The sequence below is a fragment of the Manihot esculenta genome, chromosome 7, assembly GCF_001659605.2.
Source record: "Manihot esculenta cultivar AM560-2 chromosome 7, M.esculenta_v8, whole genome shotgun sequence".
NCBI lineage: Eukaryota > Viridiplantae > Streptophyta > Magnoliopsida > Malpighiales > Euphorbiaceae > Manihot > Manihot esculenta.
In genome coordinates, this window is record NC_035167.2 from 10,586,394 (window position 1) to 10,723,183 (window position 136,790).

Consider the following 136,790-nt stretch of genomic DNA (forward strand, 5'->3'; position numbering starts at 1 on the left):
TGACATTAAAATTCGTCAAATCTAGAACTACAAGGTCGGCTGGAAGGCATCTACCCTCAACAAACACTGGACTAAACCGGCAGACTGACTCTGCCACTGTAGGATCACACTTGGGTCCACTGACCCAAAGGGGACACTCTAACCCATAAGCCATCAAACCCACTCTATTTACGGCTCTCGGAGCAACAAAGGAATGAGAAGCACCAGGGTCCATTAAAGCATACACATCCGAACAACCAATGATGAGATTACCTGACACCACGGTGTTTGACGTGTTTGCCTCCTGCTGTGTCATAGTGAAGATCCGAGCTAGAGCTGATGGACCTTCACCCTGGGAACCTGCTGAAGAAGAGGCTTCCCCTCTCCCTCTGCCTCTGCCACTGCTCTGAGTCATGGCTGGAGCTGCTGGCTGTGCCATACTGTAATACCCGGCTAGAATCCGGCATCGGAATTCCTGCCCTCCGGCGGAATCTAGGGTGTTGGATCTCTCTAGAAGGGTAAAATGTATTTTCTAAATGTTTTTATAATGATTTCAATGGTTTTAATTGAAAAAGAATTGAGTTTTGAAGAGAAAAGACCAAGGAGGAGTCTGCCAGGTTCGGCCGCCGAAAGTGATGTTCGGCCGCCGAACATGGTTTGGTTTCGGGTGTGCCTTTGGCCTCCGAAAGTTGAGTTGGGCAGAAACCAGGTTCGGCTGCCGAATCTCCATGTTCGGCCGCCGAACTTGCATGAGTTTTGGAGGCACGTTCGGCCTCCGAAGGTTTTTTGGCCAGCCCTATAAATGGACGCCATGACCGAAACAGGGAGTTTTCTCCCCATTTTCGGCCACGGTGAGTCCCTACTCTCCCTTGGTTCATTTTTAATGATTTCTCCTCAAATCTTGTAAGATTTAACGAGTTTCAACTTGGTTTTGCAAGATTTGAGCTTTTGAGCAAGGTTTTTGGAGCTTGGAGGTTCAAGAACCAAATCTCTCCAACCCCCGAGTTTAGGTCATCTTCCTCTCGATCTTCAAGAGGTAAGGGTCGATCTTGAACTCTTTTTATGTTTTAAATAAGTTTTATGAAGATCTATGGGGGGTTAAAGGCATGTTTAGTTCATGAATAGGTTTATGGGTTTATGTTATGATTTGAACAATGTATGTTGGAAATGTGTTGTTTGAAGTGTTGTAGTTGGGGTATATTATAGTTTGAGACCCCTAGGTGTGATGTATGATGTGTATGCATGTGTAGAAACAAGTTTATGCATGATTTGAGGTGTTGGGAAGCAAATGTGCATGAGGAGCCGAGTTTCTGCCCTTCGGCAGAAGCTCAGGTTCGGCCGCCGAAGTGACTTTCGGCCGCCGAACCCTCTTGTGAAGGCAGTTTCGGCTGCCGAAGCCTGCCCCCGAAAGTGGAGTTTCGGTTCTGTCTGGGACTTTCGGCTGCCGAAGGTGCCGCCGAACCTGCCCGAGTTTCGTCTCTGGAGGGGACTTTCGGCCGCCGAAGGTGCCGCCGAAAGTGCTCTGTCCAGCCTTTTTCTTGGGTGTTTTCCATGCATGTTTAAGTGATGTTTAGAGGGGTTTTTGGGGGTATGTTTATGAGTTGTTAGAGTATGTTTGGCACCTCATTCGAGTCCACCTGTGTAGGATCGGACCCGAGAGACCGAGGAGGCCATTAGTGCTAGCAGGTGCAGAGTCAGTCGGCGTCTGCCAGGAGGTGAGTAGAACTAACCTTAATGTTTTATTTTAAGAAATTCTAATGCCTAAAGCACGAGCATGCATCATGATTATGTATAGTAGGTTGATTGCACTAGTTCACGAATATGTTGCATTGCATTATTTCATGTTGATGCTGAGGTAGGTTTGGACCAAGGCGACTCCAATAGCCCATATCTGTCATTGAGTCTTGTCTAAGTCCTTTGAGAGCCGGACGAGTACCTGTAGGAAAGTCCATGTGAGCTCTCTGTGGACCAGACACCATGTTATGTCTATGTTAGTCCTGTGAGCTTCTTTGGGGAGCCGGGCACCGACAGAGGGATTTTTGGGGTCATGTCCGATCCTTGAGAGTAAAGATGCTAGAAATTCAAGAGTACTCTCAGAAAACACTCCGTGGGGAATAGTTATCTGCATGAACCCCGAGACGGACCAGAGAAAGTTACGTGATTTACTTGTGTTATGACGCATTTCATGAAAGCATGTAATTAATGAATGGTTTTTTTTCTGTTTCTACTCACTGGGCTTTTTAGCTCACCCCTTTCCCCTAACCCCAGTGTTGCAGGTTTAAGTCAGAGTCCAAAGGCTGCAGGGTAAAGTCAAGGTTAAGATATGCATGTTGTAATAGCTTAGATTATATTTATGTTTAGTATGTTAGAGTGGACATGTATTATAAATTCATGTAAGATAATGTAATGTTAAGTAAAGTTGTGTCTATGGATTAGTTGTGCTTGGCCCTATAGACTGGTTAGTCCCTGTTAATGCATGGTTATGTTTATGTTATATGTTGAGTTGAGAACCAAACTTGAGGCATGTAATGTTACCCCATTGGAGTATATGATGAGGACTCCAGTGGAGGTTTTATGATTTTATGATTTTGGATGTATGTTTCATGTCAGGATACATGCACAGGTCAGGTTTGGGTTCAACAGATGTTCAGTTTTCATGTTTTTATGGTTAAGTTTTAATCATGTATGGGATTTGACCAGGTAATAGTATGTATGTTTGGCTTGCTACGGGTCCCGGCGGCCTTAAGCCGATCTGGATCCTAGCGCCGGTGGCGGTCCGGTTTCCGGGTCGTTACACATACCACCTGAAGCTGTCTGCTGGGACGGTGCCATGAAAGCTGCCCTAGGACACTCCCGAGCTATGTGTCCCTCCTGGCCGCATCTGTAACATGCTGTTGTCCCTAACCGACAGACTCCCTTGTGCGGCTTACCGCACCTCATACACTCTGCACCATCTGAACCTGAGCTCGAGCCACCTCCTAAACCCAGACCTGACTTTAACTTGTTCCAGAACTTGTTCTTTTTTGGCTTATTAGTGGTACCGCCTCACCTTTTACTGCCTAAAGTTGCTGCACTCTGAGAAGAGGGATCTAACTTTCCCCTTCCTGGGGTCTTGGAACCCGAAGACTGCGCCACCTATTGCTTAACTGTTCCCTGAATAATGGCACTAGCCTCCATCTTTCGTGCTGCATCCACTATGGCGTGGAAGCTCTCCCTCTCTGCTGCTAGGATCAGGGAGGAATACCTAGGATGGAGCCTCATGGTATACCTCATGGCTTTCTTCTGGTCTGTGTCATATGCCTGACCCACATACTGCAGCAACTCCAAGAACTTATCAGTATACTCATCGACACTCATATCCTCTGACTGCCTCAACTGCTCAAACTCTATCATTTTCAGCTCTCTGGAACTGTCTAGAAAAGCCCATCCAGCAAACTCATTAGCAAACTCCTCCCAGGATAAGCTATCCAGTCTTGGGTCCACATAATTTTTAAACCACTCTTTTGCCTTCTTGCACTTCAGAGTGAACCCCGCCATCTGAATAGCTCTAGTATCACTTGCCCCCAGCTCATCTGTTATCATTTTCACCGTTTTGAGATACTCAAACGGATCATCTTTTGTTTTGTACTTAGGAGCATCCAGCTTCAGGTAATCTGTCATCTTTACCTTGCTCCTCTCAGATGAGCTATGTTTAGGTGTTTGGATAACAGGGGCTATAGGTTCTACTGGTGGTGGAGGAGGAGGTACAACACTTCCTGGATTAGGGTTTGCTGGACTTGGGTAGAAGGGTGAGGGTGGATACATGGGGTACTGAGGATAAGGTGGGTAAAAAGGAGGATAAGGCATGAAGGTGGGATATGGGTTAAAACTAGAGTAATCTGATGTACCCCCCATCGAATACCCTGGGCCCTGAGGAAAGGGCTGATATTGGGGTGGATAACCAAACCCCGAGGCCTGAGCGCCTCCTTGAGATTCTCCCATACCCTCTTCAGACATGCCAACACCCAAACTTCCATCTCTTCTCTAGTCAACATCCATAGCCTCCCTCACATCCTCTGACATTCCACCCTGTAATGTACCCCTCCTGCCTGCATCAAAAGACCTTCTAGGGTCCCTTGATGTACCTTCTCTGTTTGTCCTGCAAGACATTGCCCTTGGCAAGGCAGGAGGACGGGCATCCATGCCCTCATTCTCTAGTGGAGCTCCAGTCAATCGTGCAGGTCGACGAGTTCCTCTCATCCTGTCTTCTGAAAACACAACATACACATAAACATTAGCATCATATGGTCCATGTAGAAACACATGAACCCACATCACATACATAGCATATTATTAATGCACATGTATAAAATCATGGCATTACACATCACCATCAAGACAGGACTCTACATCCTATCCTAGTGGACATGATCTTTCCTATTGTGCTTGCCCTTCTATAACATCTATGAGCCCGACACTATCTAGGTCCGATCATATGAACCTAGGGCTCTGATACCAATCTTTAACGACCCGAAAACCGGACCGCTACCGGCGCTAGGATTCAGATCGACTTAAGGTCGCCGGAACCCGTAGCAAGCCTACTTTGCATCCTGTGTACCTGATAAATCCCATACATGATCATACATTTCCATAAAAATTTTAAACTTTTCATCTACCAAGCTTGACCTGTGCATGCACTATAACTGTAAACATAAAAACCCCATACTAGAGCCCTCATCAAATGCTCTAGTTGGGTCAACAATACATATATCAAGCTTGGTTCTCTTTACATAACATCATTAAAACATTACTTACTGATCATGTACAAAAGGGATCAACCATACTCTAGGGTCAAGCACAATACTAATCCTCAATATACATTACATTACATCATTTATACAATACATGTCTACTACTATACTATTACATAGCCTCTAGCCTTGCTGAAACCCTGTGCTATCTCTGGCCCTGCAAACCTGGGGGTTAGGGAGAGGGGTGAGCTACTAGAGCCCAATGAGCAGAACAATAAAAATCATTTAATAAATCATGCTTTCATGAAATGCATCACATCACAAATCAATCACATCAAGGATGGACTGACCCAAAAATCCCTCTACTCAGTGCCCGGCCCTCGGTGGAGCTCCTCAGGACTTCTGTTACATACAAAGCTCTGTGCCCGGCACTCAGAGGGGCTCCTCAGGACTTCTGTTACATAGCATAATATCTAGAGGGCTAATGGGTCGTCCTGTTGTCCATCCACACCCACAATGAATAATGCAATGCGTCATATTCGTGAATACTAGTGCAACACAACCTAAAATATACCTGATATTCATGATGCATGAATCATGCTAAAAACTTCATTAATTTAAAATATAATTCAGTTCTACTCACCTCTAGCAGACGCTGGACTAACTCTGAACCAGCTAACTCTGTGGGCCTCCTCGGTTCCTCGGGTCCGATCCTACAAAGGTAGACTCAAATGAGGGACCAAACATACTCTAACATAACTCTAAACATCTCCCTAAAAAACCCCCTAAAACATCACAAACATGCATGGAAAAACGGGCAAAGAAAGGCTGGACAGGGGACTTTCAGCGGCAGGTTCGGCGGCCAAAGGTCCCTTCAGATCCGAAAGTCAGGCACTTTCGGGGGCAATGTTCGGCGGCCGAAAGACCTTCCAAAGCCGAAAGTCCAAACGTTAGGTGGCATGTTCGGCGGCCGAAACTCCCCTCCATAGCCGAAAGTCCAAACTTTCGGGGGCGAGTTTAGGCGGCCAAAATAGCCTCTACAAGAGGTTCGGCGGCCGAACCTTGCTTCGGCAACCGAACCTGAGTTCTCCATGCAGCGGTTAGACTGAATTTTCTAAAAACTAACATCAACACTCTCTTCATAGAAAGAGTATTTATATGTTTCAGTCTTTTTGTTTTCCCACAACTCTTTTCCTAAAAGAGTTGTACTACTCTTTTCCTAGATTATTGCAACCCAGTTGCGTAGTTGAAAAATAAAATCTCTGTTGATTTCCTTTCCTAGAATCCGAGTGCTTCGTTTAATTCAAAAGATGGATATGAGACTAACCTGTTAATCTCATCAAGAAGATACAATTCCGGACTGATGGTGCTGCCTTTTCAAACGAACACCCTCAATGGTATCCACACGAACGTCTTCTATCCTTCTAGAGTGCTAGCTCTCTCAAGGATGGATAGATTATGTACTCCACAATCTGCAGCGGTTAGACTGAATTTTCTAAAAACTAACATCATCATCATCCCTCCCATAATTCATATAAGGAGTATTTATATGTTTCAGTCTTTTGTTTTTCCTACAACTCCTTTTCCTAAAAGGAATTGCGTTTATCCCACAACTCCTTTTCCTAAAAGAAGTTGTGTTCATAACCCACTATCACAATCTCGCAGATATTCAAATATCTTATGTGATAGAATCCTTTATCTGTAACAGTTACAGATAGACTGCAGATCTTTTAAATATTATTATCTCATAATAATAAATGATTAATAATAATAACACTTTATTATTATTAATTATATTAATAATTAATATTAATAATAATAACACTTATTATTATTAATTATATTAATAATTAATATTAATAATAATAACACTTTATTATTATTAAATATTAATAATAATAACACTTTATTATTATTAAATATTAATAATAATAACACTTTATTATTATTAATTATATTAATGGGCTTTGAGCTTTTGGCCCATTAATATGACATAGCACATCAACAACGTTCTTTTGTGTGTGACCCAATAGGCTCATATTAATTAGCAATAGGCACAGTCCCACAAGGCCCATAAGTCATAAGTGGTCTCTAGCAAGACATTATGACTACCCAACTAATATGAGGATCAATAGTCCGATAAAGCCTAATAAATAGAACATGAATTAATCCCTTTGTCACACGATATCTAGTTTGAACATAAGTCATGGTCAATGTCAAACTTATAATGTTCAAACTTATGATTTCTCGATCTCTAAGTAGACTGATAAATTCAAATGATATTGATCACACTATCAATTCATTTGAGCACGGCCATACATTTCTCAGTCTCACTTATCGAGGGGCCCAGAAGATATCTCTCTCAAAGAGAGGGATAAATCCTATCTTGATTGTTCATTATCCTCTACATAATTTCTATCATACTCAATCACAACCTTTATGATTGTCCGATTAAAGACAACGTTTGGTTATGTCAAAACATAACAGTCCTTATGTTGGAAACTATGACAATCTCAAGTCAAAGGATTAAGACATAACTACTTTGAGATTCACTTATGACAATGACCCATGTAGTGATCTCAATGCGGGTCCATCCAATACTTTGTTCTCTAACAAGTATTTATGATTATTGAATTATATCAACATATACATAATCATCTCATGATTATCAATCAATAATCATACCAGTTATATTTTATTATTATCAACATAATAATAAGTAACCAGGGATGATAATCATTATTATGTAACATGCAAACAAATAATAATGATAAAAACCTCTTTTATTAATAACCAAAATGACATACAAAAAGGTCCAAGATAATGGCCTAGGGCATATATACTAACACTCCAAGAAGGCAGAACTCGGTTCCACCTCAAGCATTCAGCCTCCAAAACCTCTCCAAACACCCACAACATGCATCCAACCTCCCTAAAACTTGCATATACCCTTATCCATGCATATAGGGGCTTAAAACTAGCTTAAACCCCAACAAACAATATCATGGCAACATATACAGCATATGATCATCATAACACTAACCTCTAAATCTACTCTCATCATGCAAAAAAACTCCCTTAAAACTCTCAAAACATACTTAAAACATAAGGGGAGGTGAGGATCCATGCTTACCTCTTGAAGATCGAGAGGATTGATGGTCCAAACTCGAAGATGTGGAGGAAGATAGCTCCTGAGTCTCCAAGCCTCAAAACTTTACTTCTTAGCTCAAAATCTTCAAAACCAAGTTAAAAACTTATTAAAACTTGTAGAACTTGAAGAAAAACATGACATCAACCAGAGGAGGGCATAAACTCACCTATATCCGAAAAGAGAGAGAAAACCCGCCCCTTTTTCCGGACAAGGGACCTTTTATAGGTGGCCGGCCAGACCATATTCGGCGGCCAAAGGTGTTTCCACAACTCCACCACGTTCGGCAGTCGAACTTGGGGTTCAGCGGCAGCGAAAGGGAGCCACCTTCGGCGGCCGAACCTGGCATTTCCCTCCTTGGTCTTTTCTTTTCAAAACTCAAATTTTCTTGATCAAAACCATAAAAACATGTAAAAACATTTTGAAAAACCTTTATTTTTACCCTTCTAGAAGGCTTCGACATCTGAGAATTCCGGATTCCAGTGGAGATTCTGTTGGAAGGTAGGAATTCCGATGCCGAGGTCTAGCCGGATATTACAGAATCCATCCAGTTTTTCATATTTCCATGTTACGGAAGTTCGTGTCAGATCCGGACAAGGTTCTTAATGAGCCTGATGTGGAGATTCTAGGAGATCTCACCTATGTTGAGCAGTCGATATGGATCCTAGACACACAGATTAGGAAGCTGAGGAACAAGGAAATCCCGATGGTGGAAGTCCTTTAGAATCACCACAATGTAGAAGAATGTACCTGGGAGACACGGGAGTCCATGCTCCAGCAATACCCTTATCTCTTTTAAGGTTAGTGTTTATGTGTTTTTATGTTTATGCCATGCTATGTCTGTTTGTTGAACATTCGGGGATGAATGTTCTTAAGGGAGGAAGAATGTAATACCCAGCTAGACCCTGGCATCGGAATTCCTACCTTCCGGCGGAATCTCCATTGGAATCCGGAATTTCTCAGATGTCGGAGCCTTCTAGAATGGTAAAATAAAGATTTTCTAAAATGTTTTTATATGTTTTTATGGTTTAACGAAGAAAGAAATTGAGTTTTGAAAGAAAAGACTAAGGGAGAAAAACCCAGGTTCGACCGCCGAACATGGGGAGTTTGTGGAGGCACCTTTGGTCCCCGAAGGTGGTCTGGCCAGCCACCTATAAAAGGCCCCTTGTCTGAAAATGGGCAAGTTTTCTCTCTCTATTTTCGAGCATAGGTGAGATTTTGCCTTCCTTTGGTCGATTTTGTGTTTTCCTTCAATCCCTTCAAGTTTTAATGAGTTTTTACTTGGTTTTTGAAGATTTTGAGCTAAAGATCAAAGTTTTGAAGCTTGGAGACCCCTAGAGCTCGTTCCTCCATATCTCCAAGTTTGGGATCGCATCTCCTCTCGATCTTCGAGAGGTAAGTGTAGATCCTCCTCTTCTTCCATGTTTTAAGTAAGTTTTAAGATGGGGTTAAGGGTTTTGATGCATGTTTAGGCTAGTGGTAAAATGTTAGGGTTTATGTACCCTTTATGTTAAATGTTTGCTATGTTGATGTTTGTTGGGGTATAGGCTAGTTTTATGCCCCTATATGCTTGAGAATATGTTTATGCATGCTTTTGTGTGAGTTGGTGTGAGTTGAGAGGCTTTGGGGTGGCTGGATGTGCATGTGAGGCTCGGGTTCTGCCCTTTGGGAGAGCCCAGGTTCGGCCACTGAAGCCAGTTTCGACCGCCGAACCTGCCTGGAGGCAGCTTTAGGCCGCCTAAACTCGCCCCCGAAGGTTTGGACTTTCGGCTCTGAAGGAGAGTTTCGGCTGCCGAACCTGCCCCCGAAGGTTGTGACTTTTGGCTCTGGAAGGACTTTCGGCCGCCGAACCCTGCCCCTGAAAGTGCCTGACTTTCGACTCTAGAGGGACCTTCGGCCGCCGAAAGTCCCCTGCCCAGCCTTCCTTTACCTGTTTTTCCATGCATGTTTATGATGTTTTAGGGGGGTTTTTTGGGGAGATGTTTAGAGTCATGTTAGAGTTTGTTTGGTCCCTCATTTGAGTCCACCTGTGTAGGATCGGACCCGAGGAACCGAGGAGGCTAGCAGAGTTAGCTGTTTCAGAGTCAGCCAGAGGTGAGTAGAATATAACCCTTTTATTTTAAAGCAAATAAACTTTTAAGCATGTTCATGCATCACAATTGCCATGTTTATAGGTTGTTGCATTAGAATTCACGAATATGATGCATTGCATAAATTGCTATTAGTGTGGATGGATATTGGATGACCCACTAGCCCTCGATATGATATGCTATGTTATGATATGGAAGTCCAGGTGTGGCCTGCACTACGCCCCTAGCAATATGTAAGAGAAAGTTCGGGTGTGGCCTGCACTACGCCTTCGGCACGATTGGATATGTTATGATATGCTTTATGTAAGAGAAAAACCAGGTATGGCCTGCACTACGCCCCTGGCACGATTGGATTATGTAGAGGGTTACTGGTGACAAGTCTATCCGTGATGTGAATTATTTGTGTCGTGATGCATTTCATGAAAGCATGTGATTATTAAATAATTGTTTTATGGTTCTACTCACTGGGCTTTAGTAGCTCACCCATTTTCCCTAACCCCCAAGTTTGCAGGTTCAGGATAGACCGGAAAGTCGTCAAGGGTAAAGGCTTGTGTATGTAATAGTTTAGTAGTGGACATGAAATGTAAAATGATGTAATGTAAGGTGTTGTACGATAATGTAATGAGGATTAATATTGTGCTTGGCCCTAATGTATGGTTAATCCCTTTTGATACATGATCTTTATGAAATGTCTTTAATGATGTTATGTGTTGAACCAAGCTTGACATATGTAATGTGGACCCAACTAGAGCATTTGATGAGGACTCTAGTATGGGTTTTATGTTTATAGTTATGATGCATGCACAGGTCAAGCTTGGTATATGAAAAAGTTTAAGTTTTTTATGCAAATGTATGATCATGTATGGGATTTATCAGGTATGACAGGATGTATGTTAGGCTTGCTACGGTCCCGGCGACTTTAAGTCGATATGGATCCTAGCGCCGATAGCGGTCCGGTTTTCGGGTCGTTACAATAACCATGTTGAGCTAAACTAGATAGCATAGGTAAAGCATTATGGAGCAAGTGTCAGAGAAAGAATTGCAATTTTGGTAGACTTGCAGAGACCAAACACTTTTCCAAATGCCCAAACCAGGAATCCTAGAAGACGATGGATGAGAAACCAAAACAGTAGAGCTAAGATGTGGCATCAAAGACCGATAACCTGATCGAATAATATACTTGCTATGCCTAGTATGCCTCCAAACTAAGATATTAGGAGTACCAAGAGGGGCAACAGAGAAGGATAAAATCCTACGTCAAAAGGGAGAAATAGATGGACAAACAGTCGATAGTCCCAATCCACAAGAGTATGGTTAATTAACTGTTATGTCAAACGGATATAATTCAGAAACCCTAAAGGATATTGTAGTCGAAAACCTTGAACATAAGGCAGCTAAGGATCACACCAAATGTGAGTAGAGGAATCATTCCCAATATTGATGCAAACATTCTCACGTAGTACATCTTATCCAACTAGAAGGCTTTGCCAAACCCAAGAGCTATTATACTTATAGCCAACCTCCCAGAAAGATACATGGGAGAAATATAATGCCTTTAGCATCTTCGACCATAAATTGGTAGGATTGTGAAGAAGCCGCCAACACTGTTTCGCTAGACAAGCAAGATTGAACTTCTTAAAGTCCCGAAAGCTCTAACTATCCCGAAACTTTGAGACACATGAATGCTGCCAACTAATCTAGTGAATCTTCAAAGAATCCATAGGTCCACCCAAAAGAACTTGGATGAAAAGCTAGAAAGCTTAGCACATAACTGATTAGGATAGGGAAAAGTATGCATAGAATATGTAGGAATAGTTGCCATGACGGACTGAATTAGGGTAGTCGATCAGCATGTAATAATAATTTTTATTTTCATGACTGAAGTAGGTTCAAACTATGTAGTTAAAGTTGCTCGTCCCTATGCATTGCACAATCAGAGTAGGAAACATCATTGACAATTAAGCTAAATCTACGATGAGATAAACAAACTAAGGCGATAAAAATCATACATAGTCAAACAAACTAAGGCTATAAAAACCACACATAGCCAAAGGAAAGTAGTCCAAAAGCCAAGAATATGAGATGTATGCTATTTTTGTCCCCTAATGAAAATTTTGGAAACATAGTCTTCCATTACTAATAACAAGTTATGAGAAGGGCAATTTTCAGTTTAACAAAAAAAATCAAACCAAATTGAATTGTTCGGTTTGATTATTTAGTTTATTTGATTTGGTTATTAATTTTAAAATTTTTTAATTTTTGGTTCGATTCAGTTAAATAACTGAAAGCAAAGAGAGCAACCAAACCGACCGAATATACCGAATATATATATATATATATATATATATAACACTCAAAAAACCCTACCCCTCTCCTTTTCTTTTTTTTTTTAATTTTAGTTATCACCCTTCCCCACTCCTCTCTCACTCTCTTGCTGCGACCAGGTCCTACAATGATGTGATTTCGATACGACTCAGGTGTTATAATCTCCCCACGATTCCCCTTTTTTTTCTTTCTCAGATGACCCAAGAAGATAAGAGCAACATGCAAATTGGCCTCCTCCTTGACTCTTCCTTTCTCAAACGCCTCGGTCTCTTCTTTTCTTCTTCTTCTTCAAATCTTGTTAATTCCTCTTTTTGATTGGGCTTGTGTACAGATCTTATTACTATAAATTAAATTCTTATTATTTTGGTTTACTGGTTAATTTGAGTATAGATGTTGATTATTTTAGTTAATTTTGAGTATAGTTCTTGATTATTTTGTTTGATTTGGAGTATAGATCTTGATTATTTTGATTGATTGGTCATCTTCTTATTTCTCCTTCTTCATTGATGATGGTTTTTTTTTAAAAAACTCTTTTAGATGGAATTTGTTATAAGTTTCTTGTAAAGTTTGATACTGGTTATTTAGGATTGTAGATTGATTATATTTGTTTATATCATATTGATTTAATTTGGGATTGTTGTTAATTAAATTTGAATTGTTGATTTTTTTTTTTTACTTTAGAATTCTTAAAGAATTATGATTCTTATGTGATTTGGATTATTAGAATTTCTTTTTTTTTTTTGTCAAAGAACACAATTGGACTTTCATATTGCAATGCAAAGTGAACGGGTTTTCTTAGATTGGCGGTTCAGTTCCGAACTGAAACCGAATCAATTCAGTTTGATTCGATTCTTCTTAATTTCAGTTCGATTTTGATTTAAATTTTTATTTAATCAATTTTTTGAGTTTTTAATTTCAGTTTGATTCGAACTCAAATCGATCGAATACTCTCCCTAAGCAAGATAAAACAAAACTAATAAAACCATAACTAATTTTTGTGTACTAAAACTCTGTTTGTTTCAAAAAAAAAAATGTATTTAGAAAAATTCTAAAAAATATTTTCTAATAAAATAAATTATGTTTCTATTTTTAATTTTAAAAACTAAAATACATTAATAAATTTATATATAGAAATTTTAATAAAATTCTCAAAATATAAAAAATGATTTGTTTTTTTAAAAAGGAAATCTTTTATTTAAAAATGACTTAACTTTTTCTTTTTCAAGAAAATATTATCAGTCGACTAATTTTTCATACGCCAAAAATTATAGAAATAAATGGAGCCTTAGACCATAACTAATTTAATTAATAAAATTTTTAATGAACTAATTGATCCTTTCTATAATTATTGATTTTGTTTACATCATATTTCTTCGAGTATAAACCTATAAGATAGAAGAAAACACTGAGTAGGTTGCTTTGCCAACCTCTCTATACTTAAGTTAATATGAATACTGAGTTAATAATATAATAGACTAGAAAGAAATTAGCATGCATGATTTTAGAGGTTATGAGCTCCCTATTTAGTGTAATGGATAGAGTTTAGATATTGTTAGAAGAGTATGAGATAATAGAATCATATCTAGAATAAAATATAGTTCTACATGAAATATGATATGAAAACTTATATATATAAGGATAATATCCTAATTACGATTAGGATTCTACCATTTTATTAGGAGTTATAGTGTATGTGAATAATTGACGTGATTTGAATTATTCAAATCAGATTTAATATAATTTATTATCGATCTACATCAGTAGTCCCTTCTTTAGAGATCAAATCTTTAGGTTTTTGATGTTGCTGAGATTAGATTGATGATGGGGCCGGAATGAAATTATGTTGTGATTGGCCAAAATTTGCAAGGGAGAAAATGTGAGGTGGTGGTGGGTACCTACGACAGTCACTCAGTTAGTATCGTGACAAGCAGAGAGAAAGTAACAAATGGTTTAGAGCTTTTAGTGTTAAAGCCGTATCTTTGTCTCTATGATTATTCTCCTTTTATACTGTAAAAAGATGAAGATAAAGGTGGCGGGAACTATCTTGTGGCTTGGTCTAGCGAAAAGTGACTTGTGGTTTTGATTCATGGGATCAATGCCTGAATGGTCTGATGTGAATCGTCTCATAATCTAGAAGATTACCTTTTGGCCTTGATTCGTGGGACCAACACCCGAGTGATATGGCGAAAACCGCCTCGTGATCTGATATAGCGAATAGTGCCTTATGGCCTTGATTTGTGGGATCAACGCTCGAGTGGTCTGGTGGGAATCGCCCTCTAACCTAGTCTGGTGAAGATTGTCATGTGGCCTTAATTTGTGGGACTAACACCTGAGTATTAGAGTATACCGTATTTTTATCTCTGCAATCATTCCCGATTTAAATTGTAAAAAGATGAAAATAAATATAACATTTTCTGAAAATCTGGTGATGATGTGGCTGACTGCTCGATGATAGATATTGCCGACTAATGGATTGATGATCCATGATTTAAATTAAAAAAAAATAATTTAATTTTTTAATTTAATTTTTTATTTGATTTATTGAATTTATTTTTATTTTAAAATTTTTATTATTTTAATTTAATTCAATTTTTAATCAAAAAATTGATAAAATTAAATAATATATTATTATAATATATAGAAATTAGACTATAATCAAACCGACTAGTGAATATGAAAATAAAATATATTTCTCCATAGCTGTTGAATTTATTTGTTCACATTATATATCAAGTTGTTGAAAAAATAAAAGAGTAATTTTTATTTAAAAAATTTATATGTTTTAGCTTATTCTAATTTAGTTCAATGGATAAATGCATATCCGTTGCATGGGAGTCACCTTTGAGTTTTCATACCCTGAATTGTTTTGAAAAAAAAAAAATACAATTGTCATATTTTCTATTAGTGAATGTTAAATAATAAGGTTTGTGCAATCATTATCAAATACTAGAAATTCTATGATTAGTGAATGTTAAATAATCTCAATCTAGGAAGCTTGACAAAATTAGTTAATACACAATTGTCATATTTTCTATTTCAAATTGTAATTTCCTTTATTTTTATTATATCCTTATAAAAGACTAAATATGGTAACTTTCATAATTTTCACCAATTAATGTTTTTTTTTCCTTATCAAGAGTAAGGAAAAGGGTACACAAAAAAATTGATATTTCGATGCAAGTTTCACTCTGTGGTCCCTTTGTGACTCGATACTCTCGCTTTTTCCTCTTATGTGAACCTAATTTTTTCTTTCTTCTTGCCTATGGAAGACAATCTGCGTCAATTGACTATCGATGAAGAAGAATATGTTATTGTCTATATTAAGAGTTCCAGAGATATTCCGATCGTCACTTATAATTTCTGTATGATGGGTATGTTTCTCACATATAGTCCAATCAACTTTCATAATATGCAGATCTCTTTGACAGATTTATGACGGCAATCCTCGGACAGTTATTGCATTGAAGGATTTGGTGCCCAGTTACAAGCTGAACATTTTATTTTTTATGGAAACAAAAGCTCTTAATTCTCGTATGGAATTTTTTTGTAGTTTTTTTACATTTTGATAGTTGCTTCTCAGTTAATAGACAAGGATTGGGAGGAGGTCTTTCGTTAATGTGGAAAAGTCATGGAGGTTGGCTTTTCTTCAAAGTTTATTGATTCGGTTGTGTTCGGAAGGTAATGTTCAATGGAGATTTACTAATTATTATGGGTTTTCGGAATCACAATGACGACATCAGTCTTGAAATCTTATTCGAGATTTATCTCGTAGAAGCTCTATTCCGTAGTTTTGTTCGGGAGACTTTAATTATTTATGCTCAAGAGATGAGAAAGAAGGAGGAGTATTTTTGCCAAATTATCTTATGCAGGGGTTTAGACAGGCACTTGAAGGTTATTTTTGCCAAATTATCTTATCCAGAGATTTGATTTTGAATGATTGTAAATTTTTGTTAGACTCTAGAATTATGTTAGATGGGTTCGTCATAATATTATTTTACTGCTCATATTTTGGCTAGAAAATCTATCAGACATAATCGTCTCACTGTTTATGATGATATCATTTTTGTTTGATGAAATTTTATTAATACAATAAGTAGTTTTGCTTAAAAAAAAAAAAAAAGGAACAGGAGATGGAGGAATTGAGTGTACTTTACTATATGCCTTGGCCACCTAATTAAGCTGGGTTGACTTTACCGATTAACGATTAAAATGGTGAAATAGTATACAATATGATATTTACATGAAGTGTAAATCACTGCAAGCTCCCCTTATTTTGTGAAGATTAATTATTATATTTTATTCTCCGTTAACTCATTATGTATTTATGTTTTTATCTTTTTATTTTAAATTTAATATTTATATTTAATGATTATGTGAAAATTTAAATAATTTTTATATATTTTTCTTGTATTAAAATTATTAATTAAAATTATTTAATAATTTGAATTTAAACATATAAATCTCTAATATATGGGAATGTTATATTATTACCATAAAATTTGTGATGCTATTACCGCAATTTAGCTGTATTATATTAAGAAAAAATATACCTATGATGTAAATTATTTAATAAATATATCTATGAGATAAATTATTTAATAGTTATGAGGTAGGTTATGTAGGAATCTTTTCAAACTGTGCAGGTATTATACTTGATCCTTACTAAATTTTGTGATACGCTCGTTATAAGTTATAAGGATAAACAGTATTCGGTTCAAATTAAATTAATTGATTGAACCGATCTATTTCAAAAATTTAGTTCACTTTTATTTTTTAATTTAATTTAATTTTATTTTTTAAAAAATTAAATTATTTTAGTTCGATTTAATTTTAATTAGAAAAACAATATAATACTATATCCTTTTCAATAAGACTTCTAATTTAAATTTTATTATCCCACTCCTTAACACCCCATGCAGTCACCATCCACCATACTTTACCTTTTCAATTTCCCTTGCTCCAATCTCTATCTCCTTTCTCCTTCTCCTCCTTTCTCACTTTGAAAATCGAATCTGCTAATATCGTCATTGAGCAATGGAGTATTTTGCTAGTTCACCATCACTGTCGACCAATGGAGAATCTTGCTGGTTCGACGTTGTCGTTGTTGTCGTCCCCTCTATACTAATTCAACTTGTGTCATTGTCGCCTGTTGTTGTGCCGTCATCGTTCTACTCACTTTTATCATGAATCGGTCATCGTCTCATCTGTCTCATCTGTACCGACCTAAATCCACACATTTGCCATCGATATTATATTCATGGGCGGTAAACTACCATTTTATTTCTGTTTAAATCAATTGTGAATAAATAATAGGTCGCCGTTGAGTTTTGCAATTTTACTATTTGTATGTATGTAGATTTGTTTTTTCTCTTTGTAATTGATGTTGGTTTTTTTTCTTTCATCTCTATTCAAATTATGGATTTGAGAATTTATTGCAAATTGTATGTTTGTTTGCTTTTTTTTAAAAAAGTCTTTATGCTAATTTGTTAGTAAAAATATATCTGAGCATTTCCGTAGTTCTTACTCCGTCATTGTAAATATCTAATGTTTATTAATAACGGTTGTCGAAATCGTAAAAAATAAACCTATTATTAATTAATAATTAAAAATTACAAATATTGATTTTTCTAATAATAACTTGGGTAAATTAATAAAAGTAAAATAAAGGTAGTGGTTTTTAATGATGACCTAAGATTAAAACTAAAGTAATAAAGGAAAATGGTAAGCAAAAGATGAGTAAATCAATAATAAAAAGACTCTAGTTGAAGTATAAGATTCATTTTAGTTTGAAATTAATCATTGATACTTTGATTTTTCTATTTATTTCAATAAATTAGTTTAGGTTATGGAAGACGCTCCACACAATTAAATTTCTCATTAAGTTTAGTTTGATTATAAAACGTTCGCTAATCAAACACTAGTTAACAAGTTGTCAATAAACGTTCTTGGTGTTCTTCACTTTTCAACTCTTAACTACTTTAAGAAATAGAAAAACCTAATTCTAACTTTGCCAACCGCGGATCATGCAACTAATTATCACTTGTGTTCCAACAATCCAAGCAATTACGGACCTAAATCATTCAAACTAACAATATATTACTATGTAATTAAAAGCAATGGGCCCTTATTGATTCTAATAGCACATGAACAAATTGCATAAATACTGAAAAAATAGAAGTTTAACAAATCAACCTCAGAATGATCAAGGAAGTTGCACAAGTGGATGGAAGTAGAAGCCAAAACTCAAGTTTTGATATGCCAAAATTGATTTGTCCAAAGCACGGGTCAAATCGCCTATAAAAGGAGTTTCATCTCATAAAGGACAATCTAGGGTTTTTGCATCTATAAAAAGGCAGCAGCAACATCATCCTAGTTTCGGCAGAAAGTATCAGCAGCACAATATTTTCTCATTTTCTTCTTTTCTTTTTATGTATTCTTTGCACACCATGAGTGGCTAAACACCTTTTTCTCTAGTTGGAGTTAGAAAATCACTTCGACGAAATCAATTTTTCATGCATTTTAGGCTATTTTTCACCAAATCTTCATTTTTCATCATTTTCTGCAAAATATAATCAAAAGTACAAAATTAACTAAAAAATATGTAATTTAACATCAGTAATAATAATAAAGTTGTGGTTAAATTATACTCGATCATAATATACTTTTAGGGATTATTGCAATTAAAAATAATATAATAAAATAGAATAAGCTAAAAACATTTCTTTGATCGACCGCTAATACTATAAATTTATTAATATATAATGAAAAAATAAATTCTCTAAAAATTTCATATTATTTACATAATAATTAAGATATAATTTATTTTTAAAAGGGAAAATAAATAAAATAAATATTTTTTTTAAAAAATAGAAATGTAAATTTAAATGATGACGAAATTATAATTGAAGTCATGTGACTTAAGGCATACTTCAATCTCACATATAAAAAATATGACTATTTCTTATTAAAAATAAATAAATAAATAAAATGACTATTTTCACACAATAAGATGGCTGGTGAACAAATGGTCCTTTCTTAGGATTGAAGATTTAATAGTAACTTAAAATAAAATATTAGAAAAAATCTCTCCTTTTGCTTAGCATCCTTTTTCTTTTCCTTAATTTTTAATTGGACTGCACTCATGGAATCAAAACCTATCACATAATAATTTCTATTTTCTGACAAATGCTTAGCATCCTTTTTAGGGATAATGGATTGGTGATTGAAAAAGGAAAATGAGAAAGCATCACAAAAAGACTACCTTGAATGAGAAGAAATATAGCAGTCAAGCAAGTTGGTGAAATAGAATATGAACATTGGCCTTATTCAACCTCAACCATATGAACACTGGCCTATCTCCGTCTCTTCAGCTTTCTAGGAAAGCAAATTGAAAGTGAAAGAATGAGAAACCTTATGATTATTACGTACTAAAAAATATATATTACTTTTTTTTCAGTAAAAAAGTTTACCTTTTCCTTAAATAGTGCTTGAATGGTGTTGTTAAGGCTGCCTCCCCACTCCCATTCATATTTACGTTCTCCTGTTTGAACTCTCCATAGCTGCGGCGTGCTTACTTCTTGAGCAAAAATCTTCATATTGGGGCATTCTACAAGGATCACTTCTTCCAAACATGGGAAATTAAAGGTCAAATTCCCAGAGCAGAAGCTAGAGAGACTTGGTAGACGTCGAAGTTCCAAATATTTCAGTTGGTTGAAGCAAATCTCATTCTCTTGTTCTTCTTTATCTACTTCAGCCACTATGACTTCTTGTATCAGTTCACATTCCTCTATCTTAATTTTTTCAAATCGTTCAAGACTTCTCGCTGTTGAAGAAGACAACAAATTTACTAGACCTTGGCAATTTGATACCTGCAGCGCTGTTAAATTTTGGAAAGAAACAGAGGATGCCACTAACACTTGCAATCTACCACATTCCATTACATTTAAAGTCTCCAGAGATTGGAAAACTGAGAGTAGTTTGGCGTCCCTGAGATGCTTGAGCCTTGGCAGTTTAGACAAACTTAGTTCTTTCAATTTCACAAGTGATTGAGGATGTATTTCCTCGCCAATAATCTCTTCACAGAAAATGATATCTTCGAAAGAAGTATCACTCAGAACAAGCTTTTCCAGAATGGGTAAACTTTCAAAGAACTGAGATGGCAAAAGTGTAGAGTCACTAGAAATACATGTCAACTCAATGCCTTTCAGTCCACACAAGAAATCAGCTTGAGATGTTTGAGAACACAGATTCTTTATGGTGTTACATTCCACTCTTAATTCTTCTAAACTTGGGATGACAACCTAATAAACCAAATAAACAGTAATTATAAATAAGGATATATGAGATCAAAACATTAAGAACATATGGTTCATCTTAGAAATGGAATGTAAATGAAAACAAACATCTTAAAGATCCCAGTAATTGAGCTTTTTAAATTGAGCTTAAGTTCAAACTTCTGAATTAATTTGGATAAACCAACTAAATTGAAAATCTCCATTAAGTACAGTGATGAAATTGAACAAGAAAGCATTCTCCTTATTATACAGAAAACTGACCTTCCCGCCAGAAGAGGCCGCAATTCTTTCTCCATTTCCCTCAGCAATCATGCTTAGATCATGTTCTTTGCAAACTTTAGAAGCTAATAGCTCCATGTTTGGACAGCCAACCATCTCAATTCTTTTCAAGGATGGGCATTTCAGAACATCGCTTGCAGAATAAAAACTTGACAAGTTAGGCAAACACTCTAGACTCATGGTCTCCATTGATGGAAATATGGTATTATCCTTTGCTATTTCCTCTTCTGCTTCTTTTGTGATGATATGTTTCACCAAATTACATCTTTTCAATTCCAAATGTTTGAGCTTTAGAAGACCCGAAGCCATGGACAGAGTAAAAATATTAGTCAAGCTGCTACAATTCTCAACTTTCAACAATGTTAGGTTTCTAAAGCTCAAAATTCCTTGAGGATCCTTGTTCCACACATGCCTCAATCTAGGCAAATCAATTAACCTCAATTCTCCTAGAGACTTTGATAACCCAACCTCACCTTCATCAGCATTTAGCCCTTCTAATTCAAACAGCTCTTCTACTGAATCACATCTTTCTACGGCCAGCTTTTTTAACAAGTGCAAGTGCTTTAGTAGATTTGATGATATGGCATTTGAGAAAAATGCACACTCGTCCACCACCAATTTTCTCAAGTACTCCAAGTTCTCGAATGGAAATTGGCCATGCCATTTTTCTTTCAGCATGGGAAAGTTGGAGAGTTGAATATCATCTATCCCTTTAAATCCAATCTACAAATCCAAAATTATTGCATTATTGGAGAACAATAAACAAGTATCGATACATTTAACCAAACACATTAGCATGACTGAGTTTAATAAAGGGAGAAGCAAGAGTTGGTAAAAATACGTACATATTTCATGTAAATCTGTTCAATGGTCGCATTGAGATCGCCTTCCCAATGAAATGTTGGAATGAGTCTTTTGCCTGTGAATACACCATGTATCTTTGGTGCGCTCAGCGGGCGGACAGTGAAAATCCTCAACTTGGGGCATCTAAAAACATTCACTTGTACTAAAGATTGGAAATTGAAAGTGTAACTGCCCAAGGAGAAGCCTGTGAGGTTCTGTAAATCTTCAAGTTTTAATGTTTTCATTTTACTGAAAACAATCTCATCAGTTGATCCATCCTCTTCAACACCTCCTATTATTTCGGTCAACATATTGCAAGATCTTACAATCAATGTCTCAAGTTGTACCATACTTTTGGCTGCGGCTGATGTAAAAATAATTGCTAATGTGTTGCATCGATATACGTGGAGAGTTTTCAGATTTCCCAAAGACACAGAGGATGGTGCTAAAACAATCAAATTTCCACAAGACTCTATCTCAAAAGTCTCAAGAGACTGAAATAATGGGTCATGCAGTTGGCCATCTGGATTCCATATATGCTTCAAATCAAGAAGATTTTTAAGCTTCAAATCTCTTATCTGTGGAATTGTAGTGATATCTTCTTGGTTACCAACCAGTCCTTCAAATGGAAGTAGCTCGTTGAGAGAAGAATCAAGAACTTCAAATCTTTCAAGATTGGAGAATATTGGAAGTAAACTAAACAGAGGAACATGATATTTGTTTAGAAAGAAACTCAATTCAAGAACTTTTACTTTGGAAAAGAAGCCTGTTGGAAATTGAAATCCAAGTATGGTTATGGTAGACTTCTTGTCTAACGAAAACTTTTCCAAATTTGGAAACATCTGCACATCAGCAAATAAAAAAATTTCTAATTAGTAAAAGATTGTTAATGTTAAATCCTCCAGATGCTTATAAAAATTCATACTATATTTAATTAATTAATATATTAATAAGAAAACAATTGCTATGTTATAATTAACATGTATTATTAAAGTTTAATGTGGAGCAAAATTAGATATAAAAACTATAAATATATTTATTAAAGTAAAAATATAGTAAATATATTAAATATCTCACTATTTTTTTTTCTTTTATCTTCAAATGTTTAAAAAAATTACTTGATTTTCCTTTAGCTATATTTAAAGTTTTATATTTATTTTATTTTATTTTATTATTTTTATTAATACAAATATTTTTACATTAGTATAAATGGTACACTTATTTTTGTATAAAATTTCTGAAATGTATTTATAAGCTTATATGTTAGTAAATTTTAATGATTATTAATCGATAAACTTATCATGTATTATAGTAATGGATATAAATTTAAAATTTTATTGAAATAAATGAAAAATATAAAAATTTTATATTATCTTTGAATTTATGTGTGTATAATGAATTTGAATAATTAAAATAAAATTAATGTATTTTTTATTTAAGTTTTTATTAAGGAAGCTAAAATTAAACATGGAAAATAAATTAAATTCTTAACATATGATTTTTTTTATATTTTTTAATGAGGAGTTCTGTATGATTTTTTATTTGAAAAAAACACTTTTTTTTTAAATTGGAAAGAAAAATTAACATTATAAATACTTTTTAAATGTAAAAATTATTTAAATAAAATAAACTGAGCGTTTTTATACTTTTCTGATGCAATGTTTGAGAAAAGAATAAATAGAAAACTAACCTGAAAAGGTCTATGAACCTCATCAATTGTGTTCACTAGTGTCTGTGTGACAAAGATATTCTTTAAGCTTGGGCATTCATGTATGCTCATCTCCTCCAACAATGGACATTCCACATTACTCCATCCTGAACACAATCTGGAAAATCTAGGCAAACATTTAAGGACTACAGATTTCAATGAAGGCAATAATATCATCTTATCAGCTGCTTCCTCCTTTTCTATGATTCCTTCAATCATCTTACAATTGTATATCTCTATCTTTTCAAGTTGCAAGAGGCACAATGCTATAGACTCGGTAAATATATACGTCAAGCTGCTACAGTTTCCAACTTGGAGCAACCTTAGGTTCTTGAACTCCAAAATTCCCTGAGGCTCCTTAGTCCATAAATGTCTCAACATTGGCAGACTTGTTAATTTCAATTCACATAGTTGGGGAAGCAGCCCATCATCAGCAGATAGCCCTTCCAAATCAAATACTACATCTGCTGAATCACAACCTTTCACCTCAAGCTTTTCCAACTTGTTTAAAAACACCAGTACATTGGATGGTATAGCTTTGTTATACATTGCACATTTATCCACCATAAGCCTTTTTACATTGCGTAGGAGTCTCCCTTGCATCCCATCATGCCAGAGCTCAGGAAATTCGGATGCTTTAAAATATTGGCAAAATGTCTGATCCCACAAGACAAAGGAAAAAACAAATGAACTGACTTATCATAAACATATAACATATATGCATGCAACAGATATCATGAAAATTAAGAAGAAAGCATAAGAATAAATACGCAAATACCATTGCTGCTAGTATTGCATTAAGGTTTCCCTCCCAACGCTAAACAAGCATCGATGCATTTAATCAAACACATTAGCATACTGAGTTTAATACAGGGAGAAGCAAGAGTTGGTAAATACGTACATATTTCATGTAAATCTGTTCAATGGTCGCATTGAGATCGCCTTCCCAATGAAATGTTGGAATGAGTCTTTTGCCTGTGAATACACCATGTATCTTTGGTGCGCTCAGCGGGCGGACAGTGAAAATCCTCAACTTGGGGCATCTAAAAACATTCACTTGTACTAAAGATTGGAAATTGAAAGTGTAACTGCCCAAGGAGAAGCCTGTAAGGTTCTGTAAATCTTCAAGTTTTAATGTTTTCATTTTACTGAAAACAATCTCATCAGTTGATCCATCCTCTTCAACACCTCCTATTATTTCGGTCAACATATTGCAAGATGTTACAATCAATGTTTCAAGTTGTACCATACTTTTGGCTGCGGCTGATGTAAAAATATTTGCAAATGTGTTGCATTCATATACTTTGAGAGTTTTCAGATTTCCCAAAGACACAGAGGATGGTGCTAAAACAATCAAATTTCCACAAGACTATCTCAAAAGTCTCAAGAGACTGAAATAATGGGTCATGCAGTTGGCCATCTGGATTCCATATATGCTTCAAATCAAGAAGATTTTTAAGCTTCAAATCTCTTATCTGTGGAATTGTAGTGATATCTTCTTGGTTACCAACCAGTCCTTCAAATGGAAGTAGCTCGTTGAGAGAAGAATCAAGAACTTCAAATCTTTCTAGATTGGAGAATATTGGAAGTAAACTAAACAGAGGAACATGATATTTATTTAGAAAGAAACTCAATTCAAGAACTTTTACTTTGGAAAAGAAGCCTGTTGGAAATTGAAATCCAAGTATGGTTATGGTAGACTTCTTGTCTAACGAAAACTTTTCCAAATTTGGAAACATCTGCACATCAGCAAATAAAAAAATTTCTAATTAGTAAAAGATTGTTAATGGTAAATCCCCCATATGCTTATAAAAATTCATAATATATTTAATTAATTAATATATTAATAAGAAAACAATTGCTATGTTATAATAAACATGTATTATTGAAATGTATTTATAAGCTTATATGTTAGTAAATTGTAATGATTATTAACCGATAAACTTATTTAATGGGTATAAATTTAAAAGTTTATTGAAATAAATGAAAATATAAAAATTTTATATCATCTTTAAATAATTTCAGCACTTTTTTTACAATTATTATTTTTATTTATTTTTAAGTATTTTTTTTTAATTACATTCTTAATATAATTTATTAATATGGTTAGACGTTCAAAATTTATGTCTTTTTTATTAATTATAAATTTATAATAATCTCATTAGTTAAATTTTTAAGTGAAAAAAAAAAACAAATCGACATTTTAAATTTACATAATATTAATTTATATATAAATGCAAATGAATTTGAATTTTAGATTTTATAAGTTATAGATAATCAATTATAAATGAGAAATTGTTGATACATTTTAATAGTAAAAATAGAAAATTGATTTTTTTTTTATTTTAACGACCCAATTAATTAAGAATTTTTAAAGAGAATAGAAAAATACATCAATTTTTTAAATTTCTCTAATATAAAGTAAGTTTTGAATAAATTTGAAAAATATCTCTATCAAAAAAATTAAAAATTTGAGTAAAAGTTAAAATATATATATATATAAAAAAAAAAGATTGACATGCTTAATTAAAATGTTTAATGTTCCGACAATTTTAGTTCAAGTTAATAAAATTCGATTCGAATTCATGTGTATAATGAATTTGAAAAATTAAAATAATATTAATGTATTTTTTATTTCAGTTTTTATTAAGAAAAATAAAATTTTATTTTAGTAATAAATATGGTAAATAAATTAAATTCTTAACATATGATCTTTTTTTCTATATCGTTTAATGAAGAGATTTGTATGATTTATTTTTTTTAAATTGAAAAGAAAAATTAACATTATAAATACTTTTTAAATGTAAAAATCATTTAAAATAAATAAGCTGACGTATAAATTAGTGTTTTTATAGTTTTCAAATGCAATGTTTGAGAAAAGAATGAATAGAAAACTAACCTTATGAAACTCATCAATTGTGTTCACCAGTGTCTGTGTGGCAAAGATATTCTTTAAGCTTGGACATTCATGTATGCTCATCTCCTTCAACAATGGACATTCCACATTACTCCATCCTGAACACAATCTGGAAAATCTAGGCAAACATTTAAGGACTACAGATTTCAATGAAGGCAATAATATCACCTTATCAGCTGCTTCCTCATTTTCTATGATTCCTTCAATCATCTTACAATTGTATATTTCTATCTTTTCCAGTTGCATGAGGCACAATGCCATCGACCAGGTAAAAATATACTTCAAGCTGCTACAGTTTCCAACATGAAGCCACTTTAGGTTCTTGAACTCCAAAATTCCTATGGGATCCTTGTTCCATAAATGTCTCAACATTGGCAGACTTGTTAATTGCAATTTCTTTAGTCGTGGAAGTAGCCCATCATCAGCAGATACCCCTTCCAAATCAAACATTACATCTGCTGAATCACAGTCTTTCACCTCAAGCTCTTCCAACTTGTTTAAAAACACCAGTACATTGGATGGTATAGCTTTGTTATACATTGCACATTTATCCACCTCGAGCCTTTTTACATTGCGTAAGAGTCTCCCTTGCATCCCATCATGCCAGAGCTCAGGAAATTCAGATGCTTTAAAATATTGGTCAACTCTCTGATCCCACAAGACAAAGGGAAAAACAAATGAACTGACTTATCATAAACATATAACATATATGCATGCAACAGATATCATGAAAATTAAGAAGAAAGCATAAGAATAAATACGAAATACCATTTCTGCTAGTGTTGCATTAAGGTTTCCCTCCCAATGCTGTTGATCTCCCAGGAGTATTCCTCGTAGTTTTGGTGTATTTAGAAGTCCGAAAGCAAAAATCTTCATCCGGGAGCATCTATTGACGGTAACATTTTCTAAAGCTGGAAAATTGAAGGCATTATTGCCGGAGCAAAAGCTGATGAGATGAGGCAGATCATCAAGTTCCAAAAATTTCAGTTTGTCGAAATTAATAATCTCATCCTCTGTATGATCATCTCCATCGCTGGTCACTATTTCTGTCATCATATTGCACCTTCGTACTGTCATTTTGGTGAGTTGCACCATGGACTTGGCTGTGGACGCTGTTATCAAGTTTGCCAATCCTGCACAGTACCTCACTTCAAGAGTTGCTAGATTTTGGAAAGATGATGAGGATGGTGCTATGTTGATCAAACTATCACAATCAAATACAGTCAAAGTCTCGAGATACTGAAGAAGTGGTTTCAGTCCGGAGTCTGGATCCCATATATGCTTTAAATTATAAACGCTCTGTAGCTTCAAATTTTTCACTCGTGCAAGTGTCCTGGCATGTTCTTCTTCTTCTCCGACAAGTCCTTCATATGAGAACAACTCTTCTGAAGTATTATGACCTTGTACCAAAATTGTTTCCACAGAATATAATCTTTCAAGAAAACCAATTATGAAAGGGCGTGATTTGTTCTGTAAGTTGGTCAAAGTAAGCATTTTGAGTTTAGAAAAGAATTGTCCTTGCTGTATCTCAATCAAGTCCTTGTGCTCTAAAGTCAATTCCTCCAAGTTGGGACTCATCTATGCACAACAAATAAGTATATTGTTAAACTAATTACAATCATGGTGAAATGTCCAAATACATGTGAAACATTATATTTAAATCCGAAATTTTCACTTTTAAAATCTAACTAGTTTGAAATTAAAGAATTTAAAATTTAAATTAAAGAGTTTAAAAGAATTTAAAATTTAAATTAAAGAGTTTAAGATTTAAATTAAAGAATATGATGATTTTTGAATAGGACAATAAAAATCAAGTGTTTGTAAGATAATGGTTAATTAGTTATTAAATAGTTGTTCATGTAGATTTAATTAATATTTTAAAAAGTAAATAAATAATATATATATATTGCATTATTCGTACACTAATTTAAGATTGATCAAAAAGTTGAGTATAATTGTATAAAAAAATTTAAAAAATTTGAATATAATATTAAAAGTTTGAGGTATAATAAATTAAACCTTTTTAGGCTTTATTATCTAAAATAAAAAATTTATTATAATTATCATTAAATATTTCAACTAATATATTATGAAGTAAAAAAATCTTACCTTTTTCAAAAAAAGTAGGGGTCGTCTGCCCTCTTCCTCTATTTCTTGGAAACTGAATTTTATTATTTTGTGACAATTATGAACCTTCAAACTAGTCAATTTCTGCAATTCAGAAATGTGTGTTCCTGGATACCAACTCCTTAATTCTGATAGATCTGTAAGTTCAAGGGATGTTAGTCGAGGAAATTTAAAACAATAATAAGAGGCTTGTTCCACATCTTCAGCCTTTGCAATAATCTTCTCAACCCCACACCTAGTTATTGTAAGCTCTTCAAGTTGCAAAAGACCCTCGGCAATGGAGGTTGGAAACAGATAGTTTAGAACGTCACAACGTGAAACTTTAACTGATTTCAAATTTTGAAAACTGAAAACTCCTTGTGGATCCTTCCTCCATACATGTTTCAACGATCCCAGTCCACTTATATTTAATTTTCTCAACTCAAATGCTTCATCAACATTGAACCCTTCAAGTTGATATATCTCTTGCAATGAAGCACAATGGCTCACATCCAACTCCTCTATTCTTCGGAATCTTTCTAAGTCATTTGATAGAAAAACAGCCATCAATTTCTGGCAATCAGAAACATTCAATGATTTTAGTTTAAAGAAGGAATTTGCCACAAGTGGACTGTGCCATATCCTTTTCAACTCATTTAGTCCGGAGATACTCAATCTCTCCAAGTTAGGAAAACTAACCTGCCATGCCAAACACACTAATTTAGTAAATGCGGGAACTTCAACATAAGCATAAGTTAAATAAATATGAGACAAAAATGTAATCGTTGGAGGTGATGTGAAGTGGAAGCCTATCGAATTAAGGTCTTTTAGTCAACAGAGGGATTAGGCCTACCTATTAATGAATGTCATTTGACTATAGGATGTCCAAATATGTATGCATTTATGCATGCATAAAGAGAGAAGGGTAAAATTACTCACCATTCCATTGAAGAGAGATTGAATTTCAGCATTCTCATTTTGATTCTGATTCATCTCTGTGTTATCTTGTTTTTCCATCATGCCTGTATGAGGGACCAAGCACATCAATGCATCGCACCTGCTTATGTTCAAGTATCTAAGAGATTGAAATTCAATTTGATATCCAGTGCAGAATCTAATCAACTTTGGAAGATACAGAAGTGTCAGCCTATCCAATTTAGGGAAGAGTATCTGATTCATCCTCTCATCTTCCTGTTCTATAAATTCCTCTGTTAGTATTATCTCTTCCATGGAAGTACAAGAGGAAATATTAAGTGTTTTGAGCTGCAAGAGTCTTTTAACAATTGAAGTTGTAAATAAATGGTTCAACTCGTTGCAATCATTGACAAACAAACTCTCTAATTTTGAAGAAGTTGCAGAAAGTTGGTCGTGCCATATCTTTTCACAACTAATTGAGTCTAATTGAAGATGCTCCAAGTTGGGGAAAGAAACCTGCAGCAGATAATACCTTTGTTTGAAGCACTACTTTTCTATCAAAATAAATAGAAATGCTTTACGGATCAACAATGAATTCCCCAAGAACTATGAAAAGTCTTTAATATCCATTCTTAGTTTTGGAGGCAATTAGTCAATTTTTGATCATTTAAAATTAAAATAGTAAAATTAACTTAAAAATTATTAAAAATTTAAAATAAAGTGTTAATTTAAATAAAAATAAAAAATTATCGACAGTTGGTAATTACGGACAAAATTAGCAATATCTCAAATCGAAAATTTTAAAATTCTCTCTCTATTTCATATTATTTTCATCATGCTCAAAATCATATTAAAATATTTTTATATATATTTCTCATTTAAATATTTGAGTTATATTATTATAATCATTTTATAATTTTTTTTTTTTTTAAAAATGCTCAATCAAAAAATATAAGGATCCCTCATATTTCCGTCAGCTTTTTTTTTTCTATTCTTTTTGGAAAATCTGTCCAATCACCTAGAGTTGATGAGAATTTTTTCTTAAATTTTTATGTTTAATAAAATCAATAATGTAAGAATTAAATTCTCTTGAATTCTTATAAGAATTGATTTTAAATTAAAAATAAATCTTGTTAAAATTATTGAAATTTTATAAAAAATGATTTCACATGTGCTTATTTACATCAAAATTATTTAATTAGCCATTTAAATTTTTTTATTTTTTATTTTAAATTTATTTCTTATTTTTAATTAATAATTAATTTTTATAAAAATTATTTTAATTTACTAGTAACTAATAATATTTAATACATTTATAATTAATATTAAAAATTTATTATATTATTTTATTAATTTAAAAAAATTATATTTTTAATGGTAAAAAATTATATAAAATTCAGAATGTTACAAAAATATTTATAATATTTTTTTAATGAATGTAACAAAAATAATTATTATTTATAAGAATAAATATTTATGTTTTGTTAAAAATAATAAGAATGATAAATAAATTAAATGAATTTAAATTTTATTATTAATTTATCTAATATAAAATAATTTAATTAAATTCTATTTCGTTTAATTGATTCCAAATAAATGAATTTTTTCATTCATAAAAATAAATTGAATTTCATTCATAGAATTCATTTCAAAATGGTCAAATTATTTTAAGAAAATATGTTAAAAGGAGTAATAATGTAAAGATATAATTTCTAAATATGAAATTATCACAATTAATTTATATTTATTATTTGATTAACTTATTCATATAATATACTCATAAAATAAACTAAATATGAATAATTAAAAATTATAAAAATTATATTTTGTTGACTACTTTCTAAATTTTTATAAACAATAAAATTATATTTAATAATAAAAATTAAAATATTTTTTTCATTTTAAAAAATTTAAAGTACGATCTGAATCAATAATGTAATAGATAGTAATAAAATATAACTATTTATATTTTTTTAATAAATTATTAATGATAATGACTAGTCATAGTTAAAATATTTAAAAATTTAAGCGTTCAATAATTAATCTTAAATATTTAATATATATCCAATAAATAAAAAATACATACAGATTTATGTAAAAAGATTAGTGCACGCATACCGTTCTACTGAAAAGTGATAAGTGAGTACCACTCTCCCGTTCTGACAGAAATTCCTCAATTTTTTTTGGCATCTTCATTTTGCTGTGAAACTTTCTAAGATTCGGAAGATTTTTCAAATTCAAGGAGCGCAAGGGATTGAACTCAAACTCAAATACTTCATTACTGTTTTCACTTTCATCAATAATAATAGCTTCCATCCGAGGACAATCTCTCACTTCCATTTTTCGTAATTGCAAAAGACACTTGGCAGCAGATAATGAGAAGAGATGCGTCAATCTCTGGCAATCTCTTACTTGTAAAATTTCTAATTTATTAAAAGATCCTGCTGCAAGTCGACCATGATAGATCTTCTCCAATTTCATCAAATTTTCCAAAATCAAAGACTCTAAAATTGGAAAGGCATCACATACAGCCCACTTCGTCGAATTGATGATATGTTGAATGGCATGATTATTTTGGACTCGGAGATGCTTCAATTTCGGAAAGCCGTCCCCGTCAATATCATGCAACAAGTTCTCACCTCCCTCACTTCATCTAAGCATAAATCTTCAGTCTCCCTCAATAGCACTTTAATTCCGTATCCTGAATGAATGCTTGCCTTGAGCTTAAGTTTCAGCGTTCTGGAGGTTTTATAGTTGTCATCCCAGTCCCAGTTATCCCCAATCAGTATTCTGAAGCTCTGCAAGCGGCCATTGGAGAATAAGTGTTTTGGTAATATCTTGTCATCCGGTATTTGCATTTCCGAGATAGTCAACTGAGACAACTTTTCCAACTCAGCAAGGCTTGCATTGTTCCCATCGGCCTCCCACTCAACAAAGCTGTTACTCATGTACAATTCTTCAAGCTCCGACAGCTTTGATAAGGCATTTGCTGGAATCATTTTGAGTTTGGAACAATTGCTCACATCTAAGACTTTTAGTCGAGCCAGTTGCTCTATTTGTCTGGGCAACTCAACAATGTAGGAGTTTGCAAAACTAAGAACTCGCAGTTGCTTCAAGTCTCCAATGATAGCTAAGTCGTCCAGTTGGCATCGATGCAAGCAAAGGGTATGAAGGTTGGATAGGAAAGCAAGCGATGAAGGGAGGGACACAAAATGGATCCCAGTAAAATCCACTACTTCCAGGTTTCTAATGCCCTTGAAAAACTGATGTGGGATTCCCAAACAAAAAACTTCTGTGAAAAGAAATAGTGCCTCTGCTTTTGGGCACTCCCATCCTTCGGGGAGATTTTCAATATCACAATATGACACAGAAATTCTGGTGCAATCCTTATTTGGGAATTTCATCAACTCCTTGCCACTTGTAACTATAAACGCATGTTGCTCTCTAGATGCAATCGAGAGAGCAGTATCTCGAACAACATCATGGATTTTTACGAATCCATACATGTCGCCATCTTGCAATAAACTCTGCGCTTTAAGGGTATCAATCAGATAATGTAGTTTGTTTCTTGCTTCTTCCACAGTAATGTTCTTGAATAAACTAAGACCCATAATGTATTTCAGCAAGGACTGGATTTCAATATTAGATTGTCCTAACAGACCACAAAGCAAGAAAAACGACTTGACTTCATTGCTACACAAATTATTGTAGCTTGACTCCAGAATCGCGTGCACTTTCGAATATATTTCTTCGTTGTCAAACTCAGATAGCTGTTTTAGCTTATCATTCCACGCGTATAACTCTCTATTTCTCAAGTCTGTCGCCACTGTGTGCAGTAGAAGAGGCAATCCTGCACATTTTTTAGCAATTTCTGCGGCGATAGGGGGCAATCCTGAATCTTTAGCACCTGCTACAGTTATTTCAAACAAACTCCGGGCCTCTTCGTCCTGTAGAACGTCGAGCTTGAATTCTTTCTGTGTGCCCATCTCGCGAGATAACACATCTTGTCTCCTTGAGCTGAGAAGTATTTTGCATCCTTTGAAACTATCTCCAAAGGGAATTCCTACTGCATTTAAATCAAGTTTTTTCCAAATATCATCAAGAATTATAAGTACCTTCTTCTCTTTCTCAGACTCTTTCTTCTCTTTCTCCAACTCTTTCTTCAACCTCTCATATAGCCGATTAGCTCTTCCAGGTATTTCCTCCACATCAAATTTCAAGCCCAGGATATCAGCGATCTCCGATTGAATTCTTCGGAGTTCTGGTGTTTGATTTACAGCAACCATAGCCACGACGTCGAACAACCTCTCTTCTATAGCTTTTCTATGGACCTGTTTTGCTAGGGTGGTCTTACCCACACCTCCAAGTCCATACACCCCGATCATATTAAGATCTGGATCTAATAGTGCATCCATAACTTTCTCCAAGAACAACTCTCTTGAATTCAAGCCCTCACGAGCATATACTGACGGGGCAACTATCTGCTGTAGAGGGGGGCGGAAGGAAATTGAATCAAGGTCGCCTTCATTCGCCAGCTCAAGAATTGCCAGAGCTTTCTTCTCTGCTTTCTTGCTAAGCTGGTAGCGTGTCTTCAAATCAGGACATAATCCAACGAAACACCTCTTTTTCGCTTGTTCTTCGCCTTGGATGCATTCCTCAGCTTCTTCAATAGCTTTGCCTGCATCGATCAGCCACTTGTTAACACTTTCATAGATCTCTTCCCCTTTCCTTGTAGCCTCCTCAACAGCCTGCTGCAACTTGACTTTTCTGTTCTTCAATATCCCAGCCTCATGATGGAGTTTCTCAACCTTGCTCTTGTAGGTGAAAGGGTAGCTGATATGTCGTTTGATTGGGACAACAACAAATTCCATGATGGGTTCTTTAATGAACTCAGTGAAGATCTCGAGAACCATTTTGATTTTTTTGATTTTTTTTTTGAAATCTCAGAGAAAAACAAAATAGACCAAGAAATCAGAGTCTAACAAAATAAAGACAACAAAGGACTGCTGAAATTATCAGAAAAGCAAAACAATCGCTAAAGAATTAGAGAGCCAAATGAAGAGAGGAAGCGGAGAACTAACAGAGAGATGGAGGAGCGATGGTTATGGATGAGTAAAGGTTGGTGAATACTGAATACAAGGTAACGTAGGAGTTGACTTAATTATTGCTTTAGTTTTATAATTAAATTAATCATATTAATATGTTAAAATAAATAATGTGAAGTTAAATTGTTAATACATAATAAATTAACAATTTAAACCAACAAGATACCAAATTTTAAATTTTAAACTAAAATAAATTTATTTATATTTTTCAAAGATTATTTTTTTCACTTGAACTATTGTTACTTAAAGAAAAATTGTTCATTTATATGATATTGAAAAATTGTTACTTAAAGAAAAATTTATTAATTAATTTTTTAATTTTAAAAAATAATAATTTTTAAATCAACAAAATATCAAATTTTAAATTTAAAACCAAATAAATTTATTTATATTTTTTTAAATATTATTAGTTTTACTTCACGTGATTCATGAGTCTTTTGCTTTTTATTCTCGTCTCTCGTTTCTTTTTATATGATATTAAAAAATTATTATTTAATTTTTATAATATAAAAAAATTTATAATATTTTAATTTTAAAAAATATAATAAAATATCTCTAATATTTTAAAAAAATTTATTAGTTAATTTTTAAATTAAATATGATAAAAAAAATTTGAAATACTTTTAATACATATATTAATTAATAAATTTTTTAAAAATTTAAAAAATTAATTAATATTTTTAAAATTATAAAAATTAAATAATAAAATATTTAACAGATTAAAATAATTAATTAATAAATTTTTTAAAAAATTAGATATTTTAATATAATTTTTAAAATTAAAAGATTAATTAATAAATTTTTTATATTATAAAAATTAAATGAATAATTTTAAATATTTTTCGTTTGATTTGACATTGTATTTTGTCAGATGTGATTCTTTGGGAGCAATTTGTGCGGATGTCTATTCTCCATAAAGTCTCTGTCTATGTCCATACTAAATACATTAAAAAGTAAAGTAAATAATGAAAGTCTCTGTCTATGTCTATTCCCTTTTCTTCAAAATTAGCCGTCTAGTCTTTAAAATTTTGTAATAAAAAAACCCTACTAAATTAAATTTATTTTAATTTTAGTTTGTTTTCTATTTTTTTTTATTAAGAACCCAATTAAAATTGTTAGACTAGTACAATATAAACATGTTTTTTCTATAATTTTTTATATTATATAAAATAATAATTTAATTTTAAATTTTAATATAATTACAGATTGAATTTTAAATCTTTTTATAATTAATTCATTTAAATTAAATTTTTTACTTATTTTTATTATTAAAAATATGAAAATATTTTATTATTTTTAAAATAAATAAATTATAATTTAATGTTTGAATTTGAGTATAAATATTATAATTTAAAATAAATAAATAAATTACATATTATATAAGTTAGAAACATTAATCAATTAGATTTCATCCATTTTTTTCATCTATTAAAATTTTAACACCTTGATCATTCATTATTCATTTTAAAAAACATTCAACTTCTCCTTACAACTAAATTTTGATATTTTTACTATTTAATTTCTATTTATTAAAATATTTTAGTATCAGATAAATTCAAAACTTAAAAAGAAAACTTATAAATTTAACCAAATATGTATAGAACGTAAACTTTACACAGTAATATTTTTAGAGAAAAATTATGTTTTCATAAATTCATCCAATAGCTTTTAACTAATATCTATAATGGATGGAATAATTGTAATTTAAGTTAGGAGTTGGCCCAATTTAAATAAGCGATAAAAAAATAAAATACATGAAATAATTATATATTAAAAAGAATATTTTTTATAAAAGTTAATAATAATATAATAAAATTATAATGATTTTTATCTATTATTCATTGATTAAAATTTAAATATTTAATTTATTACCTATTAAATTTATATTTTCTAAATTTAAATAGTCTATCAAATCTATTAAATAACATCATATTTTTTCAATTATTTTAGTTTCCCTTGTCGATAATTAAATAATTATAGAAATTAAATCTAATATATTTTAATGTTTTATTAATACATATTAAAAATAATGAAATAATACATTTAAATTAATTTTAACAGTATTTAAAACTTATATACATAAGAGTAGAGAATATTAAGTATAAATATTGATAATTAATACTATTAAAATCCATGTACATAAATTTTAAAAACTTTAAAAAAAAATACCGCTTAAATTAAATTAAAAGTAATATTTTGGGATTTCAGTATTTGCTAATAAAAATTCAATTTAAATTTAATATTTACAATTTTTAAATTATTTAGAACATAATTGAAACAAAAATACTTCTTTTAAAAGAATTATTTTATTAATTAAATAAAAATTTAAAAATTATATTGTAATTTATTATTAACTTTTAAATTTAATTTAATTTATTGATAAAAATCGTCATTAATCTTAAAATTATGTTTATATTATTTAATAAATAAAATTCAAGATATAAAATTTTTTTAGTTTTGGGTTGTTTTTTCAAATAAATTATAAAATAATTAACTTTTGATAAATTAATAAAAATTAAAAAAAAAAACTACTATCGAAAAATATCTTGTATCTCTTTGTCATCGTTATATAAATAAAAGAGAAATACTATTTTCTTTATCATTATAAAGATAATATTACATTTATTAATGCCATAAAAGGCAAAAGCATATAGGAAATTAAAAATCAGTCCACCATTCAAGAAAACTAAATAAATTATTTCTTAAATAAATTATTTTTAAAAAATTATGTCACTTAAAATTAATGTATAATTAAATTAAATAATTAAATTGAAATTTATTTTTAATTTATAAAAAATATTATTGATATTTAAATGTAATATTATTTTATTTTAATATTATACATATATTATTTTATTTTTTATATCATATAAATGGATACACTTTATAATTTCCTTATTTGATAAAATATATATTCAATAATACTTGAGATTTATATTTACTTCTTTGTATTTTATTTAAATTTTTATTTTTAATTTTTTTTAAATTAAAATTGAATTACCCTTTTATAATTTAAATTTAATTTGAAACTGGAACCGTGAAAATTCGGAATCATGAAAAAAAAACTAGACTAAAACTATTAAAATATCTAAACTATTTTGAATCGTTTTAAATCGAATTTATTTCGATTTGATTCGAATAATAAATCGAATCGCGGATTCTAATTCATAACTACGTCTATGATACACCCATTGAAACTATCACAAAAAATAAGCTTTGGCGTTACTATCACTATCACCAATCAAACCACTATCACCAATCAAACGCAACTCTCACAAGATTATGGCCGGTCAATACCGAACAACAATAGTCCAAAAGCGAGCAAAAAAACTAGCAATATTGACAACAACGACAAAGTATAAAATAGCCAGTATACCACATCTAAGACTCTCAAGAAAGAAGACAGACCAAAGACAACCTACAGCAAAATCATTATGCCACATCTAGACTCTCAAGTAAGAAGACAGACCAAAGACAACCAATAGCAAAACCATTATACACGAGAAGGAGACACCACAAAATCTCTCTAATTAAAGAAATTCTCCTCTAAGATAACTAATAAATTTTTTAACATAAAAATTAAAAAAATATATTTTATAAAATATACAAGAAATTCTCTCTAATTAAAGAAATTCTCGTCTAAGATTTTGTTTACTTATTGTCCTTCTCTCTAATTAGCTAAGGACTAGAGGCTCAGTTGAGTGAATCATCTCCCCTGCCCCTATTCTACATCCCTCCCTCAGTCTTACTTTTTAAACCCACATGACAACCATCTCCATCAATCATTATATGAAGAGACTGAACCTCCTAATTCCAAAAAACAGTTGGAAAATATATAAAAGAACCAGTCCTAACAAAAAGACTGGTAGAAGTCAAAGGGATCTTTCAAATTTGCCACACTATTGAGGATCTATAATCCCTGCTGCACAGGCCTATCTATATATGAATTTTGAAGCCTTCACCTTGATGGATATCTCTTTTCAAACATTTATTCATACTTCAAATGTGATGCAAAAGACATGCTTAATTCTCAATTTTACATGCAACAAGGCTGTGTTCTCTCAAAGTAAACTGGCTGAAAAAGTTATTTAAAATAACTAGAAAACAAGATTTTGCTCATACATGTGCCCATTTTCCAAAATTTTAGCTGGGATTTGAAAAATAACTTTGGATTGTTTTCTACGATTTTCCTTTATAACAAAAGTCATGTTTTTCAACTATTTTCAACAGGTAAACATGTTTTCTATCCATCATCACATTTCACATGAAGATTTAACCCTACAATAGAAATAGAAAAGCTAATAGATAGTTGAATTTTAAGCAGAGACAGTTTACTAGAAGCTCTAAATGGATTTATAAGTCAATTAAAGTAAACTGAGTTTGTAAATCTTACTTGTCCCTTGAGGATAGAAGTTAGCTTTAACTTTTGTCTCAGCAACAGTAACTTGATCCTTTTAAGCATGACAGAGTGCCGTAGTTCTGAGATGGTCACCCATACATACCACAAAATTTTCTGGAATAAAGAACAATACCAAAACTGTAAGAATACTCAGTTGTGTCCATCATATTTATTCTCTACAGTTTGCCAACAAACAAAAGTCATACAGTGCTGCAGGTGCAGAAACCAGTACAAATAATATATCAAATTAAAAACAATGTCTTCATATCATAAACACAAGCAAGAACAAGTAATGGATCACAAATCCAAAAGATGAGTATTTAGACAAAAGAGAGAATTGCCGTTGAAAATCAATCAGGTGCATATGACCTCACCTACTCTGAATGCTTAAAAGCTTGCTTGGAATATATATATATATACATATATATATTTACAAGTATGTATGTGTATATGTATATATGTATGCATGCATAAACTCAAATGAGCAAATTTTACAGAAGAAACATTCTTATTTGGATAAAAGTTCATTTTTCTCCATGTGCTCTTCCAGGAATAGCTTTTCAAAATACTGAAAATAACATTTCATGTCTAAATAATGGAATATATAAAAGTAAACGTAGGGACTTGTTCTGAGAAACAACTATGAGAAAAAGTTATCCACTGCAAAGTATTATTTTCTTCAAAACCAAACCAACTTTTAGAAACAAGTCTGAACATGCCCTAAGCGTGTAGATTTCGTTTTCTTGAACCTCAAACAAGCTAAAGCAACTTTCATTTGTCATATTGAGTCTACCTTAGTTTTAGACGACCTTTAATTTGACCCAACTAAAATAAATGGAGCACTTTATTGTTTAAATTATACTCGCTAACCTTAGATCACCCTATAAAAAATTATGAACTCTTTCATTTGAATTTCTAAGGGAATAACAAATGAAAAAGCCAAATGTGCCTAGTACAGACATAACCAAGTGACTCTTAATAGGCCTGCTGCAAATGAACTAAGCCATTTGTCATTTTCGAGGTAGAGCTTCACTTCATTAAGCTTGTTCATACCCATAATTACTAGATTCCCTCACCCCCTGGAAACCGCGACCCAGGTACTGCATCTTGAAACGCAATACTCTTCTGTCCCAAATTGCTAGGGACACCATCCAGTTTTTCCACAAGAAATGAAAATATGGAAGGAAGGAAGAAGAAAGATCAATAAATATGAAAGTGTGCAATAGCAGCATGCAGGCACAAGAAGAAGAAGAAGAGGAGGAGAGGAAAAAGGCTATAGCAAAAGAATAATAAACAGAAGAGAATACATTTTGAAACATTTTAAGCAAGATAGTTGATTTACATGTTAGTGGAATAGGTTGACGAGGGAGTGTAATTGGCTATTTTATTAGTTAAAATTTAAAATTTTTTAGAAAATATAAATATTATCAACTACTAATCATATATTTAATTATTTAAACATTATATTATACTGAGTAAATATAATTTACATTACCAAATTAAATTGGCATACTAACTAAACATACCACTAATACCAATCAAGTTTACCCCTACTTATCCTATATTTCATTAATTAGCATACCATGTACCCGTACCAGGACTCAAGAGTACCATGGTCTAGGTAACTATGTTCATACCTGTTCACTGAGATTAATGATGCAAACTCAAGCTTACTTTTAAGGTTCGGTTTGTTTTCTTTTCATTTTAGGTGATGGGAAGACACATTGCCTTGAGTATATATTTCACTTTTGACTATATCTAGAGCTTAAACTCTATTCTTAGGCAGTATAGTTAAATCTTGAGCCTTAGGAATCTTTACCATCCCAAAAAAAAAAAAAAAATCATAGAAACTGTGTAACATCTTTCCTAAAATTATAGCATTGATGTTGCTCCAGTTAAATGCAGTTCTTTGTTTGTCATTTCCAGAAACTGATATTAGAAGCTACAAGTCCTAAGAAATTTACATTATGCCAAGGATGTTACTATTGACATTGTAGTGTCCAGAATAGATTGTTTAGAGGAACATTGATGGGTTTATAAATAGCTAGCAAAAACTACTAAGTGAAAAATGTGTCCAAAAGTTATTTGGATAAGTTTGAGCATAAATGCTAAGGATATGGTTACTATAGATGAGAAACCAAAATCAATGGACGGAAAACAGTGAAAAGTGTGTATACCATACCTCTGCATTTAGTCTATGCAACATGAAGGAAGCATCTGCCTTTGCATTTACAAACCGCCATTGCAAGTAACGGTTGTACAGAAGCCTCAACATATGTGCATCAACAATTCGATCCTCCCCCATCTTCCCTCTCCTTAAATCAACTGAGAAACTAAGAATTGAAGGTGTACTACCAGGATAACTACTCATGGGTCTCACCCTTGAAGGACTAGAAATCCCTCGTGATGGAGACGAAGCCGTAGGTGTCCAAAGCTTAGTAGGCGAGGCAGGCCTCGTGGCTCCCATAATAGTTGAAGAAGCAACAGTTCTGGGAGATGTCACTGTACCATCAACACCAAATCTTTTTGATTGACTGGTTTTTGATGAAATGCTCATTCTGGAATTAGGACTAGTTGGTAATAGTGAACCTGGATCCTGCAAGCGCCTCAACCTGCTATTTGTTTCTTGACAAAACCTTGCAGAAATAAAAATGCCACGAGCCCCTTTTTTCCTTTGGAAATCCCACTACCTAATTCATGCAATCCTGAAGTGCTACCAGAGGAAACACTATCGCTATCAGATACAGTGAGATCACCAGTAAGAGAATATTCAATCACCGAATTGGCGTCTGGGTTTTGCTTAGCATGGCCTAAATGCAAGCTCAACCTCCTCTCATCAACCATCACAGATGGCTACAATGACTTAACCATCATCAACCCAGATCCTAGACTCCTCTTATCTCCACCACTACAATCCAAACTCCTAGACAATATCGGCTTTCTTTCTGCCAAACCTAAATTCCCTTATCTACTCCTCCACGGCCACCTATGCTGATCCAGAGGCCTCGAATTCTCCTCTTGATCTCTCACAGGAGTCGCTTTCCTCCTTTCTGGAGTGGCCTTTCTACCCAAATTTGGCGAAGTCACAGCCTTAGCCTTGCTAATCGGGAGTGAAAACGCTTCCCCTTGGAAAGACACTGATAAACTCCTGGTAGAAGTGATCAACATCCTTGTTGCAGCTGATATTTCAGTGGCATTGCCTTGTTTAGACTTCGGGTTCGGCGTTGTTGGCCTCGGAGCCACCAACCGCCTTCTATCTACAGACTGGGATCTTTTGGGACCAGAAAAAGAAGAAAAGGAGGAAGGAGTATGTGCTGGGCCAGAATTTGTGGAGCGAGAAAGCAAGGGAGAAGGGAATCTCTTAGAAAATGATGAGGCAGAGGAAGAAGAACTTGTAGTAGTAGTTGTGGTGGTAGAAGAGGAAGGAGAAGGAGAAAGATATCTAGAAGGGACCTGTTTTCCTCTGGGTTTTCTTGCAGGAACATGACCACCATTGTTTTTCTGGTCTTTCTCAGAAGGTAAGAGCGGGAGTCTCGCATGATTAGGGGTTTTATCAGTGGAAGCAGCAGCTGCTTGAGAAATGGCAGCCACCATTATGCGAGGAAAAAGGACCTGTTTCTGTTGTTTCCTTTACATTGCCTCTTGAAAATACAATTTGGGTTGTCAAGCTTGCATGGCTACAACCTGCAAAACCAAGAAATTTTGATGAAACCTCAAGAAATTGGGAAAGAAATGGACAACCCAGAATCGGATTCTGAAGGATTATTCTGCATTTTCCCTGGAAATTTTCAAGTGCACTATGGTTCACAGAGAGAGAGAGTTGGTAGCGATGAGTGAGACTTGGGAGTAGATTCAGAGGAACAAGAACAGGGGAAGTGTGTGCATTGGGGATTTTCGGTTTTGATAAACCTTTGGAGAGACATTTGTAATAAATTAGATAGATTTTAAATTAATAAGTATTTTTAATTTTTAATTAATAAGTATTTTTAATTTGAAAGATTTACAATTTAGTCTATAAATATTACCATTATTAACAAGTAAGTTTCTATATTTTTAAAAACCTATTAAAATATTTTTATCTTTTCTTTTCATCAACAAAATAGTACTTCCATCCTCTTTTCCGTTAAAATTAGATAATAGAGGATAGAGAAAATTTTTAAAATTCAATTTTATCCTTAAATAAAATTTCTTATTTAGTCCTTGGATATTACTATTATTAATAAGTCAGTCCCTATATTTTCAAAAATCTATTAAAATATTTTTTCTTTTTTATATCTATTAAAACATCCTTATCGTTTCTTTCCATTAATGAAATAGTTCATATCTTTTCTCATATCTATTAAAACGTCCTTATCGTTTCTTTTCATCAACAAAATAGTTCATCCTCATCGTTTCTTTCCGTCAATGAAATCGTCATTTCCTATATTTTCAGAAATCTATTAAAACGTCCTTATCTTTTCTCATATCTATTAAAATGTCCTTATCGTTTTTTTTTGTCAACGAAATAGTCCCTATCTTTTCTAAAATGTCCTTGTCGTTTCTTTCCGTCAACAAAATAGTCCCTCCCTCCTCCTCCTCCTCCTCCTCCTCCTAAAAAAAGAAAAAGCAGATGATGATGAAGAAGGAGAAGAAAATGATGATGATGAAGGAGAAGAAGAAGAAGAAAAAAAAGAAGAAGAAGAAGAAGGAGAAGAAGAAAAAAAAGAAGAAGAAGAAGAAGGAGAAGAAGAAGAAGAAGCAAAAAAAGGGGAAGAAAAAGAAAAAGACGAAGAAGAAGAAGAAGAAGAAGAGGAAGAAGCTCCTCAAAAAGGAAGAAGAAGATGATGAAGATGAAGGAGAAGGAGAAGAAGAAGAAAAAGAACAGGAGAAGAAGAAGAAGAAGAAGAAGAAGAAGAAGAAGAAGGAAGAATAATTGATGAAGAAGAAAAAGGAGGAGGAGGAGGAGAAAAAGGAAAAGAAGAGGGGTAATTTGGTCTTTTACTATATTTTTAACGGCAAAAATAGACGGAATGACTATTTCGTTGACGGAAGAAAAAGATAAGAATGTTTTAATAGGTTTTTAAAAATATAGGGACTGACTTGTTAATAATGGTAATACTCAGGGACTAAATTATAAATCTCCCATTTAATTTTTAATTCTGATTAAATTTTAATTTTAATTTTAGTTCTGATTAAATATAAACTGATTAAATTAATAAGTATTTTTAATTTTAGCCATGGTCTTCTCTTCTCTTCCTCCTCTGATAGATTTTGTTGTTTTTTTTTTCAAATACATTTTTTTCTATTTATTTAATGGTATTCTTGATTTTGATAGATTATGATAGTATGATGCTATTTTTAAATTAATTAGTCAAACAAATAGTAGGTTAATAGTCATTATAGCTGGGATTAAATCCCATAAATTTTATATTCTCTTTTTTATTTTTTTTAAAGGTATATGTCATTCCATTAATTTTTCTTAAAATAAAATAAATGAGGTGAAATTATATATGTCATTGATTTTTTTTTTTTAAGCTCCTACATTATTATAGCTAATAGACTATTGTTTATATTAATAAATTATTTATTGTTTTTAAAATATTTAAATTAAGAAATAAAAACCATTATTTTATCACATATATATTCTTTTAAAAATATCTATTATATCTAGTAATGGCATAATATATTATAAATATAATTAAAAAAAGCTAATTAACTCAAAAAATCTTAATTTTTGTCTTTATTTTTATTTTAATCTAAATTTTTTAATTTTAATTTAATTGGTCTAATCTTTATATTTTGATATAATTTTAGCAAATTTTTAAATTTAATAATTTTTATTATAATTTAATAATTTAACTAGATTTTCATACAATTTTAATAAATTAATATGTTATATGTATTGTTATTATTATTTTATAATTGATTAATTAATAAAAAAATCAAATGTTTATATTATTTTATATTTTAATTTAAACTTTTAAATTTTAAATAAATTAACTCAACATTTATATTTAAATATAATTTTGATTAATTTTTAAAATTAAAAATAAATATTTAATTATTAAATATATTATTACATTTTCGACGGTAATAAATCTTATTTTATAGTAATAATTATAAATACTTTATACTAAATATATTATTTAATAAAAAATAACACATATACAAAATATTTATTATAAAATTTTTATAATTATTAATGTAAAATAAATAATTGACATCATATATTTAACGATTAAATTACTATTATCTTTAGAATTAAATAATTAAATATGAGATAATATTATTCTTAGATGTAAAATTAGTTTATATTTAAAAAATAATAAAATATTATATTTCACATTCTATCTAAATGATTATATTTTCATTTTAAAATATCAATTAAAATTACACTTAAATCTAAATGTTAGACCAATTAATTTAAAATTTAAATATTTAGATTAAAACGTTTTTCCTTTATTTGCTTATTAGTTTATATATATATAAATTATTATTTAATTCTAAATATTATCATTATTAATAAGTTAGTTTTTACATTTTTAGAAAATTTATTAAAATGTCCTTAGTTTTTTTCTCTTTGTTAATGAAATAATTTTTTTTATTCTCTTTTCCATTAAAACTAGAAGAAATATGCGAGAAAAAATTTTTAAATTTCAATTTTATTTTTAAATAAATCTATTTATTTAATTTCTAAATATTATCATTATTAATAAATTAATCTCTATATTTCTAAAAATCTATTAAAATATTTTTATTTTTTTAAAATATATTAAAATATTTTTATATTTTATTTTCGTTAACGAAATAGCTCTCTTCCCTCTCCTCCTTAAAAAAAAAATCATATCTTCCTTCTCCTTAAAGATTTTTTCTCCTTAAAGATGAGTTACACGTGCCTTGAATTTTTTAAGAATTAAATAATTATAATCTATAAAGTTTAATGGTGTATAATTATATTTTATAATATTTATATATTAAATAGTTACTTTTATAAAAGTTAAGTAAAAAAGATTTCTTCTCCTTAAAGATGAGTTACACGTGCCTTGAATTTTTTAAAAATTAAATAATTATACTCTATAAAGTTTTATGGTGTATAATTATATTTTATAATATTTATATATTAAATAGTTATTTTTATAAAAGTTAAGTAAAGATTACGATATTAACTAAAATTGGGTTGTTCACCATCCATGTAGCTGCCCATTCCTAAGCATTGCACCATCAAAGTAGAGAGATCATCCGCGATTACGCGAAACTTGCGACAGATAAATAAACTAAAGCGATAAAATCATACATAACTAAAGCAACTAAAGCTATAAAAACCACACTTAGTTAAAGAAAAGTAGTCCAAAAGCCAAGAATATAAGATATATGTTATTTTTGTCCACTAATAAAAATTTTAGAAACATAGTCTTTCATTACTGATAACAAAATTAGAGGAGAGTAGTTTTTAATTTTAATTAAAAAAATCAAATCAAACTAATTTATTTGGTTCGATTATTTAATTTATTTGATTTGATTATTAATTTTAAAATTTTATGATTTTTTATCCGATTAAGTTAATCACTATATATATATATATATATATATATATATAATACTTAAAAAATCCTAGTCTCTCTCCCTTTTTTGTTTTAGTCATCACCCTTCCTCACTCCTCTCTCTTTCTCTTATGTTGCCACAAAGTCCCACGATGCTGTGATTTCTTCTTTCTTTGTTTTTTATACGCCTCTCTCTCCCTTACTCTTTTAACGACGACTCAGTTGTTGCAATCTTCCCATGATTCTCCTTTTTTGTCTTTCTCAGATGACCTAAGAAGATAAGAATGACATGCAAATCGGCCTCCCCTCCTCAACTCTTCCTTTCTCAGACGCCTTGGCCTCTTCTTTTCTTCTTCTTTAGATCTTGTTGCTTTCTCTTTTTGATTGGGCTTGTATATAGATCTTATTATTATAAATTAAATTCTTATTATTTTAGTTTATTGATTAATTTGAGTATAGAGATTGATTATTTCAGATAATTTTGAGTATAGTTCTTGATTATTTTGGTTGATTTGGAGTATAGATCTTAATTATTTTGATTGATTAGTCATCTTCTTATTTCTCCATCATCATTGATAATTGATTTTTTTTTATTGAATTCAGTTTGATTTGATTCTTTTTTATTTCAATTTGATTTTAATTTAAATTTTTATTATATTAATTTTTTTATTTCGATTCGAAATCGAACAGATAAAACAAAATTAGTGAAACCACAACTAAATTTTGTGTATAAAACTCATTGATTCCAAAAATACTATGTATTTAGAAAATTTTCAAAAAATATTTTCTAATAAAATAAATTTTGTTTCCATTTTTAATTTTAAAAACTAAAATACATTAATAAATTTTTATATATAAATCTTAATAAAGTTTTCAAAATATAAAAAATTTTAAAAAAAAATGACTTAACTTTTTTTCCACAAAAATATTGGCAATTAACTAATTTTTCATACATAAAAAAATATAAAAGCAGATGAAACTTTAGACCACAACTTATTTAATTAATAAAATTTTATTTGCATCATATTTTTTTGAGTATTGATCTATAAATTAGAAGAAAATATCGAGCAAATTGTTTTGCCAATCCTCTAATATGTAAATTAATATAGATACTGAATCAATAATATAATAGACTAAAAAGAAATTAGCATATTTGATTTTATAGATATTATAACCGTTTTGAGGTTTATACGTAAAATAATATTTATATAACTTATAAATTTATAATATGAAGAGAATACGAGCGATAACATAATTTTTTGTGCCATTTTTACAGACGACATTAATGATGGTGTTGTGTTGTTCACATTAATTATTATTATTATTTGTTTTCATGTTTATTGGCTATATAGATAACTCTGTTATGTCTCATTTAATAAGAATTGAAGAAAAAAAAAAGTAATTAATAAAATGAAGATCCTGAGATACTAATTTTTCATTTTTAACTAATTTTTTATTTTTATTTTTAGTTTTAAAAAGTTTCCCAAGGCTTTAGATGTTCTACTCTCTCGAAGGATTTGAACTAACATTTTTTTTCTTTGGCCTCTTGTCTTCAGGAGGCCAATTTCATTTCTTTCAAATTATTATTAAGGGAAATTACTAGAGGTCCCTAGATTTTTAAGATTTTATTAGTTTGTTTTAATTTCAAAATCATATAATTAAAATATTTTGTGTTTTAAAAAATTAAATTATTTAATTATCCATGAAAGAAATTATTGACCAGTTCATTTTAAAAATTAATAAAAAAATTAAATAATATGAACATTAATATTTTAAAATATAATTATAAAAATTAAACAGTATAATATTTTAAATGATTAATAATTTTTTTAATGAAAGAATTAAATAATTTAATTTTTTTAAATAAAAATAATTTAATTAAACGATTTTAAAATAATGACGAGTCCATAATTTTTTTATGGATTTAAAAAGCTAATGGTAATTTTCTCCTATTATGAGAAACAACTTGGTAGTTGAGTAGTTTTAAAGTGTGAGGTCATGAGGGAGATATTCTCAAATCTTCCAAATCATTTCCGTGATAAGAATTTAGATAAAATTTGTAATTTTCAATTTGGTGTTTGGATCCCATTAAAGATAAATTAAGACTATCGGGACTTTGTTATGACCCATGAAAATGATAGCTTTGATAGTCAACTATGTAAAAGAGATTGGAGAGGTACAAGCTCTTGTATTTGATATGATATTTTTATTTAGGTTAAGCAGTTTTTTATTTAAATTGAAAAAATTAATAGAATTAAATTTAATTTAATTTTAAATTTTAATTTAATTTTTTTATTTTTTTATTTTTATTTTAAAATTTTTTAATTATTTCACTTCAATTTAATTTTTATAAAAAAATTAATAAAATCAATCGAATTAAATTAATTAACAACAATAATATATTATTTTAAATAATATAAAAAAATGAAATTATAAGTAAACTGATTAGTGAAAATAAACACGTTTCTTGTAGTTATTGAATTTATTTGTTCAAGTCATATATCCCATGTTGTTGGAAAAATAAAAGGCTAGTTGTTACTTAAAAAATTTATACCTTTAGCTATACTAATTTAGTTCAATTGATAAATGCATATCTCTCACATGAAAGACTCATATTTAAATTTTCATAATTTCAATTATTTTGAAAAAAAATAAATAAATTGCAGTTTATGCCAAAATTAGCTAATAACATATTTTCTATTTCAAATTATAATTTCCTTAATTTTTAAAATTGGTGAAAGTAAGAATTATAATTTGAAACGAATTTTATACAATATGATATTTATATGAAGCCCAAATCACTGCAAGCTCCCCTTTGTTTTGTGAACATTAATTATTATATTCTATTTTCAATTAACTCATTAAAAGGTTTTTGTACATACACTCACTCACAAATTTAGATTTAGATTTATTCTGATTAAATATATTTGAGTAAATCTGAGAGATCTCAAGTTCTACTCTCTAATATCTCAATTCTTGTTTCAAACACAAAAAAAAAAAGATTTCAACATATTCATGTCTTTATTAGAGTTGTAGATGAACTAAATTATTCGTGAGTTATTCGAAACTCACTCGACAAAAATCGACCAGATTCGATTCGATTTCTAAATGAGCTTAGCTCAAACTTAATTTTTAAATTCGTTTATTAAACGAGCCAAATTTAAATTCGAAAACAAATTAGTTAAGATACTCGTCAAGCATACTCGTTAAGAGATTTAGATCGATTCAATTAATGAATTAATTATATATTTTTTAATCATTTAATCTATTTACCATCGTTAATTTATATATCTCTATCCTTTAATTATGTAACTATAATATTAATTTATATATTTATTTTTCACTATATATCTCAAGTAGACACGATTGTTAAATTATTGTTATTATTATTATTTTCATATATTTATATATATATATATATATATATATATATATATATATATATATTTATTTGTATGATTATTTTTCTATTTAATATTATTCACTTAATTTTATTAATTAAAATTTTTATATAATTTAAATATAAATTAATATAATTTTATTGATAAAATTTGAGTACAATATATTTATATTTATATTATATATATAGTATTTTTATACGATAATTCAATATAAATTATATATTTGAATAAAAATAAATAATGGTATATGAATAATTAAATAATAATATATAAATAATTAATGATAATATATTAATAAATTTTATAAAAAATATCTATTATTACTAATAATAAAATTATATAAATTTAATTAAAATTATATAATTTAAATAAAAACTTTTTTTATAGACCGTTTATATATAAATTTATATATTTATTATATATACTTTAAATAATTTTTTATGTAATAAAAATATTTAAATAAATAATTATTAAATTTAATATTATATTATTAATTTTATGTTAAATATAATTTATATAATTAATTAAAAATTTTATAATTAATATTTAAATAATAAATAATATTTGATGTTATAAATAAATAAATAAATATTTAAATATTAAATATTAAATAATAAAAAATAAAAAATTTAAATAATAAAAAAATAAAAAGAAAAAAATTTAATCATTTACCGTTGATGAACCTAGAGCTTTAGAAAAGCCGCCCTACATTAACCATTAGATTACAAATCCACTTTAATTAAATCACTATATTTTATTTTATGTTTTATTTTACATATAAGGTATTTAGATTGATCCCACATTAAAAATTTATGGAGATAAAAGGTGAAACTCCTTTATAAATAAAAATCTCACTTTTTATTATATTTTAATTTAAAATTTTAATTACAATAGATTTTTATTAAATTATATTTGGTTTTATTAAAATCTCTTCTGACTTTTTAATTTAAAATTTTAATATTTAAAAATTTAAATTAATTAAATTTGTTAATGAGTTTTTTAATAGAACTCCAGTTTGAATTAAACTTATTATTAGTTTAAACGAACTTTCATGAATCGAGCTGGATTTTAAGACTCAGTTCAAACTAAATATTAGAGTTCGAGTTCAGGCTGAACTCAAATTTTTAAAATTTTTTAATAAACGAGTATGAGTTTTACAAAATTCGGCTCCACTCAATTCGATTACATCTCTAATTTTTATTTTTTTTTTTGAAAAGGAGGGATAGAGCCCTTTAGTTTATTATATGATCATGAAAAACATTCATACAGCATCCAAGAGGAGCTTAATACTGGATGAAGGCAAATCAATAAGACTCATACCAAAAACTCCACCATGCGCACTATTCGCAAGATAATCCGCTACCATATTAGCTTCCCTATATATTTTCACGACCTTAACCTCCCATTCCCGCCGGATAAGAGCTCTGCAATTAATAACTAAAGACTGCAGTCTATAAACACCACTGCCTTGACCTTGAAGAAGCTGAACAGCAACTTGAGAATCAGTTTGGATAACAATTTTCCGCCATCCCCTACTCCAAGCCACATTCAAAGCATGATATATGGCCCATAATTCTGCCTCAACCACACCACAAACTCCCAACACACAACGAAAACCAAGTAGCCATTTACCATAACTGTCTCGAAAAGAACCCGCACAGATTGCAGCTCCTGAATTTTGACGCACACTACCATCTGTGTTGATTGTAATCCACCCCATAGTTGCTTGTGTCCAGGCCACTCTAATCACTCGACATTGACGTTGAATAGAAGAAGGAAAATAACCATTCCAGGCTTGATATATTTCTTTAGCCTTGCCCAAGATTAGTAGGCGATGAACTGATCTTTGGACCCCAAGATTGAAGGACCGTTCATTGTAACCATAAAAACCACAGGCCAGGGAAGCTCATCAATACAAAAAGAGCTTTTAAGATACCAAGACAACCATTCATGGATATCAACGAAGCCAAAAAAGGTTTGGACTTCACTAGCAGGTAATAAATTAAGCCAGCAACTCTTAATAAAGTTGCAATCTCTTAAAACATGTAGCACCGACTCAGACTGAGTACCACAGCTCATACACAAGTCTGAATTAATCCATCCTCTCCGAAACCGCTGAACATTGACCATAATTTTCTCATGGGCAACTTCCCACAGAAAAACCCGCATCCTCTGCGTGCCAGGTGCTTTCCAAATAAGCTTCCATAATGGTAAGGCAACTGGTAAACCACATTTCTCCACCAGAAGAGAGTACCCCATTTTAACTGAATACTATCCACTAATGGAATGTCTCCATATTATTCCATCCCTTGAGTTAACATCATCATGTAGGCAAATGGGGAGTAAAAATGCTAAAATGAAATCAGATAGCAATAAAGACAACCGATTCCAATCCCATCCATATCCAGGGATCCAATAATATCTCACAACCACCTCTAATTCCAAAGGATCAATAGGAGCAGAAACCAATCGGAAAAGAGGTCCAACCGAAAGCCAATCATCTTGCCAAATCTTAACATCAGTACCACTACGAACGTCAATAGAAACACCGCTAGAAACTAATTGGAGGCCCCAGCATAAAGCCTTCCAATTCATAGAGGCACTAGGAGGTACTCGAAGATTCCAAGAAATTCTACCATTATTATATTTCCAAAGAAGACATGAGATCCATAAGTCAGATGGGTTCATAAATGCCCGCCAATATAATTTACCCAACATAGCTTGATTCATTAATCCAAAATTCTGAATGCCCAACCCACCATTTTGCTTTGGATATTGCAAAGTTTGCTAATTATTCAGATGAACAGCAGAATCCCCACTGTTACCATGCCAAATAAAATTACGGCAAAGCCGCTCCATTTCCTTACAAATAGATACCGGCAATTTAATAGATTGCATAGTATAAATAGGAATGGAGTTCAAGACTGATTGGACCAGCTTTATTCTCCCTGCTCTAGAAAGTGCACCCGCCTTCCAACCAGCAAGCCGGCTTCGCATATCATCAACCAATCCACAAAATTGTACCTGAGATACTCTACCATGAAGAGATGGTACACTCAAATAATGCCCAAGGTCAGAAACCAAAGGAATTCCTGATTTAGAGGATAAGCGAGAGGCTGTAGATGTACTCACATTCGGAGAAACAAAAAGGCTTGACTTTAAAAAATTCATCTTTTGTCCAGAAGCACAACAAAAGACAGTTAAACAATTAATAATAACATCCAACTGTTCTTTCGTAGCTTCAGCAAACAATACCATATCGTCGGCGAACATGAGATGTGAAACCAATGGACCATTGTTGGAAATAGGAAGTGGATGCCACGCCTCTTGTTCCACTGAATGTTTAATAATATTGGAAAGTTGCTCCACACAAAGCACAAAAAGATAGGATGATAAGGGTCGCCTTGCCGAACCCCACGAGTGGGCAAAAAAGACTCCAACTTCTCATTGTTCCAAAGAACTGACATAGAAGCAGAATGAACACAATGTCTCACATTCGTTCTCCATAAACTGGAAAAATTAGCTTTCTCCAAGCTCCAATCAATAAAGCTCCATTCCAGTCTATCATAGGCTTTTTCTAAATCAATTTTCAAACCTATAAATCCATTGCCACCGTTCATTTTCCCCATAGTGTGAAGAGCTTCTTGGTAAATGACTACATTATCTGTGATTTGCCGACCCGGAACAAAACTATTCTGCTCTGGTCCAATTAAAGAAGTAAGGACTTGTTGTAACTTGTTCACCAAGACCTTCGTAATAAGCTTATAAAGCACATTACAGAGGCTAATTGGCCGAAATTGAGTAAGAAATTCAGGGGTAGCCACCTTCGGTATCAATACCAAACCCGTCTCATTAATCATGCTTGGGAGCTCATTGCCTTGTAAACAAAAAAGAACAAAATCAATCACCTGAGTCCCAACTATTGGCCAAGCCTTCTTATAAAATTCAACATTAAAACCATCGTCACCAGCCGCTTTACCACTCGCCATCTGGTCCAATGCTAGCTTAACCTCCTCTGGAGAAAATGGTCTATCAAGTTCTGCTATTTGTGTCGTGGAGAGCACAGGATGGGCATATTGGAAAGGAATATCCAAAAGCTCACCCAAATCAGAAGTATACAAATTGCGGAAAAAATTGATGGCCATACCTTTAAGAACCGACAGATCAGTAACAACCTCCCCCAAATCATTCTTTAAAGCAGAAATACATAATTTTTTTCGTTTGATAGTAGCTGCTAGATGATAGAAATGAGTATTCCGTTCGCCGTTTGCTATCCATTCCTCTTTTGATTTCTGAAACCAGTACATCTCCTCTTGGCGTAGAATCTCTTCCAATCTGCGTTTCAATTTAAATTCAAGCTTTACAAGGCTCCTTGACCGGCTTTCAGCAAGATCTCTCTGAACACCACCTAACCTGCGTAAAAGCCTTCTCTTGTTATCAAAGATATTACCGAACTGAGTCCTATTCCACTCTCCAAGCTAAATTTTTAATGTGCTCAGATTATGAATTAGGGAACGATTTGGGTCCCAAGAGCATGCAACTATTTGATCAAACTGAGCATGTAGTGTCCAAGCTGTTAAAAATCGAAAAGGACGAACCCCAAAAGCTAGAACCCCTTGACATTTAATCACAATTGGAACATGATCTGAATGCAATTTAGGTGGATGTTCAACAATAGCATCAACATAATCCAGTCTCCAATCAGTAGATACAAAACATCGATCTAACCGAGCAGTTTGATAGGGGACATTTTCGCCACTTCTCTGCCACGTAAAACCACTCCCAACAAACCCCAGATCAATAAGAGAGTGCTTGAAAATCCATTCTGAAAAATCCTGAGCTCCTGGAGGATTAGAAGAAGAATATCCACTTTGTTCAGATGAGTCCACTACATAATTAAAATCACCCGCGACAATCCATTTAGAAATGGATAGACTATTTTCTCCAGAAAGAGATTGCCAAAGCTTCCTCCTTAAATAAATATCAGGGCTTGCATAAACTACACTGAACAACCATTTCTCTCCAGTAGAAAAATTAATTGCTACCGTAATGAATTGAGGATCGGTAACAACTAATTCCATTCGAAAACTATCTTCTGACCAAAGCAACCAAATACCGCCACTAAATCCGACTGCCTCAACACGGATCCAATTCTCATACCCTAACAAACCACAAACTTCATTAGCCGCTTCTCCAGAAATACGAGGTTCCACTAAACAAAAGATGTTAGGATGATATAGCCTCTTGTATTCCTGAAAAGCGTTGCGAAAAATAGATGATGTTGCACCATGACAATTCCAGGTTATAATTATCATTAAAATAAATATTAAAAAGAGCATCATCAGATTAATCTCCCAAGGGTATCACATACGCTGTTGGTGCTCCAAAGGAGCAACCAAACTAGCAGAAGTCGCCTTATTCAACTCATTCAAAAATGTCTCAGCCACAATCAATGTGACATCATCCTCCCTCCTATTGACTGTCTTCTGACTAGGGACAATATTCGGGCTAGACGGATGAGGGAAAGATGGGTTACGAAAACCTGGTGGATTTGGAGGCACATGATTCAAGACACTCAAGCCCACCTGATCTTCAGAAGAAACAACCCAAGATTCTACCCTCCCCTTCCCATTACCAACAACTATAGTATGCTCAACCTCTGCCGCTGCTTTCCTTGATAATCCAATTCTAATATTAGGTCGTACTTCCCTAAAAGTCGTAGCAGAGGATGGAATTATCTCGACATTTGCATTATTAGCCACAGCCTGACCTCCTCGTCCTCCACGAAATAGCCCTCTACCACCACGACTCCCTCTCTGGATTCCACCTCCCCTAGATACTATATTATTTGCCCGGTTGCTAGGACGCTCATCATGGACAGCCATGTGAATCTCCTGAGTGCCCAAACTACCATTATTCTGCTCCTCTGGTATGACCTCATCCTCTAAATTAAGTAAAGAGTCAAAACGATTTCCCGTAGACCCATCTGCAACTACCCTTCGAACCTCATCTTTGTCAACTCTCTTAGGCCCAGGCCTGATACTCTGACGATTATCCCTACGTCGATCCCTCCAAACCAACATCCAATCCCCAAAATCCTCAGTAGCAGCGGGATTGGTAGGCAAACTCTCAAGCATTTTGTAAGTCTCACGGTTCAGCTCATGACCAACAACAACACCTTGCTGATTAACAGAATTAGGCTGATTAACCTGCGTAGGTTTAATACTAGGACATGTTTCCTTCATATGCCCATACTTACCACACTCAAAGCACACCATATGCAAACCCTCATATTCAATCCGGCGAACTCTACGGTGTATCTTGAATTTAGATAGAAGGGGCTTAGTCAAATCCAATTCCACACAAACTCTGGCAAAATGTCCTCGAGTCACAAGGCTAGTATTAGAGTCAACTTTAACAGGCTCACCTATTTTACGGGCAATGTGTAACAAAAGTTCCTCATCATAATATTCAATAGGCAAGCAAGGAAAACGAACCCATACAGTTAAACGTTCTAACACATCCTGAAAAGGGTCAAACTCCGGGCACCATTGACGAATAGTCAAGTAGTGGTCAGCAATAATCCAGGGTCCCTCCGATCTAGCAAAGTCCAAGTCCCCAGAATTAGCGAAATGGACCAAAAAGAAATTGTTATCCAAAGCAATAACATCCATTGGAGCAGAAGGTTTCCAGAGTTCTTTCAATCGTCGACACAAATATGTATAGCCTATTGAACGTCCAAAAAGTTTCACAATAAGGGAATTTTTCCAAGGTCAACACAATCGACGTTTATCCACACTCGAAAGTCTAATCACAGGCGATCATCCTCATCATCCTCCTCACCATCCGAAACAAAATGAAACTCATCGTCTTCAGGAGCCATGTCACTCCCAGAAGCTCCCTGCAGTCCTGGACCGTTTCTATTCGTCACTACATCCTTAAAAGAAGGTCCATTAACAAAACCAAGGTTCACAGGATTATTCTCAGTCTCTATCATCGGATGGTCAGGTGGACAATCAGGATCATCATAAATCTCATTCAATGAAGCACCCATCTCACCATCTTTACGTTTCCTGCGTACACTACGCTGGAGAAGATCATCCTCTTCCATCGAAGTCATTATCTTTTTCCTGATTTTCGGTGAATAAAATTCCCCATCTCTAATCTTTATTTAAAAAAAAATTAATTAATTTATTTTAAATTTAATATTTATATTTACCAATCATGTTAAAAATTGCTTAAATAATTTTTATAATTTTAACTTATTTCAAAATATTAACTCAAATTATTTAATAATTTTTAATTAAACTTATAAACTCTTAACATTTAGTTTTCTCATTCAGATATGGGATGTTATACTCTCGCCATAAAATTTGTAATGCCATTAAATTCAGCGGTATTGTATTAAAAGAAAATATGATATAAATTATTTATTGAATAGTTATGAGATAGTTTATATATATATAACTACTCATAATTCCATATCTCACCGATTTGGAAATATTTTCAAGTCGTATGAGTTTTATATTTTTTCCTTTCTAAATTTTGTGATACGCTCGTTATGTTGAGTAATATTTAATTTAGATTGAAATAACGGATTAAATTGATTAATTTCAAAAATTTAATTTGCTTTTATTTTTTTAATTCGATACAGTTTTAATTTTTTAAAAATTAATTATTTTAATTCAATTCGATTTTAATTGAAAATTTACTATTGAATCGAATCAAATACAAAATAATACTACGTAGTTTTCAATAAGCCTTCTAATTTAAATCTTATTTTCCCACTCCTTAACACCCTATGCAGTCACAATTTGTTATACATCACCTCTTCAATTTCCCTTGCCCCAATCTCATCTCGTCTCTCTTTCTCCTTTCTCACCTGAAAATCGAATTTGCTAATACCATCATCGTCCAGGGGAGAATTTTGCTAATTCACCATCACCGTAAACCAGTGGAGGATCTTGCTGGTTCAATATTGTCGTTGTTGTCATCCTCTCTATATTGATTCAACTCATGTCGTTGCTACCTGTTGTTGTGCCGTTATCGTTCTACTCAATCATTGTCTCGTCTATCTCAGAGAATCTCATCTCAATCGGCCTGAATTCACATATCTGCATCGATATTATGCTCATCCGCGGTCAATTACCTTTTTATTTTCATTTAAATCAATTGTGGATAGGTAATAGTTTGTCATTGAGTTTTTCATGTGAATTTTGCAATTTTGCTATTTGATTATATGTATGTAGATTTTGAGATTTTTTTTCTCTTTGTAATTGATTTCACAATTTACTGCAAGTTGTATGTTTGTTTTGCTTTTTTTTTTTTTTTAAAAAAAAAAGATCTTTATGCAAATTTGTTAGTAAAAATAGATTTGAGCGTTTTGTTAGTTTCTACTCCATCGTGGTAAACTATCTGTGACGGGAGAGAATAGCAAAATCGATAATCGAATTAAATCGAATCGAAAATTTGTAGTGCGATTTAATTTAATTTTTCATATATTTTTGTTCAGTTTAATTTTTATAATTCTTAAAATTTAATTTTTAATTTTTTCAGTAAAATCGAACTAATTGATTGCACGTCCATACTGGTTGCAACTCTATTTTACTATATATATTAAGTTAACTATTTTAAATTAAGTAAAAACTAGTTTAAAAATTAATTATTTAGATCGGTTGTGCTGTTATACTACAATCTTAATTACATGTATATATACACTATTTTATTCAAAAAATTTTAAATATTTATATTATTTAATTATGTAATTAAAGTTAAAATATATTAATTAATATTTAATTTGATTAAATGACTGAAAATTTTTAATTTTATAAAATATATAAAAAATAATATTATAAATATGGACTAAATAATTAATTTTAATAAATTATAAGAAATAAATAATAATTTTATCCTTGGATAAAAATGGAGCCCTATAATTTTTTCAAGATATTAATATTATATATAAAATTGATTCTAGAATTCGATAACTACATCTAATGTTTATATACTTTTAGAGATTATTGTAATTAATAATAATATAATAATATATTGTAAGCGAAACGCCTTTCTTTGATAGACTGGTAATGCTATAAATTTATTAATATATAATGTAAAAAACAAATTCTCCAAAAATCTCATATTATTTACATAATAATTAAAATATAATTTATTTTTAAAAGGATAAATATAAAATAAATATTTTTTTGAAAAAATTTTTTTATATACAACTCTTATTCCGCCTTTAATTAATACTCTCTTTATTCTATAAACTTTATCATTTTTTCTTTTTTTATTATTTTAAAATTATTATCCATTTTTTTAAATTATAATAATATATAAATTTTATTTTATTTTAAAAAAAATTTTAAATTTTTTTAATATTTAATAAAATTTAATATATTTAAAATAGATATAATTAAAAAATAATAAAAATATTTAAATTATTTACAAATGGCCCTTTGTGCATGCATTAAAATCCTTAATTTATGAGTGTTTTTTGTTGGAAAGTAAATTTTCTTAGAATTGAAGATTTAATACTAACTTAAAATAAAATATTAGAAAAAATCTCTCTCTCCCTCTTTTCTATTTTCTGACAAATGCTTAGCATCCTTTTTCTTTTAATTGGAATGCACTCATGGAATCAAAACCTATCACATACTACTTTTTTTTTTTTATGATTTAAGGTTGGTAAATTACAGTTAGATTCTTAAATTTTTAAAAAATTTACTAATTCATTTTTATTTTAAAATCCCTCAATTAAAATATTCTTATATTTTATTTATTTATAGCTTTTATTTGCTTATTAAATTGTCTACATGCTAACAATCACTTTACTCTAAAATTTCAAAGATTTTTTCTTTTCTCAAAGTTAAATTCATTTCATTAAAAGGATTAAGACCCAAGACCATGCACAAAGAAAATAGAGAGCTATGATCTCTCAAGTGTATTAAGGTAGTTTTCAAGCATCCATGAATAGTAAACTTTGTTTGGCTGAATATTATGCTAAGTATTGCTAACTGGAAAATAAAAATAAAAATAATGTTTGAGAAGTTTTGTTCTCATTTAATTATGAAAAAATAGAAAAAAAAATTGGCTGAAAAAATCAACGTTTGCCCTCATTTTATATTTTGATATAAATATTTAAATTTTAGATAAATTAATCCAATATTTATATTTAAATGTAATTTTAGTTAATTTTTAAAATTAAAATTTAGTAATTTAATTATTAAATATGTAATTTACATCGAAAAATTTTATTTTATAATAATAATTATGAATATTTTATAATAAAGATATTATTTAATTTAAAATAACAGCAGATATAAAATGATCGTAAATAATTTTTTTATTATAAAATTTTCATAATTATTATTATAAAATAAAATATATTTATTATTTTATTATTAAAAATGAAAATAGTATACTTAATAATCATTGCAAGAAAATTTCAAATTATCAACAAATTTTTTTATTGGTACTCCAATAAAAATCTGTTTTGATAGATGATTTATCATTGGGTTGCTGATGGAATACAATCCGTTATTAAAAAGTTTATTAATAAATTTTTATCCGTTATTAAAAAGTTTATTAATAAATTTTTATAAATAGCTTTTAAATCTATTAGTATTATTAATAAATTTATTAACAGAATTTATTATTATTATTAATGGATTTTATTATTATTAATGGATTCATTAGTAAATTTAAAAAAAATAATTTATTAATAAATGTGAAATATGTTGATAAATCTATTAGTAAATTATTAATGAATTGCAATTAGTTAATAAATTTATTAGAAATTTAAATAATTTAAAAAATAATTATTATAACGATTAAATAATAAATTTTATTATTAATATTATTTTTTATTAATTTAATACAATTTAAAATTATATTATTATTCTTATTAAATTTTAATTCATGTTCAATAATTATTAAAAATATATAAAAAATGGAAATAAGAGAAAAGTAAATAATATAAAATGAGAGAAAATGTTAAAAAAAAAGAGAAAAAGAAAGAAAATGATAGAAAATTTTATTTATATTTTTTTTAAAATATTTTTTTCACTTAACCTATTCTTGAGTTTTTTTTTTTACCTTAGTTTCAATTTTTCATTTATATGATATTGAAAAATTATTACTTAATTTTCATATTATAGAAAAATTTATTAATTAATTTTTTAATTTTAAAAAATAATAATTTTTAAATCAACAAAATATCAAATTTTAAATTTCAAACCAAATAAATTTATTTATATTTTTTTAAAGATTATTATTTTTACTTGACGTGATCCATGAGTCTTTTGCTTTTTATCCTCGTTTCTCGTTTCTTTTTATATAATATTAAAAAATTATTATTTAATTTTTATAATATAAAAAAATTTAATATTTTAATTTAAAAATATATTAAAATATCTCTAATATTTAAAAAAAATATTAATCAGTCTTTTTATTAAATATAATAAAAAATTTTGAAATACTTTTAATAGAGATATATTAATTTTAAAAATATTTTTAATAAATTTTTTTAAAATTTTAAAAATTAAATAATAAAATATTTAACAGATTAAAATTAATAAAATAATTAATTAGTAATTTTTTTAAAAAAATAAATATTTTAATATAATTTTTAAAATTAAAAGATTAATTAATAAATTTTTTATATTATAAAAATTAAATGAATAATTTTACCTATGATATTTTGTGATTTTTGTCGTTTGATTTGATATTGCATTTTGTCAATGTGATTCTTTGGGAGCAATTTGTTATTAGGTGATGATTGAATAATGAAATTAGGTGATGATTGATATTCTCTTTTCTTCAAAATTAGTCGTCCAGTTTTTAAAGCTTTGTAATAAAAAAAATCCTATTAAATTAAATTTATTTTAATTTTAGTTTGTTTTCTATTGTTTTTTTATTAAGAACCCAATTAAAATTGTTAGACTGGTATAATATAAACATGTTTTTCTATAATTTTTTATATTATATAAAATAACTTATATTTTAATTTTAAATTTTAATATAATTACCGATTGAATTTTAAATCTTTTTTTTTAACTTCGAATTTTAAATCTTTTTATAATTAATTCATTTAAATTAAAATTTTTTTTATTTATTTTTTATTATTAAAATATGAAAATATTTTTATTATTTTTAAAATAAATAAATTATAATTTAATGTTTGCATTTGAGTATAATTAAATGATTGATTATTTATTTTTAAAATTAAACACCTAAATCTCTTCAAACCTTTTAAATTTTAGACCTTTCATTCATTCATTTCTATTAAAAGTGTAAAATATTTTTATTTCCTCCTTTCAAGTTAGAAACATTAATAGTTCGACTCCCCACCCCTATTTCAAAAAAAAAAAAAAGTTAGAAACATTAATCAATTAGATTTCATCCATTTTTTTCATCTATTAAAATTTTAACACTTTGATCATTCATTATTCATTTCAAAAAATATTTAAACTTCTCATAAATTTTTATCTAAATTATCATATTCAACTAATTTTTAATATTTTTAATATTTAATTTTTATTTTTTAAAATATTTTAGTATTAGATAATTTTAAAAATTTTAAAAAGCCTTATAAATTTAAGTACTGATACTAAATATTTATAGTTGGTAGACTTTATACCTAGTATTTTTGGAGAAAAATTATATTTTCATAAATTCATCCAATAGCTTTTAATTAATGTTTATAATGGATGAAATAATTATAATTTTAGACGAACAAGACAACAGTGGATATAGAAATTTGCACTCCAAGACTTAACCTGGTGGAAAGTGCATCCTGTAATCTTGATTTAAAAAAAAAATAAAACAGTGGATATAGAAATTTAAATTATAATGACTCTTAATAGACCTGCTGCAAATGAACTAAGCCATTTGTTATTTTCGAGGTAGAGCTTCGCTTCATTAAGCTTGTTCATACCCATAATTACTAGATTCTCTCATCCCTGGAAACCGCGACCCAGGTACTGCATCTTGAAACGCAATACTCTTCTGTCCCAAATTGCTAGGGACACCATCCAGTTTGCCAAAATTACTAGTTCCACAAGAAATGAAAAGTGTGTATACCATACCTCTGCATTTAGTCTATGCAACATGAAGGAAGCATCTGCCTTTGCATTTACAAACCGCCATTGCAAGTAACGGTTGTACAGAAGCCTCAACATATGTGCATCAACAATTCGATCCTCCCTCATCTTCCCTCTCCTTAAATCAACTGAGAAACTAAGAATTGAAGGTGTACTACCAGGATAACTACTCATGGGTCTCACCCTTGAAGGACTAGAAATCCCTCGTGATGGAGACGAAGCCGTAGGTGTCCAAAGCTTAGTATGCGAGGCAGGCCTCGTGGCTCCCCTAATAATTGAAGAAGCAATAGTTCTGGGAGATGTCACTGTACCATCAACACCAAATCTTTTTGATTGACTGGTTTTTGATGAAATGCTCATTCTGGAATTAGGACTAGTTGGTAATAGTGAACCTGGATCCTGCAAGCGCCTCAACCTGCTATTTGTTTCTTGCCAAAACCTTGCAGAAATAAAAATGCCACGAGCCCCTTTTTTCCTTTGGAAATCCCACTACCTAATTCATGAAATCCTGAAGTGCTACCAGAGGAAACACTATCGCTATCAGATACAGTGAGATCACCAGTAAGAGAATATTCAATCACTGAATTGGCATCTGGATTTTGCTTAGCATTGCCTAAATCCAAGCTCAACCTCCTGTAATCAACCATCACAGATGGCTGCAATCACTTAACTATCATCAACCCAGATCCCAGACTCCTCTTATCTCCACCACTACAATCCAAACTCCTAGACAACATCGGCTTTCTTTCTGCCGAACCTAAATTCCTTTTCTACTCCTCCCCGGCCACCTATGATGATACAGAGGCCTCGAATTCTCCCCTTGATCTCTCACAGGAGTCGCTTTCCTCCTCTCTGGAGTGGCCTTTCTACCCACGTTTGGCGAAGTCACAGCCTTAGCCTTGCTAATCGGGAGTGAAAACGCTTCCCCTTGGAAAGACACTGATGAACTCCTGGTAGAAGTGATCAACATCCTTGTTGCAGCTGATATTTCAGTGGCATTGCCTTGTTTAGTCTCCGGGTTCGGCGTTGTTGGCCTCGGAGTCACCAACCGCCTTCTATCTGCAGACCGGGATCTTTTGGGACCAGAAAAATAAGAAAAGGAGTATTTGCTGGGCCAGAACTTGTGGAGCGAGAAAGCAAGGGAGAAGGGAATCTCTTAGAAAATTATGAGGCAGAGGAAGAAGAACTTGTAGTACTAGTTGTGGTGGTAGAAGAGGAAGGAGAAGGAGAAAGATATCTAGAAGGGACCTGTTTTCCTCTAGGTTTTCTTGCAGGAACATGACCACCGTTGTTTTGCGGGTCTTTCTCAGAAGGTAAGAGCGGGGGTCTCGCATGATTAGGGGTTTTATCAGTGGAAGCAGCAGCTGCTTGAGAAATGGCAGCCACCATTATGCGAGGAAAAAGGTCCTGTTTCTTTTGTTTCCTTTACATTGCCTCTTGAAAATACAATTTGGGTTGTCAAGCTTTCATGGCTACAACCTGCAAAACCAAGAAATTTTGATGAAACCTCAAGAAATTGGGCAAGAAATGGACAACCCAGAATCGGATTCTGATGGATTATTCTGCATTTTCCCTGGAAATGTTCAAGTGCACTATGGTTCACAGAGAGAGAGAGAGTTGGTAGCGATGAGTGAGACTTGGGAGTAGATTCTTTTAAAAATCATTGATTAATTTTTTTAAGCTCCTATATTATTATAGGTATTAGAATATTGTTTATATTAATAAGTTATTTATTGTTTTTAAAATATTTAAATTAAGAAATAAAAACCATTATTTTATTAAATATATATTCTTTTAAAAATATATCTATTATATCTAGTAATGGCATAATGTATTATAAATATAATTAAAAAAAAGCTAATTAACTTAAAAATATCTCACTTTTTGTCTTTATTTTATTTTATTTTATTTTTTTAATTTTAATTTAATTGACTCAATCTTTATATTTTGATGTAATTTTAGTAAATTTTTAAATTTAATAATTTATGTTGTAATTTAATAGTTTAGCTGAATTTTAGTATAATTTTAATAAATTTTTAAATAATGATAATTTATGTAACAATTTAATAATTTAATTCGCATACTACGTGTATTGTTGTTATTATTTTAAATTAATCGAAAAAGTTTAATATTTATATTAAATCGAACGTTTATATTTAGATAATTTTTAGTTAATTTTTAAAATTAAAATTGAAAATAAATATCTAATCATAAAATAAGTTGTTCACGGTTTTATAGTAATAAATTTTATTTTATAGTAATAATTATAAATATTTTATAATAAATATATTATTTAATAAAAAATGACAGTATATATAAAATAATTAAAAATAATATATTTATTGTAAAATTTTCATAATTATTAATACAAAATAAAGAGTAATTTGCGATATGTATTTAACGGTTAAATTATTATTATTTTTAAAATTAAATAGTTAAATATGAGTTAATATTATTTTTATATATAAAATTAATTTATATTTAAAAAATAATAAAATATTATATTTAATAATTTGACATTTTATCTGAATTATTATATTTTTATTTTTAAAAATTAACTAAAATTATATCTAAATATAAATATTGAATCAATTAATCTAAAATTTAAATATTTAAATTAAAATATAAAATAATGTAAATATTGTTCTTTTTATTTATTTCGTCATTAGTTCATACATTTAAAAAAGAGAGATTTATTATTTAATCATGAGTATTACTGTTATTAATAAATCAGTTGCTATATTTGATTTTTATTATATTTTTAATGATATAAATAAACAGAATAACTATTTTATTGACAGAGAAAAAGAATAACTTTTTAATAGATTTCACATAATCAAAAGACTGATTTGTTAATAATGGCAATATTCAGTGACTAAATAATAAATCTCTTGTAAAATAATAATAATAATAATAATAATAATAATAATAATAATAATAATAATAATAATAATAATAATAATAATAATAATAATAATAATAATAATAATTGATGACCGCTGAATTTTCCTACCCCCAATCCTGGGCCTAGATTACGGCCACGTCCCATGAAAGGAAGGCCCGCACGCCCTCTCAAGTAAAACAGGCCCGGATCATCAGATCCCTGAGGCCGGACTCCACCAGATTCTTCCTCATCGAGATCGGCCCAGCCCGTATAACCTCCCCACGGATTCCTTCTCCTCCTGGGTTCATCGTCCAGCCTAGCTCTCGGCCCAGTCCAGAATCCAGAACGAGACTCGTCATACAGCCTGGCAGATCCGCTCAAGTGTACGCACGGGGGAGAATCAGAGGCCGTTACGCATGGAGCAGGCGCCTGATACCCTCGTACGCCCATATCTGTATGGCAGAGACGCGTGGTCCAATCATGGGAGAGCCGTTATACGTCATCAGCAAGCAAAAGAAAAGGATAAAAGGGATACCCCTCTAGAGAGATAGGCCCAGTTTTATTTTTCAATACAAAAACCCTTGTAAAACCCTATTCTATTGGATCTCAGATCATCAATTGGCGCCGTCTGTGGAAAACGACGGAGATCTTTTCATCACCGGAGTTTTCACTCTTAACAAAACCCACTGAGATCCACGATGGCTAATCACCAGGAGAGTAACCTTAACGTCCCAAATGACCTAAGCTCTGCCCAAGAGGGGCAACAATTCTCCTTTTCTAGTCCTACGACATTCAACAACCAAACGCCTGTTCCTCTTAATCCCTCGCCAAGTTTGGCAGGGAATACTCCCACTGTTACCCTGTCTAACCAGGATCTTCAAAACATGGCTTTCCAGTTACAAAATACCACTCACTGGTTGGGGCAGATAATGCAACAGAGAGGCCTCAGCACCCCAGTAAATACACTCCCGGTTGTAGAGGAACCTCAGACCAATGACCCCCGACCTGCACCTGACCGTCTTCAAACCAGCAGCCGCGATACTGGAGAAAGAGGGAGAAGAGCTGGGGAAGAGGAAGAACCGGAGGCCCGAATCCATGCGAGGAGGGCGAGAGAGATGATAGAAAATGAGGAAGCAGATCTGCTTAGCCGATTATCCAAAGAAGAATTGGAACAGCTTCCCGATGAAGTGTACATACAACATGTCCATATACCTGCTTTTAATAAAACTAACACAATATTGCAGGTAGAACAGAACCTGATTTGGATGACCCCTTACTTAGAATACCTGGAGAAAGGTAAACTCCCCGAGGATAAAGATGAAGCCAAAAAGATAGCAGCTCGTGCCGCTAACTACCAAGCGATAAGGGGGACCTTATACAGAAAAGGAAAGTCCAATCCGTGGCTCCGATGCGTGAGTCCGGAAGAGGCTACAAAGGTGATGGAAGAAATACATAGAGGCATGTGTGGAGCCCACAAGGGAGGAGGGACATTAGCTAATAAAGTATTCAGGCAAGGGTATTATTGGCCCACTGTTAAAAAAGAAGCAGAAGAGTTCGTCCGAAGATGCGACGTATGCCAGAGATTTGCTAATGCCATCAAAACTCCAGCCACTCCTCAAGCTAGCATATCCAGTCCATGGCCTTTCTCGCAATGGGGAATTGACATCCTGGGACCTTTCCCCAAGACTACGGGGCAGAGGAAATTTGTAGTGGTGACTGTAGAGTACTTCTCAAAATGGCCAGAGGCGGAAGCAATAGCCACAATTACAGCTCGAAAGATGATAGATTTTGTGTGGGGACATATCATCTGCAGATTTGGTGTACCCAGAGTGCTTATTTCAGATAATGGCAGACAGTTTGATTGCAGCACCTTCAGAGCTTTCACAACGAACATGGGTATCTGGCATAAATTCTCCTCCGTGGCTCATCCTCAAACTAACGGCCAAACAGAGGTCACCAACAGAGCCATCCTACAAGGATTAAAAAAGCGACTAGATGGGGCAAAGACAAATTGGGCAGAAGAGCTCAACAGCATCCTGTGGGCACTCCGAACCACCCCTAGAGCACCCACTAAAGAAACGCCCTTTGCACTTGCCTATGGTACAGAGGCTGTAGTCCCAGTTGAGTTGCAGATTCCTACTCATCGAGTCCAATTTGCTAGTGAAAGCACTAACGATGACAAGCTAAGAAGCAACCTGGATGCCCTTGAGGAAATCAGGGAAGAAGCTCAAATCCGAACTGCCGCCTATCAACAACGGGCAGCACGATACTACAACCAAAAGGTCAGAGAAAGAAGCTTGAAAGTGGGAGACCTGGCCTTAAGAAACCTGGAAGCCACAGGAAAAAGAGCGGCAGCTGGTAAGCTAGCACCGACCTGGGAGGGCCCGTTCAAGGTAACAAAAGTAGTCCGGCCAGGAGTATATCGGATTGAAGATATGCAAGGGAATCATGAGCCCCACGCTTGGAATATTCAACACCTAAAGAGGTATTTTCCCTGATATAGTTGTAAAGAAAAACATTGTATTCTGATAAATATGAAGGAAACAAGTTATTTACACAATGAGATTATCTTTATTATCATGAATAATATTCCTCCATGAAAAAGAAAGGTAGGTGTACAGGATCCCCTAGATTTCCTGAGAGCACAAACAGTCGGCGGGGCCCCGAGGTCACCCCGGAACAAAAACGGCCAGGATCCCGTAAGATCTCCTGGAGCAAAAACAGCCGGCGAGGCCCCGAGGTCATCCCGGAAATACAAAGAAGACCGGGATCCCCTAAGAACTCCCGAAAAAACAAAGCAAAAACAACCGGCGAGGCCCCGAGGTCATCCCGGAAATACCAAAAATGACCAGGATCCCGTAAGATCTCCTGGAGCAAAAACAACCGGCGAGGCCCCGAGGTCATCCCGGAAATACCAAAAATGACCAGGATCCCGTAAGATCTCCTGGAGCAAAAACAACCGGCGAGGCCCCGAGGTCATCCCGGAAATACAAAAATGACCAGGATCCCGTAAGATCTCCTGGAGCAAAAACAACCGGTGAGGCCCCGAGGTCATCCCGGAAATACAAAAATGACCAGGATCCCGTAAGATCTCCTGGAGCAAAAAATAGCCCGCGAGGCCCCGAGGTCATCCCAGAAATACAAAAATGACCAGGATCCCGTAAGATCTCCTGGAGTAAAAACAGCCGGCGAGGCCCCGAGGTCGTCCCGGAAATACAAAGAAGACCGGGATCCCCTAAGAACTCCCGGGAAAACAAAGTAAAAAACAGTTGGAGAAGGCCTTAAGACCATCTTTAAGCAAAAATTTCCCATATCATGTGCAGGGACAATTCATAAAAATACAGTTTCGACCTCACAAGAAAGATGAGTCCAAAGGCTACCAAAGAAAGGCCAAATTCCGACCTCCCGAAGGAGTTCGGGACACTATACCCAAGAGGCACTAAAATTGAGAAATGATCGTTGACGCTAAGCTGACTCATCTAGCCTAGAAAGAGGTCGAGGCAGCAAATAGCCCGAAAAACATCCAGAGGTATGAGAAACATCACAGGCCATAGGTACAAAAGCCCAAGTAAAGAGTAAGGAGCCGAGCTCCCAACTCGGATAGACTCGCCACATAAAAACGCTCGAAAACATAGAGGAAGGCAAATGAAGACGGAGGACCGTGCTCATAACCAAGAAGAAAGGAAAAGTCATTTAAAATAAGCCCACACAAGCATATACAGAGTTTAAGGATTTACCCCCTCACCACCCATATAATGAAAGGTTGAGGAGGTAAAGGGGGCAATTTGGGAAGAAAGGACCTCAGCTTCATTTCCTGACAAGTCAGAACTAAAAGCAAAAAGGCAGCCCTGCTAATCACCATTAGAAGGTATGTGATCTGACTTCTCATGAGTTCAGACAGTTAGCTAAGAATCGAGCTCATGACTAAAGGTTAATCTAATTCAGAAAAAGCTTATGAATAAAAATATAGAGTGTAAGCATTACAGTTACGAGAAGGAGAGATAAATTATAAAGCGAAAAATAGTTCAAGTAAAAAGAAATTAAAATTTCATTAAGAATACAGGGCTGTTACAATCTACTTATCGGACGAGGTTGAAGGAAAGATAGTCCTTAAAGGACTTACATTTGTAAGAACATCCTCGCCTACATTATGTTTATTTACAACTGTATCTGGAGGAAGCCCGGCATCCTTTGGGTCAGATGTCTCAGTATCAACAACAGGGGCAATCTCCAATCCTGGATTGAGGTCCTCCCCTTCAGATTCGGGGTCGCCTCCTTCAGACTCAAGGGCTCCCATGTCCTCCCCATCCGGCTCGGATTCTTCTTCAGAAGATACAGCTGACGGGCCTCCAACGCGACAGTCCCCTCTAGGCATAGGGAAGTCATCTTCTCCATACAACACCGGCTCACCATCAGAGTCCACTTCGGCCATACGAAGCTTTGCCAGAGGAGTATCAGGAGCATGTCTAGCTTCCCTTATGCCGCGATTGTAGCCGGTTACGTACATGCGGAAGGCTTTCTGGAGAACAGCAGATTTCATGTCTGCAGAGGCTTTATATTCATCAAGATGTGATTCACAGGCCTCAGCTATAAATGCCTTTAACTCAGGAGAATCTTTGTAGTCTTGAAGGTAAGCTTCACAGGCCTGCTCAATCTTTCTTTTCAGCTCCTCCGACTCCTGATATTCCGCTAGACACCTCTCGCGTTCTAGCAGGACCTTGCCTTCAGCATGTTTCACCACCTTGAGCAGGGCTGAACATTTACGTTCCAAAGTCCTGACTTCATGTTTAAGCTGTTGATGGCGAAGTTGGGACTCCTCCGCCGATGAAGCCAGGACTCTGATACGTTCAGAGCTCGTGCTCAGCTCCTGCTCAAGGACTTCCACCCGAGCTAGGGCCCTCTCCTTCTGAGCATTCATCTCATTCAGGTGAACTTGAAGTCCTTCAGAATCAGCCTTTAAGGCTTCATATTGGCACTGGACTTCATTCCTCTGACTTACAGCCTCATCTCTTTCCTGAAGAGCCGCTGTCATAGAGGACAGCTGCTTTAAAACTTCCACACAACGAACTTCCACCTCAGCTGTCCTCTCATCAGACTCCTTGAGAACCCTGCGAGTACGAGACAACTCTGCTTCCAGGGATTTGGTGTGCTCTGCTGCCTCAGCCGCTCTGTCTTCAGCTCTTTTAAAGGCCTCCAACGCAGAGTGCAATTCCACCTGGAGGGACTGGGAATGTTCCCGGGCAGCTAGAAGATTGCCTCTGGCGTCATTGGTGGCAGATATATTCTCCCCCAGGCGCGCCTCTTCAATCTGGCGATCCACGGACTCCCGAAGGGAGTGGTCGCGAGCGTCCACCTCCATAAAAAGACCCGTCACCAAGTAGGGGAGAACAACCGTCAAAAGAAAGAAATAAAGAAGACCAGAAGAGAGAGAAAAATAATTTACCATCAAAAGCATCTCCCTGATTGTATTCCCGAGCTCTTCACGAGATCGGGATCGGAAGGACGCTTGCTCCTTGGTAGAACTGGCTAAAAAACCAGTAAGGGCAAGCAGGCGTGGATCCGAGGCCTCTGTAGCTCCGCCGAACATCCGTTCTCTAAGAAATTCGGCGACGGCATTGGCCGGAGATTGAGAGGTGATGTCCGCTACGTTCAGAGTGTCGTTGTCAGTAGAAGACAATAGAGGTACAACAGGAACATTTTTTCCCTTCCCAATAGGAGGAAGGGCAGGAGAAGATCCTTTGGAAGCCCTGGGCTTCTTCTGGGCAGGAGGAGGGGCAGATGTTCCATGAGGCGCTGGACGCTTGTCCCCGATTTTCCCTACGGGGTCTCCAGACTCAGACCTGACCCCCACAGGGGCAGGGGCACCCCTGGCAGGCGCCTCCAAGACGTCATCCTCCACAAGGACGATCTCTTTTCCCTTCCCAGGGGCCTCCTCATCCTCGGCAATGGGGGACTTAAATTTTCCCCCTGACACCTCTTTAGAAGAATGAGCAAGACCCAACTGTGCTTGTTTAACGACCTCAGTCTGCTCCACAATGGCTAGAGAAACTTCCCTCACACCCTCTGAAGAAGCTTGAGCAGACTTAGGCTCTTCAGTAGGCTTAATAGTCAAGGCCGACTTGCCACGACTAGATGGCCGAAATGACTTAGAGCCTCGAGAGCTCAGCTTAGGATCTCGAGAGGAAGCCTTGGTAGGAGGTCGGCTAACTTTCTTGGAAGAAGCAACTTGAGCCACCTCTGCAGCGACCTCAGGCACCGAACGCCCAGCCCGAAGGGCATCGAAAATGGCATGCATATTATCCCGAGACAGGACTAAGTTCTTCGGATGCTTGATCTCTTCCATTTTGAAGTCAGAAGCTGCAAAAACACGAAACTACGAAGAATTAACGCATTTTATGATATCATTTACAAAGAAGAAACAGAATCACTGAACAAGGCACTATACCCGTGTCGTGGATATCCCTAAGATTAGACACAAACATACACTTCTCGACGTCATATTTCCTCTCAACAGAAGTCAATCGAAGCAACCCCACCTGCTCAATAAGGCTTAATCGGGGCAGGTCATTGCAGCTCGGAGGAACATCCTCCCAACTTAGATCCACTTCCCATGATAAGGCGGATTCTAATTTCAGCTCCACCACAAGGAAATTCTCAACCCATTCCTTTATGGAATCCTTGTAGCCCGTGAAAAGAGACAACCCACTACGGGGGGAAAAATAATAGAAATTCTGAACCGCCCTAACGAGACGGAAGAAAGTGACGAACAGACAGGCCGTGGGTGTGAAACCCCAGCTTCGGCAGATGGATTCAAAACAACTCATGAACAGAATAGAATTTGGGGATAACATCCGGGGGGTTACTCCGAAGTATCGGAAAACCTCGACAAAAAAAGGAGTAAAAGGGAAAGGTAGACCGAAATCCCTCTGTTTGAGGAAAAAGACTATACAACGCCCCCTCTGGGGATCCATCAAACCAGGGGGGGAGGGTTTGGAAGAACTATCCTTTCATTTTGGAAAGGAGCTCGAATAAGATAAAGCGGAGTATCTAAATACCTCCGAGAAATATGTTTATTTATGGTAGAAGAAGTGATATGCGACCTAAGATTAGCGACATCCGGGAGCTTTGGACTCTCCATGGAAGAACAAAGAAGCGTACCTGAAAACGCAATAGGGTGGAAAAAGCAGAAGAAGTTGCAGGAAAACAGAGAGCAGAAGAGAGCGAGTTTCTTCAGGAGACAGGGAGAATTCGAAGTGAAAGGCAATAATGAGATGAAACGTTGTTCTGAGCAGTTTTGTCTTGGAGCGGCGCGATCATTAATTACTCTCGAAGTTTACCCTCTCAACGGTTAGATAATAACCGGCGAGAAGGTAAAGGGGCAAAGAGATGACCGCTGGGCTTCTCCACTCCTACAAAGGGCCAGGCCCACGGCAATAGCCCATCAGCCGAAGGCCCACACGCTATCTACATAAAACAAACCCAAATTGTCAAGACCTTGAGACCGAGCTCCAATTGAATCTCTCGCTCAGGACGACCTGACATGCAAAATGCATATCATCGCCACTCAGGCAGCAAAAACCAAGGAAAAAGAGCAAGTCATAGAAAGATCCAAGGAGACAAACAGGGGGAAGCATGATAAAGGTCAGACTTGCTTATCACTTAAAAAGGTACAGGATTTGACTCATCATCATTAAACAGAGGCTACGAGCCCAGAACGAAGCGATAAGGACGCCGTGGAATCATACAAAGTTATGGGTCAGAAGCTCAACTCATTAATTAAAAGCAGGGCTCACAAGTCAGTTAGCCCAGCTCGAAAAAAGTAAACCGAAAGCTCAGTTGGCTAGTGGAACTCAGAGCTCGACCCATTGATTAAAGACAGAGCTCGCAGGTCGGTTAGTCTCGCTTGGATAAAGTAAACCGAAAGCGAGCTCACAGGCCGGTTGGTACAGCTCGGGAAGAGTAAACTGAAAACTCAGACTAGCTAAATGGATTCTGGGTCTGATCAATTAAAAGGCAAGACGGAAAAAACAATATCGCAGATTTCTCAGAAAAAACCATGAAGAAAGCAGTCTCAACACCTCATTCATAATAAAGAAGGAACAGTTCGGGTATGAACGAAAAAACAAAAGTTTCATTACAGCACGTTACAAATACCCACATTACAGAATAAAAAGTTATCCTCTGCGGATTTACATGACCAGATACATCATCTACGTTTACATCACTATCACCTATCACACTATCCTAGTTCTCGATACAGAGGAACTCTCGGATACGAAAAACGAGCCCTGTAGGCCGGCCGAGCTCTGCTTCGTTATTATAGGGGAATTGAATAAGTTGGTTCCCATAAGCATTTCTCACTGTTCTCCTATAGGCAAACATTCGGTTGCCCAAGTGTGATTCACGGTACATACGAACAAGCTCAGATATTATGTGCTGTTCGTATATCACGCATGAAAAACATAAGTCTTCGAGTTACGGCTTCAAGAAGATCACAGAGCATATATTCGAAGGCATCAACGGAAGCTTGACTGAGTGCAGCAGATCTCAGCCTCTCATAATACAGGTATTCCACACCAAAGGGGAAGATAAATTGATCATTTTCGCCACCTCCATTTATATCAAAAGCAGACAACAAGGGCATCGGGGAAATCTCCTTCTCGAAGGAAGGTAAAGTCAAAGTAGACCCCTCAACAGACCATAGCCTCTTTGGAGAACGAACAACAACCAGAGGAGCAGGCCAGCCAGACGATCTGGGTAGAACAGTTTCAGCGACCTGCCAAATGGCCCTACCCATCAACCGCCCTACTAGGAGGACCTTTGAAGCAACCTTCAGACTCCCTCGAGGTAATATCAGATTTTCAAGAGGTTTGGACTGACCTATCTTTATCTCAGGTACTGCAAAAAGTTCCAAACAGAGATAAGTCAGGATAATCTTTTGTCAAGATAAGGAAAGCAAGATTAAAGCAAACCTCTGGGGCAACAAAGCAATGAAGTCCCAGGCTCACCTCAATCCGTTTGAAGAAGGCGTCAAATAGATCCTTTGCAGAAAAAACAGGAGAATCTCGCTGGAAGAAGGAAATAGACAGAGGGCTGGAAGGAAAGACTCCCTTTCTCTGACAAAGAGCCTAAGAGTGAAGAGGAGTTGACGCTGATATATACTCAAAATCTGAAGTCTTAGCACAAAGTAAAGTAGCCCTAGACTCTGAGCCCGCGATGTCAAGATCTTTAAAAGATATTCATGGAAAAGGAAAAAAGAGGCATGTCCAGGCGATAATGACAGGAAAGTAAAAAGAGCAGAGTATATGAGGGGCAAGGAAAGGCCAGAAAGGGAAAGAGGCATATGGGATTCAAGAAATGAGGAATGACAAAAAGATGAAAGGGAGTTATGAAGGCACCTACACACGAACAGGCGCGGTCATAATGGTTCTCGATATTCACCCCCTCGGCAGTCGAAGCAATAACTGCCAAGAAGGTGAAGGGGCAATTGATGACCGTTGGATTTCCCTACCCCCAATCCTGGGCCTAGATTACGGCCACGGCCCATGAAAGGAAGGCCCGCACGCCTTCTCAAGTAAAACAGGCCCGGATCATCAGATCCCTGAGGTCGGACTCCACCAGATTCTTCCTCATCGAGATCGGCCCAGCCCGTATAACCTCCCCACGGATTCCTTCTCCTCCTGGGTTCATCGTCCAGCCCAGCTCTCGGCCCAGCCCAGAATCCAGAACGAGACTCGTCATACAGCCTGGCAGATCCGCTCAAGTGTACGCACGGGGGAGAATCAGAGGCCGTTACGCATGGAGCAGGCGCCTGATACCCTCGTACGCCCATATCTGTATGGCAGAGACGCGTGGTCCAATCATGGGAGAGCCGTTATACGTCATCAGCAAGCAGAAGAAAAGGATAAAAGGGATACCCCTCTAGAGAGATAGGCCAAGTTTTATTTTTCAATACAAAAACCCTTGTAAAACCCTATTCTATTGGATCTCAGATCATCAATAATAATAATAATAATAATAATAATAATAATAATAATAATAATAATAATATACGTGATATGCCAACTATACTATCAAATTAACACATAAACTATTCAATTTAAAAATTTACAGATTTGCTAAAATTATACCAAAATATAAAGGTTGAACCAATTAAAAACTAAAAATTTATATTAAAATGTAAATACGCCTAAATATATTAGGCCTTTTAAAATCGATTGACAAAAAAAAATATTAATGTTTATGTAATTTTTATATTTTAATTTAAAATTTTAAATAAATTTTAAATTTTAAATAAATTAACTCAATATTTATATATAATTTTAAATTAATTTTTAAAAATAAATAATTCAATTATTAAGTACATCGATTTTATTTTATAGTAATAATTCTTTAAATATTCATGTCTTATTAATGGATTTTGCAGTTAAAAAAAAAATTAAATCAGCAATTAAAATTAAAAATATCAAAGATTAAATTTAAATCACTCCATTAAATTTACATTTTATGACAAAATATAGTATTCAACTACAAAAATTAATAATAATTTGAATTTAAATATATATTGCCTAGTTTATTAGAAATTAAAATTCTAATTTACACCCTAAAAACTAAAATAAAATTTCTTATCGTTAATTATCAGCTAATAATTTTTATTACCCTTTAATGAAAGTCGGTAATTGATGATGTATGGTCTGAAACTGTTCTGATATATTCTTTTCAATAATCTATTTAATATAAATTTTACTTTATATAAAGATAAAAACAATATTATAAATTAAATATTTATGTTAATAAAATTTTTAATATATATACTTGTAATTTTTTTTAAGTCTTACATGAATGAAGTATTTTGAAAATGAAAATATATCTTCGATTTTTATCGATAAATAATTAATAAATTTATTATTAATATTTTAAATAATTAATAAATATTTAGTAATTTATTTTAATGATTAATTTTTTTGTAATAATTTGATCGATAAATTTTTTATATTTTTATTTTTTAACGTTTACAATTAAATAATAATAATAATAAAATGAGTAAATTAAAAAAATAAAAAAATAAGAAGAGACCCTCGATGTAAAGATTAAATATATTATTAAGCTACTTATTATTAACTAATGATACATGTTAGGGGAAGTAATTAATTTTTTTTAGAAGACTATCCACCAATGGACATGATTAAACAATAATGGAGATCATATCACAAATCTAAGCTAAAGCTTCAATAAAATTAAATAAATCATTGGATTCTTATTAAAGAAATAAGAAAAGGAAATTAATTACTGAAAATAAATAAAATTTGACAGAGAAAAAAAATGCGCCAAATGATTATGATAGAGTATCTCACATGAGATTTTGGCACTTTATTATTTAATTAATTGAGTTTTTACGGTTGTATAAAGTTTTTTTTTATTTTACTGGCAATAAAGATTGCATTATAAAACTATAATAGCAATAAAGGTTATAACAGAGAATGTAACATAAATTTAAAGTATATAATGTCCAATTTATTAGTTTTTAAGGCATAATTTAGCTACAGTATCTATTCAAATATTATAATTGCAAGGAATATGGCAAAAAAAAAAACCTCGACAAACCAGAAGTAAGTGCATTTCCATTACTCCCGATTGCAGAAGTTAAAAGTTGTGAGTCGGTTGTGCAAACAAAAGAAGTGAGACCACAACTGAAAGTAAAATAGATACATTTCAGCATGGCTCGCGCTTCACTTGCTAGGATCGAAAAACATCGAATGCGCCTAGTTAAACCATATACAAAATGGCCACAATAGTCATTAACAATCACAGTTATTGCAATTGGCAAAAACTGATTCTTTTATACAGTATAAATTTAAAAAACGTCCTAAGACAATAAAGAACAAAAAGTCTGACTACCCACTGGATGTGGAACATGGTCAGACGGAGCAGCAAAAACACCAATATATTGCAGCTGTGAAAAGTCAAAAGAGATCAGAGAGACGGCTTTCAAGGGGTCCGAGGCCACTTTATCAAACACACAACGATTGTTTTTTTTTTTTTCAAATATGCCATAAAATCAGAACAAGAAGAGCTAAGAGCATAGAATCCTCATGTTCTAACCTGAAGTGATCAAGTAAAGATTCCCACCAACGAACAAAACTGGGAAAACCAACCCCCTCAGTTTTATAAGCACAAGGGCTGCAAACCAAATTAACCAAGCAGAGTACCATAGAAAAAACATATGATCTAATATTTCGGATGCAGAATGACATATAGAGCAAGTAGAGTCCACGGAATAACCATGTTGAGCTAAACTAGATAGCACAGGTAAAGCATTATGGAGCAAGTATCAGAGAAAGAATTGCAAATTTGGTGGGACCTGTAGAGACCATACACTTTTCCAAATGCCCAGGAATCATAGAAGATGATGGATGAGAAATCGAAATGGTAGAGCTAAGATGTGGCATCAAAGACCAATAACCAGATCGAACAATATATTTACTATGTGTAATACCCGGCTAGACTCCGGTATCGGAATTTCTACCGTCCGGTGGAATCTCGGATGTCGGAGACCTCTAGAAGGGTAAAATCATGTTTTCATAAAATATTTTAATGTATTTTATGGTTTCAAGTATGAAAGAAAATGAATTTTTGCATGAAAATAACCTTAGAGGAAAACCCAGGTTCGGCCGCCGAACATGCATGCGTTTTGGAGGTACGTTAGGCCTCCGAAGGCATAAGCGAGGGAAGTCCAGCCGCCGAACATGGCATGCATGCGAAGGCACATTCGGCCCCCGAACGTGGCCTGGCCAGCCACTTATAAAAGGGTCCCTTTGTCCGAACGGGCGAGCTTTTCTCCCCATTTTCGGCCAAGGTGAGCTCTCCGCCGTCCCTCACCAATCTTGAGCCCTTTCCTTCAAATCTTCATGATTTTCTTATGAATTTTCACTTGGTTTGAAGATCTTTGAGCAAAAGAGCAAGTTTGGAAGCTTGGAGACCAAAGAGTGGATTTCTCCCTACCTCCAAGCTAGGATCGTCTTTCCTCTCGATCTTCAAGAGGTAAGCTTCGATCCAACCTTTCTTGCATGTTTTAAACAAGTTTTATGAAGATCTATGAGGTAGAAAAGCATGTTAGGTTATTGTTATGTTTATGGGTTTATGGTATGTTTATGAGCAATGTGGGTTGTTTATGCTTGTTTGATGTGTTGTAGAAGGGGTTTAGGATAGTTTGAAGCCCCTAGGAGCTTGTATGCTTGAGTGTGCATGTTGTAGAATAGGAAAATGCTTGATTGTTTGAGTTGGGAGGCATTTATGCATGTTGAACCAAGTTTCTGCCCTTTTGGGAGAAACCAGGTTCGGCAGCCGAAAGGACTTTCGGCCGCCGAACCTACCTGTGGTGGCTTGTTTCGGCTGCCGAACCCTGCCCCCGAAAGTTGGACTTTCGGCTCTGGAAGGGAGTTTCGGGCGCCGAAGGTGCCCCCGAACATGCATGAGTTTCGTCTCTGTCTGGCACTTTCGGCCGCCGAAGGTGCCGCCGAAGGTGCCGCCGAAGGTGCATGACTTTCGGCTCTGGAGGGACTTTCGGCCGCCGAACCTGCCGCCGAAAGTGTCTTGTTCAGCCATTTCTTGCATGATTTATGTGATGGTTTTAAGATGTTTTAGGGGGCTTTTGGGGAGTATTTTTAGAGTTATGTTCATGTATGTTAGGTCCCTCATTTGAGTCCACCTGTGTAGGTTCGGACCCGAGGAACCGAAGACCCCAGCAGTGAGTCAGCTGCTTCAGTGTCTGGTCAGAGCTATCCAGAGGTGAGTGGAACCAAACTTAATATTTTAAATTGAAAATTAAATGATTTTATCATGTTTCATGCATCATGATGATGTAACAGGATGATTGCATTAGTACACGAATATGTTGCATTGCATTGCATTCTTTGTTGCTGATGTGGGTGAATGTTGGATGATCCATTTAGTCCCTGAGGAAGACCAGGACCCCATTCTACGGCCTGACACGGAAAGGAAAGACCAGGACCCCATTCTACGGCCTGGCACGGTTATGGGACTCGAAAACCAGGTGCCCAGATGAGGCCCTGGGGCAATGGTAAGTAATGTATGTTATGACAGGAAGACCAGGACCCCATGCTACGGCCTGGCACGATTGATGCTGGGACTATTTGGTGACAAGTTCACCCAACCCTTGATGTGATTAGCTGTGATGTGACGCATTTCATGATATCATATGTTTTAAATATAATATTTTATGATTCTGCTCACTGGGCTTTATAGCTCACCCCTCTCCCTTAACCCCCAGGATTGCAGGTACAGGGTAGACCAGGAGGTCAGCAGGAGTAGAGTAATGATTATGTAATAGTTAGTAGATGTGGACATGAGTTGAATTGAATGTATTGTAAAAGTATAGTACAGTAATGTTATGTAATGGTATTATTGAGGATAGAATTGTGCTTGACCCTAGTATGTTGTTAATCCCTTTGAGTGCATGATTTTGATGATGTTTATGTAAGCCAAACTCGATGCATGTGATGTCACCCCATGGAGCATTGATGAGACTCCTAAGAGGGGTTAATGCTATGTTAATGATTATGTTATGTATGGAGCATGCACAGGTTGAGTTTGGTGAACGAATGAGAAGAAAAGTTTAAAATTTTTATGTATGTTGTCGATCATGTATGGGATTAATCAGGTTCACGGGTTATATGTCAGGCTTGCTACGGGTCCCGGCGGCCTTATGCCGATCTGGATCCTAGTGCCGGTAGCGGTCCGGATTTCCGGGTCGTTACAGAGTGGTATCAGAGCCCTAGGTTCATATGGTCAGACTTAGAGTGTCGGGCTCATAGATGTTCTAGCAGGTCAAGCACAATAGGAAAAATCATGTCCACTAGGATAGGATGTGGAGTCCTGTCTTGAATGATGATGTGAAATGCCATGATTATATGCATGTGCATTAATGTTATGCTATGATATGTGATGTATGTGATGCGAGTTCATGTGTTTACACATGGACCATTTAACGCTAATGTTTATGTGATGTGTGCTGTATTTCAGAAAACAGGATGAGAGAAACTCGTCGATCTGCAAGATTGATTGGAGTACTACCCCAAGACGAGGGCACGGATGCCCGTCCTCCTGTATTGCCTAGGGCAATGTCAAGTAGGTCCAGCAGAGAAAGAGCAGTTAGAAACCCTAGAAGATCTTTGAATCTGGGTAGAAGCAGATCAGTGAGGGGAACAGTACAAGGTGGAATGTCAGAGGATGTGGGGGATCAGATGGATGTGGATCAGAGGAGGGATGGCGGTCTCGGAGTAAGTATGTCGGAAGAGGGAGTGGGAGAGTCCCAAGGAGGCACTCAGGCCTCGGGATTTGTGCAGCCACCTTATTACCCACCCTTTTCACAAAATCCCGGGTATTCGATGGGAGGTACATCGGATTACCCTAACTTTAATCCTTACCCCACACACATGCCATACCCACCTTATTACCTCTAGAAAGTGGAACTGACATGTGAAATAGTTTCCCTTCTCTAGAAAGTGGAACTAACATGTGAAATAGTTTCCCTAGCAAGAGAATAGACAGTTAAATTAATCTATCTTGGAATACAAAATAAAGTCTAATTAAATCCATGAGATAGTAAATCTCTACAATCCTTAACAATTTGATTAAATTCAAACCAATCTTCCCAAGAGTTCAAAATGGCATCAACAATAACTTTAACATCTGACTCAAAATGCACATTATAGCCATTATGTTTATGAAGCCAAGAAAGAGACTTCCTGAGTGCTAAAATTTCAATCATCTTAAGAGGAAGAACAATTTCATAAATGCCCATCAACCTCTTTGAAAAGAACCATTGGAGTCCTAAAGCACTGCTGCAAAAGAAGTCATATTCTGTTGTACATGGATGCCAGCATCAATATTGTATTTAAGGTCACATCTATGTTAGTAATATGCTCTATAGCAAATATGTTAGTTGTAGTTGAATATTATTTTTCATGTATTTTAAGCATTTGAATACATTATCTAAAAGTTGTTATTTATCTTTAGAGTTAATTTAATTGAAACTCGAGTAAAGATAAAGTTCACGAGACTATACTATTATGCAAATAAAATTATAATGTCGTTATAATTGTGAGATTCCTATTATATTTAAGTAATGTCTCCAAATATTCCTAGTCGATATTTTTATCATAATTGGATAATGAGTAGAACTGTTGAAACTGGTACATATTATGTTCTTTTTTTTAGAGGAAGCCACTGATTTCATATGTTGAGATATAAATAACTAATATGTAGATGATTATTTTATAAATAAGTACACTGAATTGATTCGCTTGAGAAATTCATATGGAAAATAACATGTATCTGTGAGTTATTCAAGTGATGGTTGTGTAAGTGATCCGTTGACTTGAAATCAATAATTAATCTTACATAGAGATTTTTATGTTTTGATTCAACTTACACGTTACTTAGCTCATGAGTAATGAATAAAGATGAATTAGATATATTAGAAACTGCATGAAAGTGTTTATGTAATTGAGATAGAATTCATCACCCTAGGTTAAATTAGGTAATGTCCCATTTGTTCTATACTAGAATTGATCATGAAATTCTTGCGCAAGGTGGAATGAAATTAGCAAATGAGATTTGAAATTTCATTCAATCGTTCAATGGCTAATAAATGATATCTAATATGATTTACATTGTAGATACGTTCCATGTATTAAATATTAAATCGAGACATTTGTGATGAAGAGATATTAATTACACTGAGAAACGTACTGAAAGGCTAAATCAAACCACTTTTGACATTTCGAATATTTGGATAGTCTTGACATGTTGCTAGATAATATTTTTTACCTTCAAATTAATTAATTAGTTAATTATATTCATTGCCAAGATATTTGAAACCTAATGGTCACATGCATAAAGAATTGTATGAGAAAATAAAATAAGAAGTTAAATCATATAGGACTTTATTGCATGTAAATTGACATTGGGGTAAAATTGTAATTTGAAAAAATTATGATTTTAATTTAATTAATTAAATAGGAATTTAATTAAAATAGTCTAAAATTTTTATATGGTTTGTTTATTAAAGTTCTGGATCATAGTTATAATTTATTTATTTAATTAGTTAAATAAATAAATATTATTATACTGAAATTCTAGAGTTTTAGTATAAAAGAATCTCTTATGAGACCCTAGAAAAAAAATTTTGAGAGCCTCTAGAATTTATAGAAAAGGTAGAGAGCTCATTCAAAATCTCTCCCATTCTCAAACCCTCAGAACAGTTATAAATTTTTTCAGTAGAGACCGAACACTTGGTCGATTTATAGTTTGCAACAACCCAATCAATACGAATGATCTTGTATTTTTGCTGCAAAGAAAATAAAATATATTTATTTTCTCTTTAATATTATTATTTTATTCATTAAAATATGATTCATATCGGTGAAAATTTCTATTTTTCTATTTCTTCCACTGTGTTCAACCGATTGAAAATCCAACTATCTGCCCCTAAGCACAAGATGCACATTTTGCCACTCAGTGAGGATCTTGGGACCTAAAGCAACCACTTCAACTACAGTTGATTACTTTCGATGCCACAAAAACTAATTTCGTTGTCCATGTACTCTAAGCAATTGAATAAACTTCTTCATCAAACAACGATCAATATATTGCGAAAAGGATTATTTATGTAAAAAAGTAAATAGAAATAATTACAATGAGCAACATTAAAATATATTCCCTTCGTCCCATAATTTTTGTCCATATTTCTTTTTTTAATTGTCCCAAAATTATTGTCCATTTTCTTTTTTAGACTATAGTAATATATAAATTGACTATTATAACTCTATTTATTTATTTTTTATTTCTAAGAAATCTCTCAAAATCTCTTTTAATATTTAATAAAATTTAATGTCTTGGGTATTATTAGAAAGTTAATAAAAGAAAATGATCTTTTTTAATATGTGTGAAAAAATAAAGTAGACAAAAATTATGGACGGAAGGAGTATCATTCATTTATAACTAAATATATAATTTAATCCCTAACATTGATATACAAAATGTCAAACGATACTCTTACCTTTTTGTTATTCACTTTTATTACTCGACCCTATAAAAATATAATTATTTAACCCCTTATGTGATATCTTAAATTTTCTAGATTTAAATAATTTTAATTTATAAAGTTTAATAGTGTAATAATTATATTTTACAATATTTATGTATTAAATAGTTATACTTTTATAAAAATTATTAAAAGTTACAAAGTAAAGATTATGATATTAACTGACTTTTTATGTAAATATTATATTTTACAAAGTAAAGATCATCATTCGTGCAGCTGCTCATCCCTATGCATTACACCATCATAGTAGGAAATATCATCCACGATTAAGCGAAACCTACGACGAGATAAACAAAGTAAGGGGATAAAAATCATACATAGCCAAAGCAACTAAGGCTATAAAAACCACACATAGCCGAAGAAAAGTAGTTCAAAAGCCAAGAATATGAGATGTATGCTATTTTTATCCACTAATGAAAATTTTGAAAACATAGTCCTCTATTACTAATAACAAGATTAGAGGAGAGAAGTTTTCAGTTTAACCGAAAAAATCAAATCAAAATGAATTATTCAGTTTAATTATTTGGTTTATTTGATTTGGTTATTAATTTTAAATTTTTTTTTTTTATTTTCGATTCGATTCAATTAAATAACCGAAAGCAAAGAGAAGAACCGAACGACCGAATATATATATATGACACTTCAAAAAACCCTATCCCTCTCCCTTGTTTTTATTTTAGTCATCACCCTTCCCCACTCCTCTCTCTCTATCATGCTGCCCACAATGCTGTGATTTCTTTTCTTTTTTTTTTTTTTTTGTTTCAGTCAATCAACCTCACCTCAACTCCTCTCTTTCTTTTTCAGCTACGACTAAGATGTTGCAATCTCCTCACGATTCCCCTCTTTTTTCTTTCTCAGATGACCCAGAAATATAATAGCGACATGCAAATTGGCCTCTTCCTCGACTTCCTTTTTCAGATGCCTCGGCCTCTTCTTTTCTTCTTCTTCTTCTTCAAATCTTGTTGATTCCTCTTTTTGATTGGGCTTGTGTACAGATCTTATTATTATAAATTAAATTCTTATTATTATAAATTAAATTCTTATTATTTTGGTTTATTTGTTAATTTGAGTATAGATGTTGATTATTTTAGTTAATTTTGAGTATAGTTCTTGATTATTTTGTTTGATTTGGAGTATAGCTCTTGATTATTTTGATTGATTGGTCATCTTCTTATTTCTCCTTCTTCATTGATGATGGTTTTTTTTTTTTTATGAAACTCTTTTAGATGGAATTTGTTGCAAGTTTCTTGTAAAATTTGATACCTGTTATTTAGAATTGTAGATTGATTATATTTATTTATATCATATTGATTTAGTTTGGGATTGTTGTTAATTAAATTTGAGTTGTTGGTTTTTTTTGTTTACTTTAGAATTCTTAAAGAATTAGAATTCTTATGTGATTTGGATTATTAGAATTTCATTTTGTTGTTTCAAAGAACACTATTGGACTTTAATATTGCAATGCAAGTGTATGGGATTTTTCTTAGATTAGCAGTTCAGTTTCAAATTGAAACAGAACCAAATCAAATTAATTCAGTTTGATTCGATTCTTCTTAATTTCGATTCGATTTTGATTTAAATTTTTATTTAATTGATTTTTTGATTTTTTAATTTCAGTTCGATTCAAAATCGAATCGACCGAATACTCTCTCTAAGCAAGATAAAACAAAACTAATAAAACCATAACTAATTTTTGTGTACTAAAACTCTGTTTGTTTTCAAAAAAAAATAATATGTATTTAGAAAAATTCTAAAAAATATTTTCTAATAAAATAAATTATGTTTTTATTTTTAATTTTAAAAACTAAAATACATTAATAAATTTATATATAGAAATCTTAATAAAATTCTTAAAATATAAAAAATGATTTGTTTTTTTAAAAAAGAAAATCATTTTATTTAAAAATGACTTAACCTTTTCTTTTCTAGAAAAATATTATCAGTCGACTAATTTTCTATACTCGAGAAAATATGGAAATAAATAGAGCCTTAAACCACAACTAATTTAATTAATAAATCTTTAATGAACTAATTGATCCTTTCCATAATTATTGATGTTATTTGCATCATATTTTTCCGAGTATAGACCTACATTAGGTTGCTTTTCCAACCTTTCCGATACTTAAGTTAATATGGATACTGAGTTAATAATATAATAGACTAGAAAAAATTAGCAAGCCTGATTTTAGAGGTTATGAGCTCCCTTATACAGTGTAATGGATAGAGTTTAGATATTGTTAGAAGAGTATGAGATAATAGAATCATATCTAGAATAAGATATAACATGCTACATGAAATATGATATGAAAACTTATACATATAAGGATAATATCCTAATTGCGATTAGGATTCTACCACTTTATTAGGAATTATAGTGTATGTGAATAATTGACGTGATTTGAATTATTCAAATAAGATTTAATATAATTTATTATCGATCTACATCAGTAGTCCCTCCTTTAGAGATCGAATCTTTAGGTTCAATATCGGATAATTACTGATGTTGTTGAGATTAGATTGAAGATGGGGCAGGAATAAGACTATGTTGTGATTGGCCACAACCTATAAGGGAGAAAATGTGAGGTAGTAGTGGGTGTCCATAGTAGCCACTCTGACGCTCAAGTCAGTATCGTGACAAGCAGAGAGAAGGCAACAAATGGTTTAGAGCTTTTAGTGTTAGAGCATAGCGTACCTTTGTCTCTGTGATCATTTCCCTTTTATACTGTAAAAAGATATAGATAAATATAGCATTTTCTGAAAATCCAGCGATGAAGTGGCCGGCTGCTCAGTAATGGATATTACCAGCTAATGGATTGATGATCCCGTGATCGTAGGCAAAGCGAAAAAGTATCTAGTAACAGTAATCCTATGCCAAGACTTGGCCTATTAAGGGAGGGCGAGTCTTGATGGTAGTCTGAGTATTAAAGTGTCAAGGTCTCCCTTTTTATAGTGAGATCGCATATCCCACTTGTCAGATCCCTGTCACGTGGCCCTTATTTTGTGGTGTTAACTCATAGCTTTCTTTGGGCAGATATTATATAACATCAGAGGTCCTCCACTGGTCTTCAACTTTTTAGGTTCGAAGGTGACTGTTTGCCTTTTCGGTTTAGGACACGTGGCATGATCTCGGTTATGAGCATCGTTTCGCTTGCCTATTGATCGCCTTATCTTCTACGCTGCTTTCAAAGCTTTGTCGACTATTTCATTGTATAAAAACCCTTCTTTCTTCTTTTTGGTTCACAATAATTTCTCATGGGAGAGAGGAGTGAAGGTTTCTTCTTCTTCTGTTTTTTGAGGGTAACCAAATCTGTGTAGGAGATAGCATCATGGGCTATCAGATTTGTATAGGGGACATCATCATGGTCTTCGAAGGGTAACTGAATGCGAGTTTTCTTGAAGGTGTAGGCACACTGCTTAACCCTATGTATTGGTTCAGCGTTGCGACCTCTGAGGGGTTGGATTATGCGAGATTGATTCCGAGGGCAAGGCTAGAAAGGTAGTTGGAGAGACAGCTCTTCTCACGACCTTTCAAACGGCTTCCTTTCATAGATTTTAAGGATTTTGATGTGATAGGGACTTTTGATGTAATAGAGATTTTCGATGTTATAAAGACTTTTGATGTATTAGAGTGTAACAGCCCGGAAACCGAACTACTACCGGCGCTAGGATCCAGATCGGCTTAAGGCCGCCGGGACCCGTAGCAAGCCTGCTGTGAACTCTGTGTACCTGTGAAAGCCCATACATGATCATAGATTTTCTGTAAAAATTTAAAACTTTTCTCTGTACCAAGGCTCAACCTGTGCATACTCTATCTCTGTGCTGTAAACCCCCTGCTAGAGCTCTCATCTTTGCTCTAGGCGGGTCATATCTATATTCTGTTAAGCCTGGTTTTTCAAACATATACCATAAAGCATTTACATAAAAAGATCATGTATACACAAGGATTACAACTCTTATAATCAAGCACCATTCTAAACACTATACATCATAACTATCTCTTTACAATTACATGTCCATACTAGCTATTACAAAACTCTATACTCTTCCTGTACCCTGCTGACTTCTCTCTGAACTCTGAACCTGCAAAACTGGGGTTAAGGGAGAGGGATGAGCTATACTAGCCCAGTGAGTAGAACATGTAAAATAGGTGAATAAAATATGCTCTCATGAAATGCATCACATCACAAGTAATCACCTTCCGGACGGACTGAAACAAAACTCCCTTCTCTGTGCCCGGCCCGCGAAGGAGCTCCTCAAGTCTTTATTAATCATGCAGTTGCCCGGCCCTTTGGGCTCCTCAGGACTTGATGACATGCAATGCCCGGCCCTCAAGGGGCTCCTCAGGTCTTTATTAATGCCCAGCCTTCAAAGAGGCTCCTCAGGTCTTTATTAAGAGTAAGGGCTAATGAATCAACTCTGTGTCCGTCCGCACATACAATCAAATATGCAGTGCACATCTTCGTGAGTACTAATGCAAACACCCTATCACATATCATGATGCATGGCGCATGCTAAAATACTCATTTGCTCATGTTAAAAAGAGTTTAAGTTTAGTTCCACTCACCTCTGGCTGACTCTGTACTAATTCTGCAGGTTCTGAAACTGTGCTCACTGCTGACCTCCCTGATTCCTCTGGTCCGTACCTACACAGGTGGACTCAAATGAGGGACCAAACTAACTCAAGAACATCTCTAAGAAACTCCCCAAAACCCCTCTAAAAGATCCTAAAGCAAACACATAAAACATGCAAAAGAAGGCTGGACAGAGCACTTTCGGCGGCTGGTTCGGCGGCCGAAACCCCCCTCCAGAGACGAAACTCAGGCATGTTCGGCGGCACCTTCGGCGGCCGAAAGTCTCGTCTAGAGACGAAACTCATGCACTTTCGGCGGCCGGACCTCTACCTTCGGCGGCCGAAAGTCTCTTCTTAAACCGAAAGCCTAGCTTTCGGAGGCAAGCTTTGGCAGCCGAAACTGCCTCCACAAGGGGTTCGGCTGCCGAAACTCTCTTTCGGTGGCCGAACCTGGCTTTGCCCTCTTGGGCAGAACCTCCTCTGTTTCATGCAAAACTCACTCAAAACTCACCCAACACGCATATCAACTACTCCCAACTAGCATATACACATATATATGCACAAAGGGGTCTAAAACTAACCTAAAACCCCAAACAAACATAGCACATAACACTCAAGCATGCTTGAACACCAAAGATCACCATAAACCTCACCTAAACCTAATCATGCATACTACCCATAAAACTTCCATAAAACCTTTAGAAAACATGCTAGAAGCTTAGGATCTATTCTTACCTCTTAAAAATCTTGAGGATAAGTGACCCTAACGTGGAGATATGAAGATCTTAGCTCTCCAAGCTCCAAGCTTCCAAACTTGCTATTCTTGCTCAAAACTTCAAAACAACTTCAAAACTCTTAAAAACTTTGAAAGATTTGGTGAAAAACATGGAAATCATGAAAGTCAACTTGGAGAAGGTTTGGAGTCACCTCTGGCTGAAGATGGAAGCAAAATATCATTCTTCCACCGACTTGGCGCCTTTTATAGGTGGCTGGCCAGACCACCTTCGGCGGCCAAACGTGCATCCGAACCCGAATGCCATGCAAGTTCGGCGGCCGAAAGTGACCTTCGGCGGCCGAACCTGGCATTTCTCCCTAGTTGCTTTTCTTTCAAAAACTCAATCCTTTTAACACTTAAAACATTAAAACAAGCTAAAAAACTTTAGAAAACATATGTATTACCCTTCTAGAGGGTTCCGACACCCGAGATTCCATCGGACTACAGGAATTCCGGTGCCGGACTCTAGCCGGGTATTACATAGAGACTTTATTCAAGTCTATTTCTGAACTCCTTGTATCTTTTGTAATGAAAATATATGTTTTGTATGCTTTTGTGCGCTTCCCTTATCGCCACCATTTTTGCCAACTGAAGGGGGTTAAAGCGTATCTTCTCTAACGCTCTTTTAGTCATAAAATAGCCTTTGAAAAAAGTAGGATTAATACCTAGGTATGTGGCCCGGCGGACTGTCATCCTTCCATCGCAAAATGCCTTAGGCGGGTTTGTGACCTGGCCTTATAAAAATTTGCCTTATGGCCTTGATTCATGGGACCAATGCTCATGCGGTCTGGTGGGAACCATCTCATGGCCTGGTCTGGCAAAGAGTGCCTTGGGGTCTTGATTCGTGGGACAAACGCCCGAGTGATCTAGCGGGAACTGTCTCGTGGCTTGATCTGGCGAAGAGTGCCTTGTGGTCTTGATTTGTAGGACCAACACCTAAGTGGTCTGGTAGGACCGCCTCGAGACCTAGCCTGGCGAAGAGTACCTTGTGGTCTTGATTCATGGGACCAACGCTTGAGTGGTATAGCGGGAATCGCCTTGTGACCTAGTTTGGCAAAGATTGCCATATGGCCTTGATTTATAAGACCAATGCCCGAGTGGTCTAGCGGGAATCGTCTTGTGACCTGGCCTAGTGAAGATTGCCTTGTGGTTTTGATTCGTAGAATCAATACCTGAGTAGTCTGGCGAAAATCGCCTTGTGACCTAACCTAACGAAAATTGCCTTGTGGCCTTGATTTGTGGGACCAATGCACGTGTGGTCTGGTGAAAACCGTCTTGTGAGCTGGCCTGGCGAAGATTGCTTTGTCCGTGGAGCAAAACCTTACCTCTTGCTTGATTCATAGTTCTTGATGGACAGATAGGACATCCTCTGCTACTCGCTTAGTTTTTCCCTTTCCCTTATGAGGTCTTTTGGTGATGACATATACACTTCTAGCCATTTCTAAGAATGAGAAAGAAAAGTTCATTTTTTAGAGAGAAAAAAAGGACTAAGGGCCTGGCGTGAACCCAAATGAATAGAAAGAATCCAATGGGTTTCCCGATAAATATTGCTGAGATTAGATTAATGACATGGTTGGAATGAGACTATACAGTGATTGGATAGAACCTGTAAGGGAGAAAATGTGAGGTGGTGGTGGGTGCCCACGGTAGTCACTCTGTGACAAGTAGGGAGAATGCAACAAATGGTTTAGAGCTTTTAGTATTAGAGTATAGCTTAGTTTTATTTCTGTGATCATTTCCTATTATACTGTAAAAAGATGAAGATAAATATAACATTTCTGAAAATCCGGCAATAATGTAGCCGGTTGCTCGATAATGGATATTGCCGACTAATGGATTGATGATTTCATGATTATAGGCAAAGTGGGAAAATATCTAATAACAGTAACCCTAGCAGAAAAATATCTAGTAATGATAGCCTTGTGCCATTAAATTATCTAGTAATTAATAAATTTCTCATATTATAAAGTTTAACTAATAATTCTCTTAAAAATAAATAAATTAAATTAAATTTTTATAAATTTTTTTTATTTTAAATACGCTACGAAAATATATATATTATTTGAAATATTTCACTTACAATATGAATTTTATTCATAGGAATTTATCCACACGTATACATAATTTCTATTTTTTAACATTATTTTTTTAAATATAAAAAATTGAATACTTTTATTCAAAATACAAAATTTCAGAGGATAGTGCTGATACTTCTTATATAAATTATTATCAACTAGTACAAAGAAATTGCTTGTGATGATATCATATGATATAATTATTCATTTTCAATTAACTAAATACTTAATTAATTAATAATTAATATAAACGAGATGCAACATCTCATTCCATCTTTCTCAACCCTATATATATATATCTATGATCCTTTGCTTTTAAAGCAATTTTTCTAATTTTTTTTATTATTTTTTAAAAAATTTTCTTTTGGATTGCCTCAGTCTTTCTCAAATCATCACCTAGCATTATTGCCTTTCTTGTTAGCTCAATGGCATAACTAAAGATGGGTTTGAAAAGTGTACTCTAAATAAAATAAGGACAACTTCCCTGAAATTTTCAGCAAATTTCATTTTCGAAAAATAAGGTAAATTTTCAATTTGGTGTTTGGTCCTTTCAAAGACAAATTAAAACTATTGGAACTTTGTTATGACCCATGAAAATGATAGCTAGCTAGTCAACTATACAAAACAGATTGGAGAGGTACAAGGTCTTTTGTTTGATGTGATACCGGCTAGCAGAATTTGATTTAAATTAAAAAAAAAAATAAGTGAATTAATTAATTTAAAATTTTAATTTTTTTATTTGTTTTATTTTTTATTTTATTTTTTTATATTTTAATTTAATTTAATTTTTAATTATAAAAATCGATAAAATTAAATAATATATTATTTTTAATAATATATATAAATTAGACTATAATTAAATCGATCAGTGAATATAAAAATAAAACATATTTTTATATAGCTGTTTAATTTATTTGTTCGCATTAAATTATTGAAAAAAATAAAAGAATAATTATTATTTAAAAAATTTATACGTTTTACTATCCTAATTTAATTCAATGGATAAATGCACATCCATCGTATAGGAGAGTTAGTTTTGAGTTTTGATACCCTCAATTATTTTTTAAAAAAAAATAAATAAATTACAGTTTAAGAAAATTATGGACACATTTAATTAGAAACTTGCCAAAATTAGCTAATATACAATTGTCATATTTTCTATTTTAAATTGTAATTTCCTTCATTTTTATTTATATTGTTATAAAAGACTCTAAATATGGTAACTTTCATAATTTTCACCAATGAATGTTTTTTATTATTATTATTATTATTTATTATCAAGAGTAAGGAGTTGGGGATGGAGGAATTGAGAGTAGAACCCATGATTTGAGTGTACTTTACTATATGGCTTGCCACCTAATTAAGCTGGGGTTGACTTTACCGATTAACGATTAAAATGGTGAAATTGAGAATTATAATTTGAAACGGATTGTATACAGTATGATATTTACATATCCACGTATTTATCTTTTTATAAAAGAAATATTAGTTAACTTGTTTTAAATTTAATATTTATATTTAATAATTATGTGAAAATTTAAATATTTTTTATATATTTTTTTATATTAAAATATTAATTTAAATTATTTAATAATTTTTATTTAGACATATAAATTCCTAATATTCAGTTTTCTCATTCAGATGGGAATGTTATATTATTTCCATAAATTTGTGATCCTCTTATCGCAATTTAACTATATTATATCAAGAAAAAATATATTTATGATGTAAATTATTTAATAAATATATCTCTGAAGTAAATTATTTAATAGTTATAAAGTAAGTTATATATAACTATTCGCAATTTCATATCCCACCAATGCTAGAATCTTTTCAAGCTGTGCAGTTATTACACTTTTTTTATTAAATTTTATGATACATTTATTATGAGAGTAAATAGTATTCGATTCAAATCGAAATAATTAATTGAATTGATCAATTTTAAAAATTTTATTTAATTTTAATTTTTTAATTTAATTTAATTTTAATTTTTTTAAAAAATAAATTATTTTAATTCGACTTAATTTTAATTAGAAAAACAATACCATACTATGTCCTTTTCAATAAGACTTCTAATTTAAATTTTATTTTCCCACTCTTTAATACCCCATGCAGTCATCATTCACCATACTTCATCTTTTCAATTTCCCTTGCTCCAATTTCATCTCCTTTCTAGGGTGAGCATTCGGTCGGTTTAGTTTAAAATCAAATCGAACCGAATAAATCAAAAATCGAAATTTTAATATTTATAAAAATCGAACCAAATCGATTTGGATCAGAAAATAAATCGAATCGAACTGATTCGATTCAGTTCGATTAGGTTCAGTTTGATCAGTTTCGATTTTTAATAAATTATTTATTTTTTACGCTTTATTTTTAGTATTTTAAAATTTAATTAAAATATTTTAATCTTAATATGATTTAATTTTTCTATATTATTGAAAATAATATATTATTATCACTAATCGGTTCGATTCGATTTTTTTGATTTTTTACTGATCAAAATCGAATCGAACCGAAATAACCGAAATTTTTAAAATTAAAAACCGAACCGAACCGAAATAAATAAAAAACCGAACCGAATTTTTAAATTAATTCGGTTCGGTCGGCTTTTTCAGTTTAAACCGAATACTGCTCACCCCTACATTTTGCTAGTTCACCATCGCCGTCGACCAATGGAAGATCTTATTGGTTCGACGTTGTCATTGTTGTCGCTCCCCTCTATATTGATTTAACTCGTGTTGTTGTCGCTCTCTCTATGCTGATTCAACTCGTATCGTTGTCACCTGTTGCCTGTTGCTGTGCCGCCGTCGTTCTACTCATCTCTACCATGAATCCGTCGTCAGTCTCATCTGTCTCATCTTTTCCGGTCTGAATCTACAGATTTGCCATCGATATTATACTCATTGGCGGTGAACTACTTTTTATTTTTATTTAAATCGACTGTGAATAAATAATGAGTTGCCGTTGAATTTTGCATGTGGATTTTGCAATTTTACTATGTAGATTTTGAGATTTTTCCTCATGTTGATTTTTTTTCTTTCATCTCTATTCAGATTATGGGTTTCAGAATTTACTGCAAATTGTATGGTTATTTGTTTTTTTCTAAAAAATCTTTATGCTAATTTGTTAGTAAAAATAGATATGAGCATTTCCTTAGTTCTTATTCCATCATTGTAAACATCTAATGTTTATATAGTTTTAGGGATTATTGTAATTAAAAATAATATAATAAAATAGAGTAAGTTAAAAATCTTTCTTTGATTGATTGCTAATGCTATAAATTTATTAATATATAATGAAAAAATAATTTTTTTAAAAATTTCATATTATTTACATAATAATTAAGATATAATTTATTTTTAAAAGGTGAAATAAATAAAATAAATATTTTGAAAAAAATAAGAATATATAATTAAATAATGACAAAATTATAATTGAATTCATGTGACTTAAGGCATACTCAATGGAACAATTAGTTTAAAAGCAACATATCCACTAAGTAATTTTTTTTTTCTTAAATTACTTTTAGTTTTGCTCACTTTGAAAGTGATTGTATAATTGGGACTATTTCTTAGTAGAAAAAATAAATAATTAAATAAATAAAATGGATTTTGACACAATAAGGTGGGTGGTGAACAAATGGGCCTTTATGCATGCATTAAAATCCTTAATTTATGAGTATTTTTGGTTGGAAAGTCAAGATTTAATACTAACTTAAAATAAAATATTAAAAAAAATCTCTATCTCTCTCCCTCTCTCCTTTTTAACAATTCATTATCGTACAACCTCTCTTTTCTATTTTCTGACAAATGCTTAGCATCCTTTTTTTAATTATATTACACTCACGGAATCAAAATCTATCACATAGTACTACTTTCAATTTTTTAAGGTGTGTATTGCATATTTTCATACTTATTTTAATATTTTTTATTTATTTTATAAATAATAGAATTTTAATTTATATATAACTTATTTTTTTATATAATTTTATATAAAAATATAATAAAATTAGAATTTAAATATATGAATAATAATTTAAAATTTTTTTATCCTAAACAGGAAATTTATATTAATTTTTAACTAAAATTAATTTTATTATAATAATTTTAAATTATCATGAGTAATTTTAATTATTTAATTATTTTATCTTTTTTAACTTATATATATATATAATTTTATTAATTTTATTCTAATAGACAAAATAATTTAAATTAATTAGTATTACTTATTAGATTTAGATGGTAAAATTATTTAAAATTTAAATTATAATAGAGTTTTTGGTATAAGTAAAATTATTATTAAAATAATTTTAACTTTTATTTAATATTAATTGTAATAATATTAACAATACAAATGTAAATATTTGCATAAATTTTCATTATTTAATGTTATTATTTGACAGAATGATTGACATTAAATTTTATTAATGATAATTTAATATGCAATAATTATATATATATATATATATATAATTTTGTTAATTTTATTCTAATAGATAAAATAATTTAAATTAATTAATATTATTTATTAGATTTAGATAATAAAATTATTTAAATTATAAATTACAAATTATAATAGAGTTTTTAGTATAATTAAAATTATTATTAAAATAATTTTAACTTTTATTTAATATTAATTGTAATAATATTAACCATATAAATATAAGTTTGGGCATAAATTTTCATTATTTAACATTATTGTTGACAGAATAATTCTCATTAAATTTTATTAATTTAAATTTAAATAAAAATTAATAACTTTTAAAATAATAAAATTTTTTATTATTTCTTAATCAATAAAAATAAAGGACAATGAGTAATTATTAAATTTAAATAAAGATTGTTTAGAAATTCTCCTTATTTACCTCATTCTCGATTTTATATGTATTATAGATTATTAATTAAAATAATAATATTATTAAAAAAATCATTTTTAAAAAAATTAATTTATAAAATAAATAAAATAAAATAAAATATATAATGTATATTATATATAAAAACACAGGCTATCAAAAAAAATTAATTCTATGTTAGCTTTATTCAACAACTAATTTATGGTTAAATATTTTTTGTAAAATTAATAATTTTCATTTATAAATTCTGAAAAAATTAAGAAAAAAATACATATAAATAATGAGTTATTTAATTATAGTTTTGACAGGTGTCGAATTTATCAATTTAATTTTACTTCCTTTCTCTTGGTTAATAAGAATTTGTAAATAAGATAAGTGAGTATCGATCCAACAAAAATCTTAATTCTATTTAATTTAGACGACCAATTGAAATAGAAATGTAGTTTAATATAATAAGTGATAAGCAAAAAAATAAACTTAAAAGAAAAAAATAAATAATATAATTGAAAATTAAGAAACAAATAATTAATTGAAAATTTCAGTAATCAAATTAAGGTATTTTGCAGTTGATAAAAAAAAATAATTATATTATTATTTATTATTTGGTTATAGTGGTCAAATACGTAAATTTCACCGATTTTTCTTATGAATAAATTAATTTACTTCGCGCTTAAATTAATTTCTAGTTAACTAATAACTCCAACACGCGTGTAGATTTAATTAGTCAACTGTATCAAAAGAGAAGAGATCAATAAAAATACGCGATTTATTTAAATTAAATCTACCAATTTCTTAACGTAGGTTAATTGCTAGTTATTAATCTAATTAAATAATTACGGATTTAATTAAATTAATTAGCAATATATTGTTTTCTCAAAAAATTTAATGGGTCCATTGAATTCTCAAGAAAATAACAATAGAAATAGTGTTTCTCGAATTTAGAAATTAACAAAAAATAGAAATAAAATAAAAAGAATTGAAGCACATAACCTCACAACTTGAATAAAACCTCAATTGAAATTAACTTTCAACTGAAAATAATTGTTTAGCCTCTAAAGACCATAATAAAATTGTAAAAGCTAAAGAAAAAGAAGAAAATGGAGAAGAAGAGACGGGGGACGGCAAGAGAGGAGATGAAGGGAAGAAGGAGAAAATATGATATCTAAGTTTAATTCTAGAAACCTTTATACGGGCACAAAAAAGATAAAATTTAATAATTTAAAATAAATTTTACTACGCCTATCTTATTCCTATTTGTGTTTGATCCAACTTGAAACTTATCATATTTTTGTGGCAAAATCTAATGAGGTGACGCTTTTTGAAACTTCTCATCACCTTCTACTACAGGTTTGACAAAGATTGCAACCTTTCAATTCCATAATTCTTCGATTCAGCCTCTTTCGTTTCTTTTTTCAACTTTCACTCAAAAAACCTGTCCAAAATTAAATTTCAAATAAAAATAAATATTTATACCAAAATTATAGCAAAATTATAAAATTAAATAAAAAAAAATTATGAGTTTTGCAATACAGTAGAAATAGCTTATATATTATTAATTTTTTTTACAATATAATAGATTTTAAATTAAAATGAAGAATAATCTATTTAATTTAAAATTTTAAATATTAATAAATTTATATATCTTATTATTTTCCTAACTAATTCTTAAAACTAATTTAATAAATAAAAAAATTTCACCTTATAAAAATTAAAAAATTAGAGATATTTAAGTAAAATATTTTTATTTCATTAATATTTTTAATATTCATTATTAAATTTAACTTCTTATTTAATTTATACTTTAAAAATATGAATTTATTATTTTAATAATCTTCTTAATATTTATCTAATATTTAAACATGTTATTTTAATAATTTTTATTTTAAAATTAATTTAATAGTATTTAAATTAATTTAGATCTTTACTTTAATTTTTCTTAATAAACTCTAAAATTAATTTAAAATGATAGAATTATAATCTAATATATATTTTTATTTAAAAAATTTAATCTTATTATATATCTTTTAAGATTTTCTTAATTAACTCAAATTAATTTAAAAATACAGTTATAATCTATTTTAAAAATTAAATTTTAAATAATAAAATTATCAACTACTTAAATAATTAAATTAATTAATTTACAAATAACTTAAAGGCTTAAGGTATTATAGAAAATTGTATTATTCCCCTCTTTTCACTTTTATATATAGTATAAATATAAATAAAGAAAAAAATAACTAATCGGAGAAATGAAGCATTGATGACAATTTGAGATGCACACTTCATTGATAGGGATAATGGATTGGTGATTGAAAAAGGAAAATGAGAAAGCATCACAAAAAGACTACCTTGAATGAGAAGAAGTATAGCAGTCAAGCAAGTTGGTGAATTAGAATATGAACATTGGCCTTATTCAAGCTCACCCATATGAACACTGGCCTATCCTCGTCTCTTCAGCTTTCTAGGAAATCAATTTTGACAGCGAAAGAATGAGAAACCTTATGATTATTACATACTAAAAAAATATATGTTACTTTTTTTTCAGTAAATGTTTACCTTTTCCTTAAATAGTGCTTCAATGGTGTTGTTAAGGCTGCCTTCCCACTCCCAATCACATATAACTTGAATGGTGTTGTTAAGGCTACCTTTCCACTCCCACTCCCAATCCCATTCTTTATCATATTTAAATTGTTCTCCTGTTTGAACTCTCCACAGCTGCGGCGTGCTTACTTCTTGAGCAAAAATCTTCATATTGGGGCATTCTACAAGGATTACTTCTTCCAAAGATGGGAAATTAAAGGTCAAATTCCCAGAGCAGAAGCTAGAGAGACTTGGTAGACGTCGAAGTTCCAAACATTTCAGTTGGTTGAAGCAAATCTCATTCTCTTCTTCTTCTTTATCTACTTCAGCCACTATAACTTCTTGTATCAGTTCACATTCCTCTATCTTCATTTTTTCAAGTCGTTCAAGACTTCTCGCTGTTGAAGAAGACAACAAATTTACTAGACCTTGGCAATTTGATACCTGCAGTGTTGTTAGATTTTGGAAAGAAACAGAGGATGCCACTAACACTTGCAATCTACCACATTCCATTACATTTAAAGTATCCAGAGATTGGAAAATTGAGAGTAGTTTGGCGTCCCTGAGATGCTTGAGCCTTGGCAGTTTAGACAAACTTAGTTCTTTCACTTTCACTAGTGATTGAGGATGTATTTCCTCGCCAATAATCTCTTCACAGAAAATGAAATCTTCGAAAGAAGCATCACTCAGAACAAGCTTTTCCAGAATGGGTAAACTTTCAAAGAACTGAGATGGCAAAAGTGTAGAGTCACTAGAAATACATGTCAACTCAATGGCTTTCAGTCCACACAAGAAATCAGCTTGAGATGTTTGAGAACACAGATTCTTTATGGTGTTACATTCCACTCTTAATTCTTCTAGACTTGGGATGACAACCTAATAAACCAAATAAACATCAAGAACATATGGTTCATCTTAAAAATGGAATGTAAATGAAAACAAACATGTAATTGAGCTTTTTAAATTTTTAAATTGGGCTAAAGTTCAAACTTCTGAATTAATTTGGATAAACCAACTAAATTGAAAATCTCCATTAAGTACCGTGATGAAATTGAACAAGAAAGCATTCTACTTATTATACAGAAAACTGACCTTTCCGTCAGAAGAGGCTGCAATTCTTTCTCCATTTCCCTCAGCAATCATGCTTAGATCATGTTCTTTGCAAAATTTAGAAGCTAATAGCTCCATGTTTGGACAGTCAACCATCTCAATTCTTTTCAAGGATGGGCATTTCAGAACATCGCTTGCAGAATAAAAACTTGACAAGTTAGGCAAACACTCTAGACTCATGGACTCCATTGCTGGAAATATGGTATTATCCTTTGCTATTTCCTCTTCTGCTTCTTTTGTGATGATATGTTCCACCAAATTGCATCTTTTCAATTCCAAATGTTTGAGCTTTACAAGACCCGAAGCCATGGACAGAGTAAATATATTAGTCAAGCTGCTACAATTCTCAACTTTCAACAATGTTAGGTTTCTAAAGCTCAAAATTCCTTGAGGATCCTTGTTCCACACATGCCTCAATCTAGGCAAATCAATTAACCTCAATTCTTTTAAAGACTTCACTAACCCATCATTTAGTCCTTCTAAATCAAACAACTCTTCTACTGAATCACATCTTTCTACAGCCAACTCATTTAAACAGGACAAGTGCTTTAGTAGATTTGATGATATGGCATTTGAGAAAAATGCACACTCGTCCACCACCAGTCTCCTTATGTGTCTCAAGTTCTCGAATGGAAATTGGCCATGCCATTTTTCTTTCAGCATTGGAAAGTTGGAGAGTTGAACATCATCTATCCATTCAAATCCAATCTACAAATCCAAAATATTGCATTATTGGAGAACAATAAACAAGTATCGATACATTTAACCAAACACATTAGCATGACTGAGTTTAATAAAGGGAGAAGCAAGAGTTGGTAAATACGTACATATTTCATATAAATCTGTTCAATGGTCGCATTGAGATCACCTTCCCAATGAAATGTTTGATTGAATCTGCGGCCTATGAATACACCATGTATCTTTGGTGCGCTCAGCTTGCGGACAGTGAAAATCCTCAACTTGGGGCATCTAAAAACAGTCACCTGTTCTAAAGATGGGAAATTGAAAGTGTAACTGCCAAAGCAGAAGCATGTGAGGTTCTGTAAATCTTCAAGTTCTAATGTTTTCATTTTACTGAAAGCAATCTCATCAGTTGATCCATCCTCTTGAACACCTCCCATTATTTCGGTCAACATATTGCAAGATCTTACAATCAATGTCTCAAGTTGTACCATACTTTTGGCTGCGGCTGATGTAAAAATATTTGCCAATGTGTTGCATCCATATACTTTGAGAGTTTTCAGATTTCCCAAAGACACAGAGGATGGTGCTAAAACAATCAAATTTCCACAAAACTCTATCTCAAAAGTCTCAAGAGACTGAAATAATGGGTCATGCAGTTGGCCATCTGGATTCCATATATGCTTCAAATCAGGAAGATTTTTAAGCTTTAAATCTCTTATCTGTGGGATTATAGTGATATCTTCTTGGTCACTAACCAGTCCTTCAAATGGAAGTAGCTTGTTGAGAGAAGAATCAAGAACTTCAAATCTTTCGAGATTGGGGAATATTGGAAGTAAACTAAACAGAGGAACATGATATTTGTTTAGAAAGAAACTCAATTCAAGAACTTTTACTTTGGAAAAGAAGCCTGTTGGAAATTGAAATCCAAGTATGGTTATGGTAGACTTCTTGTCTAACGAAAACTTTTCCAAATTTGGAAACATCTGCACATCAGCAAATAAAAAAATTTCTAATTAGTAAAAGATTGTTAATGGTAAATCCCCCAGATGCTTATAAAAATTCATAATATATTTAATTAATTAATATATTAATAAGAAAACAATTGCTATGTTATAATAAACATATATTATTGAAATGTATTTATAAGCTTATATGTTAGTAGATTATAATGATTATTAATCGATAAACTTATTTAATGGGTATAAATTTAAAAGTTTATTGAAATAAATGAAAATATAAAAATTTTATATCATCTTTAAATAATTTCAGCACTTTTTTTATAATTATTATTTTTATTTATTTTTAAATATTTTTTTAATTACATTCTTAATATAATTTATTAATATGGTTGGTCGTGCAAAATTTATGTCTTTTTTATTAATTATAAATTTATAATAATCTCATTAGTTAAATTTTTAAGTGAAAAAAAATAAAACAAATCGACATTTTAAATTTACATAATATTAATTTATATATAAATGCAAATAAATTTGAATTTTAGATTTTATAAGTTATAGATAATCAATTATAAATGAGAAATTGTTGATACATTTTAATAGTAAAAATAGAAAATTGATTTTTTTTTTATTTTAACGACCCAATTAATTAAGAATTTTTAAAGAGAATAGAAAAATACATCAATTTTTTAAATTTCTCTAATATAAAGATAGTTTTGAATAAATTTGAAAAATTTCTCTAACAGAAAAATTAAAAATTTGAGTAAAAGTTAAAATATATATATATATATATATATATATATATATATATATATATATATATATATATATATATATATAAAGATTGACATGCTTAATTAAAATATTTAATAAAATTGGATTCGAATTCATGTGTATAATGAATTTGAAAAATTAAAATAATATTAATGTATTTTTTATTTCAATTTTTATTAAGAAAGATAAAATTTTATTTTAGTAATAAATATGGTAAATAAATTAAATTCTTAACATATGATTTTTTTTTATATCTTTTAATGAAGAGTTTTGTATGATTTATTTTTTTTTAAATTGAAAAGAAAAATTAACATTATAAATACTTTTTAAATGTAAAAATCATTTAAAATAAATAAGCTGACGTATAAATTAGTGTTTTTATAGTTTTCAAATGCAATGTTTGAGAAAAGAATGAATAGAAAACTAACCTTATGAAACTCATCAATTGTGTTCACCAGTGTCTGTGTGGCAAAGATATTCTTTAAGCTTGGACATTCATGTATGCTCATCTCCTCCAACAATGGACATTCCACATTACTCCATCCTGAACACAATCTGGAAAATCTAGGCAAACATTTAAGGACTACAGATTTCAATGAATGCAATATCATCTTATCGGCTGAATTAACTGCTTCCTCTGTTTCCTCCTTTTCTATGATTCCTTCAATCATCTTACAATTGTTCAACTCTATCTTTTCAAGTTGCAAGAGGCACAATGCCATCGACCAGGTAAAAATATACTTCAAGCTGCTACAGTTTCCAACATGAAGCCACTTTAGGTTCTTGAACTCCAAAATTCCTATGGGATCCTTGTTCCATAAATGTCTCAACATTGGAAGACTTGTTAATTCCAATTTCTTTAGTCGTGGAAGTAGCCCATCATCAGCAGATACCCCTTCCAAATCAAATACTACATCTGCTGAATCACAGTCTTTCACCTCAAGCTCTTCCAGCTTGTTTAAAAACACCAGTACATTGGATGGTATAGCTTTGTTATACATTGCACATTTATCCACCTCGAGCCTTTCTACATTGCGTAAGAGTCTCCCTTGCATCCCATCATGCCAGAACTCAGGAAATTCAGATGCTTTAAAATATTTGCAAAATGTCTGATCCCACAAGACAAAGGAAAAAACAAATGAACTGACTTATCATAAACATATAACATATATGCATGCAAACAGATATCATGAAAATTAAAAAGAAAGCATAAGAATAAATACGCAAATACCATTTCTGCTAGTGTTGCATTAAGGTTTCCCTCCCAACGCTGTTGATCTCCCAGGAGTATTCCTCGTAGTTTTGGTGTATTTGGATCTCCGAAAGCGAAAATCTTCATCCGGGAGCATTCATTGACGGTAACATTTTCTAAAGCTGGAAAATTGAAGGCATTATTGCCAGAGCAAAAGCTGATGAGACCAGGCAGATCATCAAGTTCCAAACATTTCAGTTTGTCAAAATTAATAATCTCATCCTCTGTATGATCATCTCCATCGCTGGTCACTATTTCTGTCATCATACTGCAATGTTGTATTGACATTTTGGTGAGATGCACCATGGACTTGGCTGTGGACGCTGTTATCAAGTTTGCCAATCCTGCACAGTAACTCACTTGAAGAGTTGCTAGATTTTGGAAAGATGATGAGGATGGTGCTACGTTGATCAAACTACTACACCAAGATACAGTCAAAGTCTCGAGATACTGAAGAAGTGGTTTCAGTCCGGAGTCTGGGTCCCATATATGCTTTAAATTAAAAAGGTACTCTAGCTTCAAATTTTTCACTGGTGCAAGTGTCCTGGCATGTTCTTCTTCTTTTCCGGCAAGTCCTTCATATGAGAACAACTCTTCTAACACTTCTGAAGAATTATAATCTTTTACCAAAATTGTTTCCACAGAATATAATCTTTCAAGGAAACCAATTATAAAAGGGCATGATTTGTTCTGTAAGTTGATCAAAGTAAGCATTTTGAGTTTAGAAAAGAATTGTCCTTGCTGTATGGCAATCAAGTCCTTGTGCTCTAAAGTCAATTCCTCCAAGTTGGGACTCATCTATGCACAACAAACAAGTATAGTGTTAATTAGTTATTAAATATTTAAAAAGATAAATAATATATATATATTGCATGACATGTACACTAATTTAAAATTAATTAAAATTATTTTAAAAGTTTGGTATAATTATAAAAAAAATTAAACCTAAAATTTTAACTTTTGTTATTTAAAATTGAAAATTTTGTTATAATTATTATTAAACATAAAGTTTAGCTTTTTATATCGAATAGGGGTTTGAATATGTTGTATTGTTTATATTTTTTTATGTTTTTTTAAAAAAGAAAATTTTAATTTGAAATATTTAAGGAAATTTAAAGAAAAAAATTTTCAACTAATATATTATGAAGTAAAAAAGGAAAGGATCTTACCTTTTCCAAAAAAAGTAGGGGTTGTCTGTCCTCTTCCTGTATTTCTTGGGAACTAAATTTTATTATTTTGTGACAACTATAAACATTCAAAGTTGTCAATTTCTGACATTCAAAAATGTGTGTCCAGTTTAGAATATCGCACTCAAAAACTTCAACTGATTTCAAATTTTGAAAACCGAAAACTCTTTGTGCATCTTTCTTCCATACATGTTTCAACGACCTCAGTCTCCATATATTTAAACTTCTCAGCTCAAATGATTCATCAACATTGAACCCTTCAAGTTGATATATCTCTTGCAACGAAGCACAATAGGACACATGCAACTCCTCCATCCTTCGGAATCTTTCTAAGACGTTTGATGGAAAAACAACCATCAATTTCTGGCAATTAAAAACGTTCAACGATTTCAGTTTAAAGAAGGAATTTGGCGCAAGTGGGCTGTGCCATATCCTTTTCAACTCATTTATGCCTGAGAGTCTCAATCTCTCCAAGTTAGGAAAACCAACCTGCAATGCCAAACACACTGATTTAGTAAATGTGGGAAATTCAACATAAGCATAAGTTAAATAAATATGAGACAAAAATATAAAGTGGAGGCCTATGAAATTAAGGCCTATCGAATATGAGACAAAAATGAATGCCATTTGACTATAGGATGTCCAAATATGTATGCATTTATGTATGCATAAAGAGAGAAGGGTAAAATTAATCACCATTCCATTGAAGAGAGATTGAATTTCAGCATTCTGATTTTGATTCTGATTCTGACTGTCATCTTGTTTTTCCATCATGCCTGTATGAGGGACACTGGGGACCAAGCACATCAATGCATTGCAATTGCTTATGTTCAAGTCTTTAAGAGATTGAAATTCAATTTGATATCCAGTGCATAATCTAATCAAGTTTGGAAGATTCCAAAGTGTCAGCTCATCCAATTTAGGGAAGAGTATCTGATTCATCCTCTCATCTTCCTCTTCTATAAATTCCTCTGTTAGTATTATCTCTTCCATGAAACTACAATCATAAATTTGAAGTGTTTTGAGCTGCAAGAGTCTTTTAACAATTGAAGCTGTAAATAAATGCTTCAACTCGTTGCAATCTTTGACAAACAAGATCTCTAATTTTGAAGAAGTTGCAGAAAGTTGGTCGTGCCATATCTTTTCACAATTAACTGAATGTAATAGAAGATTCTCTAAGTTGGGGAAAGAAACCTGCAGCAGATGACACCTTTGTTTAAAGCACTACTTTTCTATCAAAATAAATAGAAATGCTTTACGGATCAACAATGAATTCCCCAAAAAATGTGAAAAGTCTTTAATATCCTTTCTTAGTTTTGGAGACAATTAGTCAATTTTTAATCATTTAAAATTAAAATAGTCCTCTGTGATATTTGATATTTAAACAGACTTACTATTTATTAATTTTGATCACTTAAAATTAAAATTGTAAAATTAACTTAAAAATTATTAAAAATTTAAAATAAAGTGTTAATCAAATAAAAATTAAAAATTATCGATAGTCGATAATTACGGACAAAATTAGCAATCCTTCACATTGATATCTAATTATATCTCACCTCGAGAATTACAGAAAATTTTCTCTCTATTTCATATGATCTTCATCGTGCTCAAAATTTAGCAATTTAGCATGTTAACTATCATTAATCATATTAAAATATTTTTATATATACGTACTCATTTAAATATTTATATTATATTATTATAATCATTTTATAATTATTTTTTTAAAAAGTGGTAAATCAAAAAATATAAGGATCCCTCATATTTCCGTCAGCTTTTTTTTTATTATTATTTTTGGAAAATCTGTCCAATCACCTAGAGTTGGTGAGAATTTCTTTTTTTTAAAAAAAAAAAAATAGAATCTACATTAAAAACATAGCTACGCAAGCATTTATGTTAAATTTTATTTTAGTAAAATTAAAAAGGTAAAAAATAAAATGAATTTTAATGACGAGAAAATAAAAATTAAGTAATTTGTGTTAGAAAATTGAAATTTTATTTTGAAACTTCTATCCCTTGCTTAGAATGTAAAATTTTGAAAAAATTCAAAAAAAAATTATTTTTCTTAAATTTTTATATTTAGTAAAATTAATAATGTATGAATTCTTATGAAAATTGATTTTGAATTAAAAATAAATCTTACTAAAATTATTAAAATTTTATAAAAAATAATTTCAGGTTGTTTACATCAAAATTATTTAAGAGAGATTTGCAATTTAGTCTTTAGATATTGTCATTATTAATAAGTCAGTCCCTATATTTTCAGAAACCTATTAAAACGTCCTTATCTTTTCTTTCCGTCAACAAAATAATTCTTCCGTCTATTTCTGTCGTTAAAAATATAGTAAAAGACCAAATTACCTCCTCCTCCTCCTCCTCCTCGTCCAACTATTTCATTAACGGAAAGAAATGATAAGGACGTTTTAATAGATATGAAAAAAGATAATGACGTTTTAATAGATTTCTGAAAATATAGGAAGAGACTATTTCGTTGATGGAAAGAAACGATAAGGAGTGACTATTTCGTTGACGGAAAGAAACGATAGAGACGTTTTAATAGATATAAGAAAAGATAGGGACTATTTCATTAACGGAAAGAAACGATAAGAACGTTTTAATAGATATGAGAAAATATAAGAACATTTTAATAAATTTCTGAAAATGTAGAGACTGACTTGTTAATAATAGCAATATCCAAGAACTAAATAAGAGATTTTATTTGAGGGCAAAATTGAATTTTAAAAATTTTCTCTCTCATCCTTTATCTATTTTTAACGGAAAATAGGACGGAAGGACTATTTTGTTGATGGAGAGAAAAGATAAGAACGTTTTAATAGGTTTCTGAAAATATAGGGACTGACTTGTTAATAATGGCAATACTCAGATACTAAATTGTAAATCTCCCATTATTTAATTAGCCATTTAATTTTTTTTTATTTTAAATTTATTTCTTATGGTTAATTAATAATTAATCTTTATAAAAATTATTTTAATTTAATAGTAACTAATAATATTTATACATTTATAATTAATATTAAAATTTTATTATATTATTTTATTAATTTGAAAAAATTATATTTTTAATGGTAAAAAATTATATAAAATTCAAAATATTACAAACATATTAATAATATTTTTTTAATGAATGTAATAAAAATAATTATTATTTATAAGAATAAATATTTATGTTTTGTTTAAAAATAAATGAATTTATTTATGAATTGATTCCAAATAATTTTATTATATTTAAATTGATTTCAAATAAATGAATTTATTTATGAATAAAAATAAACTGAATTCCATTAAAAAAATTTAATTTTATTCTGATAAGAATTGCATATCAAACAAAGATCTAGTGTTTTTAATGAAAGAGAATGTGTGATTCAAATTTTAAAATGGTCAAATTATTTTTAAAAAAATGTTAAAAGGAGTAATAATGCAAAGATATAATTTTTAAATATGAAATATGAAATTATCACAATTAATTCATATTTATTGTTTGATCAGCTTATTCATATAATATACTCATAAAATAAACTAAATATGAATACTAAAAAATTATAAAAATTGTATTCTGTTCAATTATGTTCTAAATTTTCATAAACAATAAAATTGTATTTAATAATAAAAATCAGAATATCTTTTTTATTTTAAAAAAATTAAAGAGAGTAATCCATAGGAATGAAATATAATCATTTATATAATTTTTTTGACAAATTATTAATGATAATGACTAATAATGGTTATTTAAAAATTTGAGCATTCAACAATTAATCTCAAATATTCAATATACATCCAATAAATAAAAAATGCATATAGATTTATTTCAAAAGGTTAATGCATGTGTACCGTTCTGCTGAAAAGTGATAAGTGAGTATCACTCTGCTGTTGTGACAGAAATTCCTCAATTTTCAGTGGCGTCTTCATTTTGCTGTGAAAGGTTCTAAGATTCGGAAGATTTTGCAAATTCAAGGAGCGCAAGCGATTGAATTCAAGCACTTCTTTACTGTTTTCACTTTCATCAATAACAATAGCTTCCATCTTAGGACAATCTTCCACTTTCATTTCCTGTAGTTGCAAAAGACATTTGGCAGTAGATAATGAGAAGAGATGCGTTAATCTTCCACAATTTCTCACTTGTAAAATTTCTAATTTATTAAAAGATCCTGGTGTGAGTCGACCATGACAAATCTTCTCCAACTTCATTAAATTTTCCAAAATCAAAGAGACTAGAATTGGAAAGACATCACATGCTGCCCACTTGGTCGAATTGATAATGTGTTGAATGACATGATTATTTTGGACTCGGAGATACTTCAATTTTGGAAAGCCATCCCCATCAATATCATATAACAAGTTCTCAGCCTCCCTCACTTCATCTAAGCATAAATCTTCAGTCTCCCTCAATAGCACTTTAATCCCGTATCCTGAATGAATGCTTGTCTTGAGCTTAAGTTTCAGCGTTCTGGAGGTTTTATAGTTGCATTTCCAGTCCCAGTTATCCCCTATAAGTATTCTAAAGCTCTGCAAGCGGCCATTGGAGAACAAGTGTTTTGGTAATATCTTGTCATCCAGTATTTGCATTTCCAAGGTAGTCAACTGAGACAACTTTTCCAACTCAGCAAGGCTTGCATTGTTCCCATCGGCCTCCCACTCAACAAAGCTGTTACTCATGTACAGTTCTTCAAGCTCCGACAGCTTTGATAAGGCATTTGCTGGAATCATTTTGAGTTTGGAACAATTGCTCACATCTAAGACTTTTAGTCGAGCCAGCTGCTCTATTTTTCTGGGCAACTCAACAACATTGGAGTTTGCAAAACTAAGAACTCGTAGTTGCTTCAAGTCTCCAATGATACCTAAGTCGTCCAGTTGGCATCGATGCAAGCAAAGGGTATGAAGGTTGGATAGGAAAGCAAGCGATGAAGGGAGGTACACAAAATGGATCCCAGTAAAATCCACTACTTCCAGGTTTCTAATGCCCTTGAAAAACTGATCTGGAATTTCCAAACAAAAAACGTCTGTGAAAAGGAATAGTGCCTCTGCTTTTGGGCACTCCCATCCTTCGGGGAGATTTTCAATATCACAATACTGCAGAGAAATTCTGGTGCAATCCTTATTTGGAAATTTCACAAACTCCTTGCCACTTGTAACTACAAACGCATGTTGCTCTCTAGATGCAATCGAGAGAGCAGTATCTCGAACAACATCATGGATTTTTACGAATCCATACATGTCGCCATCTTGCAATAAACTCTGCGCTTTAAGGGTATCAATCAAACTATATACTTTGTTTCTTGCGTCTTCCACAGTAATGTTCTTGAATAAACTAAGACCCATAATGTATTTCAGCAAGGACTGGATTTCAATATTAGATTGTCCTATAAGACCACAGAGCAAGAAAAACGACTTGACTTCATTGCTACACAAATTATTGTAGCTTGACTTCAGAACAGCGTGCACTTTCGAATATATTTCTTCATTGTCAAACTCAGATAGCTGTTTCAGCTTATCTTTCCACGCGTGTGGTTCTCTATTTCTCAAGTCTGTCGCCACTGTGAGCAGTAGAAGAGGCAATCCTGCACATTTTTTAGCAATTTCTGCGGCGATAGGGGGCAATTCTGAATCTTTAGCACCTGCTACAGTTATTTCAAACAAACTCCGGGCCTCTTCGTCCTGTAGAACGTCGAGCTTGAATTCTTGCTGTGTGCCCATCTCGCGAGATAACACATCTTGTCTCCTTGAGGTGAGAAGTATTTTGCATCCTTTGAAACCATCTCCAAAGGGAATTCCTACGGCATTTAAATCAAGTTTTTTCCAAACATCATCAAGAATTATAAGTACCTTCTTCTCTTTCTCCAACTCTGTCTTCTCTTTCTCCAACTCTTTCTTCAACCTCTCATATAGCCGATTAGCTCTTCCAGGTATTTCCTCCGACTTAAATTCCAAGCCCAGGATATCAGCGATCTCCGATTGAATTCTTCGGAGTTCTGGTGTTTGACCTACAGCAACCATAGCGACGACGCCGAATCGCTTCCCTTCCAGAGCTTTTCTGTGGACCTGTTCTGCTAGGGTGGTCTTACCCACACCTCCAAGTCCATACACCCCGATCATATTAAGATCTGGATCCAATAGTGCATCCATAACTTTCTCCAAGAACAACTCTCTTGAATTCAAGCCCTCACGAGCATATACTGGCGGGGCAACTATCTGCTGTACAGGGGGAAGGAAGGAAATTGGATTATGGTCGTCTACACTCGCAAGCTCATGAATTGCCAGAGCTTTCTTCTCTGCTTTCTTGCTAAGCTGGTAGCGTGTCTTCAAATCAGGACATAATCCAACGAAACACCTCTTTTTCGCTTGTTCTTCGCCTTTGATACATTCCTCAGCTTCTTCAATAGCTTTGCCTGCATCGTTCAGCCACTTGTTAACACTTTCATAGATCTCTTCTCCTTTCCTTGTAGCCGCCTCAACAGCTTGCTGCAACTTGACTGTTCTGTTCTTCAATTTCTCAGACTCATGATGGAGTTTCTCAACCTTGCTTTTATAGGTGAAAGGGTAGCTGATATGTCGTTTGATTGGGACAACAACAAATTCCATGATGGGTTCTTTAATGAACTCAGAGAAGATGGAGATAAAGATATCAAGAAACATTTTGATTTTGTTTTTTTTTTTTTGAAATCTCAGAGCAAAAACAAAATAGACCAAGAAATCAGAGTGGAACAAGATAAAAGAAAATAAAGACAACAAAGGACTGCTGAAATCAATAGAAAAGCAAAACAGTAGCTAAAGAATTAGAGAGCCAAATGAAGAGAGGAAGCAGAGAACTAACAGAGAGATGGAGGAGCTATGGTTATGGATGAGTAAAGGTTGGTGAATACTGAATACAAGGGAGGGAATATAGGAGTTGACGGGCGATGACTTAATTATTGCTTTAATTTTATAATTAAATCAATCATATTAATATGTTAAAATAAATAACGTGAAGTTAAATTGTTAATATATAATATATTAACAATTTAAATCAACAAGATCCTAAATTTTAAATTTTAAACTAAATAAATTTATTTATATTTTTTAAAAAAAAAAAATATTTTTTTCACTTGACCTATCCATGAGATTTTTCTTTTTACTTCGTTTCAATTTCTCTTTTATATGATATTGAAAAATTATTACTTAATTTTATATTATATAAAAAAAATTTAATTAATTTTTTTAATTTTAAAAAATAATAATTTTTCAATCAACAAAATATTAAATTTTATATTTCAAACCAAATAAATTTATTTATATTTTTTTAAAGATTATTATTTTTACTTGATGTGATCCATGAGATTTTTGCTTTTTATCTTCGTTTCTCGTTTCTTTTTATATGATATTAAAAAATTATTATTTAATTTTTATAATATAAAACAATTTATAATATTTTAATTTTAAAAAATATATTAAAATATTTCTAATATTTTAAAAAATTTATTAGTTAATTTTTAAATTAAATATGATAAACATAATTTGAAATACTTTTAATACAAATATATTAATTAATAAATTTTTTAAAAATTTAAAAAATTAATTAATATTTTTAAAATTATAAAAAATTAAATAATAAAATATTTAACAGATTAAAATTAATAAAATAATTAATTAATAAATTTTTGAAAAAATTAGATATTTTAATATAATTTTTAAAATTAAAAAATTTTTTATATTATAAAAATTAAATGAATAATTTTAGATTTTTTTTTCGTTTGATTTGACATTGTATTTTGTCAGATGTGATTCTTTGAGAGCAATTTGTGCGGAAGTCTATTCTCCATAAAGTCTCTGTCTATGTCGGTACTAAATACACTAAAAAGTAAAGTAAATAATGAAAGTATTTGTCTGTCTATTCCCTTTTCTTCAAAATTAGCCGTTCAGTTTTTAAAGTTTTGTAATAAAAATAACCCTACTAAATTAAATTTTATTTTAATTTTAATTTGTTTTCTATTTTTTTTATTAAGAACCCAATTAAAATTGTTAGACTGGTATAATATAAACATGTTTTTCTATAATTTTTTATATTATATAAAATAATTTATATTTTAATTTTAAATTTTAATATAATTACCGATTGAATTTTAAATCTTTTTATAATTAATTCATTTAAATTAAATTTTTTATTATTAAAATATAAAAATATTTTTATTATTTTTAAAATAAATAAATTATAATTTAATGTTTGAATTTGAGTATAAATAAATTATAATTTAAAATAAATAAATAAATTATATATTAGATAAGTTAGAAACATTAATCAATTAGATTTCATCCATTTTTTTCATCTATTAAAATTCACGCTCATTATTCATTTTATAAAACATTCAACTTCTCTTTACTCTCATCTAAATTATCATATTTGATGATCGCTGGATTTCTTCACCCCGGTATAAAGGCCAGACCCATGAAAACAGTCCATGATCCGAAGGCTTCAATATTCCCCTCGAGAGCCAGGTCCAACCTGCTCAGTCACAGGGCCGGACTCCGCCTAGACTCCTCAATCAAACCGGCCCAAACCTCTCGGCCCAGTAATCAGGCCCTCACCAGGCTCAACTTCAGCCCTACCATTCAACCCAGCCCAGAAAGGGGAAAATGACCAAGATGCCCCGCTGGTAGGTCCTTCCGCATGCGTATCAGAGGAGAATCATACGTATCAGAGGAGAATTAATGGCCGTTACGCATGGAGCAGGCGCCTGACACATCCGTACATACGGAGCTAGGCAACAGAAGACAGCTAGCATTGTGGCAGAGAGACAGATATATATATCACGGTAGAGGCCACGCAGAGGGGACTCTCTTCTTCTTCCTTTTCCTTCCTGGACACCATTTTTATTCTTACTGTAACCCTTGCCTAAATATACTACTCTGAGACATAAAATCTGACTTGAGCGTCGGAGGGCCTCTGCCGGGGCACACCCGGTAGGCCCCTGGCCATTCTTTCTTATTTACAGGTCTTTTCACCAGGAAGAACATGGGGAGATCCACCAGGGAGCCCAGCAAGAAGGGACCCAGAAGAAAACCAGATCTATCATGGACCAGGAAGAGGAAAATATTTATCAAATGGCGCCGTCTGTGGGAAACGAAGGAGATCTTTTCATCACCGGAGTTTTCACTTTCAAAACCCACTGAGATCCACAATGGCAAACCACCAAGAAAATAACCTTAACGTCATTCCAAATAATCTGAGCTCTGCCCAAGAGGGGCAGCGGTTCTTATTTTTCAGTCCTACAACTCCAAACAACCAACCACCCATTCCTTTTAACCCCTCGCCGAGCTTGGCCGGGAATGTGCCCTCCACGAAAGAGATTTTACTATCTCAAAAGTTTTCAGATCCACCCATTGAGATCCACATAAGATTTTATTACGGCTGATTTTTTCTTTGAAGTCTGGTGAATATTTTCTGTAAAAGAAAAAAAAAAGGTGAGGAATATATGTATTGTTGAAATTCTGAGGTCCGCTGTATATATAAAAAAAAAAAAAAAAAAAAAAAGAGAAGAAGAAGGTGAGAGAAAGAGAAGAGGAGTCCGTGAGAAAAAAGGAGGTCGGAGCCGTGTTTAGCAAGATAGAAAGGAACTCAGCAAATCCGACGACCACAGCGATAGATTGCTCGTTGAGGTCGGATCCATGTTCGAAACTAGATTCGTGGTCGAGGTTGGAGTCGCATTTCAGGACAGATGGAAAGCATCGGGGCGACAGGGAGACAATACAAAAAAGAAAGCTTACACGAAAAAGAAAACTGGAGATTTACAGTAACCCAGCTGAAAAGAAAGACCCAGCTGGTGTAAGAATATCTTGATAGTCTCTTAATCTTCATTTTTCTACCCTCGTTGTTTATTTTAACATTTATTAAATATTATTACTACTAACTTTTTCTTTGAGATCTGACAAGGTGAAACTTCAGATCGAAGTGCTTGCCTGTAAGTATAAATTTTAATTTTTTCTATAAAAAAAAAAAAAAAAGAGAATGCATAATATACATATTTGTTGAAATTGTGAGGTCGGCCGTATATATATATTGTAAGGGTTAAATGGGCAGGTTGTGTAATACCCGGCTAGACTCCGGTATCGGAATTCCTACCGTCCGATGGAATCTCGGATGTCGGAGGCCTCTAGAAGGGTAGAATTATGTTTTATAAAAATGTTTTAATGTGTTTTATGATTTTTAAGTATTAAATAAAATGAGTTTTTGCATGAAAAGTCCTTGGAGGAAAACCCAGGTTCGGCCGCCGAAAGACAAGTTCGGCCGCCGAACATGCATGCGTTTTGGAGGCACGTTAGGCCCCCGAAAGCATGAGTGAGGGAAGTCTAGGTTCGGCCGCCGAACCTCATGTTCGGCCGCCGAACCTCATGTTCGGCCGCCGAACCTCATGTTCGGCCGCCGAACATGGCATGCATGCGGAGGCACATTCGGCCCCCGAACGTGGTCTGGCCAGCCACTATAAAAGGGTCCCTTAGCCGAAAATGGGCGAGCTTTTTCCCCATTTTCGGCCAAGGTGAGTCTTCGCCGTCCCTCACCCATTTTTGATGTTCTTCCTCTAAATCTTTCAAGATTTTCACTTGTTTTCACTTGGTTTTGAAGATTTAAGCTTTTGAAACAAGTTTTGGAGCTTTGGGAACTCAGGAGCTCATTTTCGTGGATCTCCAAGTTTAGGTCGTCTCCCTCTCGATCTTCAAGAGGTAAGAGCCGATCTTAAGCTCCTTATGTGTTTTAAATAAGTTTCATGCAAGATCTATGGGTAGAAATGCATGTTAGGTTATATGTTGAGTTTATGGGTTATTTTGATGATTTGAGTAATGTATGTTGATTTTTGTGTGTTTGAAGTGTTGTAGTTGGGGTATATGATAGTTTGAGGCCCCTAGGTGTAATGTATGTGAAGTATGCATGTTGTAGAACAAGATTATGCATGATGGGAGGTTTTGGGAGGCAAGAGGTTCGTTTGAACCAAGTTTCTGCCCTTCTGGCAGAAACCAGGTTCGGCCGCCGAAGGGAGTTTCGGCCGCCGAACCCCCTTTGTGGAGGCAGCATTCGGCTGCCGAAGTAGCCCCCGAAAAGAGACTTTCGTCTCTGTCTGGGACTTTCAGCCGCCGAAGGTGCCGCCGAAAGTGCCTGACTTTCGGATCTGTCCAGGACTTTCGGCCGCCGAACCTGCCGCCGAAAGTGCCTTGTTCAGCCATTCCTTGCATGTTTTTATGTGATGTTTTCATGATGTTTTAGGGGGTTTTTGGGAATAGTTTATAGTTATGTTCAGGTGTGTTTGGTCCCTCATTTGAGTCCACCTGTGTAGGTTCGGACCTTAGGAACCGAGGACCCCAGCAGTGAGTTCAGCTGCTTCGGTGTTGTCAGAGTCAGCCAGAAGTGAGTGGAACTAAACTTAATCTTTTAAATTAAATGTTTTATCATGTTTCATGCATCATGATTATGCAATAGGATGATTTTATTAGTTTCACGAATATGTCGCATTGCATCTATTGTTGTTGATGTGGGTGAATGTTGGATGACCCAATTAGTCCATGACAGGAAGACCAGGACCCCATTCTACGGCCTGGCACGGAAATGAAAGACCAGGACCCCATTCTACGGCCTGGCACGAATGTGGACTCGAAGACCAGGAGCCCAGAGGAGGCCCTGGAATAATGGTAAGTAATGTATGTATGACAGGAAGACCAGGACCCCATGCTACGGCCTGGCATAATGTTAGCTTGGACTAATTGGTGACAAGATCACCCAACCCTTATGTGAATTGTTTGTGTTATGATGCATTCCATTTGAGCATAGTGTTAATGTATTTTACTAGCTCTACTCACTGGGCTTTTAGCTCACCCCTCTCCCTTTACCCCCAGGCTTGCAGGTACAGTATAGAGCAGGAGTCCGGATAGAGTAAAGAAGTCATGCTTATGTAATAGTTAGCAATGGACATGATCAAATTGTAATGTAAAAGTACAGTATTAGATATGTAATGAGTTTTATGGACGTTAGTGTGTGCTTGACCATAGATTGTTGTATCCCTTTTATGCATGATCTTAGAGATATTTATGATGTTTATGTAAACCAACTCAACAGATGTATGCTACCCATTGGGGGCACAGATGAGATCCCACAGAGGGATCAAAGTTATGTTATGCTTATGCACAGGTTGAGTTTGGTTGATGTTCATGGAAAGAAAAGTTTTAATTTTTATGCATGTTGTTGATCATGTATGGGATTTATACAGGTTCACAGGTTTTATGTTTGGCTTGCTACGGGTCCCGGCGGCCTTAAGTCGACCCGGATCCTAGAGCCGGTAGCGGTCCGATTTTCGGGTCGTTACAGAATGGTATCAGAGCCCTAGGTTCATATGGTCGAACCTAGAGTGTCGGGCTCATAGAGGTTATAGAAGGTCAAGCACAATAGGAAAGATCATGTCCACTAGGATAGGATGTGGAGTCCTGTCTTGCATGATGATGTGAAATGCCATGACTTTATGCATGTGCATTAATGATATGCTATGATATGTGATGTTTGTGATGCGGATTCATGTGTGCCCACATGAACCATATGATGCTAATTTTGCTTGTGATGTGCACTGTTTTTCAGAAAACAGGATGAGAGGAACTCGTCGATCAGCAAGATTGACTGGAGTACCACCTGAGGATGAGGGCATGAGCGCCCGTCCTCCAGCATTCAGCATTGCCTAGGGCAATGTCTAGTAGGTCTAATCGAGAAAGAGCAGCAAGAGACCCTAGAAGGTCCTTGGATCTGGGTAGAAGCAGGTCAGTCAGAGGAACAGTTCAGGGAGGAGCGTCAGAGGATATGGGGGATGATATGGACGTAGAACAGAGGAGGGATGGCAGTTTGGGAATCAGTATGCCAGAAGAAGGAATGGGAGAGTCCCAAGGAGGCACACAGGCCTCGGGATTTGTACAGCCACCTCACTACCCACATTTCTCACAACATCCCGAGTATTCGATGGGAGGTACATCGGATTACCCTAGTTTCACCCCTTATCCCACGCAGATGCCATACCCACCATACTACCCACCGTACTCTCAGTACCCAATGTATCCACCTCCACCCTACTATCCAAATCCAGCAAACCCTACCTCCGAAAATGTTGCACCACCTCCACCACCTGCAGAACCAGCAGCCCCAGTTGTTCAGCCACCTAGACCTAGCTCAGCCAGTGGGAGCAAGGTTAAGATGACAGACTATATGAAGCTGGGTGCTCCCCAGTTTGAAACCGGTAATGATCTGTTCGTGTACTTGGAGCGGGTCAAGGCAATTACAGACGAGATAGGGGCGGATGACAGTAGAGCCATTCAAATGGCTGGGTTCACACTAAAGTGCAAGAAGGCACGGGAGTGGTTCAAGAATTATGTGAACCCGAGAGTGGACAGCATGACTTGGGAAGAGTTTACAAACGAGTTTGCAGGATGGGCTTTTCCTGATAGTTCAAGGGAATTGAAGATGATAGAATTCGAGCAGTTGAGGCAGACTGATGACATGAGTGTAGACGAATATACTGACAGGTTTATGGAGTTGCTGCCATTTGCTAGGCAGGATCTTAGCACAGACCAGAAGAAGTCGAGGAGGTATATCATGAAGCTCCATCCCAGGTATTCCTCCTTGGTACAGTCAGCAGATAGAGAGAGTTTTCATGCCATAGTAGACATGGCTAGGAGAATGGAGGCTAGTGCCATCATTCAGGGGACAGTTAAGCAGACAGTGGCACAAGCTTCTGGTTCTAAAACTCCGGGTGGGGGAAGGTTAGATCCCTCTACCTTGAGTGCAGCAGCTTCAGGTAGTAAGAGATGGGGTAAGCCCAAGGGTAAGAAGAATAAGTTCTGGAACAAGGTCAAATCCAGTCTGGGATTTGGAAGTGGCTCAAGCTCTGGTGCGGATAATGCAGTTTGTGCAAGGTGTGGCAGGCCACACAAGGGAGTATGTCGTTTTGGGACGAACGCTTGTTTCAAATGTGGTCAGGAGGGGCATATGGCTCGAGATTGTCCAAGAGCGGCCCCGATGGCTCAGTCCCAGCAGACAGCTTCAGGCAGTGTAGCGCAGCCAGCAGCTCCAGCCATGACTCAGGCCAGTGGCAGAGGCAGAGGGAGAGGGGCAGCCTCTTCTTCAGCGGGTTTCAGAGGTGAAGGTCCATCAGCCCCAGCACGGATCTTCACAATGACACAGCAGGAGGCAGACGCATCCAACACCGTGGTGGCAGGTAATCTCGTCATTGGATGTTCGGATGTATATGCATTGATGGACCCTGTGCGTCTCATTCTTTTATTGCTCCGAGAGCCGTAGAGAGGTTGGGATTGATGATCTCTGGGTTAGAGTGTCCTCTCTGGGTCAGTGGACCCAAGTGTGATCCATCAGTGGCAGAGTCAGTCTGTCAGTGTAGTCCAGTTTTTGTTGAGGGGAGATGCATGTCCGCCGACCTTGTGGTTCTAGATTTGACAGACTTTGACGTCATTCTAGGGATGGATTGGTTATCTACCCATGGTGCTACCTTGGACTGCAGGGACAAGGTAGTCAGGTTCAGAGGTCAGGATGGATCAGAGGTTGTCTTCAGAGGAGACAGGAGGGGTACACCTAGAGGTATGATCTCAGCTCTTCAGGCTCGTAGGTTGCTTAGGAGGGGATGTCAGGGGTATTTGGCTCATGTGAGAGAGCTTAATAGTCAGGTTAGAGAGCCCGCCTCGGTGCCAGTGGTTAGAGAGTTCTTAGATGTGTTCCCAGACGAGCTGCCAGGTTTACCACCTGCTAGGGAGATAGAGTTCGAAATAGAACTGATGCCTGGAACCCGACCGATCTCTATCCCTCCCTACAGGATGGCGCCAGCAGAATTGAAAGAGTTGAAGGAGCAGTTGCAGGAGCTGGTAGACAAGGGCTTCATCCGACCGAGTACCTCACCCTGGGGTGCTCCAGTCTTGTTTGTGAGAAAGAAGGATGGATCCCTTAGACTTTGTATCGATTACAGACAGTTGAACAAAGTCACTACCAAGAACAAGTACCCATTGCCAAGGATCGACGATCTATTCGACCAGCTAGCAGGAGCGGGTTGTTTCTCCAAAATAGATCTGAGATCGGGGTACCATCAGTTGAGGATCAGGGAAGAGGACGTACCAAAGACAGCTTTCAGGACCAGATATGGGCATTTTGAGTTCCTTGTGATGCCGTTCGGGTTAACTAACGCCCCTGCAGCATTCATGGATCTCATGAACAGAGTGTTTAGCCAATACCTGGATCACTTTATTATTGTCTTCATAGAGGATATCTTAGTGTATTCCAGGAATGCAGAGGAGCATGCCCATCATCTGAGGTTGGTTCTGCAGACTTTAAGGGAGCATGGCTTGTATGCCAAGTTCTCTAAATGTGAGTTCTGGCTGAGGAGCATTTCGTTCTTGGGGCATGTAGTGTCAGAGAATGGGATTGAGGTAGACCCCAAGAAGACAGAGACTGTGGCTAACTGGCCTAGACCCACTTCAGTAACAGAGATCAGGAGTTTCTTGGGTTTGGCAGGTTACTACAGGAGGTTCGTTCAGGACTTCTCAAAAATTGCAGCTCCTCTGACCAGACTAACCAGGAAGAATCAGAAGTTTCTATGGACTGACCAGTGCGAAGAGAGTTTTGAAGAGCTTAAGAAGAGGTTGACTTCAGCACCAGTTTTAACTCTGCCATCTAGTGGAGAGGACTTTACAGTCTTTTGTGATGCGTCCCGTGTGGGACTGGGTTGTGTACTGATGCAAAATGAGAGGGTAATTGCTTATGCTTCTAGACAGCTAAAGAAGCATGAGTTGAATTACCCCACACATGACCTTGAGATGGCAGCAGTAATCTTTGCACTCAAGATGTGGAGGCACTACCTCTATGGGGTAAAATGTGAGATCTTTACAGATCATAAGAGCCTGCAGTACATCCTGAGTCAAAGAGATTTGAACTTGAGACAGAGGAGATGGGTAGAGCTGCTGAGTGACTATGATTGCAAGATTCAGTATCATCCGGGTAAGGCGAATGTCGTGGCAGACGCCCTAAGCCGGAAGTCACTAGGTAGTCTATCCCACATCACGGTAGAAAGGAGACCGGTGGTGAAGGAGTTTTACAAGCTCATTGAGGAAGGTCTACAGATGGAGTTATCTGGTACAGGTGCCTTGGTTGCTCAGATGAAAGTGACACCCGTGTTTCTGGAGCAGGTGGCTCAGAAACAGCATGAGGACCCAGAGTTAGTGAAGATTGCCAGGACTGTTCAGTCAGGCAATGGTAGTGAGTTCAGATTCGACAGCAAGGGGATCCTCCGCTATGGGAGCAGACTGTGTGTACCAGATGACATTGGGCTAAAAGGAGACATTATGAGAGAGGCTCATAATGCAAGATACAGCATTCACCCCGGAGCCACCAAGATGTATCAAGATCTGAAAATGGTTTATTGGTGGCCAGCTATGAAGAAAGAAGTGGCACAGTTCGTGTCAGCCTGCGAAGTATGTCAGAGGGTGAAGCTGGAACATCAGAAGCCGGCTGGAATGCTTAACCCGCTACCTATTCCAGAGTGGAAATGGGAGAATATAGCTATGGACTTCGTAGTGGGGTTACCGGCGACGTCCAACAGATTGGACTCCATATGGGTGATTGTGGACAGACTCACTAAATCTGCTCACTTCATCCCTGTCAGGAGTGGCTATTCTGTGGACAAGTTGGCGCAGGTGTACGTTGATGAGATAGTCAGACTGCATGGGGTTCCTGTTTCTATAGTGTCAGATAGAGGGCCCCAGTTCACCTCCAGGTTTTGGTGGAGTCTGCAGAATGCCATGGGTACTATATTGGATTTTAGCACTGCCTTCCATCCACAGACAGACGGACAATCAGAAAGGACCATCCAAACCATAGAGGATATGCTCAGAATGTGTGTGCTGGACTTTGGCGGTTCTTGGAGGCAGCATCTACCTTTGGTGGAGTTTGCCTACAATAACAGTCATCATGCTAGCATCGGGATGGCTCCATATGAAGCTTTATATGGAAGGAAGTGCAGGTCATCTGTTTGCTGGGAGGAGGTAGGAGAGAGGTCCTTAGCAGGGCCCGAGCTAGTAGAGATCACCAGCAGGGTGGTGCCCATGATCAGAGAAAGAATCAAGACTGCTGCAAGCAGACAGAAGAGTTATGCAGACATCCGCAGAAGACTAGTAGAGTTTCAGGAGGGGGATCTGGTATTGCTTAAGGTGTCTCCAATGAAAGGAGTGGTTCGGTTCGGGAAGAAGGGTAAGCTGGCTCCGCGGTACATCGGACCCTTCGAAGTCTTGCAGAAGATTGGGAATGTATCGTACAAGCTGGATTTACCTGCTTCAATGGAGAGAATCCATCCGGTTTTCCATGTTTCTATGTTGAGAAAGTTCGTGTCAGATCCGGGCAAGGTTCTTAGTGAGCCTGATGTGGAGATCCAAGAGGATCTAACCTATGTTGAGCAGCCAGTACGGATCTTAGACACCCAGATCAGAAAGCTAAGGAACAAGGAAATCCCGATGGTGAAAGTCCTTTGGAACCACCACAATATTGAGGAGTGTACCTGGGAGACACGGGAGTCCATGCTCCAACAGTATCCCCATCTCTTTTAGAGGTTAGTATCTATGTGTTCTATGTGTTTAGTATGTATGTTACGTTTCTTGATATGCATGTACTAGTTGAGGAACATTCGGGGACGAATGTTCTTAAGGGGGGGAGAATGTAATACCCGGCTAGACTCCGGTATCGGAATTCCTACCGTCCGGTGGAATCTCGGATGTCGGAGGCCTCTAGAAGGGTAGAATTATGTTTTATAAAAATGTTTTAATGTGTTTTATGATTTTTAAGTATTAAATAAAATGAGTTTTTGCATGAAAAGTCCTTGGAGGAAAACCCAGGTTCGGCCGCCGAAAGACAAGTTCGGCCGCCGAACATGCATGCGTTTTGGAGGCACGTTAGGCCCCCGAAAGCATGAGTGAGGGAAGTCCAGGTTCGGCCGCCGAACCTCATGTTCGGCCGCCGAACATGGCATGCATGCGGAGGCACATTCGGCCCCCGAACGTGGTCTGGCCAGCCATTATAAAAGGGTCCCTTAGCCGAAAATGGGCGAGCTTTTTCCCCATTTTCGGCCAAGGTGAGTCTTCGCCGTCCCTCACCCATTTTTGATGTTCTTCCTCTAAATCTTTCAAGATTTTCACTTGTTTTCACTTGGTTTTGAAGATTTAAGCTTTTGAAACAAGTTTTGGAGCTTTGGGAACTCAGGAGCTCATTTTCGTGGATCTCCAAGTTTAGGTCGTCTCCCTCTCGATCTTCAAGAGGTAAGAGCCGATCTTAAGCTCCTTATGTGTTTTAAATAAGTTTCATGCAAGATCTATGGGTAGAAATGCATGTTAGGTTATATGTTGAGTTTATGGGTTATTTTGATGATTTGAGCAATGTATGTTGATTTTTGTGTGTTTGAAGTGTTGTAGTTGGGGTATATGATAGTTTGAGGCCCCTAGGTGTAATGTATGTGAAGTATGCATGTTGTAGAACAAGATTATGCATGATGGGAGGTTTTGGGAGGCAAGAGGTTCGTTTGAACCAAGTTTCTGCCCTTCTGGCAGAAACCAGGTTCGGCCGCCGAACCCCCTTTGTGGAGGCAGCATTCGGCTGCCGAAGTAGCCCCTGAAAAGAGACTTTCGTCTCTGTCTGGGACTTTCGGCCGCCGAAGGTGCCGCCGAAAGTGCCTGACTTTCGAATCTGTCCAGGACTTTCGGCCGCCGAACCTGCCGCCGAAAGTGCCCTGTTCAGCCATTCCTTGCATGTTTTTATGTGATGTTTTCATGATGTTTTAGGGGGTTTTTGGGAATAGTTTATAGTTATGTTCAGGTGTGTTTGGTCCCTCATTTGAGTCCACCTGTGTAGGTTCGGACCCTAGGAACCGAGGACCCCAGCAGTGAGTTCAGCTGCTTCGGTGTTGTCAGAGTCAGCCAGAAGTGAGTGGAACTAAACTTAATCTTTTAAATTAAATGTTTTATCATGTTTCATGCATCATGATTATGCAATAGGATGATTGCATTAGTTTCACGAATATGTCGCATTGCATCTATTGTTGTTGATGTGGGTGAATGTTGGATGACCCAATTAGTCCATGACAGGAAGACCAGGACCCCATTCTACGGCCTGGCACGGAAATGAAAGACCAGGACCCCATTCTACGGCCTGGCACGAATGTGGACTCGAAGACCAGGAGCCCAGAGGAGGCCCTGGAATAATGGTAAGTAATGTATGTATGACAGGAAGACCAGGACCCCATGCTACGGCCTGGCATAATGTTAGCTTGGACTAATTGGTGACAAGATCACCCAACCCTTATGTGAATTGTTTGTGTTATGATGCATTCCATTTGAGCATAGTGTTAATGTATTTTACTAGCTCTACTCACTGGGCTTTTAGCTCACCCCTCTCCCTTTACCCCCAGGCTTGCAGGTACAGTATAGAGCAGGAGTCCGGATAGAGTAAAGAAGTCATGCTTATGTAATAGTTAGCAATGGACATGATCAAATTGTAATGTAAAAGTACAGTATTAGATATGTAATGAGTTTTATGGACGTTAGTGTGTGCTTGACCATAGATTGTTGTATCCCTTTTATGCATGATCTTAGAGATCTTTATGATGTTTATGTAAACCAACTCAACAGATGTATGCTACCCATTGGGGGCACAGATGAGATCCCACAGAGGGATCAAAGTTATGTTATGCTTATGCACAGGTTGAGTTTGGTTGATGTTCATGGAAAGAAAAGTTTTAATTTTTATGCATGTTGTTGATCATGTATGGGATTTATACAGGTTCACAGGTTTTATGTTTGGCTTGCTACGGGTCCCGGCGGCCTTAAGTCGACCCGGATCCTAGCGCCGGTAGCGGTCCGATTTTCGGGTCGTTACAGGTTGGCTGTAAGATTCCAAGTTAAAAAAAAATAAATAAATAAATAAATAAAAATAATATATATATATATATATATATATATATATATATACATGTAGAAATAGCAGGAGTGGAAAGAGCTCGAGATGCCAAAGACGCGCCGACCTGAGGAGGAAGCTGCTGGTCTGGTCAAGACCCGACAAATGAGATCGGGGTGATGTGGAAATGGACCAGATAGACAGACATGATGGTGCTAAAGGCGCGCCGACCTGATGAAGAAGTCGCTGGTCTGGTCAAGCTCCAACAAGTGAGGTCGTCGCGATACCGAATTGGACCAGATATGAAGGCATGATGGAGCTGACACCACGTCTGCAAGGGAAGAAACCACCACCAGATGATCAACTTTTGAGTGGGAAGGCTCCAGCAGACCACGCTCAACAGGTCGGAGGAAAAGCTCAGACAAGTCGGAAAAGCGAAATGGGAAAGAACGACTTCAACAAACCAACAAGAGATTCCCAATAAACATCGCGAACCCGACTGGGCATTGAACCACATGAATAAATCAGCTCATGCTTAATAGTTGACGGACCCAAGCTTGAGATTGAAATCGTGAAGTCAGATAGATGTAAGCTTGGGGTCAAAGCCATGTTGGAGGATGATCCCGCATTCCTGGTCGGATGGCCAGACTGCCCTCAAGATTTGAATTAGCAAGTTAATGGGTCAGAATAGCAAGACAGGAAGGAGCTCGGCAAATCCGACGACCAAAGCGATAGATTGCTCGTTCAGGTCGGATCCGTGCTCGAGCTCAGAATTGTGATCGAGCTCAGAGCCGTGTTTGTGGAAAGCTGGCGAAGCACAAAGGTGGCTTTGTCATCGGCAAATTCGACGACCACACTCATTCAGATCAGATCCGTGCTCAAGCTCAGATCTGTGATCGAGGTCGGAGCCGTGTTTGAGGTCGGGCTCACATCCCAGGTCGGGTGAAATAATGTTACCGAACTCATATTCAAAGGCGAAGTAAAACAGATGAGTATTTACAGAGCAACCTCAATCGATCAAGCAATGCTCGAACTGTCCCAAGACCGCGCCAACGAAGTGCTCGACCGTCCATCTATTGCCGTCGGAAACTGCGTAAATGGACTTCCCACCTGTGACAACCACGCCTTCGTCATCTCTATTGCCCGCTGTTACTGTAACAGCCCGGAAATCCGGACCGCTACCGGCGCTAGGATCCAGATCGGCATAAGGCCGCCGGGAACCGTAGCAAGCCTGACATAACCTGTAATCCTGTTTAATCCCATACATGATCAACAATACTCATAAACCTGTAAACATTCTCATATAACAACCAAGCTCAACCTGAACATGAACATAAACATAACATAAACCTCCACTGGAGCCCTCATCAAAATGCTCCAATGGGGTATCTCATCATACATAAGCTTGGCTGAAACATAACCTTGGCTGAAACATAACCTCATATCTCATATCATAATGACCATGTACATACAAGTGGGATTAACAATCTGCATTGGTCAAGCACAACTCTATCCTCAATATTCAAATTACATAACATAACTTAAAACACTTTTACATTATATCATAATACAATTGTCATGTCCACAATCTAACTATTACATAAACATATCTTCCATACTCTGGCTAACCTCCTGATCTACCCTGCACCTGCACATCTGGGGTTAGGGGAGAGGGGTGAGCTATAAAGCCCAGTGAGCAGAATAGAGAAAACATATATTAAATATTTCATGCTTCCATGAAATGCAACACATCACAAACATATCACATAAGGATGGTATTGTCACCTATAGTCCTCAACATAGTCCAATCGTGCCAGGGGCGTAGAATGGGCCTCACTGGTCTTTCTCTTACATACATAACATAACATAACATTCCAATATGCCAGGGGCGTAGAATGGGCCTCACTGGTCTTTCTCTTAACATAGTCCAGGGGCGTAGAATGGGCCTCACTGGCAATCCATACCGTATCATCATCATATCATACCATAGGAGGACTAGAGGATCATCCAATGACCAATCCGCATCCACATCATATTATGCAATGCAACATATTCGTGACTACTAATGCAAACAACCTAGAATATCACATGGCATATATGATGCATGAACATGCTCCAAAAAGTTATATTTCATTTATTTAAAAACTTAAGGTTCATTCCACTCACCTCTGGCTGAAGCTCTACAGACTCTGAAGCAGCTATCTCACTGCTGAGGTCCTCGGTTTCTCGGGTCCGAATCTACACAGGTGGACTCCAATGAGGGACCAATCATACATAAACATGACTCTAAAAATACCCCCAAAAACCCCCTAAAACATCAAGAAAACATCACATAGAAATATGCATGAAATGGCTGAACAGGGCACTTTCGGCGGCACCTTCGGCGGCCGAAAGTCCTGGACAGATCCGAAAGTCGGGCACTTTCGGCGGCACCTTCGGCGGCCGAAAGTCCCAGACAGAGGCGAAAGTCTCTTTTCGGGGGCAATTTCGGCAGCCGAATGCTGCCTCCACAAAGGGGGTTCGGCGGCCGAAACTCCCTTCGGCGGCCGAACCTGGTTTCTGCCAGAAGGGCAGAAACTTGGTTCAAACGAACCTCTTGCCTCCCAAAACCTCTAATCATGCATAATCTTGCTCTACAACATGCATACTTCACATACATTACACCTAGGGGTCTCAAACTAGCATATACCCCAACTACAACACTTCCAACAACACATAAACAAGCTACATTGTTCATCAAAGCATCAAAACCCATAAACTCAACATATACCCTAACATGCATTTCTACCCATAGATCTTGCATAAAACTTAGTTAAAACACATAAGGAGCTTAAGATCGGCTCTTACCTCTTGAAGATCGAGAGAGAGACGACCTAAACTTAGAGATCCCCGAGAATGAGCTCCTGAGTTTCCAAAGCTCCAAAACTTGGTTTAAATGCTCAAAACTTGAAATAGGAGTTTAAAACTCAAGAAAAATGGAAGAGATTTGGAGGAAGAATACAAGATTTGCAAAAAGGAAGGTCGGAAGCTTGCTGTGGCCGAAAATGGGAGAAAGCTCGCCCATTTCGGCTAAGTGCCCCTTTTATAGGTGGCTGGCCAGGCCACGTTCGGGGGCCGAATGTGCCTCCGCATCCATGCAATATTCGGCGGCCGAACTTGGACTTCCCTAACTCATGCTTTCGGGGGCCTAACGTGCCTCCAAAACGCATGCATGTTCGGCGGCCGAACTTGACTTTCGGCGGCCGAACCTGGGTTTTCCTCCTATGACTTTTTATGCAAAAACTCATTTTATTTAATACTTAAAAATCATAAAACACATTAAAACATTTTTATAAAACATGATTCTACCCTTCTAGAGGTCTCCGACATCCGACATTCCACCGGACGGTAGGAATTCCGATACCGGAGTCTAGCCGGGTATTACAGTTACAGTACTAAACCCTTTCAATTTGCTTTCTCTGGATTGTTGAGGTGGGGGATTGAGCTCGGCCACCTGAGCCCGGTGACCTGAGCGGTCTAAAAAACGGCCAGAGCGGATTGCTCGAGCCCTGGACCACCGGTCAAGCCGAGAGCTTCCTTTCAGCTTTCGAGGCTGAGGCTTGTCATCTGAGGCAAAACAGGCTTGGGTAATGGGTAAAGCAAGTGATTTAAGATTGGGCTGAGGTCGGGCGAGTGAAGAGGACAGCGGTGTTGGACGGAGGCTCGGGCTCGGCGGCCTCAAGTTTGAGAAAGAAATCATCTTTGCTAGTGCGTCATTCTCTGCCACGAATGGGTTGTGACGTGGAATACAATTACACGTGGGTCCCGCCTCCTTCATGCTAAAGGACACAGAGTGCGTCATTCTCTGCCACAAATGGGTTGTGATGTGGAATACAATTACACGTGGGTCCCGCCTCCTTCATGCTAAAGGACACAGAGGTACGATCCCATAGAACGAAGATTAAGTTATACATATTTTTATTCTCCTCTCATTAAGTTAGTCAGAGGCTATTAATAACATCATAATTTCAATTATTATTTTAAATGCAAATATCTTGAAATTTCATATTTAATTATGAAGTTTAAATCTTAGAATAAAATTTTTATGACCACACAAATATATGCTAGCTTAGCGGAAAAGTTTTCGTGGCTAGATTAAGAGTAGCATGAATATTCCAATGAAAGGGATTATGCATTTAAACATATTACTTTTACAAGGTAAAATTTTGAGAAATTTACATATGCAAATATATCGTTTATTGCATCTCTAAAAATTGCATGAGTTAATACTTGCATGCATCTGAAAAATGAAACTAAGTGGCATGAGCGCCATATCATTTATTGATGAATATTATTGAATTAACAACGAGCATCTTCGTTGTATATGCTCTGTACAAGCTCTTATTTTGCAGAAAAATTCAGAAAAATAAACAAGACCTCAGTTAGGCACAAAACCAGCTGAGATGACGAAGTGACAGTAAGGCCATAGAGCCCGAATTACAAAGAAGACTCCGGGATCCCCTAAGAACTCCCGGGTAACCAAACAAGACCGGGATCCCCTAAGAACTCCCGGGTAACCAAAGAAGACTCCGGGATCCCCTAAGAACTCCCGGGTAACCAAACAAGACCGGGATCCCCTAAGAACTCCCGGGTAACCAAAGAAGACTCCGGGATCCCCTAAGAACTCCCGGGTAAACAAACAAGACCGGGATCCCCTAAGAACTCCCGGGTAAACAAACAAGACCGGGATCCCCTAAGAACTCCCGGGTAACCAAACAAGACCGGGATCCCCTAGAACTCTCGGGAAAACAAAATAAAAACGGCCGGTGAGGATCTTAAAAGACCTCCCGGAGCATGAAGACCGGGATCCCCTAGAACTCCCGGGAAAACAAAGAAGACCGGGATCCCCTAGAACTCCCGGGAAAACAAAATAAAAACGGCCGGTGAGGATCTTAAAAGACCTCCCGGAGCATGAAGACCAGGGTCCCCAAGATCTCCTGGCAAAAGAAGACCTCACTGAGGTCCTAGCAAAGGAAGACCTCAATAAGGTCTTGACAAGGAAGACCTCAATAAGGTCTTGACAAAAGAAGACCTCACTGAGGTCCTAGCAAAGGAAGACCTCAATAAGGTCTTGACAAGGAAGACCTCAATAAGGTCTTGACAAAAGAAGACCTCACTGAGGTCCAAGCAAAAGAAGACCTCAATGAGGCAGAAGACCTCAAAGAGGCAGAAGACCTCAAAAGAGGCAGAAGACCTCAAAGAGGCAGAAGACCTCAATGAGGCAGAAGACCTCAATGAGGCAGAAGACCTCAAAAGAGGCAGAAGACCTCAAAGAGGCAGAAGACCTCAATGAGGCAGAAGACCTCAATGAGGCAGAAGACCTCAAAAGAGGCAGAAGACCTCAATGAGGCAGAAGACCTCACCGAGGCAGAAGACCTCAATGAGGCAGAAGACCTCAAAAGAGGCAGAAGACCTCACCGAGGCAGAAGACCTCAAAAGAGGCAGAAGACCTCAAAAGAGGCAGAAGACCTCAATGAGGCAGAAGACCTCAATGAGGCAGAAGACCTCAATGAGGCAGAAGACCTCAATGAGGCAGAAGACCTCAAAGAGGCAGAAGACCTCAAAAGAGGCAGAAGACCTCAATGAGGCAGAAGACCTCACCGAGGCAGAAGACCTCAATGAGGCAGAAGACCTCAATGAGGCAGAAGACCTCAATGAGGCAGAAGACCTCAAAGAGGCAGAAGACCTCAAAAGAGGCAGAAGACCTCAAAGAGGCAGAAGACCTCAATGCGCCCGAAGACCTCAAAAGAGGCAGAAGACCTCAATGCGCCAGAAGACCTCAAAAGAGGCAGAAGACCTCAATGAGGCAGAAGACCTCACTGAGGTAGAAGACCGGCAAAGATCTCAAAGATCTCCCGGAGCAAAAATAGCCAGAATCCCCAAGATCATCCGGTGCTACAAGCAAAAAACAACTCATAAGAACATAGTTCCGATCTCACATAAAAGATTGGGGCACGGGACCATAAATGAAAAAGCTAAACTCCGACCTCCCAAAGGAGCTCAAGTCATCAGGTACAAAGACTTTAATCTCACACAACAGCCAAAAGTACCAAAGCATCATGCCGATCTCAAGAAAACGAGCACCGTACTGGTAAACCCAATAGGCAGACCGAATTAAGGCAAGACGATTCCTAAGCAAACTGCATACCAAAATACAAAGCCAAACAAAGAATCAGGGGCAATCATAAGAGGCACCGACCTCGAGAATTGACCGCTCACACTAAACCAACTCAGCTGGCCTAGAGAAAGGTCCAGGCAACAAAGAGCCCGCAAAACGCCCGAGAGAAAACAGCCCATAAATACTCAGGGGCAAAAAACATACACAAGAGTCCAACGCTCAGGCAAAAATAATAAAAAGGCAAGAAAGTGATACTTTCGACAGGAGCAGTTCTCAGACCACACGGTCATGAATAGAGTTTAAAGATTTATCCCCTCACCAGTCATGGAATAACTGCTGAGGAGATAAAGGGGCAATTGATGATCGCTGGATTTCTTCACCCCGGTATAAAGGCCAGGCCCATGAAAACAGTCCATGATCCGAAGGCTTCAATATTCCCCTCGAGAGCCAGGTCCAGCCTGCTCAGTCACAGGGCCGGACTCCGCCTAGACTCCTCAATCAAACCGGCCCAAACCTCTCGGCCCAGTAATCAGGCCCTCACCAGGCTCAACTTCAGCCCTACCATTCAACCCAGCCCGAAAAGGGGAAAATGACCAAGATGCCCCACTGGTAGGTCCTTCCGCATGCGTATCAGAGGAGAATCATACGTATCAGAGGAGAATTAATGGTTGTTACGCATGGAGCAGGCGCCTGACACATCCGTACATACGGAGCTAGGCAACAGAAGACAGCTAGCATTGTGGCAGAGAGACAGATATATATATCACGGTAGAGGCCACGCAGAGGGGACTCTCTTCTTCTTCCTTTTCCTTCCTGGACACCATTTTTATTCTTACTGTAACCCTTGCCTAAATATACTACTCTGAGACATAAAATCTGACTTGAGCGTCGGAGGGCCTCTGCCGGGGCACACCCGGTAGGCCCCTGACCATTCTTTCTTATTTACAGGTCTTTTCACCAGGAAGAACATGGGGAGATCCACCAGGGAGCCCAGCAAGAAGGGACCCAGAAGAAAACCAGATCTATCATGGACCAGGAAGAGGAAAATATTTATCAATATTCAACTAATTTTTTATATTTTTACTATTTAATTTCTATTTATTAAAATATTTTAATATCAAATAATTTCAAAACTTTAAAAAAATCTTATAAATTTAACCATTAATATTAAATATAGATAGTAAACTTTACAGTAATATTTTTAAATAAAAATTATATTTTCATAAATTCATCCAATAGCTTTTAACTAATGTCTATAATGGATATAATAATTATAATTTTGGATAAATGGAATATAAAGAGATTTAAATGGTGGTGGATATAGAATTTTAAGTTAGGAGTTGGGCCAATTTAAATAAGTGATAAAAAATAAAATATATGAAATAATTATATATTAAGAAGAATATTTTTATAAAAGTTAATAATAATATAGTAAAATTATAATGACTCTTATCTATTGTTTATCGATTAAAATTTAAATATTTAATTTATTATTTATTAAATTTATATTTTTTAAATTTAAATAGTGGATGAAATCTATTAAATAATTTACTATTATTTATAAAACGCTTTTATTATAAAAAAATAAAATTTATTTTTTCTAAATTTAAATAGTTTAATTTGGAATAATAATTAACTTCCTGAAAAATAAATTTCAATGTTTGATTTAAGATTAGGATGAGGTTAACTATTATCCTATTAACTTTTCTTATATTTATATAATAAAATGAGAAATAAAATAATTTTGAGAGATTAAAATTTAACTAATTTAATATGATATTCCTGAGGTAATGCATTCGAGTGCATAAGAATAATATATCAGCATAGTATAAATTTTAATTTAAAATCAATTATAATTAAATGAAATTAAGTATTATCTCATACTTTATAAATCTCATTTAATTCTATACCAAACGTATTCATGATAATAAAATTAGTGTATAAAATTAAATTAGATAATGAGTAAATAATTTTAAAAAAATAATTACTATTTGGAGTATTAAAATTTTAAAAATAAAAAGTAAATATTTTGAATTGATAAATAATAGATAGATTTATTTTTTAGATAAATAAAATGAAAATTTTCAAGATCAATAATAAATTTTAGGATGAATTAAATTAAATATAAAAGTTCACCATAAAATACTAAATTTATAAAATAGTCTTTTAAAATTAATTTTTTTATTTCAGTAATATTTAAAATTTAATAACATCATATTTTTTCAATTATTTTAGTTTCTTTTGTCCATAATTAAATAATTGTAGAAATTAAATCTAATATATCTTAATGTTTTATTAATACATATTAAAAATAATGAAATAATACATTTAAATTAATTTTAACAGAATTTAAAACTTATATACATAAGAGTAGAGAATTTTAAGTATAGATATTTAATTAAACTTTTAATAGATTATATCATTGATAATTAATACTATTAAAATCCATGTACATATATTTTAAAAACTTTAAAAAATAAATACCGCTTAAATTAAATTAAAAGTAATATTTTCATATTTCAGTGTTTGCTAATAAAAATTCAATTTAAAACTAATATTCATAATTTTTAAGTTATTTAGAACATAATTAAAACAAAAATACTTCTTTTAAAAAGAATTATTTTATTAATTAAATAAAAGTTTAAAAATTATATTATAATTTATTATTAACTTTTAAATTTAATTTAATTTATTGATAAAAATCATCATTAATTTTAAAATTATATTTATATTATTTAATAAATAAAATTCAAGATATAATTTTTTTTTTTAAAATTTTGAGTGATTTTTTCAATAAGTTAATGAAAGTTAAAAAAATAAACTATTGTCGAAAAATAACTTGTATCTCTTTGTCATCATTATTTAAATAAACAAGAAACAGCAAAAATAATATTGCATTAATTAACGCCATACAAGACAAAAGCACATAGGAAATTAAAGATTAGTTTACCATTCAAGAAAATTAAGAAAAAAGCAACTCAAACTAGAATAAATAAATTAAGTGAATCACATATCAATTTAAAATTTATAATTCAACCCAATTCAAATTATTTGACTCAACTCAATCCGTTCATAAGATAAAATATACTAGACGTGGCTATGGTAATTTGGATCATAAATCAAATTTATAATTAAAATTAATTGGTTCGATTCAACAATTTAATTTTTTTTTATTTTTTATTTTTTAAATAAATTATTTTAAAAAAAATATGCCATTAAAAATTAATGTATAAACAAATTAAATTATTAAATAATTAAATTTAAATTTATTTTTAATTTATAAAAAATATTATTGATTTTTAAATATAATATTATTTTATTTTTATACTATACCTATATTATTTTATTTTTTATATCATATAAATAGATACACTTTACAATTTCTTTATTTGATAAAATATATATCCAATAATACTTAATATTTATATTTACTTTTTTATATTTTATTTAAATTTTCATTTTTATTTTTTTAATTTGAAATTGAATTAACGTTTATAATTTAAATTTAATTAAAATTGGAAGCGGAACCGTAAAAAATCAGAATCAATGAAAAATCATAATTACGAAAAATCAAAACCGTAAACGCTTTAAAATGGAACTGAAACTGTTAAATAATTAATTTTATTTATCCAAAGAAAATTTTACTTTAAAATATATATATATATATATATATATATATATATATATATTATTAAATGAATTATTAAATTACTTTAAATATGAAATATACATAATAAATTAACAACTTAAAATAACCAATTTATTAAATTTTAAAAAAATAATATTTTTCACCTTGATGTGATTAATGAAATTATTAATGGAATTAAACCATAAACGAATAAAATAATTGATATTTTCTTTTTTCAAAAGAATAAAAAAAGAAAAAGAAAATGGAACATATACTTTATTTTATTTTTTTAATTTAAAGATAAAATTAAATTGATGAGGGAAAAATTTACTTTGTATACGAAAGTTAGAAATTAATTTTAATGTTCTTTATATTTTAAGAAAAATAAAAGAATAAAATAATTTATTTAACTTAAATAAAAATATATTAAATTAAGATATGAATGGTTAGAAATAGAACCATACTTTAAATATCCTAAAACTATCTTAATAAAGTGATAAATTTGCTATTCAAATAAATAGGAGTACTAACCATTTAATAATATTCAAAATTATATTATTATCTTTATTACCAAAGTAAATATATTTATTTTTGAATTTTAAATTAATATAATGAAAATATGATGATATAAATATGTAAAATTATAAAGATTAAAATAATCATTAAATAGAGATTAAAGAATATAAATATTTAAGATAATTAATAATTAAATTTTTTAACATAAAAACTAAAGAAATATATTTTATAAAATATATAAATATTTTAATAGTACGTTTTTAAAATAGAAACAAATTAGTAAATTTAATAAAAACTCAATCACCTAATAATAATTCCACAATGCACTTGAAATTCTCAAAAGTGATCTATTGAACAGTTTTATGTTATTACCTCTATACTTTGTTTAATTTTCTTGAATTATTATCAATAAAATTTTTCTTACTCAAAAAAAAAAAAAAAGGCAAAGGAACAAAATGAATTCAAAAGCTTTTGAAAGGTAGAAAAAAAATGGATTATTATTTAAATAATGTGAATTAAAAAATTAGTATTAACTTAAGTATATCACTAAAAAAATATTTTTTTAAAAATATTTTTTAAATTATATTAGTGCTCTTAAAAACATTATTAATATTGACATTTTTAAATTTGATTTGGTGGATTGCTACTTGTAAAAATATCAATAGAAGTAATCAAATGCTTCTAAAAATATCAATAGGAGTAATCAAATGCTTTTGAAAATGTCATTTTGATCGGTATTTTCAAAAGCAAAATACTATTTGAAAAAAATTATTATTTAGTTTATGTAATTAATTAATTTTTTTATTAAAAATATATCAAATACTTATTTTATATTATTAATTATTTAATTATTTTCGTTAATTATATAAATTAAACCGTTGTTATTTTTAAATCGTAAGAGTCAAATAATTATTATTGTGCAATTATAGAGAGAAGTTGAATCCTTCTAACATTTTTTTATTTATATACAAGTGATAAATATGTTAATTAAGGTAAATTTTATTATGAAAATGTTAGTCAAAAGTGGATTTTTTAAAAATATCCTATCACTTCCAATTAAATTAAGTTATCCATATTTTTAAAAGCACTCATATAAAACAAAATACTTTTCAAGTGAATTTTTCTTAAAAACATAATGCAGTCCCTATAATTTTAAAAGATAATTTTTTAGTCTTTATAATTTTAAAAAATAATTATATAATTTTGTAAATTTAAAATAATATTTATTTTATCTCTATAAATTAAGAATAAGAGTCATTTAGTCCATATAATTAATAAGTAGACTCAATAATTAATAATCTGAAATAATATAGAGCATTCAATATCTTTTTAATTATAAAAAAATTAACTAATTAATTTTATTAAACTATATAAATTAAATAATAATTCTCTCTAAATATTATTTACTTTTGAAAATTTTAATCAAAGTGGTATTTTTAAAACCATTTAATTACTTCTGAAAATGCCACTTAAGCATGTGCAAAAAGCATACCTGCAAAAAATAAAGATTCAAAGGAAAAAGAAGCATACTAGACTGTTCAATTCATGAAAATAAATTAATTAATTGGACTGAAAATAAAGATTTAAACTCTAAGTGTTTAATAAATTAATTAAGATATTATTAAATTATTGAAAGATAAATAATTATTTTTAATTAATTAATTTATTTTAGAATTATTGTTGTGCTAATTAAAATTAAATCTTTAATCAAATGAATTAGGATAAAAAAAAGTAGTTTAGTTAAGCAAAATAGTATTTTAATTGTTTTCTTAATTATTATGAAAAATCTTACTTAACAAAAAGAAAAAGAAAAAGAAAAAGAAATAGAAATGTATGTGAATTAT

General features: G+C 33.4%; 5 protein-coding genes and 1 pseudogene across 9 annotated transcripts; all 6 read right to left on the reverse strand.

Annotated features, from left to right (window-relative positions):
* Positions 1–18,401: 18,401 nt before the first annotated feature.
* Positions 18,402–41,154, reverse strand: LOC110619312. Of its 3 annotated transcripts, XM_043958261.1 has the most exons (11): positions 41,016–41,154; positions 38,833–38,952; positions 29,359–29,441; positions 28,423–29,118; positions 27,082–27,891; positions 23,379–24,053; positions 21,691–22,530; positions 20,828–21,568; positions 19,742–20,572; positions 19,534–19,646; positions 18,402–18,831 (listed from the first exon to the last, which is right to left on the reverse strand). In XM_043958261.1, exons 3-10 carry the CDS (start codon positions 29,437–29,439, stop codon positions 19,605–19,607), a joined length of 4,716 nt encoding a protein of 1,571 aa, XP_043814196.1. In that variant the 5' UTR covers positions 29,440–29,441; positions 38,833–38,952; positions 41,016–41,154; the 3' UTR covers positions 18,402–18,831; positions 19,534–19,604. The 3 variants fall into 3 exon arrangements, with proteins under 3 accessions (XP_043814196.1, XP_043814195.1, XP_043814197.1); XM_043958260.1 differs by lacking the exons at positions 38,833–38,952; positions 41,016–41,154 and adding an exon at positions 31,453–31,674 and having other exon boundaries at positions 29,359–29,850; XM_043958262.1 differs by lacking the exons at positions 38,833–38,952; positions 41,016–41,154 and adding an exon at positions 31,453–31,557.
* On the reverse strand, positions 31,847–34,587 carry LOC110619313 (disease resistance protein At4g27190). Its single transcript, XM_021762672.2, has 2 exons — positions 33,489–34,587; positions 31,847–33,455 (listed from the first exon to the last, which is right to left on the reverse strand). The coding sequence occupies exons 1-2, from the start codon at positions 34,245–34,247 to the stop codon at positions 31,926–31,928; spliced, it is 2,289 nt and encodes a 762-aa protein (XP_021618364.1). The 5' UTR covers positions 34,248–34,587; the 3' UTR covers positions 31,847–31,925.
* On the reverse strand, positions 38,974–41,667 carry LOC122724037 (protein SNOWY COTYLEDON 3-like). 2 transcript variants are annotated; one of them, XM_043958265.1, is made up of 2 exons: positions 41,021–41,667; positions 38,974–39,048 (listed from the first exon to the last, which is right to left on the reverse strand). In XM_043958265.1, the coding sequence occupies exons 1-2, from the start codon at positions 41,393–41,395 to the stop codon at positions 38,989–38,991; spliced, it is 435 nt and encodes a 144-aa protein (XP_043814200.1). In that variant the 5' UTR covers positions 41,396–41,667; the 3' UTR covers positions 38,974–38,988. The 2 variants fall into 2 exon arrangements, with proteins under 2 accessions (XP_043814200.1, XP_043814199.1); XM_043958264.1 differs by lacking the exon at positions 38,974–39,048 and adding an exon at positions 39,055–39,976.
* A 45-nt stretch (positions 41,668–41,712) lies between these two features.
* On the reverse strand, positions 41,713–42,746 carry LOC110619315 (protein SNOWY COTYLEDON 3-like). Its single transcript, XM_043958263.1, has one exon. It carries the CDS (start codon positions 42,430–42,432, stop codon positions 41,803–41,805), a length of 630 nt encoding a protein of 209 aa, XP_043814198.1. The 5' UTR covers positions 42,433–42,746; the 3' UTR covers positions 41,713–41,802.
* Positions 42,747–62,642: 19,896 nt separating this feature from the next.
* Positions 62,643–64,507, reverse strand: LOC110619316 (annotated as a pseudogene).
* Positions 64,508–97,282: 32,775 nt separating this feature from the next.
* LOC122724058 lies at positions 97,283–111,600 on the reverse strand. Of its 2 annotated transcripts, XM_043958440.1 has the most exons (10): positions 108,544–111,600; positions 105,388–105,885; positions 104,674–105,180; positions 103,484–104,302; positions 102,681–103,361; positions 100,666–101,505; positions 99,821–100,546; positions 98,705–99,604; positions 98,497–98,609; positions 97,283–97,580 (listed from the first exon to the last, which is right to left on the reverse strand). In XM_043958440.1, exons 1-9 carry the CDS (start codon positions 111,343–111,345, stop codon positions 98,568–98,570), a joined length of 7,815 nt encoding a protein of 2,604 aa, XP_043814375.1. In that variant the 5' UTR covers positions 111,346–111,600; the 3' UTR covers positions 97,283–97,580; positions 98,497–98,567. The 2 variants fall into 2 exon arrangements, with proteins under 2 accessions (XP_043814375.1, XP_043814376.1); XM_043958441.1 differs by lacking the exon at positions 105,388–105,885.
* Between the last annotated feature and the right edge of the window lie 25,190 nt (positions 111,601–136,790).

Bases quoted from the DNA above. Each gene is read 5' to 3' on its own strand.
- LOC110619312 (XM_043958260.1), bottom strand. From the start codon at position 31,674: ATGGAAGTGAGAGATTGTCCTCGGATGGAAGCTATTATTATTGATGAA. The intron at 22,531-23,378 runs GTTAGTTTTCTA...GCTGATGTGCAG, and splicing joins AGGTTCATAGACCTTTTCAG to ATGTTTCCAAATTTGGAAAA. The intron at 21,569-21,690 runs GTACGTATTTTT...TTGGATTTGTAG, and splicing joins AACAGATTTACATGAAATAT to ATTGGATTTAAAGGGATAGA.
- LOC122724058 (XM_043958440.1), bottom strand. From the start codon at position 111,345: ATGTTTCTTGATATCTTTATCTCCATCTTCTCTGAGTTCATTAAAGAA. The intron at 105,181-105,387 runs GTGATTAATTTT...TTGGCATTGCAG, and splicing joins AATCTCTCTTCAATGGAATG to GTTGGTTTTCCTAACTTGGA. The intron at 100,547-100,665 runs GTACGTATTTAC...TTGGATTTGTAG, and splicing joins AACAGATTTATATGAAATAT to ATTGGATTTGAATGGATAGA.
- LOC122724037 (XM_043958264.1), bottom strand. From the start codon at position 41,395: ATGAGCATTTCATCAAAAACCAGTCAATCAAAAAGATTTGGTGTTGAT. The intron at 39,977-41,020 runs GTATGGTATACA...TGGTGTCCCTAG, and splicing joins TGCATAGACTAAATGCAGAG to CAATTTGGGACAGAAGAGTA.
- LOC110619313 (XM_021762672.2), bottom strand. From the start codon at position 34,247: ATGGTTCTCGAGATCTTCACTGAGTTCATTAAAGAACCCATCATGGAA. The intron at 33,456-33,488 runs TTGGAGAAAGAG...TCTGAGAAAGAG, and splicing joins ATGAGAGGTTGAAGAAAGAG to AAGAAGGTACTTATAATTCT.
- LOC110619315 (XM_043958263.1), bottom strand. From the start codon at position 42,432: ATGGTGGCTGCCATTTCTCAAGCAGCTGCTGCTTCCACTGATAAAACC.